At 35.8% G+C, this 144179-nt stretch overlaps 1 protein-coding gene and 1 pseudogene across 8 annotated transcripts; both read left to right on the top strand.

Moving 5' to 3' along the window:
• The first annotated feature begins 40469 nt into the window (after window positions 1–40469).
• On the top strand, window positions 40470–133241 carry LOC101711537 (transmembrane protease serine 11F). Of its 8 annotated transcripts, XM_087187723.1 has the most exons (13): window positions 40471–40666; window positions 56961–57041; window positions 81915–82066; window positions 96904–97022; window positions 103538–103694; window positions 104261–104307; window positions 111448–111515; window positions 112574–112737; window positions 113164–113202; window positions 114793–114994; window positions 118513–118772; window positions 120848–120990; window positions 123418–133240. In XM_087187723.1, the coding sequence occupies exons 2-13, from the start codon at window positions 57031–57033 to the stop codon at window positions 123574–123576; spliced, it is 1521 nt and encodes a 506-aa protein (XP_087043849.1). In that variant the 5' UTR covers window positions 40471–40666; window positions 56961–57030; the 3' UTR covers window positions 123577–133240. The 8 variants fall into 8 exon arrangements, with proteins under 8 accessions (XP_087043851.1, XP_087043850.1, XP_087043849.1 ...); XM_087187725.1 differs by lacking the exon at window positions 81915–82066 and having other exon boundaries at window positions 40470–40666; window positions 123418–133241; XM_087187724.1 differs by lacking the exon at window positions 81915–82066 and having other exon boundaries at window positions 40470–40666; window positions 56961–57125; window positions 123418–133241.
• Window positions 133242–135804: 2563 nt separating this feature from the next.
• LOC101702891 (elongation factor 1-alpha 1 pseudogene) lies at window positions 135805–137487 on the top strand (annotated as a pseudogene).
• Window positions 137488–144179: the final 6692 nt, after the last annotated feature.

Below are 144179 nucleotides of genomic sequence, written 5' to 3'. Positions count from 1 at the left end.
TTTTTCAGAGTACTGTAGTTTACTTTGTGGAAGTCATTCATTTTCTTTGTTAGGTTAATTCCCAGCTTTTTCATTTTCCTAGGTACTTCATTCCATCCCTAAGTGTGGGCAGATCCTGGGGAGCAGCTGTGTAGCCCAGACCAGCGAGGCTGCAGCCAGATCCCAACTGGAGCTCCACTCCAAAGCCAGAGGCTCAGGCACATCCACCCAAGCCAAAGGCCTGACCAGAAAGGGGCTATACAGGCACAAAGGCTTCAGCCAGAGGCTCACCATACCATTGGCCACAGCCAAGGACCCACCTGGAGAAGAGTTGTACAGGCACACAAGCAATACCCAGAGGCTTGGCCCAATGCCATTGATAATTGGAAGAAGATGCTAGCCAAATCCTGTGCAGACAAAAGAAACTGCAGTGCATAGCCCCCAACCAAAGACCCTCCCAGGCAATAGCTACATATGGGCCCCAGTGAGAGGTACACCTAAATACCCTCTCAAGTGTGCTCAAGCCCCAGCCAGAAGCCCGCCCAGACAACAGGTCAGCTCAGGGATCTAGAAGGCCACCACTCTGAATGCAGGAATTGGTGTATTGGTGAGCAGCAGAGTAAAGGCTGCTCCTTGGCTTGCTGAGAATTCAAGACCACTGGATGAGCAAAAAGTTGCCTCAACAAAGACACAACAGGCTGCATCTGTTGAAATGAGAAGACACGTCAATAAGTCCCAAATCCAGACTTCCAGATCACCTAAGGAAACCCCAAAGGCCAACCAGATGGAACAATCAGATACTCAACCACCTAGACTCCCTGAACTGGCAACAAAAGGGGACCTAGATAAAATGAAAACAGAAATAATTTCTCAGATAACAGAAGAGATTGTGCACATAGTACAAGACATAATAAATCTAGAGCAGACACAGATAAAAAATATAGGAGCTGAGGAATATGAAGGAATACCAACATACAAAACAAATAGAATCCATAAAACAGATGCAAACAGATTTCCAGGAGATTAAAAACTCCATTGAAAGTTTATCCAGCAGAATAAGCCAATGCAAGGATACAATTTCAGATATAGATGATGGGATTGCAATTAGTGACCAGGAAAAGAAAAATTTCTTTAAAATACTAAGGGACCATGAGAAATCAATCCAGCAGCTAGTGGATGATGTAAAGAAGAATAACATCAGAGTGATTGGAGTCAAGGAAGAAAAAGGAGAGAGTGCAGATGACATAAAAAATTGTTCACAGAAGTAATGGCAGAAAACTTCCCAAATAGGGGAAAAGGACTTGACATAAAGACAAGCGAGACATATAGGACTCCAACTAGCCTTGATCAAAAAAAATCTACACATAGGTATATAATAGTTTAGATTCCATAAAACCAACAGAAGAACAAAATTCTATAAGCAGTTAGAGAAAAGAAACAAATCACATACAATGGGAAGCCCATCAGAATCACAGCAGATTTCTCAAAACAAACCCACAAAGCAAGAAGAGCATGGAGTGACATATTTCAAACCCTAAAGGAAAACAGCCTCCAACCCAAATTGATGTACCCTGCAAAACTATCCTTCAAACTTAATGGAGAAATAAAATACTTTCATGAAAAAGGGCACATGAGGAACTTAATGAATACCAAACCAGCACTCTAAAAAATTTTAAACAGTATCGTAGGAAAAGACAATGAGAATCACAACCCCAGGAAGCATGTAGAATGAATCTATCAGGCACATCAAGAAATTAACTGCAAAGGGGGAGAATCCAACAACAAAAAAAGTCATGAGAAGGACAAGTGAATATGTGTCAATTATAACCATCAATGTTAATGGTTTCAATTACCAATCAAAAGAAATAGACTGGCAGAATGGGTCAAGAAGCAAGATCCAACAATATGCTGCACACAAGAAGCACACTTAATTCAAAAAGAAATTCATAGACTGAAAGTTAAGGGGTGGAAAACAATATTCCATGTGACAAGAACCCCCCCCAAAACCAGGAGTAGCTATCCTCTTTGCAGATCAAGTGGATTTCAAACCAACACTGATTAAGAGAGACAAAGACACTACATCCTTGTAAAGGGAAAATCCAAGAGTAAGAGATGACAATCATAAATATATATGCACCAAACACTAGTGTGCCCAACTATATAAAATAAATACTAATGGACATGAAAAATCATATAAGCACTAATACAATTGTAGTGGGGGACCTTAACACCCCACTCTCACAAATAGATAGATCAACTAGACAAAAAATAAACAACAAAGTACTAGAACTCAATCAAACTCTTGAACAAATAAATTTAACAGATGTTTACAGAGTGTTCCACCCCACCTATTCAGAATACACATTCTTTTCAGCTGCACATGGGTCATTCTCCAAAACAGACCACATACACGCTCATAGAACATGTTTAAGTTAGTGCAAAAGAACAGAAGTTATCCCCTGTATATTGTTAGACCATAGTGCGATGAAATTGGAGATCAATAACAGAAGAAATTGCAAGAATTTCATAAACACATGGAAACTTCACAACACCCTTCTGAATAACCAATGGATCACAGAGGAAATTAAAGAAGAAATCAGACAGTTCCTAAAACTAAATGACAATGCCAATACAACATTTTGGAATCTATGGGACACAATGAAAGCAGTCTTATGAGGGAAATTCATAGTGGTGAATACTCGCATTAGGAAAACAGAGTGATGCTGAACCTCAAGCTTCTAGAGAAGGACAGAAGAGTAGGATAAACCCAAATTTCATAGAAGGGAGGAAATTATACAGATAAGAACAGAAATCAATTCAATGGAGACTAAGAGAATGATACAAAAAAATCAATGAAGCAAGGAGTTGGTTCTTCAAAAGAATCAACAAAATTGACAAACTCTTAGCCAACCTTATCAGAAAAAGGAATGAAAGGGCCCAAATCCATGCAATTAGGAATGAGAAGAATGAAATTACAATGGACCCAGCAGAAATCCAGAGGATTATCAATATCTACTTCGAGAACCTATACACTGAAAGATGGAAAACACAGATCAAATGGACAGATTCCTAGATATGTGTGAATTACCAAAGTTGAATGAAGATGACCTAAAAACTCTAAAGGACCCAATATCAATCAATGAAGTTGAAAACGTAATTAAAATTTACTAACTAAGAGAAGCCCGGGTCCCGATGGCTTCACTGATGAATTCTACAAGACATTTAGAGAAGAACTACTGCCACTATTGTTTAAACTCTTCAATGAAATTGAAAGGGAAGTAATACTCCCAAATTTATTCCTGGAAATAAGCATTACCTTGATCCCCAAAGCAGAGAAAGACGCAACTGAAAAAGAGAACTATAGGCCAATCTCCCTAATGAATATAGATGCAAAAATCCTTAATAAGATACTGGCAAATAGAATGCAGAAGATTATCAAGAAGATTATCCCAGGGATGCAGGGATGTTTCAACATATGCAAATCAATAAATGTAATACACTATATTAATAGAACCAAGGACAAAAAACGTATGATCATTTCAATAGATGCAGAAAAAGCATTTCATAAAATCCAACATATATTTGTGATAAAAACCCTACAAAAAATTGGAATAGAAGGACTCTACCTCAATCTGATAAAAGCCATTTATGAAAAACCAACAGCCACCATCATACTAAATGGTCAAAAACTGAAATCCTCACTCCGAAATCAGGAACAAGACAAGGATGTTCACTATCACCACTCTTGTTCAATATAGTTTTGGAAACATTAGCCACAGCAATTACACAAGAGAAAGAAATAAAAGGAATAAAGAGAGGAAATGAAGAAGTCAAGTTGTCATTATTTGCAGATGCAATGACACTCCATTTAGAAGACCCTAAGAACTCCAGCAGAAGTCTTCTAGACTTAACCAAATTGAGTCAAGTAGCAGGATACAAGGTCAACACACAAAAATGAATATCTTTCCTGTACACTAACAACAGACTCACTGAGAGAGAAATAGGGCAAACAATTCCTTTCACAATAGCATCCAAAAGACTGAAATGCCTAGGAATCAACCTAACAAAAGAAATCAAAGACCTCTACTCTGAAAACTATAGCACTCTGAAAAACGAAATTGAAGAGGATATCAGAAAATGGAAAGACATCCCTTGCTCTTGGATAGGAAGAACATAGTGAAAACGGCCATACTTTCAGAACTACTGTATAGATTCAATGAAATCCTAATTGAAATCCTAGCATCATACTTCACAGACCAGGAGAAAATAATCCAAAAATTCATTTGGAACAAGAAGCGACCTAGAATAACCAAAGCAATACTAGGTCACAAAGACAAGGTATGGGGTATCACAATTCCCAACTTGAAACTATACTACAAAGCTACTGTGATAAAAACAGCATGGTACTGGCAAAAAAAAAAAAACCCAAAAAACAGACCGGAGCATCAGTGGACCAGATTATAAGATGCAGAAACAACTCCAGACACACTCAGCCACCTCATCTTTTACAAAGGAGCTAAACACCCTCACTAGGAAAGATAGCTTCTTTAATAAATGGTGCTGGAAAAATTGGGTTTCAACTTGCCAAAGATTAAAACTAGACCTATATCTCTCACCATGCACTAAACTAAAATCGAAATGGATTAAAGATCTAAATATTAAAACAGAAACACTAAACCGGCTGGAAAAGGGGTTAGGAAGACCTCTTGGAAGACATTGGTGTAGGAAAAGATTTTACAAACATAATCTCAGTTGCCTGTGAACTAGCACAATCAACAAGTGGGATCTCTTATTACTACAAAGCTTCTGCATAGCCATAGAAACCACCAGCAGTGGGAAGAGACAACCCACAATGTGGGAAAAAATTTTCACCAGCTGTTCCTCAGACAAATGTCTACTATCTAAAATATGTAAAGAACTTAAAAAAATCAGACCTCCTGAATTTAAAGACCCAATCCAGAAATGGGCATCTGAAATGAACAGACATTTCTCAGACAACATATAGCAATAGCGAATAAACATATAAAAAATGTTCAACATCACTAGTCATTCAAGCAATGCAAATTGAAAACAACAGTGAGATTCCACCTCACCCAAGAAAGAGTGCTATCATGAAATCAACCAATAAAAAAAGGTTGGCGGGGTGGGGAAAGAGGAACCCTGCTCCACTGCTGGTGGGAGTGTAGACTGGTGCAATCACTGTGGAAATCAGCAAGCAGATAACTCAGAGAATGAGGACTGGAAGTCTCATTTGACCCAGCTACTTCCCTGCTCAGTATCTTCCCCAAAGAATTATAAGAATCATACTACAGTGATATATGTGCACCCATGTTCATAGCAGCACAATTCATGATAGCTGAACCTTGGAAATAACCCAATTGCCCATCAACTGGAGACTGGTTAATGAAAATGTGTTTTTTTTTATAAAATGGAGTATTATTCAGCCATAAAGAATGAGAAACTAGAGACATTTATAGCTAAACGGATGCACATTGAGATGATACTCAAATAAAATAATTAGGACACACATGTGTAAAAACTGAATAGTTTCTCCAGTGTGAGAAACTGAAAGTGTAAATAAGGACAAAAAGGTATAATAGATAATGTGAAATAGGAAGAAAATGTGCAAAGGGGAAGGGGAAATGGGAGGGGTAGAGGAAAAGAAAGAAGGGAAAGGAATTAATATGAGAAAAGCAAAAATGGAAACAAAGTCTTTGTAGATAGGGAGGGGTGTAGGCTTTAAAGGGAGGGCAGGGGAATGGGGAAAAATAAGAACCAAGATGGATTATGTAAAGATGCAAATGTCCAATGATGAATGTCATTATATTGTATACCTTAAATGTAGCAATATAATTAGTACAAAGTTAGAAAAAGATTATCATGTCATATGCAAATAATGATAACTTAAGTTTTTCCTTTGATCTATGTATCCCTTTTATTTCTTTCTGTTGCCTAGTCTGGCTAATGTTTCAAGTACTATATTGAATAGAAGAGGTGATAGTGGACATTTTGTTGTTCCTGATTTTAGGGGGAATGCTTTTAGTTTTTCCCATTTAATATGATCTATTTTCTACATCCCTCCTATGAACTTTTCATAAATTTCTGCTACCTGATGTTGTTCCAGAAATCATGGAAAGAAATACATGGAGACACAGAATTTAGGTAAAATAAAAGTTTACTTGCAAGCAGGCAGGACTGCCAGAAACTGGTCTGGTTGGAGTCCAGACCCTGTGTTCTTTGTCCACCACCTTTTATACTTTTGTCAGTCATTATCTCATCCCTAGTGGTCTTTGTTAAGTAAATAAAGTTCCAATTCCTGATTAATGGTTAGACACAGGTTGTTTCTGCTACTGATTACAGTCCTAAACACATGATAGTTAAGGCACATATATCACAAGTTTGCCCAAGCATTGCAACTTTGTTCTTCAGAGTTAAGATGTTATCTATAGTAGAGCTACAGATCAAAGGAGCTATATAACCTTCACTTAGAACAACAAAAGCAATGGGCTAAGGCAAGGTTTTAAAGGGATACACTACCTATTTTGCTTCTACAATTACTTTAATAATCTACTAAGCTGTCTCAAACATTTTTCCCTATTGATATCTGTTCTCTTCTCCCTTTGTGACACCTTGCTATGCCTTGGGAGAGGTGAGGGGGAGGCATTGGTGATCTTCTGTTTCCTTGGTTCCCCATTCTCCTATGTGTACCTGTGCTTTTTCATATATATATATATATATATATATATATATATAATCCTCTTTTTTATCTCCTGTTATGGGGTTTGTTGCAGTTTGGGGATTAGAGAAATAAGGAGAGTTTGTGGCTTGTATGACAATTTTAATAGCATGTTGCCTCTCTATGAATAATTTTCAGCTTTGTATCCCCAATGCTAGTATTTACTCCTTCTGTTATTTACTTTAAGTGATTTGGACTCTGTCCCTATGTTTTGCCAAAAGAATTACTTCTGATTATAACAGGATCCACAGATTCAATCTTACAACACCTCTATATGATAGCTCTTACAGTTACTCTTCCCCGCTTTGTCTTTTCTCTATGCACAACATGACAGTTTATTATTTGTGGTTGTTCTGCAATGAGATAGGTGTGGTGGGGTGGGGACAATGGATGAGGAGTGTTAGACATTATGGGGATAGGCTCGAAGGGGGAATAGTGGTAGCTGTGAAGAAAAGGTTGATGTGGGTCTGAGTCCATTGGAACACTTTTAGTTGGGTTGAATTGTCAGTACTGAGAGTTTTCAGAGGATATTTTGTGGAGGCAAGAGGAAGGTATGGGAGGATGAGGTTTGCTTTGTGATTGAGGAAAGCTATGTTGTTGTCAGAACCTGATGATAGGGAGGACAATAGGTTAGGGAAGATATGGAAGAGCCCAAGGCTTAGGACAGGGAGAATTGAGGATTAATACTAGAAAAGACAGGAGTGACTGTGAAGGAGTGAAGTTTGGGGAATTTAAAAACCTGGGAGGAGGAGTTGATGTGTTTGGAAAAAAAATAAAGAAATACATTAATAATATTGTTTGGGGGGTCTGAGGTGAAGAAACTATATAGGGAGCTCAGACAAAGGAGAGAACCTAGATATCTCTATTAAATTAGAGCCAATAAACAACAAGTACACAAAAGTAACAATCTAATAAACACAGGAAATCCTAAAAGAATATAATGTAACCCCACATTACTAAATAAATCAAGAAATATTCAAAAACTTAAACCTATAAGATGTCCAATGGGAACAAAGATTAAATATTCCAGTGAGACACTGCATGTGTAACCAACATGCAGCTTCTTTGCCAGAGAGTCAGAGTGCTTGCACGTCACTGATCCCTCCACTGCAGTACTGAAGCCAACTGAGACTCAGGGCCTCTTTCTGCCAGGTTGCAGGCATTCTTGCAGAGTCTAATCCAGTCTAAATTCTTAGGTTAGGAACTTTTGCTGTCCCTCTCCCCAGGTTCACTGGGACAAAATTTTCCATGGAGTCAGGATTATTCCTATGCATGCAATCAAATTAGCTACAGCAGTAATAGACTAATCTGTTACAGTGGTGTCTCACAGGGTATTTGAGAAATAACACACAATGAGACCTTCTTTTGGGTCTCCCTTTCACCTGGAGAGGAAATCCACAGTTACAGTGTAAGCATCCTAACAATGCAAGTCTTGATCGATGGTAAATGTGCACTAAATGTGATGGCCATGTCTCCCCTAATGGTGAAAAATAGCATTCAACAGTAACTTTATAGAATCAGTTATGTAAAGCCCAGGGGGTTGGAGACCAGGCAGTGCCACAGGAAGGAAGAGAAGAAAAATAATTTTTTTTATGTCTTCTGTTATGTGGTATGGGAAGGAGAAAATAGGATGGGTGGGCGGGGGGCGGGGAAGGATCTTAATGATAGTAAAGGTATGCCATGTATTTAGAAGGGGATAGCAGGGAAAACTGGGTACAAAATCAGTAGGAAGAAGTGGGTATCAAAAGGATTCTATGACTGATATAAATATTAGAGAAAAAGTTAAAGGAAGACAAATGAAAAGAAGAAGAGGAAAAACAGAAAACTGAGGAAGAGTAAGACACAGGAGAAAGAAGTCAGGCAAAGCAATATGGATAAAAGTAGGATGGATATGAAGGGATAAGGGAAACTTCCCTTACCCTCTATAAACTATATTAGAAGAAAAAATGCAAGAGGAATAGAAACACACATATAAGACATGCTCATAAAAGAAAAAAGGGTAAAATCCTAGAATAAAATGGGGCAAAATGTAGAAAAGGAGGAAAACAGCAAAAATTATGACAAATGAAAAATAATACAATCAAGTAAAGAATAAGAAAAGAAAATTTTCTACTGCTTGGATGTGTGGCTATTTTCCTCAGCTTAGGGTTAAGGAGCAGAACTCAAGCCAGGATGTGTCTCTGTTCATGCTGGAAGTCTCAGGTGGCGGTCCAACCCGGAACGGTGCTGAGGGCAGAGATCTGTTCACAGTGGGAACATGGCACCAATGTGACCTTCCAATGCTGTGTAACTTGGCCTGAACCTGGCCTCTGACTACAGGATCCAGCTCCATGTTCACCAGCTCCAGCCCCTCAGCCCGACTCCCCCAGACTGCTCTCCAATCTGGCTGTCTCCCTGGCTGTCCTTCCCTCATCCACTTTGGGAACTTGCCAGTGTAGAGTGTGGCTTGGAGACCAGGGGCTGCTCTGGGATGCAAGTTCAAACACTCAGCCATTTGCTACAGCGGTGTTCCTGCCAGCTCTTGCCCTGTGATTGTGGCTGCGGGTGTGTACCAAGGTCACTCACTGACTATTGACCAGAAGGCCACTCTGGATGCAGTGTTCTGCCTTTCCTTTTCCCTACACTGCTGTATTGGAGTAGCTATTTCATGACCCTATTGAATTTCCATTACAAATGAGCCTGCTCAGTTTACTCGCCTCACATTTTCAAAAGGACAGTTGACTTCTTAATGCAGCAAGCAGCCTCTTAGTATTTCCCTACTACTAAATATATATGCTTATCTACTTTATTGATGTAATAGGTTGAAGGAATTTTCCTATCATTCATTGCAGTTTCTGGGTTGGCTGGGAGCCTGCGAGCAAAGAGCAATAGCGGTTTTGCACAGGGAAGGTACAGAGCAGGTTGTTCAGCCCGGCTATTGTGGGGGACCCTCCCCTCCACCGAGGAACCTGGAATAGTAAGTTTTGTCTCTTCCTCGGGAGTTACTTCCTTACAAATGAGTTGCCAGAGAATTTTGGTCTGAGAGCGCTCATTACTGCTGCAATCCATTTCCTGCATCCATGCAGGCAGACTACTGTACTAATGTTGCCAATTCCATATCCTCAATCCTAGATTATCCATAGCTGTCATTCTCAAACTTTGTAATCTTAGGATCTCCTTATATGTTAAAAATTACTGAGGACTCTAAAGAGCTTTTGTTTAATAGACTATGTCTATTGATAGTATTAAAGTGAAAATAAAAACTGAAAAATATTTAAAATAGATAATCTATTTAAGATGATTAGCTTGTTATACATTAACATTAATAACAGTATTTTTCTAAAATTACTATATAATTTTCAAGACAAAAAAGATAAAAATGGTATCATTTGAGTTTTGCAAGTATCTTTAATGTCTGGTTTAACAAGAAACAGCTAGATTGTCTTCTCTGCTTCTTTATGCAATCTATTGATTTGGTTGAACTATATAAGGAAAATTTTATGCAAGTGTGTAGTCAAAAGAGAATATTAATGGCACTTTACAATATTTAAGATATTTTCCTTTGAAATTACATCAAAACATAAGTTGTACTTTCTTCTATGTTTGAATTTAACTACATTAATAAAGTGTGACCTGTCCCATTAAAATTCATTGATATATCTTGCATCTTGAAATGCTTTTTTTATCAGTGCATGATTTGGAATTAATATTTATGTTTTCATTTTGTAAATGTTAGTTTTCTGAATGAAACAGATGTTTTAAATGTTGGCACCTTTAACTATATGTGTGAGAAAATTACACTCATTAATACCAAACTGATTCCATCATGAAGTCTTTTAAGTAGTAAGGGGCTTTCAGGTTTACAGGGAACATATAAACTTACCAAAACTCTAATTTTCATAATCCAGAGATTAATAGTCATCTATCATTTTTTCATTGTGATGGTTCACTTTGCTCATTTTTCAAGAAAATGACAAATTTCAATTCTAAAAAACAGTAGTTTGTCAATCATACTTTTGGAGTATGTAACAGATTTTCCATGATGAAAATGGCACATTCAACATGCAAATAACCAACCATCTAAGTGCATTTACTTGAGTCTATATTTTAATTCAAATATATAGCAGAAATGCCTATTTGTGCTTCTCATTTTGTCATTTACAATATGCAAAGCCATGTACTCAGGGTAAAAATTTGATATAGTTTATAATTGCTAATGTTTCATTCAGGACATTCTTAAATGAAATTAGATTTTCTTCACTCTATGTGGCTGTGAAAAATACAACAATGCAGTAGCTCCTGGTTCCACCTGGCACCATGGTTTCAGTATGGTGAGGTGCCAGAAGTTTTATTCAGTATTGTTTTTGCTGTATCAGTTTAATTTCAAAGACCTCTTGAGGGGGTCCCAGGGACTTTTAGGGGTCTGCAGACCATACTTTATAAATTGGTGCATGGTGGCACAAACCTGTAATCCCAGCACTCAGGAGGTTGAGACTGGAGGATCTCTGAGAGTTCAAGGCCAGCTTGTACTACTCAGTGAGTTCAAAGCCAACCTGAACTGCATAGAGAAACCCTGTCTCAAAAAAACAAAAAACAAAAAATCTGCTAATCTGTGTTAGCCCTTCTAGCCTATTATACAAATAATCCCCTTAACCCAAAACTAGCCAAGAATCATTTATCCATTGGGCTCATGACACCATGGGGCATTTTGAAAAGGCAACTAATCAACAATGGGGACTGGAGGTAATAAAAAAGTTTATCAGAAAAATTTTCCTGAGCTGACCCTTATAGGATGAACAAGAGGAGGCCAGAATGACTCCTTGGTGAGGAGTGGAGGTGCTGGGGAAGGGTACCCAAAGTACAGGAAGTACAGCCAAACCCTGTGATTGACTGTACCATCATTAGCTAACAGGTAGGCTACATTATATTGTGCTAAAGCACACCTAAATTTCCAGAACTTATGCATCAAAATTTATTTCTCACTGCCATGCTACCTCTAGTAGGACAACTCTGCAAGGCTGCTGGGAGAGCAGTCTAGGTTGCCTTCATCTCCTGGCTCTGCCATGGGCACATGTGGCCTCCACAGCCTCTGTGACAGATTAAGAAAGACCTGTGAATGGAACCACTCACAGAATTGAAAACACAGCCATCCACACTCTTAGACAGACTGCAAAAATTAATCTAATGGTCTTTCCTGACTTAGAGGTCTGGGAAACATAAGAAGGCACATGCATATTTTGAGAGCCACACACTTCTCTGGCCCAACAAATTTCCTAAAAATAAATCCTTGACACTAATTTCTATTGTTGCAAAATGAAACAAACAAAAACCAGTTTCCAGAGAGGAAACAGTAGAGAGCTCTGGTAATAGAAAAGAATGATACTGAGTGGCAGATTTATAAGTATCACGAAGGAATAGAAGTTGAGTCTGAAGAACTCTGCTAAGCAAGAGACTCTCTACAGCATGGTGATCTAATGTTCTGTCTATAATTGCAATGTTAACATCTTTCTTAAAGTGAGTAGAAGAGAAAAAAGCAAACAAGTACAATGTTTAAAGCAATCAGAGTTACACAGATTTGTATGTCCTTATATAAGAGAAAAACATATAAAAAACATATAAAATTGCTACATAGTTTGTCTCTACTAAATGATATATGAATAGAAAAAGACTAGAAGGAGATATAGGGCAACAGAGTTTACTTTTAAGAGTTTTTTTTCCTGTTGATATTAGGGTTGATTTTGATTTTCTAGAGTCTGTCATACTTTTCCATTATGAAAATGGTTACTTTGTAACAAAAGATTTTATTTAAAATATGTTAATATAAATGATACATTTTCTGTGAATCACAAGTCATTGGATAATAATAAGCAATGAGCATATTTCCCCACTCTAAATTGGGACATGTAGCTTGATATAGAGTCTAAAACAGAACTGAAAATTTTTTAGCCATCTTGAAAAATTCTATGGTTTCATAGCAACAAAAATATAAAAGGACATAATCATATTTCTTTAAGCTCAACTGGTAAATAAATATGTATACCATATAGATTAATTATTTATTCTTGCTCTCCACAAATGTGTTCTTGAAATTTGAGTTAATTGAGTTTTTATAAACTGAATTACATTTTAAATTATAAAATAGGTTGATATTTAAATAAATGAACTCTTTTAAATTATTTTTCCATATGTACCCTTATGTGATTTTTTTTTAAAGCTAGTAATCCTTTAAATTATCAGCCTGACACCAGGCTACTCTAGTTTTCTTTTGCAAACAGATGAGTCTCTATCACTTCTCCCACCAGAGGGTACTGTAGCCCAAGAGCCAGGCTTCAGCTATTTCCATAACTTCACAGCCCTATCATATCTTTATCTTCCAATTGCAACAGTTTGGCCACCTCTTCATATTCCTCTTCTAATTCTAGTTCTTACTATTGTACACATTTGCAGTTGTCTCATCTACTGAAATTTTGAACCCCTCAATGACATCCATGAGAGTTGGAATCAGCTTCTTTCAAAATCTTGTTAATATCTACAGTTTGACCTTCTTCCATGAATCATGTCTATTCTTAATGGCATCTACAATGATAAATCCTTCCCAAATATTTTAAATTTGTCTTTCTCTGATCCATCAGATATATTACCATCTACAGCAGCTATAACATTATGAAACACATTTCTTATACAATAAGTCTTGAAGGGGATTGGGAATGTAGCTCAGTTGTTTAGCATCTTGCCAGCAGGCAATGAGGCTCTGTGATCCCCACCACAAGGAAGAAAGAACAGAGAGAGAGAGAGAGAGAGAGAGAGAGAGAGAGAGAGAGAAGACAAGAATGACTCATAAGATGCAGAATGGATGCTGTGTCAGCAGGTATGCGGACAACATCACACTCATTATAAACCTTTGTCAAAGTTCTTGCATGACCAGGTACATTATCTACAAACTGTAATATTTTAATAGACAGCTTAATTTCTGAGCAGTAGATCTTAGCAGAGGGCTTAGAAATACTCAATAAAACATGTTTCAATCAGATTTACTTTAACCCAGACTCAGTTGTTCCATTTATAGAGCATAGGCACAGTACATTTAGTATAATTTTGTTTGTTTGTTTTTTGAGACAAGGTCTTGCTACATAGTTCAGGCTAGCCTTCAACTTAGTACTGTATATAGCCAGCTGTTGTAAATATATGATCCTCCTACCTCAACCTCCTGACTGCTGGGATTACAGGTATGCACCATCACATCCAGAAGGAGTTAGAACAATTCTTAAGGGTCTTAGCTTTTTGGAATTGTAAATAAGCAATGGTTTCAATTTAACATCAGGAGGTGAATTAAGCTCAATCAAGAAAATGAGCCTGTCCTTTCAATTTTGAAGCCAAGAATTGATCTCTCCTATGTAGCTATGAAAGGCTTAAATGGAATCCTCTACCAAAGTAAGGCTAGTTCATCTAAATTTAAAAAATATGTTATTTAGTGTGGCCATACTCACCAGTTATCTAGCTCTTCTGCATATCTTGCTATAACTTCTCCATCCATACTTGCCAGTTCACCATATATTTCTATGCTCTAGTGGGAAATTCTTTCCTTAACCCTCATGTATCAACTTCTGCTAGCTTAAACTTTTCTCCTGCAACTTTTCCACTTCACTCTGCATTCATAGAATTGAAGAGAGTTAGGATTTTGAGCTGGTATTAGATTTGGGCTTAATGAAATGTCAAGGCTGGTTTGACCTTCTAACTAGAACACTAAAATTTCTGCCAAACTAAAGCCACTTCACATTCCTACTATTCATGGATTCACTAAAGTGAGCACTTTTAATTTCTTCCAAGACTTTTTCTTGTGCATTCGCAACTTGGCTCATTGGTGCAAGAGGCCTAAGCATCAGTATATGTCATCATTTGATATGCCTTTCTCAATATGCTCAGTCATCACTGCCCACTGATTCAAATGGAGAGCCATGATGCTTTTTGGCACTTGAACACTTCAAAGCCATGTAGGTTATTAATTGATCTATTTCTAATATTTTTGTATATCCCTGAATACAAAGGAATGGAAAAGAGTCAAAGGACCAGTGAGACTATGGTTTAGTCAGAAGACACTGATAGGGAAAAGTTTTAGATAACTTAGTAGATTGAATATTAAGGTAATTGTAGAAGCAAAATAAGTAATGTGTTCCTTTAAGATTTGCTTTTCCCGTAACTCATTGTTTAAGGTGACAGTAATCTGACTCTTTAACCAGTAACTTCATTAACCTAACAAAGTTGCAATGTATGGGTGAATTTACAATGTATATGTGCCTATCTTCTGTCTGTGACTTGTAAATAGGAACTGGAATTGTATTTACACATCAAAGACCACTAGGGATGAGAAAATGGCTAAAAAAGATATAAAATGGAAATGCTGAACAAAGGAGTGCAGTTACTAACCAGACCAGTTTCTGGCAGTCCCACCCACTTGCAAGTAGAACTTTTATTATTTTACCCAAATTCTGTGTCTCTGTGTATTTCTTTTGGAGATTTCTGGAATAATACAATTAAGTTTGCCATCTCATATGGGCATTGTTTGTGATGCCCCCAAAACAGATAACAATAGTTACATCGAAGATCACAGATCATCATAACAGAAATAATAATAATAATGAACGAGTTTGAAATCTTTTGATAATTACCAAAACATGAAACAGAAACAAAGTGAGCACATGCTGTTGGAAAAAAGGACCCAATAGACTTGCTAGGTGCAGGATTATCACAAACCTTTGATCTGTATAAACACAATATCTGAAAAGCACAATAAAACTAAGTGCAGTAAAATGAGGTATGCTTTTATTATTTCAGACCTCAGATTCAAATCTATCAGCACCAGTGATTGTGTGCACTTTGGTGCTCTCCATAAACTGTGCTTCCACCTGTCTGACTACTGTAGTTACCACTTTCCAACACTCAAGTCCTTTGTCATAAGCTACTTGTGGATATTTTCAAACTCATAATTGTACCTTAATGACCATTTGTTTTGTTTTGTTTGTCTTTAATGACCATTTGTTAATTCCCCAGAAAGATTGAAAGAAATTCTGACTTTTCTTCTTTGGTAGGGGTTATTATTGCCTTCTTTTTATTTCAAGTCTTTTCATCTCTTACCTAAGTCTCAGAGTCTTGTAAGAGTCCCTCTTCACCTTTGTTGTGGTTTAGGCCTGAAGTGTCCCCCCAAAGTCTTGTGTATTAGACATGTGATTGGATAGTTGAAGTCCTGGTAGGAGGTGGGACATGGTTGCAGGAGGCAGGTCACTGGGGGTGTGACCCACCCTGAAGGGTGCATAAGAACACAAAAGTTCTTAGGTCCTACCTTCTCACTGGGCTTCCTGGCTACCATAGAATGAGGAGCTGTCCTCTACCCAGGCCCTGCCACCATTCTGTTTCTGCCTTGGACCCAGCACTGACTGAAAATGTGAACCCAAAATAGCTTCTTTCATGAGTGTTGAGCACTGTATCCCAGGGACAGGAAAGTGACTCAGCTACCTTTGTTCCTCCCAACCTTCATACTACTGCAACATCATGGTGTTCAGCTGTGACATGCAGAGATGAACTGAATTTGTCTTTTGCTAAAACCTAATCATTTGTTCTCACAAGTGACAGAGGATAGAATTAATCCTTCTTCTCTAGGTTGCTTTTCAAATATTATTCAAGTGCCCTTCAAATATTAGTTTCAAATCTGTTCCTTCATCATGGGCTTGTATAATATGAGCTCCTCATTCTTTAGCACACTAGGGGTACATTTCCACTTGTCAGTTTTTCCTCTTTACATCCGGTTCACCAAAATAAATAATCTTCTAGTTGCTACATAACTAGTAGAGAATAAAGGATGTCCTCTCATTCATGCATTCACAGAATTTAGGGCAAAAACATGACATTAGGAAAAGAAGAGAAAGGAAAATCTTAGCTCATTTTGTAGCTGGTTTGTTTTCAAAGGGTCATGAAAGCATTTTAAATTTTTTTCTTTCTCACATTTCCCCAAATTTTTATATAAAAATAGTTCATACATTTAATTAAAAACAAAGAACTTTCCATAAAAGCAAAGGACATGCTAGTGTGCATAGTACTTCACTTCACAAAAGCAAAATGCTTATTATTTCTCTGCCCTGATTTTAGGCTTTTTTTCAGCACCTTTAATTATTAATTACATTTTAGATGCTTGTAATAAAACATGTTTATAGCTTTATATATTTATTAACCCCTAAGCACTAATATCACCTTCAAACAGGTACTATTTTTAGATTCTCAAAAGAAGGATAAATAAGAAAAAACCACATTTTCTCAAAAACCACATGGTGACAAATGTATAACTCAAACTAATGTGGTATAATACAGACATCTTTGTAGAAGCGTATAGGGACCACTTAATACTCTTGTAGATCAGGAAATTCTTCTAAGAGGAGATGTTATTTTAGCTAAATTTAAAAAATAAAGTAGTTATGGATTTCAGAAATTATTTCTTTAAATAAGTGGGTAGGGACCAGGTATTTAGCTCAGTGGCACGGCACCTGCCTAGCAAGTGCAAGGTCCTGAGTTCCATCCCTGGTACCGGAAAAAAAAAAGGAAAGAAAAAATAATCACTAAATAATTGGGTAGAAAGCACATCATCTAAAGGGAAAATATTTACAAAATTAAGATATGATTCAACATATAGGTGTTTGCAAAATTACACTTACAACTTTCTTAAGCAGTTGAGGAAGTTGAGGAGTATGAGGCTGGAAGATTAGATGGGGCTTGTGTTAAGCTGTTTGAGAAAAGTAACACAAACAGGGAGAAAAATAATTAAACATAATTAAATGTGTATTTAGTGATCATCATCAAGTGTTCCTGAATTTACAAGTTTCCAGAACAGTAAACATTATTAATGAGTCTAATGGCCGAATAAGATATGGCAAAATATGCTTCTGCCTCCAGCCCTGAGAAGTCTAAACTAAGACATATGAAATAGTAGTGGGCAAAGCCAGGCAAAGTCGAAGTTAGGAAGTGTATTTATTGAACATTCAAGATGGAATAGTTGTTCTGGAGTGATCCAGAAAGACACTTGGAATAGCAGTTTAAAGAGGGGCATGGGAATACCAGACTTGTGTTAGAATTCTGTGCCTGCAATCACCACATATACTCATGCATTTGTTTATAAAGTAGAAATCATATAAGATTTGTTCTAAATAAAAGAATACAAAGCATTTACCACAGTGCCTAGCACACAGTAAATGAAAAAGGAAAAACTGGGATCCTGTGTTAAAGAAAGTAAGACTTGATGGGTAGAGAATTGGAATATTTCAACTAAAGATTTGAGAAACGGCTGCCATTTTAGAGGAGAAGAATAACAGACTTTAATTATGCAATTAGATGTCACAGGAGGGAACACAGGAGGAAATGCACACTACAGAGAGGAAGTTAAGCTGGGCGTGGTGGTGCATGTCTATAATTCTAGCACCTGGGAGGCTGAGGAAAGAGGATTGCTGTGAGTTCCAGGCAAGCCTGGACTACATAGTGAGTTCAAGGCCAGTGTGAACCATGTAGCAAGACCCTGTCTCACAAACCCAAAATTAAAGAGAGAGAGAGAGAAAGAGAGAGAGAGAGAGAGAGAGAGAGAGAGAGAGAGAGAGAGAGGAGAGAGGAAGATAAGGTTGGCATATGGAATGGCTTCATAGAGGTAATGCTCAGCTTTGGAATTATGGAAAAGAATCTCCAATAAATTATCCATTAGTGCTCCAAACAATGCCTGAGCTAAATATAGCATGTTATCTACTACTTTTGGATAGGGGTAAATGCTGAAATTCATAAAATATAAATTAATTTAAAAAGGTAATGAATAAATGTATATTTTACTTTTATCAACGAATTCTTCTTCAGGCCCCAACTTAATCACATCTAGAGAGCATTCTCTTTGTTCTGTCACCAGACATAATCCAAGGAGATCACCCAAAGAGCAGATAGGTCCTCAGCTCACCCGAGGATGTATTATGTGACTCAGGCAGAGTTACCAGACAAAGTAAGGGAATCTAGGGAAAGGATCCTGGATTAAGAAGCTGGAGGTTCTCCCTCTGATGAAAATGTTCTGGACCAGCCTGCTAACAGGAGGACCAGGTTATGGGTTTGCTGGGGTGGGCTAGAGTCTTGTTGACCAGTATCTTGGCTCCGGTTTGTAATTCTGGAGGAACTCTTTTGGTCTGAAAAAGGCACTTTGGTTCCCATGAGATCATTATTCTTGCTTGGGGTAGCAGCTTCAACTCCCATCCAGGGGTAACTGCTCCCAGATAGGGAGGTGACTGTGTCATGGGGACATCTGCAAGGCTCGCTCTTTCTGGGATCTGAGGAGACTGTAGATTTAAGACAATGACAGGAGACTTCTAGGCATCATGCCAAGGACTCCCAAATGGAAGTTGAAAAGCTGGCAATTGCATGTCCCTGAAAACCTTGGAAATTACTTTAGTTATACTCTTCTCATGGTATCCTTACTCTTTAAAGCAATGAGGTAAATTTAGTATTAATAAACCTTGTAAGATGGATACTCCTTAAGCAATTAACAAGCCTACAGCCAGGGCTGAGCTGAGATCCAACCCCCAATTTGAAGCTAATAAGGGAAACAAAAAGATGTAGGCAGAGATATCAAGCTGTATCCTGCTTTTAGTTATACCATTGGGCACCCACAGGCAGGTCCAGACTTGGTTCCTGTCACAGTTTTACTGACATAATTCCTGTGCCGCCTTTCTCAGAGATTCCTTATTCTATTTCAGTTTGCTTCACATCACCAAAAACAACCTGACATAATATTATTTGTTTGTGCTTTCTTTTTTATTCCTTGTATCTTCTCTCTGAGTTTAAATTACCATGAAGTCACAGGCTGTGTTGTATTCACAGTCATTACTGCAGCAACTAGAACAGTACCTATCCATGATGGATCTTCAGTAAATACTGGCTGAATAAGTCAAAAGACCCACAAAATACTAGTTTCAAAGGCATAATGTAAGACACATGAGTTAATTGTGTTATGCAACCATTTTCATCTTCTCAGTGAATAATCCAAATTTAAATTAGCATCAGAAAACTCTTGTCTCTTCATTATACTCATTGTTGGCTCTTTATATGAAACAGAAGTTCTCACTATTAAGTGAAAGTACAGGAGAATTGGCTCATTTACAATAAGAAATTTGAGAAAGAGTGAAAGTCATTCTAAAAGGAGTCAGCTTAAAACCATGAAAGAACATCAGTTTTGAACTATAAGTTATACCTATTCATTTCAGGGCTCAAGTGATGAAGATATTAATCAGAATTTTCTCTAACCCAATTAAACTTTTAACATGCTATTTTTTAAAGTTCTTTATTTAGATCTTGATTTTATACTGACTGCTTTATTTCCATTTTTTTTTATTAGCACTTTTTGTGGTATGTACTGATTACATTCCTCTTGGGGAGCTGGTACATGTGCATAAAGACATCTTAATTCTTTTTTCTACCCCTTCCTCTCCCCTCCCTTCTCCTTTCATCTTTTAGTCCCCATCCCTTTTGCAAAAGATCTATCTCCCTATGTCCTATTATCTGTCTTTTATTTTGCTCCTTATTTATATTTGGATTTCTCGTATAAGAGAAGCCATGTGATATTTAAGCTTGTGTGTCTGATTTGTTTCACTTAACCTTTTGGTCTCAAGGTGCACAGTAATTTTTTTTTATTTATATATCAATTGGTACATTTTAGGTATACAATACATTTACATTTGTCATTGGGTGTTTGAACCTGAATATAATGTATCTTAGTTCTTGTTTTTCCGCCATTACCTATGTGCCCTTCACCCCCTCCACCCTTCCCTATTTACATAGGCTTTGTTTCCATTTTTCTTTTTTTCTTTCTCATAATTTTTCCTTTCCTTTCTTCCCTTTTCCCTTCCCCTCCCACCACCCCTACCCCTTTGGACCTTTTCCTATTTCAAATTATCAATTAGTCATTTTAATCATTTTCATCCTTATTTACACTTTCAGTTTCTCACACTAGAGATACTATTCGATATTTACACGTGTGTCTTATTTATTTCACTTAAGAGTATGGCCTCAATATGCATCCATTTAGCTATAAATGACTCTAGTTTCTCATTCTTTATGGCTGAGTAGTACTCCAATTTATAAAAAAAACCATATCTTCTTTATCCAGTTTCCAGTTGATGGGCACTTGGGCTGTTTCCAAACCTTAGCTATTACAAACTGTGCCACTATAAACATAGGTGCACATATATCACTCTGGTATGATTCTTTTAATTTTGGGGGAAAAATACCCAGTAGGGGAATAGCTGGGTCAAATGGGACCTCTAGCCCTAGTTCTTTGAGGTATCTCCATACTGATTTCCACAGTGGTTGCACCAGTCTGCACTGCCACCAACAATGGAGAAGGGTTCCTTTCTCTCCACACCCCTGCCAGCATTTGTTATTGGTTGATTTCCTGATAGCAGCCATTCTTTGCGGGGTGAGGTGGAATCTCAGTGTTGTTTTCATCTGCATCTCTCCAATGACCAGTGATGTTGAACATTTTTTCATATATTTATTTGCTATTTTTGCTTATTTTTCTGAGAAATGTCTGTTCATTTCAGATGTCCATTTTTGAATTGGGTCTTTGAATTTGGGGGGGTTCTGATTTTTTTCAATTCTTTATTTATTCTAGATAGTAGACCTTTTTCTGAGGTACAGCTGCTAAAATTTTCTTCCCATATTGTAGGTTGTCTCTTAGCTCTATTGGTAGTTTCTCTTGCAGTGCAGAAGCTTTTTAATAAGATGAGATGCCAGTTGTTGATTCTTTGTGTTAGCTCCCGTGCTACTGGAGTTTTGTTCATAAAGTCTTTTCCTATGCCAATGTCATTGAGAGTTCTACCTAACTTATCTTCCAGCAAGTTTACTGTTTCTGTCTTGATATTTAGCTCTTTAATCCACTTTGATCTTAGTTTAGTGCACGGTGATAGGTATGGGTCTAGTTTTAATCTTTGGCAGGTTGAAATCCAGTTTTTCCAACATCATTTATTGAACAAGCTATCTTTTCTCCAATGAGGGTGATTGGCTCCTTTGTCAAAGATGAGGTGGCTGAGTATGTCTGGAGTTGTTTCTGCATCTTCTAATCTATTTTAATTAGATAATGTGCATTGTCACTTGGTTTCCTACTCATCCACTACAAGCACACTTTGACCTTGAACAGCCTCAGCCACCACAAAACAAGAAACAGGTCCAAGATTATAAAATGTAAAATAGAAACAAGACCTCATGCATTAATCATTCAATCATCAAAGCATATGCTTAACATTTGATAAGAAACTTGATATGGTCTAAAATACTCAAAATATAGTGATAAGTAAGGAGACAGCTGAAGTTTTCCTAATTTAATGTCATCTTGTTTGAGTCTTTATCATATTGGATATCCTGCACTCTTTATTCTGCTATCTTCAGATGATGATCATAAGGCAAGAGTTGGTAGTTGATATTAAGTATTTTGTGTGTCTAAATTTGCCTTTACCAAGAATGTGATAGTGTTGTCTTCACTCTACTTTCTTCCCACCATGAGGGGAGATGGTGGTCATGCTGTGCTCTCTTTTCCTAAATCTGGCTGTTATTCTTTAATAATGATACATTGGCAAATTTTCTCTGGATATTTGGAAATGAATGAATAGCATGCATTGATATAAATCACAGTAGCAGGCAAACAGTTGCATATGAGATAACCTGTTTACACATATACTGTTGTATTGCTACATCAGAATTATTTTGAATTGCCTGTCCCTTTAAAATACTAAGCTCCACCTCTTGTATAGCAAGTGAGATATTTTCAGTGATGTGAATAATTGTATGTGTAAGCCCTGACCACCCACCTTACCATCTCTTAGTACACAGGGCAGAAATTAGAGTCAGGGAATTTTGCACAGTTCTCTTAGAGGAACAACCTTCTCTACTGTTTTGGAGGCCAGTCAATATGGTTCTCTCTTCTGTTCCTCTTTTGTCTCTAAAAAAAAAAAGGATTAGTTTGCTGTAGTTCAAAGCTGTTACTAATCCTTTTTAATAAGATGAATATGATTTGACCCAGGGGAGAAAGACTAATGCTAGTGGATCTTAAGATCACAACTGTCTTTGTCTGGGGTTTCCTAGAAAACAGAGCCTGAAGCAATGACTTTATGGCATATGCAATTCTAGGGAAGGATGGAGGGAAAGGAGAAGCAGAAAACAGAGAGCAGACACAGGGCTATATTAACAACAGTACTCTAGCTTTCTATCAAGTTAGTGGGCCATCTTTGGAGAGCCTACAGGAGATATTATGTTCTGAATAGTCTCTCCAAGGAGAGAAAGGAAGACAAATGTATTTACTTTCTGTTAACTGCTGTTGGAACATTTCACCTTATGTCATAAAAACTATGACACACTTCGCAGTTCTACTACCTGGCTCCCTAGCAGCTCTAAAGAAGCTGATTTTAAAATAGCAAGAAAGCAGCCACAGCAGATACCACAGTGCATGGAATAAGCTAGTAAATGGAAACAGGTCAGTGACACTTGACACTTGGTTTATGGTAATCAGTACATCTCCATACATAGTTTCTCAAAAGGCACAGGGGAAAACCTTGGGTAGGAAACAAGAGAAGCAGTATAAAGAGTAAGGCCATGGCTGTCAGGTCCTGCTTGAGAACCTCACCAAGGAAAGAGAGCTTCTACCCCAGTGGAGTGGCTAGTCAAGCCAGAGGAGTACCATGAAAACATGGCCCCCACTATGAAGGCAACAACAAGCCTTCCTCCCACAGCCTGAAACTCCTCCTTTGTGGTTCACCCTAATGTGGTCAGTGCCAAGCAATATTCTGCAGTATCATCGGGAACATTCTGGAGAAAGTTGCTGTCTAGAGTCGAAGGAGTGCACAGAGACTGGATTCAGCCAGTGTCCAGTAGGGCTGGCAGGGCATGAGCTCATGATGTAGGATTGCAGTCATTATAAGAAAAAAAATATTTCTAGAAATTGAACTTGTCAAAGAAGGAAAAGAATAAGTCATTCTTAATTCTGACTTATGTAAACCAAAAATTTTAACAGTTTCCAAATCATATTACAGTTTTCACTAAAGCGAGGAAATATTAATCAAAGCAAATAAATAGCACTTGCACCATGAGAAATGTGAAGCCTGGTGAGGTAATAAAAAGAAAACTGTTTGAAAATAATAAAAACTAGATTCGAATTCCAATTCTGTTACTCATTGTGACCTGAAAAGTTGACTAAACATCTCACATCTCAATTTGGTCTCCAGTTTAATGGGAATAGTAATGTACACTTCATAGCATCATAAGGATTTAGAAAATGAAGTGAGGAAAGTGCCCAGTCCTGCAATAGCAAATTAGCAAATTGAATTAAATCAGACTTGCTCTTTCACTCAACTCCTTTGCACATTTTTCTCAAATATTTGGTTTCACATGCAAATATGTACACAGATCTCTTATATCAGCTACATTGCACTGATTAGGTGGGTGTTACTGTGATTTTGCTGTAGTCAAAAATTCTACTGAAGTAACAAAAACATTGCCTGAAGAACAGTGTTCTTGAGCATCAATATCTGGGTATTGAAAATAGCTCAGTAATAATGACATTTATTAAGCACTCATGTAACACAAGGCTAGTCTAAGTTTTTGACCTTATCTAAACTACCAATAGCTCTGTGATGTTGGCAAGCTCACTATATAAGTTAAAGGGTTTAGTAAATAATGAAAAGGCAAGGCACCTGGAGTTTTTTCCTTACAAAATATTTTATTATAAAATACTATAAGAAAAATGTAGTAATTATAAAAGAGTAATAACATAAACTAATAAATAGCAAAAACAAAATATTTTGTACATAATATTAGATTTTAAAATAAATAATACTTGATAATACAATTTCTTAGTTTATCATAAAATTTCTGAAAACTAAATTAGATTATCAAAATTTTTATCAATATGACACTATTCCATTAACTTTGACCATCTGGCTAAGGTAGTGTTCTCCAGGTTTCTCCACTGTAAAAATATACTCCCCCTTTCCATATTATATTATTTAAAAGGAAATCACCATTTGTAGCCCACACTTAGGGAGCAGGGAGGTATACTCCACCTTCTTGAGATCAAAGTATCTGCATAAATTATTTAGAAATTTCCACAAGGGATTTGTTTCTTCTTTTCAAATTATTTATTCATACAATCTATTTATATCTGTTTGGACTCTTGGGCATTTATTTTATATTTTGCATTGTAATCTGATGCTACTTTACTTATTTTGTTGCTCAGATTATTTTGGTTTGACCAAAGCAATACTCTGCATCTACAATAAACTAAATGTGAGTTCATAATGACATCTCCAGGTCTAACCCATTGCCACATGGGCCATTTAAACCTCAAAAGTTTTTAGCATTTTTATTTTTTTTTTCTTTTTTTGGTACCGGGGATCAAGCTCAGGACCTTGTGCTTGCGAGGCAGGCAGCAGAACCACTGAGCTAAATCCCCGGCCCTAGCATTTTTAATTTTGAGAACTCTCTGATACTTTCTCAAAAGTCACATACAATTTATAAAATATTGCTCCTGGACTAAGTGGATTTTATAGGATCTGACAACATTGAGATAAACTCAAAAATTATTAAAGAACAATTTTTCCTAAAAGAGTTAATCTTCACACAAACCAGTTTTCTGTAAATTTAAATTTTTAAATATAAATGTATAAATGGCATTTGATATTTCTTCTGTCATTTTCTGTAAATTATGGAGTAATACAAGAAATTAAAAGAGGCCCATGATTTGTACATAATTCAAAGCACCTATATAAGAAAAAATAATTTTAAGATTGTCTTTCTCATAACAATTGGTTTATCTAAAACTTCATGTGAAAATAATGTTACTTTCCATTGGATATGATCATTGTTAAATTTGATTTTGATTTTTAAGCCTTTAGATATTTTCTTTGCAGTACTGCAGAATTTTTCAAAAACCAAAGATCCTAAACTCTTTGGAGAACTTTAATATTTCCTTGATGTACTTTATTACAATATGTATATGTGTGGTTTTCTTTTGTAATAATTTAGTACAAAATTTATTGCCCAAACAGTGGCGGTCACTACAGCAACATTTAAGTGGACAGTTAAGACTTGTGCAGGCCTGCAAGACAACTCTGGAGACATGTAGATAGGGTAGTCACCCAGGGGCAATTGTCCTGACTCTATGTGGAGATCCGCATTTTCTTGGCCCATAGTTGCAGTCACCACCACTGCTGTCACTGGCTGTGCCCATTTCACACGGCAGCCCCTGAGGTTTGCAGCTCCCTGAACAGCCCCAGGTTTGCATGCACACAGGAGGAACTGGGCCTATTGCTCACTGTCTGTGGTGGACAGGGATGTGCGAAACTGACCCACGGGTGCAGGCATTGCTGTGTTACCACAACCACACTGAAGGCTATCAGTATGCTGCTATCAGGATCAGCATATTGTCTCTCCTCCATGCATGCTCAGAGATAAAATTATTAGGAGTTTCAAGACAGTGACCATTAAAGTGAAGGTTAAAACAAGCAAGGGTCTTTCCAGTGGGAGGTGTTCTATGAGCTGCACTGCTCTGCAGCCCCTGGGGAAGGGACACTACTACTCCTGTTAAAAAATTTGTAAACTGAGAGTCAAAAGTCACCTGCCTGAAGTCATAGAACTAGTAAGTAGCAGGTCTGGGAAATAAATTCCAGTACATCCAATCCCAAAGTGAAACTCTTAGTTGTGCTACTGTGTCTTATGGAAAATGTTCTCCTAAATGATTTTTTACCGAACATCTGGTTAATCACAGAAAGTGCTGATGGTTTATTCTACTGAGGCAGTGCATTGTCTTGCTATGAAAATTGCCTTGTTCTTTTCATCAAAACAAACAAAGAGGTCTGTGGTTCTCTTATCTCTGGTAGATTAAATGTTTTAGAATGAACAAATGGCTGTGAATAAAGCTTCTCTCTCAATTAAACTAGGGAGGGCCAGGGATTTAGCTCAGTGGCACTGTGCCTGCCTTTCAAGTGCAAGGTCCTGAGTTTGATTCCTGGTACTGCAAAAAAAAAAAAAAAGCTGGAGAGGGACCAGAGGTGCACTACCTGGTTCTGAATCCTAGCTGGGCCACTTACTTACTGAATGACATTGGTAAAGTTGCTTTAATTTTCTCTGCCTTGTTTCTTCTTTTTCTATCAATAAAATGGCAGTGACGATATCTTCCTCACTGGGCTCTCACTGAATATATAGTGAGTGAATCCATATAAAGTATTGAGTAAATTCCCTAGCATATATTAAGCCCTCAATACATGATAGTGCTGATGTGGCTTTAAAATTTCATTACCATTCTGTATTAGTGGTATAAGAAGTAAAGAGTTAAGAATTTGGATAAATTTTGATTATATTTAGATAATGGGATTGTGGATTTCAAAAATCTTCTTTTTATGTTCTTCTTTATTTTTTTTTTGTTGTTGTTGTTTGTTTTGTGAGACAAGATCATGTTTGAAATCACTATGTAGCCCAGGATGGCCTTGAGCTCTTGGTGTCCTTCTGCTTCCTTCTCCCAAGTTCTAGGATAATAGGTGTGCACACCACTCCCAGTAACCCTTGCTTATTTTCTTCATTTTAAATACTCTGATTATTTCTCTAAAAGAAAAAATAGATTTTATTTGGGAAATATAAAGAAGATATTTCTTACCATTACTGCTCCTTCCAAAAGCACCCAAATTCTCTTTTTCTCTCTTCCAACCCTTGTGTACACACACACAAACACACACACACACACACACACACACACACATGCATGATAATATAAATCCAGGAAAAATATTTACATCCATCCATCAGTCATACACTTTTTAGGAAAGTTTCCAGTTTTATCAAACAAAAACATGGAATACTCAGTTAAATTTGAAATTCAGTTATGCCAAAAAGCAATTTTAGTGTAAATCTACCTTAAATATTTCTTATCCTAGAAAATATGTAGTGGACTCCACACTTTGGCAGTACAATGCTGGAGGATAAGAGTTTGCCAAATAATGCATGGAACATATAGTAAAAAATCCTTTATTATTTATGTGAGATTCAAATCTGAGCAGCCTATATTTTATTTGATAACTCTTCTCTTTAACCCCGATAATAGATTAATGCTGACTTCCTCCTTTATGTGTAACCTGATCTAATTTCTGTCAATGTATTCACACACACACACACACACACACACACACACGCACATAAAACCAATGGGAAAATTTTTACTATTGAGATATGATTGACATGCAAAAAAGCTATACATATTTAATGTATGCATCTTGATGAATTTTAATATATGCAGTATTATCAAAGTATGTAGTGAATGTTTAAATTTTTAAAATTTATTTCAGTATGACACCTTGCCAGACTCCTCAGCACACACCTCTTCAAACACACATGTCCCATTGTTCTTGGTACTTTATTAATCAGTTCAAGAGGGCCTTTTTCTTTTTTAAGTTTATTGGTACATTTTAGCTATAAAATACAGTTTCATTCATCATTGGAATCTTGTACCTTTACATGACATATCTTGGTTCTTTTTTTTTTTTTTTTTTGGTACCAGGGATCAAACTCAGGTCCTTACTCTTGCGAGGCAGGCAACAAAACCACTGAGCTAAATCCCTGACCCTTGGTTCTTGTTTTTTTCCCATTCCCCTACCCTTCCTTCACCCCTTCCACCCCTCCCTATTTACAAAGACTTTGTTTCCATTTATTTCCTTTTCTCATATTTTTTCTTTTCCCTTCTTTCTTTTTCCCTACCCCTCCCACTTTCCCTATTCCTTTAGACCTTTTCTTCCTATTACACAATATCAATTATATATTTTTAAAATTACAATATTAGATTTAGAGGACATTACCATAGATTTTACAGAGTTTAAAAGGATACAGAAAGCATATTACAAAAATCTTTTTTGAAATAAATTTGACAACTTCTATGAAGTACCTTGGAAGACAAATTAATGAAACTGACTCTGGAAGAAATATATAATTTGAATAGCACCTATTAAAGAAAGTATATTCCTAGTTTGGAAACCTACCTATATGAGAACAACAGGCTCATATACATTTTAACTAATGAATTATATCAAATATTGAAAGCAGAAAAAAGAAGGAACACTTCTCCCCTGATTTTAGGAAATCAACATTGTGCTAATACTAAAACTGGATAAAGATAATAGAAGAGAAAAGTATGAACATAGATAAAAATTTCTTTAACAAAATAAACTATTAGAAGTCAGATCTGGCAATGTGTAGAAAGTGGTTTTATTATACGGATGGCAGTGTTGGTTTAGCATTGGAATTTCCACCCCCATAAGTCATACTTTTAACAGAGGAAAGGAAAAAACCATATGATCCTATCAGTAGTTGCAGAAAAGTATTGGACTAAATTCTACAGTTGTTCATAGTAAAAGCTATCAGGAGACTAGAAGTAGAACAGAACCTTCTCAACAGATAAAAGACATGTATGCCATACTTCCAGCAAAAACACCTTATATGAATGGAAAAGATACAATGCTTTCTTCCTAAGGTGGGGAGCATGGGCAGATATTCCTACTCTTCATCTATCCATTAAATTTTGAAATATAGGCCCAAACCAAAAAAGTCTGGCAATAAAAAGAAACAAATAGCATAGGATTGGCAAGGTAGAATTAAAATCTTTATATGTAGATGAAATGATCATCTACAGAGAAAATACTAAGAAATCTCTAGGAACCCCTAGAACTTGTATTTGAATTTAGCAGGATTAGGAAACACAAGGTATATATAAAAATTCAGGTCTATGTACACTTGCTATATATGAAGAATTGGATATTGAAATTTAAAAGTTATGTGGGAGCATAGAGGACCTAGAAAAGTAAAAAGAAAAAACAGTGTTGGAAGACATTTATTACCTAATTTTAAGACTTCCTCTAAAGCTACAGTGTTGGTGTAAGGAAAGACATATAGATCAATGGAATAAAACAGAGAATCTAGAAATAGAATCACACATGTATGGTCCAGTGATTTTTGAAAGATTATTTAACATTAACATTTTATAGAACACAAACTCAACTCAAGAGCAGAGGAAAAGATCGTGTTTTCAACAAATGGTACTGGAACAAAGAGGGCCATTTTCATGAGTGTCTTTAAGAGGTTAGATTTAAAATACAGTGAGTGCTATTGCTGAATGCTAGCCAATGGAAAGGCAGGCTCGTAAAAACATTACAATGTGTACTCCTTTACCTTAGTAACCAGATCTGGCACCATATGACTGTAAGTCAAAATGATCCCGAAAGATAAACATTTTGAATCCATTCAGGAAAACAAGACAGTATGACAGCCCAACTAAAGATGCTTACGAAACAGGATATCAAGAACTGCTTCAAAAGTGTCAAAAAAGACACCATAAGTGTGCTTGTGCTCCAAGTGAGGGGGAGTATTTGAGGGTGATTGATTGATAGCAATGAATATTCTACTGTAATCATGTTTTTATTTTAAACATTCACAGTATATTCTAATTACCCCTCATACACCCATGAAACCATGAACAAAACTATAATTTTAGACATTTGCAGCTCAGTATTCCTCCACAACATGCTCAAAGATTCACACGAGTTTTGCTCTCACATCAGCTTCAAGTTTTTGTTCCATTATACACAAACATATACATGCACGCACAACCAAACATTCAGAAATACTTCCCCCTTTTCTACAACATTTCCTTCTTACCATCACAATGACTCATTTTCTTCACTCTTGTGGTCTATCATATTTTTGAAGGGAATAAGAAAGCATCTAAATCCGCATAGCACGGAAGTAAAATAGTTTGAATCAGAGTAACAAAGCCTGTTCTTCTCGTCCCTGTCAGGGTTGTCTCTCCAATGACTGTGTGAGTCATAAGTTATGTTATGTTCCCTCCCTTGCTTTGTTGAATCACAGATGAGAATCCGGCAACAAATGTTCTGGTATCAGTTGCTGTAGTGACAAAGGACATTGTTTTTGCAAAGTTAAATTGGCCTTGAGCTGAACCTTCCATTTCTTTTCTTCTTACTCCTTAGAGTTTCATTGCTTTCGTTTTTAGCTCAGGGCTCAGCCTATTTTGGTACGAAGGATTGTGTCTTGGAACTTACTCCAGCTATCCAAACTACCCATCTCATTTGCATTTCCTTCTAATTGTTCAAGATATATTTGGCATTTTGGACTTCTACCCTGACTGTTCCTCAGTTGAATTTCTCTACCACATCACCTCTTTTTAAGAAGAGAGTCATTTGAATTGTAAAACCTTGCCTTCCGGAAAATGTTGGTGAGGCCAGAAATTAAGTTCATTCTTTCTAATGAACCATATAGACCTTGAGAGATCAGTCACTGACTGGGATTTAACAGTTCATATTCCTGTGGATTGGAGACAAGAGTCACCAATATTGGCAGTTACAGTTACTTCACAATCCTTACTTAAATTTTGGAAAATAGATACGTAGAAAACTTTAGTATAGAGACGACACCAACATTTATCAGTATCTCTCCCCAAATTAATAGCAAGCTAATATAAAGGAAAAAGTAAGTCTTTGTAAGTTGAAATTTTGGCCCTAGCATTCACTAGCTGTATAATTTTGAGTTTGATCATTAACCTTTTTGACCATTGGTTTATCATTTTAAAGGGGGTATAAAAATACTTTTATAATAATTTTCTTGTATGAATTAAATGTGATATAATGTAACATGTGGTACACTATAGAAACATACTAAATAGTTTTTATCTTTATATTATGCTCTCCTAATTAGAAATTTGAAGTTGCTAAGAAAACATTTTCAGATAAAAATGACAAATACCATTCTACGTGAATTTCCATTTTCCTCATGACTCAACTGTGACAATATAATGTTTCTATGAGAAAATGAGGAAAATGATGATGCATCCTTTAGCTATTTTGATAAGACCCTCAGTCATAACAATTGCATAATAAGAAAATGCCTTAAAACATACACCTAAGAAACTTTCAGAATTACTAAAGATCTTAGTCAAGGAAAAGCCCAAAGGTGTTGCAATTGTCAACCCTTTGATTTGTTTTGTTTTTATTCTAATCTTTCCAGTAGCCTAAATGATGTATAAATTAGCGCATTCATATTATTGCTCCTATCTCATACTATAATTTTAAAAAGAACCTTCCTATGTACATAGTTTTAAATGGTGACCTTACCATTTGCTTCATTCTTTCTTACTGGGTGAATTGTGTGGAGAAAGAGAGAAACAGAGATGGGAAAGGGAGGTCAAATTCTACTTCATGCTTTCTTTTGAGGTGGAACACCTGGTTGAGTGGAGAGACGAGTAAAAGTAGGAAAAGGTAAGACCAACAACATTGACACTGCAGCAGCTAAAGGAAGCAATAAAGTTCTAGGTGAAGCCCACAGTGTGGTTTGCCAAGGATCATTTCAGAAGCGGACTGCACATTCAATGGAGGAAAGATTGCTCAATAGGTAAACCCAAGATCAACTTCCCAGGAGCCATCCCATAGGTATAGGTGAAAAATCTGTCCCATATACTTCAATAGGGAAATGGAGAAGGGATTAGTGGGCCCAGGAGTGGACAGGAGCTGGGTTCAGATGGACTGCAGAGACAAGGGACTCCAACCAAAGCAAAGCCAAAACCGGCCTGCTCCCCAATCCAGACAGGACAAGTAAGTTGATGCAACACTTCAGTGTTAACAAGTCCGAGGTCCATACCAGAACCACCTAAGCCAAGAAGCATCAGGTGTCAAAAAGGGCATCTTTGACAGAAAAGGTAAAAAAAATTCTTCCATATCCTGATTATAGTGAGTAAATGTTCTTCATGCAACATACCCTAAAATAAATAAATGAAAATTAAAATGTATAGAGCAAAATCATAAGCCACAGCATCTTCCTGCACCTGGCAGCTCTAGTCAGATTTGTGAGATATCTTCAAGTTAACTTTGACAGCAGCCCCAATCTGAGAAGAATCCAAGGTCAACAAAGATAGACTCACATAGAACTTAATATTTTATAAGCATCATTTCTTAATGGGGATTTAATCCAAATCATTTAGTCCTGAATTCAGAAGCAGCAGAAGCAAGGACTGAGGGACCCAACAAAGCATACATCAAAAGCATGACTTAATAGGAAAGAAATTATGAAATATTTTGACTTATTCTTAATTGTTAATTTTTCTAAATTTTACATAAATATTAATATATTAACAATCATGAATTGTTTTAAGAAACTTATAAGTCTTGATGTAGCCTTATATAATGCACTATTTTTCAAATAGGATTTTGCACATTTATTTAGACAAGTCATCAAGTATTTAAACATTTGATGGGGTGCCAGCAATGCTAAAACAAGATTTTCAAACTTGCAGCTACAAGTTCTAAAAATCTAGCAGCTACACAACTCAATATAAATAGATATCTGTACCATTAGCATAACCAGAATTATCTGAGTATTTATTGAATAATTTAATAGACATGAAATGGTGCCAACCACTTAAGAATTCATTTCTGAAAATCCAGCCAAGTGAATTCCTTTGCCTAACTTTTGATGATTGTATTTCCTTCCTTTCTGTTATGAAAAATAATCTGAGATCTGTGGTTTTCTTTTTGCTGTCATCTTCATTAGAGTTTCTTTTTCTTTTTTTTAAAAAATTCATCCGGGTGTGGTGGCACACACCTATAATTTTAGCACTCGGGAGGCTGAGGTAGGAGGGTTGCCACGAGTTTGAGGCCAGCCTAGACTTCACAGTGAGACCCTGCTTCAAAAAACAAAACAAAATCAAATTTAGAAAAGCAATGTGATAATACTGATAAAACTTTACTTTTTGTATATATAATAAGTAGTGATCATTTTCCACCTTTCCTGCATACACAAGTGTATGTTTCCTACACTCAAAAACATTATCTTAGTACAGTAACAACACCAAAGTCAGGAAGCTAACTCTGATATATGATTACCTCCCAATTCACAGACCACATTCAAGCTCCTCCTGGTCCCAACCACAATCTTTGAAACAAAGAAATCCAGGATCACCGTGATTCAGAAGAGTTCTGTACTCTTTCTTTAGCTGCCACAGATTTGACAGTTTTGAAAATTATAAGCCACTTTCTGTAAGTATCTGTCAGTCTGCATGTTTGATAGAAACATCACATTATGTTCTTCTTATTATTACCAAGAATGTTAATATTATCATGTTCTTCTTAATCCTGTCTGGTAGAACACAATTTCAATTTGCTCTATTGTTGATGTTAATTTTGTGTATTTGACTAGAAAGATGTCTTCCAGGTCTCTGCGCTGTAATTTTTTGTGATAACTATTTTGTGGGATATATGGTGAATCTATGCAAATATTCTATTCATTTCCAACATTTTACTTGGTATATTTAGCACCCACTGATGCTGTATGGCAGAATTGTTAGATGGTTGCCACAAAGTGATTTTTCTAATTCTGCCATTTGTTGTACATTTGTTAATAAGCAACTTGCTGTAAGGAAAACTCTTATTTCACCCATTTATTTAGTCACTTGTTTATAATAGTATTAATTTTAATTTCCTGTTTTATTGAATGGATTATGATATGACATTATTATTAATTTTGATACTGAAATTGACTCAAATTTGATCAGTGGAAATCTCTTAACATTGGTTTCTGTGCTTTTTTTTGGCATGTTCCTACACTTATTTGAGTAATTCCATATTTTCTAGCAGAACAAAATGTTCCAGGATCAATTTGTAATTCCTGGGACCCAATCTTAGCATTAGCCATTTCTCCAAAGAACCCCAGTCTCTTTAGGGAAGAGTAGTATTTAAAAACTAGAACCCAAATGCTACTGAGTATTATCATTATTCTCAATGTATTGCTGCTTTCAGGCACTTTCAGTGACAGAGATGAAGAATAAACACAGATATATATTGTTTTTTCTTCTTGTGGGCTGCTCCTTCATCCTGTCCTAGCCTGCCCCATTGTCACACTCAGTTCAACTTATGGATTTCGGCCTAAATTATGAAAGAAGGAAGCAAGCAAGTAAGTGAAGAAAGGAGGGAGGATGACAAGCTTAACAGATTTCCCATCAATATTATGCTAATGTTTAGAAACATGAGGAGAGAGTTTATACTCTCTCAGTAGTATTTTCTCAGACAGCCTGGTCCCCACATCTAAGATACCCTATTGAAGAGTTGTTAAATATGTTAATTTAATATGTTTATCTCAAATTTAAATTCATATTTCCTTAATATTTATGAGATTATATATTTTTTCATGCATATTAGTCCTTGGTATTTTCTTCTTTATGCTTTTATGTACTAAAAAATAGTAATTCTTTATAGATAGTTTATTATAAGATTAAGTAACATAATGGGGCAATGGCTTGAAACCACGGATTTTATTTGCTTCTAAAAAATGTGTTAATTCAATATATTTTGTGTTAAAAAGAACAACCCAAGGGCCAGAGGTTTAGCTCAGTGGTTCCGGCACCTGCCTTGCAAGCGCAAGGTCCCAAGTTTGATCCCCAGTACCAAAAAAAAAAAAAGAACAACCCAAGACACAGTAGAAGTATTGATGGAGGAGAGAAAAACCATCAGCAACTAGTGTAAGAGGCTTGTGGAATTGGCTCTGAGATCCACAAGCAAAGCCTAGATAGGAACAGTTTACTCCTATGCTCAAAGAAAGGAGAAGAGATGGAGCATGTGGATTCATGGGAGGGCAGGTTTCTATAAAATGGGGACTCACCTTTGACTCGCTCCCATTTCCTCAGTAAAACAGACAATGAGACCATTGGCTGTGTGAGAAGGAAGAGGGAGTGTTTTCTTTAAAAAGTTGGAAATAATTGTCTAAGGGAATATAAGAGTAGAATACTACATGTCTTGTTCCTCTACAAGAAACACCTAAAATATTTCCACCAAAAGACTCCTAGAATTAATAAACAAACTCTGTAGTATAGCAAGATATAAAATCAACAACCAAAAATGAGTAGTGTTCCTGTACACTAATAATGAGCTCACTGGAGAAACAAATTAGGAAAAGAATGCCATTCATAATAGCATCAAGAAAACTAAAATACTTGGAAATTGACATAACCAAGTAAATGAAAGACCCCTACAATGATAACTACAATACTCTGAAAGAGAGGATCAAAGAGGACATCAGAAAATGGAAAGAAAACCCCTGTTCCTGGATAGTCAGAAACAATATTGTCAAAATGGAAATACTTCAAAAACTGATAGATTTAGCATGATCCCACTCAAAGTACCAATATCATTCTCACACAACTAGAGAAAACAATTCTAAAATTCATTTGGAACAAGAGACCCAGAATATCAAAAGCAATCCTGAGCAACATGGGCAAGACAGGAGGCAACACAATTTCAGACTTCAAATTATATTACAAATCTACAGTGATTAAAAACAGCATGGTACTGGCACAAATCAGTAGAACAGAACAGAAGATGCAGAAACAACCACAGACACATTCAGCCACCTGATGTTTGACAAAGGGGCCGAAAACATGCTGGAGGAGACATTTCTTAAAAAATAATTCTAAGAAAACTGGTTATTCACACACAGAAGATGGCATCTAGACTCATATCTCTTATTATGTACTAAATGAAAATCAAAATGGATCAAATATCTAAATGGTAAAACAGAAACACTTAATGTGCTGCAAAATAAAATGAGTAAAACTCTTGAAGATGTAGGCATAGACAAGGATTTTCTGAACAGAACTGCAGTTACACAAGAAATAATACCAAGAATAAACAATGGATGCACATTGAGGTGACACTCTTAAGTGAAATGAATAGAACACTCATGTGTAAATACTGAATAGTTTCTCTGGTGTGAGAAACTGAAAGTGTAAATAAGGACTAAAAGGTATAATAGATAATGTGAAATAGGAAGAAAAGGGGCAAAGGGAACAGGGAAGTGGAAGAAGTAGGGGAAAGGAAAGAAGGGAATGGAATTAATATGAGAAAATGAAAAAATGGAAACAAAGTCTTTGTAAATAGGGAGGGATGGAGGGATTAAGGGGAGGGCAGGGGAAGGGGGAAAAATAAAAACCAAGAGAGATTATGTAAAGGTCCAAATTTCCAATGCTGAATGTCATTATACTGTATACCTAAAATGTACCAATAAAATAAAATTTAAATATTTTTTAAAAGAATAAATAATGAGATCATATCAAATTAAAACCTTCTGCACAGCAAAAGAAACAACCAACAGAGTGAAGAGACAACCTACAGAATTGGAAAAAATGTTACCAGCTATTCCTTAGACAGAGGACTAATATCTAGAATATATAAAAACTCAAAAAACTTAGATCCCCTAAAATAAAATACCTAATTTAAAAAATAGGCTACTGAAACAAATAGACACTTCTGAGAAGCACAAATGGCAAATATATACATGAAAAAATGTTCAGTATTTCTGGCCATTAGAGAAATACAAATTAAAACCACACTGAGATTAGATCTTACTCTAGAAATGGTGGTTATCTTCAAGAAATGAAATAATAATAAATGATAGGCTGTGGAGAGAAAAGGAACACTCTAACACTTTTGGTGGGAATCTAAATTAGTAAAACCACTATGGTAATCAGCATGGAGATTCTTCAAAAATTAAAACTAGAAATTCCATTCAACCCATGTATTTTCCTTTTAGATATCTTCCCCCACAGAGTTAAAGACATAGTATTACAGTGATACATACATACCCATGTTTGTACAAATACACAATAGCTAAATGTTGGAAGCAGCCTATATGTCCATCAAAAGATGAATGGATAAAGAAAATGTAATATTTACACACAATGGAGTACTACTCTGAGACAAAGAAAGATAAACTTGAGTCATCTGCTGGAAAATGGATGTACCATATGATAATAAGGTTAAGTGAAATAAATCAGATGCACACTCTTAAATATCACATGGCTTCTCTTATGTGAGAAATCCAAAATATAAAGAGCAAAATAAAGTATAGATAATAGGAAATAGGAAGATAGACCCTTTTGCAGATGAGGTTAAAACATTTTATCTTGGTTTCACCTCAGATTTTTCCTATATGCAAATTATATCTTACATTTTAGAAATTAGTGGAAATTATATCTTTACTGGAAATTATTATTGTTAGAAATGGTTTGTTCACACATTGCTTGTTTTTATTTCCATATATAACTCCAACATGAACTCCAGAAAAACACGTTTTTCATCTTGCTGGTGTTTCATGTAATATCCCTGCTATTTTAAATAAGAAATCCTTGGACTCAGAATTTTTAACTACTTCCAGTAAGTGATTCTATTTTTTCTAGATATTTATCCATAATAACATTTTCAGGTGTTAGTTAATGCAAGATTTTAAATATAACAATAGTATTACATGAGAATTTTACTATAAAACTAAAATAAAAATTATATGTAGCATAGTTTATTAAAAATAGTTACTAGCAAGAGACAGTATACAAGTAGACAATGGACAGATCATATATAAAAATGAAACTCTGACCCATTATCTGTTCACTCAGCCCAGAGAGCCAACACAATTACTACAACCACCAGTCCCAGACATCAAACATCAACCCTTGTAGCAATTGGCCACTAGTAGCCAGGACTTGATTGTCAACTTGATTGGTAGCTGATAACTTACCTAATATTCGCTACACATTTCCAACTTAAGACTAACCAGAGAAAAATGAATATATGCTACTAAGCAATCAAATAAGCACCTTGTGTTCTAGTCGGTCTTATAGATTTACCATGGTGATTCTCCACATGGGATCTACCATGTTCCCACCACATTGCCTGCCTTTGAGTCTCTGCCAAATGCAAATGATGGTGGATGACTTTCTTGCTACTGTAAGCTCTGAATGTACGGTCTTTGCATGTTCTCATTTGGATGGCGTTGTATGTTTCTACATTAATAAATGGATGTAGATATAGATATATAGTTCCAGCAGCAAATTCCAGTGTCTAATTACTACAGAGTTGTTTAAATCTTGGCCAAGTACAGCTAGTAAAAACATCTCAACAATCAGATTTTATGTATAGTGTTTATGTTCAAAGTCTTTATGTGTAATTAATGCATTGCTTGGGATACTGTAAGCCCTAATAGCAACAATATGTTTTCATTCTGTTTTAAACTGATATATAAATGTATTAAAATTGTGTTACACTGGGGATTTTGTTAAATAAGTAGGTTTTAACTGTTCTTGTCACAGGAAAGTAATAAGGTAAAGAAACAAAAGTTAATCTACTTCTCTATAATAACTATTTGCTATCTATCCCTCTCTCTCATATATACATGTATATATATATGTCTCATAACATTATGTTGTGAAGCTCAAATATATAAAATAAAATTTATTTTTCAATAGTATACTTATATATGCAAATATATACACAAATGTGTATTTGAAATACAAGAGAGTATGCTGAGTTAACATTTAGATACACAAGCCTGAAGGTCAGAAAAGAAACCAGGAATAGAAATGTAAGTTTAAGAGTCATGAACATGTACATAGCATAGTTGAAACATAGGAAGTGAATGAAAGTAAATGCAATAAAGAAGATATACAAAAGGTGAGCCCTGAGAATTTCCTCACAGGGTCATATAGACAGGCTTGAACATATCTTCCTTGTTAATTATCAATAATTTAAAGCTACAGTGTAGCTACAATTATCTTCTTTGGATGTTTCTCAACCATCTTTTGAATTAGATGTTTTAACCAAACACTGAAGGAACTGTGAATGATTTAATTTCTGTAATATTTCTATTTGCTCAATCCTTCTAATCTTATGTGCCTGTTTCAGTCTTTTTTTTTTTTTTTTTGGTACCGAGGATTGAACTCGGGACCCTGAGCTTCCAAGGCAGGTGCCAGAACCACTGAGCTAAATCCCCGGCCCTGTTTCAGTCTTTTTTGTGTTACTATAACAGAATGCCACAGGCTGAGTAATTTATAAAGAAAAATTTGTATGTCCCAGTTATAGAAATTCCCATTTCAAGATGCTGGCATCTGGCAAGGGCTTCTTGCTATATCATTTTGTAGACAGCAAAGGTGAGGTGCGGGGGGGGGGCACTCACTTTTCTAACATGATCTTTCTTAGGAAAAGGATGCTCTTCCTGTATTAGCAACATTGATCTATTCATGAGGATACAGCCTCTGTCCACTTTTTAAACGTTTCAGTGCTGTTGCTTTGGGTATTAAATTTCCAGTGCATCAACTTTGAGGAGTGAATTCAAGCCAAAGCAAGTGAGACCATGTGGTGCAATCCTAGGTACTACATAAACGCTACAGAATTAAAATGCTATAAAGTTTCGTGGTAGACACTTAATAATAACAAAGTCATTTTATGTACCAGCAAGAACACTCTGAAAATTATCACTGAAGAGATTATTTCTCATTCATTTTCTTTTGCAGCACAAAGTGATATGAATGAGAAACAAAAATATTTCTTGAAACATAGACCCTCATATCCAAGTACTTTGACCACTTCTGACACTTTATGCAGCTTTGGTCACATTGTATAATCCTTTATAAAATGAGAATAATAATATTTTCTTTTTACATTTTGGAAGCGGTGAGACCTGACACAATATGTGCTGTCCTCAGCTCTCCCTGGGGAAGAACCATGGATAATGACAGAGGTGCTTGCAGGTCATTAGATGATGTCTCAATTGACCAGCTGTTGTTTTTAGCATGGTCCTGTGATTGGCTAAGAAAAGATAGCACATGACTGACTTCATATGAAGTTATGGTGATTATGTATCCCATTGCTGGTCAAACTGAAAGAGTTAAGAGCTGGGAGGAGGAGGGCAGGCGACTCTGCATGTGTTTCACCTGGTTTGAATCTCATAGGAAAGATTCCAGAGCTTTTATTCCAAGACGACTTGCAATAGCTGCTGGGAAAAGAAGCTGATGTTACCTAATGACAGAACCATTTCAAGATTACAAACTACATGGTATGAAAACAATGGTCAAAATAATGAATGCATGTTTTAAGATCTATTTGTTTTCCTTCTTTTTGCTCTATTATACTTTCTTATGATGAGATTTTTAAAAAAGTTTACTTCTCATGTTGTATTTAAACTCTGTGATGTTCAAATTTTATTCTTTCTGCATGAAACTTAAATGAATGCTTACATATTTCAATGTATTGTTAAGCAATGTACTTCCAGTCAATATAGAAATATCTTGGGAAGTTTATAATGACATTTGTTTTGTTTGAACAGTTAATCAATGTTCTTCAAAGTTTGTACCATCAGCTTCTGGAGATTCCTGAGATTCTCCTGGGTTGCTGAAACTATTTCATAATAATGCAAAAATATCATTTGCCATCCCACACTCTTAGCATTTGTACTGACAGAGCAAAAAAAAAAAGATGAGTATAACTGCTGATACCATAGTGTGAATTATAACAAATTGAGTATCAATTAGTGAGAGTAAGCTGCCAATCATCATTATATTTGCTGTTTCCGAGCAGGTACAAAAAAATAAAAAGAATTTCTATTTTACTTAGGACTGTCTTTGATGCAACAGTACAAATTGCTACTTTACTAAATCTTGAAATCTTGATCATTGAGAACAGATCTTTTTTAATGTGCTGGGTGACAAAATGAAAAGCACATGTAAACACTTCTACATACTGAAGTACAACAATTTATTGTCTTGAGAAAAGTTCTTAACATTTGAGTTGAAAAATAAAATAGCTATATAAATTTAGCATCATTTTTTCTTGAACAAATTCATCACAAATCATGGTTATTTTAGAACTAAGTTTTGGCAGTTTTTAAAATTTGCATTTATTTATTTATTCATTTTTATTAAGACATATTTGCACTACATAATGTTTACATTCCCTGTGTGGAGTTGATACATGTGCATAACACATCTTAATTTTTTTCAATCCCTTTCCTCCCCCCATCTCATGATCCCATTCTCCTTTGAAAAAGATCTATCTTCCTACTTCCTAGCTGCATCAAATGAAATTTCCAGTTTTAGTTTTTTGAGGAATCTCCATACTGATCTCCACAATGGTTGCACTACTTTACATCCCCACTAAACAAGATAGAAGAGCATCTTTTCCCTCCATAGCCTCACCAGCATTCATTATTATTTCATTACTTTCTTTATCTCTCTCTCTCTCTTCTTTCTTTCTTTTTTTTCTTTTCTTCTTTTTGAGACAGGGTCTCACTGTGTAGTCCAGGCAGGCCTTGACCTCACTATTAGCCCAGGCTGGCCTTGAACTCACAGTGATCCTCCTGCCTCAGCCTCCCTAGTGGTGGGATTGCAGGTGTATGCCACCATGCCTGGCCTTATTTGATTTCTTGATGAAGGCCATATTTCTGGGATAAGATAGAATCTCAGTGTTGGTTTAATTTGCATTTCTCCAATGGCCAGAGGTATTGACTATTTCTTCATGTATTTATAGTCATTTGTACTTCTTCAAAAGTGTCTATATTTAATTTGCCTGGTTTTTGATTGGATCTTATATTTTGAGAGTCTAATTTCTGTTTTAGTTCTTTGTATATTAGTCCATTGTCTAAGGAATAGTTGGCAATTTTTTTTTCCCATTCTGTAGTTTTCTTTTCACTCTGTTGGTTGTAAAAATTAATGAAGTGAGCCAGCCATTTGAAGGAATAAAATAAATAATTATTGTTAGTGATAAATGTCAGACTCTCAAGTAAAAATTAGAATTGTTAAAAGCTTGTATAATACCTTGTAAATTTGTCAGATTCCCGACACGTAAAGATTTTTCATAATGAGATTACAGTTTTATTATTATTGTAATGATAGAATGTATCAATATGTGGGAGATGTGCATGATTATGTGAACTAAGTGAATCGATACTTTATGAATACCCAGTGCATGACATAACCAGATTATGTATGGTAAAAGATCCGCTCAAGTATGACACAGACAAGTGGGTTTTAACATAACAGTGAAAAATGGCTGGGGAAGTAGTGCAGTGATAGAGGCCTTCCCTATAATGCACAAGGCCCTGGGTTCAATCTCTAGTAGACTCTCACCCACACACAAAACAGTAAAAAACAATTTCATTGATCTGACTTTAGATTCTATTCCTCATTCCAACTACATATCTGTGTGAAACAGAATTTTCTTAAAATCCATCAATTAAGACAACACATTGCACCGTAGTGAATTCTAAAAGAGATAGACATATGACACTATTGATAATTCTTTGGAAAATATAATCTCTAAAAATAAAAATATGACAGTTATGTAATTGTTTATTATGTCAAACAATTTAAATATGTATTTTAAATTTCCTTATTTAAATGTCTAATATGGTAAATACTAATAACTAACTCATATAAACCATAGCTCTTTTGGGTCCACAATAATTTTAGAAGTATGAAAGGGACTTGAAACCAAAACATGTGAGTAACTCTAACTTAATTCTTTACAAAAGAGAAGTCAGTGGTAACAGAAGTATTAAATGATTGAATATTAATTTATTAGAATTAAAACTAGATTAAATATACAGAAGCCCACAGAAATCTTACTTTTTTCATTCAGTAACTCAGTGCATTCCATATTGAACATCTAATAGCTGTGGAGGTCAGAAGCTTTAAAAAATGCTATGCTTATGTTATGGGTGGCATTTTCTTGTCTTAATTAATGCCTATCTCTTATAGACAGGTATTTAATATTTCAGTTTTTTCACAGTCATGTTGAGGATCTCTAACAGTACGTAATTGTTGATGATCAGAATTTTGATTCTAATAAAAATAGTCCTGTTCTTTTCCTTGATCCAATTATTAAAATAATGAAATTGCAATTACTTTAGAATAGCAAAAGGTATCAGAAATTATGTAGTCCAAGTTTTCTTTGGGAAGAGATGGAAACAGGATCAGAGGCAGAAAATGTTAATGTGGTATGTGGCTACTTCTGGATTCCTAGTCAAATTTTCTTTTAACTATCCTGATAATTTTCCCCTATAGATTTTCACTTTCTGTAACATATATAATCTTTTATCTTGAGGGGTAAACATTGAATTATTATTTTATAGCAATTTCATAGTCCTAATTTTTGAAATTTTTACCTACTCCTTCAGTCCACTAGGAGGGCCCTATTGTGTTAAGTTAATGTTTTGAGGTATTAAATTAAAGGTTGAAAAATTCAAAGCTGAAAGTCAAATTTGGAACCTTAGCTTAATTTTGTATTTCCCTAGTTGCTGATATAACTTATATTTTATATATGGAATGGAGGAGGGATGGATATAAACATATATCTACATTTATATGTAATATTTTAATATTATAATTTAATATAATATTATATCAAATATATTAACATAATAGTATAATAATTTAATGTAATATTACATATTTTATATATAGTGATTATTTGGATAATACTGCCCTTTGAACTAGTCCTGAGGAATTATAGAGTCCACCAAAAAAATGTTTACACACTTCAGCAGTTCACCACTATGAGCACCTCTTGTAATTGTAGAGATCAAAGGTAATTTGTATTAATCCCATGATAACTCAATAAATTTAGTATTAAAATATTTATACAAGATTTTCTTTTCCTGAAGTCCATAGACATTTTGTGGTGGACTCTGTAGATTAAAAATATCTGAAGAGCTATGATTTGAGAACACTCTGAAGTTTATAACTAAAGGAAGAATTATTGTTCTGCATTTCAGAGTTAGGACAAAACACTTAATGTACAATTTAAATGGAAAAATGGTATATACTGGCTTTGCGTGTCATGGATTTCATCCACGGTCAGCTGGCTCCAAGGCAGGGCCACTGCATTGAAAGGGCATGGTGGAAGAAGCAGAAAGAAAGGGAAGGAGCCCGAGAGGAAGGGGGCCAGGGAAGAGATATGGCCCCCAGGTTCTCGCCACAATAGCCCACCCCGACATGCCCAGAAGTGTCCTTTAACAAACTCCTAGATGTTTTAAAAACCAATCAGTTTGATAATAACTAAGATCAACCAATCACAAAAGTTGGAGTATTATAATCTCCAGGTTTTTATGTTCCTTCTTTCACTTTTTTCTTTTCTTTTTAAACTGCTTTTTAATCATTGTCTTCTCTTCTATAGTCCTTACTCATCCTCTTTATTACCTTAAAACACTGTATGAATTTTCACATATTAAAAGAGACTACACTAGGTTATCAATTATGTTTCCAGCTTCACATATAAAATATTGAGCCTTGCATAAATGTGCCCCTGTTGCAATATTTTTTCTACACACTTCATCTTCTCTTTAAAATGCAAATAGTTTTCTTTATATAGGTCTTGTATATTTAAAAGCTATTACTCATATATGGTAATATTTTTGTTCTTTTGAGATAATTTCATCAGTGGTTACAGTTGGGTAATACTGATAGTTATAAATTTGTTATATTTATATTTTGAATTGAATCACATTGAATTATTTCATGATTTTGGCTGTTTTCCTCTTAATTAGCTTTGATTTTCTATGAAGAAAATCATATTGCCTATAGCTTTTAGTTTTTATCTAGCAGACTTCAATAGTTTAATGTTCTTTTATAATTTCTTGCTATCTCACAATATATAAGCACTTTTAAAACTTGTATAAAAAGTTTAAAATATTATTCAAATTCCTTATTGTAACAATAAAATGATTTAAAGGAAATTATAGCATAAATTAAAACTGGCTAGTAAGAAGTGCATATTCAATCAATACCTAGTATTACCTTTGGAAAGAGGTTTTGGGTCATCATCACTTGGTATAAAATAACTATTACTTTATGGAAAACTAAGAATCAATCATCCTCTTTACCTAAGTATATTTGTAAGTTTTAGTTGTTTTATTAAGTCTAGAAAGTTATATAATAATGATTAAGTCCCTGTTTAAAAATGGTTTCTATTCTAAATCAAAAAGTAGATAAGAAAAACTCCTAATATTTGGTGTGTGTCATTAAGCATATATTCCTTATCTTATTACTAATTGAGTATCTAATTATAGCTTTTATAAGGAAATACTGTCCAGCAAAAATTGCATCATGATTGGTTTCATTTATGAACTATGGGTATAATGTGACTCTTGACTCTTGCAGTGACAGGTACTTGAGTTATGCATAAATAGAGATAACTAAGGAATTAGTACACTTATTGGAGATGAATGACATAAAACACATGTTTAGGAAAGGACAGAGATTAATGAACACTAGTGTTATATGAATTTCTAATTAAATAAAAAATTGGCCAGATTCCAATGGGAGCAACAAGTATGTTGTAGATAGGGAACAGGCGTTGAGAAGAAATTGAGAAATGATGCTCAGGTCAGGGCCAGTCTTGGAAAAAGAAACTCCAAAGGTGGAGGAAACTTTTTGGGTGATACCCACTCCTCAGCCTAGGATTGGCTTTCATGTTCTGTTATTCCTGTTGTCTATACCTCCTAGCATGAGAGACCAAGGAAAGTAAATCAGTGCCCTCCTTGCTATTTTCAACTTAATAAGAAAGATCTTGTCAGTTTCAATTTTGAATTACCCAAGAGCCTAGGGAAACTATCAACTAATTCTGGAACTATTTATTGGTAATTCCCATTTGAATGGCTAAGGATCAAATTACAGCAATAGTTTTCAAAATCAGTGCCATAACCTGTTAGAAACAAATATACTTGTTTTGTGAAAAATATATTGGTGTAATTATGTGCATGTTGTGCTGTGACATGATTTTATTTCTTACTGTGGAATAGAGTAAAAAATAAAGCTTTAGTAGGATGTGTCAAAACCCCATACTGAGTTCCTGGGGTGCTCTTTATCACAAAAGTATCTTATTTCTCCATCAATTTTGAAAGAGACTTTTGCAGGGTACATCAATCTGGATTGGAGGCTGTTTTCCTTTAGGGCTTGAAATATATCACTCCAAGCTCTTCTTGCCTTGAGGATATGCACTGAGAAATCTGCTGTGATTCTGATGGGCTTTCCTTTGTATGTGGTTTGTTTTTTTTCTCTCACTGCTTATAGAATTTTGTTCTTTTGTTGGGTTTCTGGAATCCTATTATATACCTATGAGTAGATTTTTTTTTATCAAGTCTATTTGGAGTCCTATATGCCTCACTTATCTGTATGTCAAGTTATTTTACTCTGCTTAGGAAGTTTTCTGCCATCACTTCTGTGAACAGATTTTTATGTCATCTGCACCCTCTCCTGTTTCTTCATTGACTCCAATCAGTATTACGTTATTCTTTATTGTGTCGTCTAGCAGTTGCTGGATTGATTTCTTGTGGTCCCTTACAATTTTAGAGCAATTTTTCTTTTCCTGGTCACTAATTGCAATCTTATCTTCTATATCTGAAATTCTGAATCACATTGGTTCCTTCTGCTGTGTAGACTTTCAGTAGAGTTTTTCATCTCCTGGCAATCTGTTCGTATCTGTTTTATGGATTCCATTTGTTTCCTATGTTGGGATTCCATCACGTTTCTCAGCTCCTCTCTAGATTTATTAATCATGTCTTGCACTATGAACACAACCTCTGCTGTTATCTGAGAAATTATTTCTGATTTCATTTTTTCCAAATCCTCTTTTGTTGCCAGTTCAGGGAGTCTGGGTGGTTGAGTATCAGAGTGTTCCATCTCATTTCCCTTTGGGATTGCTGTAGGTGATCTGGAAGTCTGTTTTTGAGGCTTGTTTAAGTGTCTCCTCATTTCCATGGTTGGGGGGGCAGGTGCTGCTGATGCCTGCACTGCTCACCTTCTCTTCCCTGGGAGCAGTGGAATGGTGGCTGGGGAGCCTTCTCCTGCATAAGATCCCTTTTTTATCACTTAGGAAAGAAAAAGATCTTTAACGTGTTCTGCAAAGCTAGTAATGAAATTTTTATGTATGGAATTTCTTTTTTATTTGCAGGTCAAGGTAATAAAGAAAGAACAGATTGTAGTTCCAACTTTTAGAATTTACATATGGGGAAAATATGAATTGGAACAGAATAGGATATTTCAGCCTGTCAGTGTTAAGTAACTACTATGGGCCTATATATGACACTAACTGACAAGTAAGAAGCAAAAGATTCATTTTCTACTCTTTAGGATTTTAAGTGGACTAAAACATGATACTAAGTGACAACTAAGAAACAAAAGATTCAGTTTCTACTCTTTAGGATTTTAAATGAAGTTAAAGAGATAAAACTAAATGCATGGTATAATAGCAAATAACACACTTGCATTTCATTAAGGTCTAACTTGTGTCATTGACTATGTGAAAGAAAAATCTACCAGAGGAGAGGCTAACAATTCTGAGGCAATATATTACCACTACATTATCAGTAGATAATGATATAATGTTTATTGAGTGGGTATTTTTGGCAGATAATATTCCAACTCATATACATCTATTATTTAATTTGTTACAACTATTTTAAAAGATAGATGTTATTTTCATCTTTCTATTACAAATGAACAAACCAAGGCACTGGAAGATTAAGGGATTTAACTAAGATCACAAAGTTAGTGGTGGAACGATTTGGATTCAAGTAGTTTTTACCTGGGAACTGCACTTTAAACTGCTACCTAATCTGTCAGAGATTTCATTCAGGTGGTGGTAACTAAATTGCAATTTTATACAGTCATATTTAAATGAGATACAATAATAGAATTCCCTAATGGGAGGGAAGCTGTGATAACAGAAGAAAAGTTATGAAGTTAGTATGAGTGTTACATATTTTAAGGCTGACAAAGCTTACTAAGAGTTGAAAGTTCATCATCTGATGTATCATAGATGAATTTGATACCTAGAGGGTTCCAAATTTCATTCAGCCAATTCTTTTTTTTTTTTTTTTTTTGGTATCGGGGATTGAACTTGGGTTCTTGCACTTGCAAGGCAAGCAGTGGAACCACTGAGCTAAATCTGCAGCCCACAGCCAATTCTTGGTAAAGTAGAAAATAAAGAGCCATTACATTATTAGTAATGTCATATGACAAAAGCCACAGGTATGAACAACTAGTTTTTAATTAGTATGAAGGATAAAGAAAGGTTATGGAGTTCATCAAGGACAAGGCAGGCTGAGCCATCTAAGGCAGGCTGAGGAGAAACAATTTGAAGTAATAATTGTCAAAGTACTTGGATAGATATCAGGAAAGAAGTTGAAGACTGAGGGAAGGTTACCTTTAGAAATTTGAAAGCACATTTTTGGGATGTAGGATGGATCTATGGACTAAGGCAGAATAGTTTGGAGGTAAAAATATTAGTCAAGTTTGAGACACCTGACTAAGTTTTCTGAAAGTGAGTGGTGTCATATTTACCATTGGAGCTTTAGCATCATGCCAGGCACAGTGCTCAATAGACAGTAGGTGGTTAAAAGTACTTTTTAGGTAAATGGTTGAACACTTCATGGTAAGATAATGAAACAAAGACTCTTAATATGAAGGAGAAAAATAAGGCTACCATTTCCATGAGTGAGTAAGAGGGAGTTGAGATTGGGAGTTCCCTGAATAGAAGAAAGTTTTATGAGTAACAAAAATGGATTAGCTCATGAAAGATGAAATGGTTTGGAAAGGAGAAATCCATTGAACCTAGTGTAGGAACCCCTAGTCTGAGGGCTTGGAAACTTCTGAAGGACAGAAGAAAGTTTGTTAGAAGGACAAGGACACAAAGATATCATGCTGAGCTTGTTTCTATGTAACCTCTCTGGTCCTTTGAGAGTTGAATCATATCAAAGGATGTAGCAATGCAATTTTTGAACTAAAAAGTAAGCTGTATGCAATATTGATTGTGATCATGTTTGTGACATCATGTTGAAAACAGAGGAAATAAAAGGAACCAGGAAAAAGAAAAGGTAGAAGAATTAGAGACTGGTGGTAATAGTCATTCAGATAAATCTTTCCTGAAAAAAGAAAATGAGAGAAATAATATTTATTTAGTTCCTACTATTTTCCAGAAACAAATTTGAGGGCTGGAGATTTATCTCAGCAGTTCTGCCCCCTGCCCTGCAAGCAGAAAGACCTGAGTTTGATCCCTGGTACCAAAAAAAAAATAAATAAATAAAGACAGAAACAAATTTGAAAGAATGTTTCCAAAATAACCTGTCCTATTTGATTTCTGCTTGATATTCAATATCTGTATAAAAAGTAGACATTAGCATCTCTCTTCTACTCATAAGAAAGCTTAGATTCACAGAATTTGATAAACTAGCCCACTTTTTAAAACCTATGAGATCTAGAGCTTACTCAAAAAGCATGTTTTAGTCCCAAAAGCACTTTCCACTTCTCACATTGGGGTGGCTTACAACTTGAAAACTAAAAAAATCCATGAAAAGAAAATGCAGAAAAACTTTTTTTCAAAGTAAAAGTAGTGTACTACTCAGCTTCACATTACTGGAAATAAATACCCAGAACAATTTAAAGGCAGAGAGGTTTAACTTAGCTTACAGTTGCAGGATATTCAGTGCTTGGGTCAGATGGCAGCTGGGAAGCAGAGCAAGTGAATAGTGCCAGACAGGAAGGGGTAAGGAGCCAGATGTAGACCCTGAAGTTGCTCTACTGCGATCATCAAAACCCACCCCAAAATGTGCTTTCTCAAGTGCCTGGGTGGTTGCCAATTAAATCAAGTTGACACAGTGAAGCTTAACCGTCACATCCCACCCTTAACTCTTGACACCCAAATACATTTCTCCTTAAACTATAATTAATCCCCAAATAAATACAAGGTCATAATTCTACCTGACATGATACAACTATCAAGTATACAACCAAAAATGCAATAATCCCTTCCTCAAAGTCTCAAAAACTCCAGCTTTTTAAAAGTTCAAGTTCAAATCTCTTCTGAGGCTCAAGGCAAATGCTTAGCTGTAAAGTGCTATAAAAATAATAATAGTTTAAAAAGTTACAAAATTCCAAGGTACAATAGCACAAGGTTACCATTCCCGTTCCAAAGAAAGAAATAGGAGGACAAAAAAGAATAGGATCAAAGCAAGGCAAAACTCCAGAGGAGCAAACGTTAAGTTGTTCTATAGCTCTATATAGGGCAGGCATCTGGGACATAGGGTTATAAAATGTGTGCTCCAAAGGGCCTGTGTGGCCCCCACCCTATGGCCTTGATGGTTGTAACCCCTAAGGCCTTTCTCTTTCTAGGGCTGGCCCACCATTTTCCTGATGCCTCTGATTTTCTGGGGTTTCCCCTGCACCTATGAATTTATTCCCACATCTTCATGCACTGCCCTCTAAGGAGCTTTATGCCTGGCCTTCCAGTCAGTCCTTTAAAATCTGAGTGGAAGCCTCCATGACCCAACAACTCTTAACATTTTATATGATAATAAAACCAGCATCAAAATTCTCCAGCTTGAACAGTAGCCAGTCCTCTTTGGACAATGTCTACAGTAACCTCTAGGTGTCAGGACTATTGAGCACAGTAAAATGAATCCTGGAGAACCAATTTTCTAAGAGGCCCTCTCAAACACAGTGTGAGGCCTTCTCTTCTCAAATGAAATGTTTACACTTCTGCACGTTTGAGTCTGTGATGGGCAGGGTCTTGCTAATTTCTGAGATACCTTCAAGGTGTCTTTCTTCTTAACCCTGTACCAAGAAAAGTAAAACCTTGGATAGCAAGTAACTTGTTGTGTGACCATTCTGCAAAATGAGCAAACATTTATAATAAACTTTAACTTGATAAATGAATATGTCTTGCTTTATAAGTAGCATGTAATGGTAAACAACACATGAGCACAAGTGAGCAAACGGTTCTTCTTTCTCTTGTTATGGGATTGTGGGTAATAGTCTCCCAATAGCAAGAGGTTATGGAAGAGATATCATTTGCAGAGGAGAAGGAGAAAAAGCTGGAGGAATCTTCTACTTCAAATGAGATTAGGGAGATGCATAAAATGTGGAAAAGAATGCAAAATTCTGTAGGAAAGCACCACCCAAATAAGATATAGCAGTGAGAGAGATGAGTCTATTTAATAACAATGCAATGTCACATTTCTGTAAAATCCTCAAAAGGAGGCAAAAGTGTCATTGGATAGATTCCTTGTTAAAGTTTCATGAGAAGAAAAAGGTTCCACTGAGCCAGTAGACAGCAGCGATTCTGTTAGTGATGGTGAAAGCTGTCCTACTCAATAACCCTTCTCTCGTCTCCCTTCTAAAGTTTTTTAAAGCTAAGTGCAGGTTAATTTATTTATTTTTCTTTATATTTTGTATTTTCTTTATTATTTTGTATTTTATTATAGTACTGTAATCATTTTTATATGAAAATTTTGGAGCTGTGGAATGAATGATCTGATATTCCATTATTTCTCGTGGGGAAATTCACTTTGATATACAAGTGCTATGAATTACAAACATGTTTCCAGAGCAAATTATGCTTGGAAACCAAGGTTTCACCACACTTGGTTTCTTTTTCATGGTACTAATTTCTTCAACAGCCGCACTCCCTCTGCTACCAACTTTATACATGGTTTCTTCTGGTTCAAAATTTAAAGTTTTAGAATTTTCTCCTCTATTTTTTGGCCTCAAGTCTTACTATAAATTAGGCTAAAAGCATTCAGCAATACCTTTGCCACAGCCAGAATGTTGGGCTATCATGACATTTCTCTTACCAGAGTAATTATTTCTCTGGGCTAAGCCTCTGCCTCTTGCAAGTCTCAGGACATGGGCAAAATGTAGACAGATTTTCTGCAGGAATGTAAGACACATGGCTCTAGTTTAAACTCCAATGGAATCTTGTTCTGAATTGAAACTGCCTATGCCTTGTCTTTACTGTTTGGTTTCCTATTAGCATTCTGGTCTTCTGAGCTCCAAGAGAATCATCCAACAGGCTCTGTTTATATCATGATAGGACTTTTCTAGCCTGCATCTTCAAAGATTTCTGAACTCTTTTCTCAAACCAATTCCAAAGGCTTCTAAACTACATAGGCAGGTGCCATTATAGCACCTCACTTTCAGGTTCCATTTTTTTCCTATTAGTCAGCTTTCTCATTCCCGGGACACACTATCCAACAGCCACAATTTAAAGGAGGAGAGGTTTACTTTAGCTCAAGGTTTCAGGGGATTCAGTCCATGGTCAGCCAACTCCAAGATAGAAACGTCATGGTGGAAATAGTAGCAGAGCAAAGCTGCTCATTTCATGGTGGCCAGAAAGAAAGGGGCACAGGACTTGTGATTTAGCATGTTACCTGTATCTTTGACTATAAGTGGTGTTACAAGTAGCAAATTACTTGAAAATATATTATGCCCCCAAACCAAATAAATATTATATAATAAGAATAAAGGCTACAATGACTCCTATAGACCAAGAAATACATCAGTTCTTGAGGGAGAATATCTAGTTGATTTCATTGCCTTAGGAGATAACCAAAAAGCCACCTTGATGTGGCATTCCCAGTTCATCACTTTAATGTAGGGAAATCAATCCAAAGAATGTAATCTCATCTCATCATGTTTGTACATAATAATATAAATGTACATACTAAATAGAACAGCTTTTCAATATGGGGTTTGTGTGTTGCTCTTCCTGAATTTGGTCAACTCTTGTTTACAGGCCATTCTAATTATCCAGGGAATGGATGGAAAAGCATGCACTTTCTCGGTGGAGGCATAATGAGCCCTCTCCTTGTCAATTTTTGGTACAGGACTGATGACTAACTATAATTTTGTCATTCGATTTTGATGTTCTTCTTACATTTAGATGAAAATTTTAAGGACAGGTTCTTTTAGTGGAAGGATTCATGGCATTAGAAGTTGGTAATTTTAGTTTTCCCTTTATTTTGTCTACTCTACCCTATAGCAATCAACTCGCCTACAAAATTGGATACCAGGGTAAAGATTTTTTTCTTTTTAAAGATGACAAATATTAATTATCAGGAGATTATAAGAGCACACAACCACTGAAACATGGTTTCTTAAACTCCTTCAACCAGGAAACATTACACCAATGTTATTAAGGTTTTTACCTTCTACTCTTTTTAGAGAATCAAGGTTGAAAGCATTAAAAGGGAAGATAATCTATAAAGATATTGAGAATGTAGCAAAGAAAACTCCAGAAATCTAACTTGATGAAATGTTCTATTATAACAGAATTTTTATTTTTTCCAAAGAATTAAGTAATTTATACATGAAATATTTCTGTATCACATCACTCAAAGAATGAAAATAAGTAGCTGCTTCGTTATTGGAAACATATTTTTGTGCTATAGGTAATAGTCTATTCCTTTCAGTCTAATTACTGTTTTCTATGTTTCTGTCATGTAAGAAACACAGCAGATATGTAAGCATCTAGGTAGGCAACACATTTAGCTAGGAAACAGCTGGACTACAAAGTATATAAAAGTGAATTCTACATATAAGAATACAAAAATATATTTTGTAATTGCTATAAAATAACTTACATAACAAAATTTTTAAATATAAAGAAAGCTTAATTATAAATCTTGAAAACTAGAGTTTTAAGAGATTTTCAGTCTTGGCATTTTTATGATATAAAAACATTGATGCTTTACTCATCTTTGCAGTTTGCTTGATTATATGATCACTTGGAAAGTGGAAACAGCATGAAGAGACTTTGCAGAAAATGCTGTGTAAATTCCCAAAATTGCCTAAAAGCAGTAGATCAATAAACTGTTACTACAGATATTTATCAGCAAAGGAACCATTTTAGTAGTTTGTATTTGAGCAATAATAGAATGTCTATAACTTTGAAGATAGTATACTGAAGCAAGCTTTCTTTATTGATAATTTTAATATGATTTCTTTCTCATAAGCAATATTGCTTAAAAAGAAAAGTTTTCTAAAAAACAATTAGAATCTGAAAAAAAATTATTGATGACTGTAAATGTGAGCAACACTGCAACAATTGATCTCGGTTGTCAACTTGTTGGCTTGGGAGCTACCTAGCGGCTTATAAAGCACACCTCTGGGTGTGTCTGGGTGAGTCATGAAGCCTTGGCCTTGGGGTCTATAGCTACTTCCTAGCCCCTTCCTGCCCCTCAGTTTTCTCTAACTCCGTTTCCCGGCTTCCAGGAACTGGGTAGCTATGCTCTACCATAGCCTCCCTCCATGATGTCCCTGCCTTGGAACCAGCCAACCATGGACTGAGTCATGAGAAAACATTAGCCAAACTAAACCTCTCTTCCTTTAAATTGTAGGCATCAGGTATTTTTGTCCAGCAACAGGAAAGCTGACTAATAAATACAAACTCCAAGACCTCCTTTGGAGTTAAAAAAAAAAGTACATGTACTATGTTTTCATTTTCTCAGGTTCAGAATTAAATGAGCATATAAACATTTTCTCATTTTCATGAGGATGACTGGACAAAATTGAGTGCTCTCAATTATTATTATCTATTTAATCTAACTATGATGTCAATCAATTCTTATAATATCTTAGATAAAGCCTCTCAGTGTGGTCTCTTTTCTTGGGCCTTTGATAAATCCATTCTAGTCCTGAAGACTCATAGTTCTCTTTTTTCTGCATTAGCATCTTTTGGATGCTCATATTTTGGATCTATGTGCTCCTGCAAGGGGAGGAATGCTCCTATATTAAATCCCCTTATATTCTTTCTTTACTAGAGAAAAATAATATATTGATTGCTTAATAAATGCAAGGCAAAATTTTATTTAATTTAAAATCTATAATTAGACTGATGTGCATGCAATGATTTAAGGGTGTCTATTCCAGAAGTTATATTTTTCTGTTTCTTTCTTTAATTTGGACACTAACAAATATGATCAATTTGGAATTATCTTAACTTTCTTCTTGATGTTCTCCTGTCCTGTCATCTTATTTAAACATGATTAAAACTCATATTTCTGTACCTAGTGACTTTTTCTCCTCCAAGTCCTATGAAAATGTTAATTTTGTTCATATCTCATTCTAGAATCCTCAAAGGTAATTCTTGTATTTATTTGAACACACTTCTTGGATAGAGTAACTTCCTCCACCTAAACCATAGTTTCTTTTCTGCTGTTATTATTTACTAATACAGTATAAAAGACTGAGAGTATTTTCATGAATTTTAACAAAAAAGGATTAGGAGAGTATTAATGAGATATTAAACCTAAGCATTTAAACTATTTTTAAAGAATAGTAGAATAATTTTCTATCACCTTTGTACTTGATTTTATGTTTTTACCTTTGAAAAAAAATCAATGCTCCAAAGTTACTTTCTCTAAATTAAGTATAATTTTCATCATAAAGTGTTTGATAAGCTTTGTAAGTTATTTACTTGGAAATTTTTATTTCTACTCAAAATTTTATTGTTATACATCATTTACAAATAATGATTACTGATTTTACAAACAAAAATCTTCCTCGCCTCATTTTTCCATTAATCAAGTGACTTGGGAATTATTTCTTAACAATGCTTTTGCAGAATATGATAATATGACAGTATTAAGGTTGAACTCATTTTTATAGTACTTTAGGTAAAAGTATTCTGTATGAACAACAAAAAAGTATATTTATAACTCCTTATTCCATTAATATTTCCTAGCACTGAGACTTTAAAAGTAACTCTTAAAATTGTAGTAAATAATCTATAATTTTACTGATCTTTATTTGACATTCATGTTTTAAGACCTAAATGTCTAATGATATATGCAAGTATGTAAAAAGACTATAAATGCTGAGGAATTCACACCACTAAAATGGACTAAGCTATTCCTGATGATGAGAAAGGAGAAAGAAGTTTTTGTTTTACTTTCTTGTTTTGTTTGTTTGCCTTTTGGGAAGTAAATAATTTTTTTCAGTAAAATCTATTTTTAGCACTAAAAAGAACAATATTAGAAAAAAATAACACAATTTCCCCTTTTATTAGAAGGAAAGCTCCAAAAAGCTGTACAGTTCACCTATAGTCACTCTGCCAAGCTGGTAGATAGGTCTGGGTTCAGAACCCAGGGCTTGTCTGCTTCTTGACACTTCATGAATACCTCAAGGAAAGAAAGGAGCAGGTCCAAGGAGGAAGCAAGCAGTGACATCAGGACAGCTCTGTTGAGGAAGGACTGTCATCAGTGTACGCTAGTGGTTTTGTTTCTTTTTTTTTTCTTGGTGTGTGTGTGTGTGTGTTCCTAAACAAATTGGGGCCTCACCTTAATGCTGAGCATTCCTCCCCAGCAGGAAGAGTGTAGTATTCTGAGTCATTACCAGTTGCACACTTCCAGCTCTCTGTTGCTTGGAGCTTCTTTATGCAGGAATTGGCAACTACTTAGCTGTTTGGAAATGCTGGCACCAAATTGATCATGTTCTTATCAGGCTGTATCATGACTGCAGTCATTAAACCTGTCAGACTTGTCCCTTTTCTTATTGCCAGTGACTGTCTTTATTTTCCAGCCTCCTAGCCCTGACCTGGATGATACAGATCAGGTGGTGACTGAACAGAAGCTGCCCTAGTCCTGGGTCCATGATGTATGCGTAAGTACTCAGCTTTTCACAGTAGAGCTTCCTGTGGGAACTGAGGTTTACAGCGCCCGAGACAGGCTGTGCAGATGCTGCCTGGTAAAGATTACTTTAAAGAGTTATTCATGTGTGTTACTATGTTGTGGTGTGTTGTGCTTTATTTTGTTACTTTTGAATGTAAGGGTTTTTGAAAGAAAAGAAGCCAATGTGGTCTTTTCTTTCTAAATAACAGAAATAGAAATGATATGTAGTAACTATTAACTATATTACATTTAAACATTTAGAAAAGTCTGTGTTCTAAAGAATAAAATGTTTAACATAGTACATTTAATTTTTTTGCATATTCAATAACATGGTGTGAATTATGTTACTTATTTCAATGTATTGGGACAACAAAATATAAATTGAAGAGGAGAATCTATTAGAATTGTTATTTGTTCAACTCTAAATAATCCCACTGTTAGCAGTTAATGTTAGCAATGGGATTATTATATGTATCACATAAATAAAAAATAAAATTGCAATCCTCATATGTAAATAATTATTGAATTAACAAAATTTAGATTCCATGTGGCATTTTCAAAATTGAAGTCCAAAACAATTTACTCTTTGATGAAGTTAAGGTAAATAAATTTGTACATCTGTTTATAGTTACATAATATTCAGGTTATTGTTTTATAGAATTAGAAATGAATAACAATTGATTTCATTCAAACTGTAGTCTACACTGGCTTCTCATGGCAGTTCTTAATCTCTCTACAGATGCAAACTTTTCAAATATTCTCTAGTGACTGGTGTCTCAGACTTATGATCATTATTATTATTCAGTCATCAAAGTCTGCCTTAAGTTAATTACTTTAAGACTGTAAGCTTTCTCGCTCTAAATGATGAGTATTCTTACCCTCCCTAATTTACCTTCCAGAAACAGCAAGATCCTGAGGAAAACTGTGCATTTCACACAAAAGCTTCTCCCCACAGACCATTTCATGACAGCAAGACATGGCATACTATCCATACTTCTATTAAATACCAGAAAGTGTACCTTATCTTATTCTGTCCAAGAGTACAAGATAAGGACATAATAAGATGAAATGTACCATAGGGGAAAAACTTACTTTATACTTATATTTAACAAACATTCATATAAATATGATAAACTAGTAAGATCAGTATTAAAAATTCAGCAAGGAGCTTGCAATTCTTTTGTAATCATTTATCACAGAATTTTGTAGTGTGGCTTTTCTACTAGCCCTATTTTCTTCTTCCCAATTTATGGGATATCTATATTTACTCATTTCTCCACTCAAAAAGTATCACTACAGCATGAAATTTCTATATTGAAGCATCATCAGTTTTTATTCAGGGTGTACAGTTTTGAGGATTTTAAAGTATCCTTTATAATTGGATTCCAGACAAAAATATACATTGTGCATAAAGACAAGAGAAGGTTAGTAGTGTGCTCATCAAATTCATTAGTAAAAGTATTTGACCCAAGGGATCTAGTCTTGAAGAGGGAATGAATCAGATATGTTATAGCTTCAGAGCAAAAGTTCTGCCTTTGTCACTGTAGTGAAAGAAAAATAATCATTGTATTCTAGATCTAGTTTTGTAGTAATTTGTCTGGAAAAGTCACTTATCTCTCAAGTTCCTTTTACCTATACAATATGGAGAGAGGTTATAGTAAAATAAGTGGTGAGGGAGGTTTTATTTTCATTTTTGGACTGTGAAACAATTTTTGGTTTAATTATTTATTTTGCCATTATTAATTGTCTTTGTTGTATTTGAGTAGTAATGAAATAATATTCAATGTTAATCATGTTATTTTTATAGCATCTCAAATAGTATTATACCATGGAAACATTTCATTTACACGAGATTTTGCATATACCATGCTGTGATGTAGAACATTTCTTACTGTTCTTACTAGGTACTGTTCAAAACTATTTTTAAAATCACTGCAGTAGATATTCCTAAAGTCCTATCAATAATTTGATTCTATGATTTTAACTAGTTAACATAGGAAACATTAACTTTTTTAGTAAGAGAACCATTTAAATTATTCAAAATTATGTAATTTTTTCACTATTACGTATGTATATCTGTTGCCCTCAACAAGTGAAGCAAAGATAAGAGAAATAATTACCAACAGGTAGACTGTGGTGTCAAGAGGCAAATCAATAGGCCACACCTTGATGGTATAATCTGATAAATGTAAAAATAAGAATTACAAACAGGTTGCTATGAGAGTATCCACAAATCTTATAAATGCTTCTCAGAATGTGTGATAATTGAGTTTAGTCTTTAAAAACAAGTCAAAAAGTGTTGAAGGAAAGAGATATAGTCTTGAGCTCTCAAATATACTTACAAACATGTGGAAAATTGTTTAATGCAATGGAAATGATCAGTCTGATTATGAAGGGGCTTTTGTATCAGATTAAAAACATTTGGACTTTATAGTGGGAGTTGAGTAAAATTTAACCAAGAGGAAGAATGATGAACTTTGCAATTTAGAACTGTCGGGGACCAGTGCACTTTGGTGGCTATACAGTCGCATTTGCGGAAGTAGGTGAAGGGAGTGGCAGGGACACCACTTGCTTACATTTAGTTTCTGAGGTCTAAATGAATATTCCTCTTCACATTTGGTGAGACCTGGTAGTCTTCATTCAAGTTTCAAACTGAAGTTACTGTGACATTTTGTTCCTACTGTCACATTGTAATTATTCCTGAAGCATAGGCTTCCTCTTCAAACTTGCCCAATACATTACGTATAATCCTTTTGGCACTTAACTCTGTATATTTGATTACTTATTCAAAATTTTGTCTCTCCAGTTTAAGAGTTTTCTGTATTGCTAGTGCCAAGCACATTGTTTCTCCTACTGTAGACTCTCAACATCTGTACATTGCTTTACAATTACACATGCTTAAAGTCAAAGAATAGATACAAAGAAAAGAGTAGTGAAAGAAAGTTTCAGGTGTACTCTCCATTATATATCTATTAAAGAAAGTCTATGAGATATTTAAGATAATAACTCAGAAGGCATGTAAAAACCTGACAAGGGGAGAGAATTTATTCTAAAAAAATTTATTATGGTGTTGATGAGAATTTATTTTTGAAGAGATAAGAAGAATCAAATAAATGCTCATAGACTAGATTTTAAATTCCATCCATTCATTAATTCAACAAATAGTTGTTACATTAGTGTACAGCGTATAGTATCCAATTATACACAGACATATTGCATATACATGTATATTTTGCATACATACATTATATGTATATACCTATACACTGTGAGTACACATATGCATCTTAAATGGCACATTAAAAATACACAGGTACATACATACAAAAATAAAGCAAACATGGCTGCAATTTTTATGTTATTTACAATCTAAAGGAGGACACGTAATAGGCAATTAGACAAGTAGAAGTGAATTATAAACATGATAAATATGAGGTAAAAATTTTGCACTTTTTCAAAAAATGTTAATTCATCTCATTTCTTTAACTACTATCTTCTATTAAAGTAGATTCTCAGTTTAAATATTAACATACAATGACCTATTTTTGTTTATTTGCAAATAAATAAAAGCTAAACTTATGAAATACATTTTGAAAACATTAAATTCTGATAGTTTCCCATGTATTTAAAGAAGGCTTGAGAAGATCTGAATGGAAGCTTTTAACACTGTTCAACAAATGTAGAAAAACAACATGGAATCCGATACAGTATCTTGACCAAGAAGTCTCCATTACTTTAAGCACCTTTTTTTTAGTAGTCTTTACAGCTTTGGAATACTATGGGGTTAGGTATGTTACCATGGTAGATGAATATTTAGGGGTGAGTAGCAAGAAAGTTTTCATACTCTTAAATCATATAATCATTATATCTTCATAATTTATTATGAGGCATTGTGAACCTTTAGCATTTCAAAAATATTCAAAAGTCAAGTTAAAAAACTAGTGCAAGAACAAATCAGAGATATTTATTGTATTTGCTAGTGTTGATTCTGTATATTATTTTCTTCTAATAGTATATATGAAGAAACTTCAAGTTTTAACAGATTCCCTATAGTTACCCATATTTAAAAGGTACTAACTTATCTTTATGTTTTTTGAAAACTTTTATAATTAATTGCTTATTATCCCTCAATTTGAAAAGCAAGCTAGTTTGGGGCACTCAATAATTTATGTGACATTATCATTGAGAGAAGAGAACAGCCTACATCCTCCGTATCATATAATAAATAAAAATGAATTAATGTAAAATATCACTTTAGAAAATAAACAGTATAATCTACAAATGGGAATTAGATTAAAATGCCCATCTATAGGCTAAAAATCATTGAATACTGGCAGTTTTGTATGGCTCAAATTTATCAAGGGTCTAATTGGTCTTGTTTTTCCCAGAATAAAATAAATGGAATATCTAATACAATCTTCAGAATACATTACTTAAAATACTAAATAATCAAGGCAACATTTAAGCTCTTCATGGTATCTAAAAAACATTGACACAGATAATAAAATATAAAATAATCTTTATTTCACTTTTCAACAGGTGAGATAAGCTAAGGAAAGTTGGCAAGAGTGGACTCCGGAAAATAGAAAAAAAAATGCCTGTGCACCGCACAGTGCAGCATGTGACTAGATATTACCATAAGCAGAAAAGGAGGGACATGCAGTTAATCACTTGATCTACAAGATGTCAAACAGCTTAATTCTTTCATCTCTTTCAGACCTTACAGTCTTTGCCAGATTCTTGTATTTGTTTTGGTCTGACTCTTTATAATTACCCAAATAAGTAGCAGAAGGATCTAAGTTGTACATCAGTGCCAAATTACAAGAGAAGCAATACAAAGTAGAAAAAGAAAAATTATAGCTTTATCTTGATAGAATTTTAAAATAGATTAAAAATCAAGTCATTAATCTTGCTTCTATCTTTACCACTGAACTGATTATTTCAGTCTTACACTTAAACCTCAATTGGCTGTAACAACCTGTTGAGGATGGACTCTGACTTAGTACAGATACTGCCTCAAAACTACATAAAAGATGTTGTCCTAGTTCTCCTCTCTCCCACATTAGTCAGGCATGTCCTGCACATTAATGACCCACTGCCTGCCTTTCTCTCCCTTCCACAATCTTCTTACTTCTCAGTGGCTCCCAGTCCCTGATTGTACCTCATTTCCAATCTCAGACTTCAGTTGCTTTAGGTGGTTCTGGCTATTATTTCTGAGAAGTAAAGGGGAACAATATGTTAATATATATATATATTTTTAAGCATATTAACTAATGGATATCATAATTAAGAAATACCAGATAAATGAGTGAGACTAATATGAAATGTTAATATTAATGTTAATGAGCAGAATCTTTTTCAGTAAAGTTTGCTGAGGAAATATATTCTCTTTATAGAACATAAACTTGGGTTGTTTGACTTTCATAATTCATTATTTGGGGGCAACTAATTCTTACTTAGGACTGTTCCTATATTCCTTATTCCATGGTCAAATCAGAGCAGCAAGCAGTCAGTATTTACCACTTGTTCAAAATTGGCAAAACCATTACTTTCTCCTTGTTTCATTTCATTTATCTTCTTGTGGACAGCAGTTTCTAAAAGAACATTAAGCATTACTTGTAACTAAACTGTAGCAACATGAGAAGATTTTGGATTATTAGTCTTCTGTCTTTCACAAACTTAGAAATTTTGAGTCAATTTTTTAATAGTGTCATGTATCTGTAGTATGGGGATTTATTTCCCCAACTGTCTTAGAGATCACCAATAATTAGAAATTTGGATAACTAAGGTAGAGTTGAAGTTTATTATTTAGGAACATGTTAAAGCTAATAGTTACAATATTCCCATCTTATCATCCAACCCAAACAAGCTGATATTTTCAGGCCAGATTTCACATGTAATCATCATTCTACTCCCCCATGCCCACACATATACACAATTAAGTAAATCAAGAAGTTGGGCAGCCCTAAAATGTCCACATCTCTCAATAAGAACAAAAGTGTTCTATATTCATAATTTTCTTTCTGGAAGTGATTTAATGAATTTCATACAAGATATACAGTCTTATGTTAGGAGTTGTTTTAGGCACCTGTGAATGCATTATCTGCTTGAATTGTGTTATCTACGCATTAAATAATTGACATGCACATTATATAGAATAGAATCTATTTATTAGAACTGCATTTCTTTTATTCATATGCTAATGTTAAGGAAACAAATATTACATTCATAATATTTAACTGTTTGACAGCTTACGAGAAAATACATAGAAACTAGATTTCAAATCCCCCAGTATACTTAATGAAATATGGCTATTATTGTGCCTATAGCTTTAGAGAAGCTTTTTTTCCTGGCTGTAATTGCTTTTGGAGGTTTATCCAAAGCCTAATATAATTATGATTGGTGTCCCAGCAAATATGGATGTAAATTTTTGTTGACTTATTTGGGGAAAAAATGTGGGATTATCAGAATATAAAGTGCAATGTTGCAATAAATTATTATTATACAAATAAAATTTAATACTTACATTGTTTAAACTATACACATAGTTCATAAGTTTTCTTTAAAACTCAAAAGTAAAAATTCAATTGTCATGTTATTCCCACACTGACATGGTATGTCATTTTAAACTTTTGGCAATTAGGTGATTTTATTATAGCAAATAATTAGTTGTCAATGACCCTCTTGCTATATATCCAGACCTTTAAAAATTATTTGAAAAAAATACAAGTCTGATGAAATAACATTTGGGTTGCATGATATCTTAGTTAATTATTAAAGTAAAGCAGCTCAGCATTAGGGGAAAAATTTGGAGAATGAGGAACTCTTAAGCACCTTTGTGCACTGCATTCTAACCCACTCATCATCACGCACACGTGACCCTGCAGCAATGTGACAGAGAGATTCTGGGACATGGTAATTTTGTTTATTTAATATGCAGATTATGTGAATTGTAAATTAGAACATTGTTGATCTCCTTTATCTAGGACACTTATACCTTAACCATAGCTCCTCCCCCAAAGTGGATTGCAAAATACTACTAAAATAGAAACCTTTATACCAGATAAGCATACAGGGAAGTCAGTGAAGAATGCTGGATGTTCACTGAAAACAACTTGTTTTTAGAAATATTTATTTAATATTTAGTTACTTATTTTGCCAGAAATTGCACAGAAATAACATATTCTATTTGGAATATGTGCCATATATATATATATATATATATATATATATATATATATATATATAACAAATATATAATACAATAAAGCTGGAATTTATTACAAGTTCAAATTCATTGTAACTAATAGCACTTTAACCACTTAATCTTTAATGAAGAAACAAAATATTCAAGACTTTAGGAATAGTAAAACAAAAATATTCATCATCAATTAATAATACAAATATTTTTCAGAAGAGAGTGTAATTAACAGTAACTGAAATCTTTTTTAGTCACTATTTTAATTCCACCTTTTTTCCTGAGACAGTCCCACAAATCCAGTTGGAAGCAACAGAATTTCCTTTCTTGAGAAGCATTTTATGAGGTGTTGGATGACAACGATTAAAATTGTTTTCGTTGAACCAAGTAGACTTGAGTTAAAAAGAGAATTTATTGAGAGACCATTAGGCTAGCTAAGAGAAAGAAATGGGAGGGGGGGAGAGGGGGAGAGAGAAGAGAGACAGAGAGAGAGAGAAGAGAGAGAGAGAGGACATAAGCAGTGTGGATTCAGCTAGCTCGGTGTGTGATATGAAAGGAGAGGTAAGACAACATATATACTTTCCTGTAATTTAGCATTTTTGTTTGCAATTTGTATTATGTCAGTACTTGAAAATAGAACACATGGGTTCATATTTGAGGAAAAATGGATACTCTGCCTGATATCTTTGCTGAAGTTTAAAACCTAATGGAAAAGTCCTGTTGTTCTGCCTTCTGCATTAGATGGTATGCGTTATTATGTGTTAATTTTTTGCCCATGGGAACAAAATGCACCTTAATACCAGGCTTCCTGCTTTGTTCTGGGAAGTTATTATCATTGTTCTTAATTGTTGCATGTCAAGCACTGAGCTAGGTTCTCCTTATCTATGGGAAATACTGACAAATTGCAAGCCTGATGCTCATTGTGATTGTACTTATAGCTGAAAGTTTTCCAGGCCAGCTGGATTTTCTAGGTTGCAGCTATGCAAGTGCTTTTAAGAAATATGCATAAAGCAGGCCTGGGATTTAGCTCAATGGTAACACTGCCTGCTTCACAAGCGCAAGGTCCTGAGTTAGATCCCAGGTACCAAAAAAAAAAAAAGAGAAAGAAATATGAATAAAACAGAAGACAAACTTCTGCCTTTTAGGAACTCACAGGCTTGATGGAGAAATACACATTAGCAACTAATAAATTAGCATGAAACTCAAGACTGCCATGTAATAGACAATAAAATACAGGAGGAAAGGGAAAAAGATGTTAATTGTATGACAAGATGTTCATATGTAATCAGCAGGGGCACTATTTCTGCAATTTACATTTCCCTTGTGCAGTATCTCTGCTATTACTGAGTTTTTCTAGCATTTTCACATTTACTAAGTTTTTGAAATATTCAGAGAAATGTGGCACAACTGTATAGTTACATCATTTTTTGATGAAATCTGTATGATGTAACTATGGTAAATTTAAATGTTTGCTGTTCATTCTCATACTCAAATCTTTTTGGAACTATCTTGTACATCTCTTTGTTGTGACATCAGATTGCTTGTGCTAATTTCGTCTACACTGGCTCATTGCAGGATGTGAAGTCCACCATGCTTCTCCTCACAGGACACAACTGTCTCTTCTGTGTGTGCTGCCCTTCCCCTGAGTTTCACCTAATTGCATGATCATGAGGTCCTCTGACTTTAAATGTCCTTTGGGTTTAAATGTCCTCAGAGAAGCCTTCTCTGATCCCTCCTTGAGATAAAAAGTCCCTGTTACAGGGACATAAGACCACATTACATTTCTCATACCACTTTCTATCATGATAACTAAACAAATATAGATATACAAATATCTATAATATTTTCAAATCTCTGCATCTGTCCCTAAGTTGTAAATGCTATGAGTGTGCTTGGTTAACCATTCCAACATTATCCAGCAAAAATTTTAATAATTACTTGTTGAGTGATATATAAATGTTGGAATTATTTACTAAGCATAAGATTAAATACCTGTTTTCAAAGAAATATATTGTAATTAGCATATCAAGCATTAGTGAAAGCTGCTTCTAAATTGCATGAAATATAGACTGAAAGCTTCTCTCTGTAATAAATGCAATATAGATGCTCTTTTTTGCCTTTGAGAAAACTTTCTCTTTTTGATCATCAAAATAATTGAAAAGACAATGGTTTCTAATCACAATTTTTTGTTCTCCAGTTAAAAGTGATAGTTTCCTCCCAGATTCTAACATAGACTTTTCAAAGTATTAATCATTGAAAAGATCTCATGTCAGTGTATAAGATTTAAATAAACTGTTTTATTGATTTGTCTCTTTTTTTCCATAATTTAGCTTACAGAAATTGAATGGTCAAAGTTTTCCTAAACCATTCACCTAATGAAAATCTTACTAAGAAGGAAGTTTCTAGTTAAAGATAGTCTAAACATCAAAAACTGCCAATCAAAATGTACATAGGATTACCAAAGGATACTTATCCATAAGCATGAACCCCACCAAGATAATTTTTTCAGAAAAAAAGTAGTTCTTTTCTGTCATTTATATTTATGTGACTACTTGGTTGTTTTGTTTTTGTTTTTGTTTTTGGTGCTAAGAACAAAACCTAGGGGATGCACTAGTTGTTGTTAGAAGTTTGTCTAGTTGATAATCATAGGAGACCATCCAGCCTAATAATATATTGCCAATGGCAATTTAAGAAGACAGAGCATGTCCTAATCTGAATGTCTTTCTTGGTTTCAATTCCAGAGAGTAACTATGCTACATTCTTCCAGTTGTGATTTAAGGATTTGATATTTAAACAATATGTAAATTCTCTTCTTTTATACTATGTTCTCAATCAGCCCAAGTTTTTATTCTATTTTATTTTAAACACTTAATTGAGGTATGGTTGTGTGTTAGCTTTCTGTAACTAAGACAAAATACCTGAGATAATCAACTACATAGAAGGAAAGATTTATTTTGTCTCACATTTCTGGAAGTTTCAGTTCATGACCATATGGCTGCTACTCTGGGCCTGTGGTAGCATATTATGTCATGGAAGGAGAGTGTGGTGGAGGAGGTCTGTTTGCCTCCTCATGGCCAGGAGGCCTAAAGAGAGAGAAAGAAGGGGTCAGTGTCCCAGAATAGTCTTCAGGTCATGCCCCTAGTTATATAACTTCCCCCCATCCCAGTAGCACCGCAGGCTGGGGACTATGTCTTTAACACATGGCCCGTTGGAGGATATTTCAGATCACAACTATAAAAGGTTAAAATACAAAAACCTACTCCTATTTAATTTGTGCAAGTTGATGAGTTTGGACATAAGTATACATCCACTAGGCCATCACCACAATCAAGATTGTACATTTGTCTATAATTTCCAAAACTTCCTTTTTTACCCTCTTTATTTTTTTGTTTTAAAATTATTTCAGTGGAAAGAGTACTGAACATAAGAGCATTACTTTTGCTAAAATCTATCATCACAGCAAATTTTAAACTATATTGTTAACTATATGCCTATGGTAGATAGTAGGCCTCTTTAATAAATGTGATATCTATGCACTTTCTTGCTTTTGAGAGAACTTTCTCCTTTTGATAATCAAAATAATTGAAAATCAGTGGACATTATTTACGCATCTTACGCAAGGGAAACTTTGTACCCTTTGACTGACACCTCGCTATTTTCTCTTCCTCCACCCCAGTTTCTGATAACCAGTATTCCATTCTGATCCTGTAAGCTTGACTATTTTTGGATTCTTCATAAATATGAGATCATTCAGTGCTTGGAGTGTGTGTATTTGTGGGGTGTGTATGTGTGGTTTGTTTCACATAGCATAACGTCCTCCAGTTCCATATATATTAACACAAATGTCAGAGTTTTCTTCTTTTTAAGCCAAAAACAATCCATTTTCTTTATGTAGTCATCCATTTGTGAACTTTTAGGTTATTTAGGTTATTTCTGTATCTTGGCTATTAGGAATGATACAGTAGAGAACATGGAATGCAAGTATGTCTTTGATATCCTGACTTCAATTCTTACAGATATTATTTGACATGTGGGATTTTTTTTTAGACTAAATGTAGTTGTATGTGAAACCTTGAAGCAAATTCCATAACGTTTTCTATTGTTGCACTAATTTACTTTCCCATCATCAGTGGACAAGTCTCTTTTCTTCATATCTTCACTAACACTTGTTCTCCTGGGATTTTCTTTTGCTTTCTTGTTTCTGTTTGGATAATAACCACTGTAACAGATATCTCATCATTTTGATTTGCATTTCCCTGGTGATTAGTGGTGTTTAATATCTTTTCATATACATGTTAGCCATTTGTGTGTCTTCTTTGGTGATATAATCTGAAAAAATTAGGTTATTTGAATTTTTGATATTGAATTGTAGAAATTTCTTACATATTTTGAAGATCAATCCTTTATCAGACATGTGGCCTGCAAATATTTTCTTCCATTCCATTTTGTTGGTTGTTTCCTTTGCTATGCAGATGCTTTTAATTTGATATAATATCACTTGTCTATTTTGCTTTTGTTGCTTGTGCTTTCAGTTTCATCTGCAAGAAATTATTGCCAATTTATATCTAGAACTTTTTCCCATGTTATCTTCTAAGACTTCTATTGTTTCAAAGTTACTTTTGTCATCAGTCCATTTTGAGTTGTATTTTGTGAACAGAGTGAGACAGAGTTCAGTTTGATCCCTTTACATATGAACATCCAGTTTCCCAACAACATTTATGGAAAAGGCTATCTTTTCTCTACTTTATGTTCTTACATTCTTCTTATATTTTCTACTTATATTTCTCTACTTATACTCCTGGGATCCCTATAAAACATCTGTTGGCCTAGAAGCTTTCTATTTTGTTAAAGTTGTCTATGTACCCATTTTATGTGCACATATTATTTTGTAATATATAATGAAATCGGCTTTGTAATATGTTATGTAACCAGTATTTAGTATGTTATACAGCTTCTTCTTTTTTCCCAGATTGCTTTGGCTATTTGGGGTCTTTCACAGTTGTAAGTGAATTTTAGAATTATTTTTTATATTTCTGTGAAAAATGACATTGAGATTTTTACAGAGATTATATAGAATCTATAAATTGCTTTGGGTAGTAAGAATAATTTATAATTAATAGTAGGCATTTCAATTCATGAACATGGACTATCCTTCAATTTATTTGTGCATTCTTTAATTACTTTCCTGAATGTTTTATAGTTTTCAGTATACAAGTATTTTACCTCCTTAGTTAAATTTATACCTAGGTATTTTGTTCTTTTTGGTGTTATCATGTTTGATTATTTTCTTAACAATTCTAGTTCAGTGAAAAGATTATGAGATAAAACTTAACCCAAATCTTTGGGTTTAATTACCTGTGGTTTTAATTACCAAGGGAAGATCTGTGGAGGATATAAATAATTGACTTGGAATCCTAATTCTGAGTCCAAATCTTTGTCACAATACTTGCCAATTTTACCTTGTCCAAATTAGTCTCTAAGTCTTACCTCATCATTAAACAATGCTACAACTCATCATTGAATGAGGCTATTAACAACTACTGGATACACTTGTTGGGTGATCTTGAGATAAAATGTATCAACCAACCATCACCATGGCAGGAGAGAGATGTTTTAAAGTAGACATTACACAAATTTCCACCCCCAAGATGATATTTCAAGAGTTCCATTTAATTAATTATAGTTTAAAGTTGATGAATAATAGTGATTATCTACGTACCTTTTGTTATCTACTTATCATTTGTCATGTCCTTTGTATAGCACTTAATTTACATTATCTTTAAACATGGCAGTCCAGATGACTGTCATGATTATTATATTATCACAATTGTCCAGAAATTTAGGACAATTTTCCCCAGTTTTCATATGAAGAGATTGAAGATTATTAAAAGGATGTAAAGCCACCAAGTGGTAGAACTTCCAATTATGTGCAAATATTGGCAAATCTGTTTCTTGTTTACTTAATACATCAGGCAAGAGTGTCTGATTTGTCATAAGAATGGTCGTAAAATTTTTGGAAAGAGGATGTACTTAGTGAGAGATTCAACACAAGAGAAAAGCATAAAACCATGACACTGAAAACAGTGAAGGTTTTCATAACCAATGTATAAGCTTCAACTGGAACAGAGGGCTAGAAAAGTAAGAAAGGTTAAAATAGCTGTCCTTGGGGGCAGTAGTGTTGAGATTTAGTAATATTACAGCACCATGTTTCATATAGAATTTATATGAAGACAGTGTATTAGCTTTCCTTTTGTTGGGACACTATAGCCAATGACCACAATTTAAAGGAGAAGTTTAATTTACCTCAGTTACAGGGGATTTAGTACATGATCAGTAGGTTCAAAGGCAGGACCATTATGGCAGAAGGGAAAGAAGGAATAAAACTGCTTAGTTCATGAGTGCAAGGAAGCAGAGCAGGAGAGCAGCATCAGAAAAGAAGGAGCAAAAGACCAGACATAGACTCCAAAGTCACACCTTCATGAACCACCCAGACATACACAAAAGTGTACCACCATTCTTTGGGGCAAATATCAGAGCCAATCAATTTGACAATCCATCCTAATTACCACATCTCATCCCTTGTCAACTTCATACTCAAGCACATCTCCTTAAATAATATTTAATCTCCAAATAAAGATAATACCAAGCTCATAATACAACTATTCTATATAAAACAATAAATGCAATAATCCCTTCCCCAATATCTAAACAGTTCCAGCATTGATTAAAAAGTCCAGGTCACAGTCTCTTTTGAGTTGCAAGACAAATTCTTAATTGTTAACATTTTCAAAAATCAAAATTAGTGTACATAATCCCGAGGTACAGGGACACAGGTAAATATTCCCATTCCAAAAGGGAAGAATAAGGGGATACAAAAAAACTGTACCAAAAGAAATACCTAACCCAACAGTTACATATTTCGCATCAAGGGACTTGGTGATAAAGTGTGAGTTCCAAAAGGCTTGGGTGGTCTCACCTCTATGGCTTTACTGGTTGCAGTCCTCATAGTCTCTCTCGGGCTGTCTCTACTTACATACTCACATCCTGCAGCTTTTCTTGGCAAATGTTTCACATCCTTGCATTTCCAACTTCCTGGGGGTCTCACCTGTACCTTTGGATTCACTCATACAGCTTTACTCACTGCCTTCTCGGGGGCTCCTTGCCTGGTCTCCTAGATCTGCCTTTGAAATCCAGGTGGAAGTTTCAGTGATCCACAACTCTGGCATTCTGCACGTTAGTAAAAACCAGTATCTCATGGATGACACCAACATTTACCATCAGCAAAGGAGCCAAGCCCCCTTGGACTGTGACTGCAGCAGCCTTTGAATACCTAGATGGCTGAACACAGTGAAATGAATCCTGGGAAACCAACTCCATAGGAGGACTTTCTTGGGCAGGCATCAAAGTAACTGTCTTCTCAAATGAAAGGTTTATACTTTTGAGCTCTTGAGCCTTGCATGGGTGGGGTCTTACTATCTGAGGTGCCTTCAGGGCATCTTGCTTCTCATCTCTGTACAAAGTACTTGATTTCTTTTTAATAACATTAACCTCTTCAGCAATCACACTTTCTTTGGCCCAAAATTTGTACATGGTCCCTTCTGGAACAAAATTTAAGTTTTCCAAATTTACTGCTCTGCTTTTTGCCTCTAACTCTCACTATAAATCTGGCTAAAAGCATTCAGTACTATCCATGATACAGCCTGAATGAATGGCTGCCTTTGAATTTCCTCCACCAGTTCAATTAGTTCACTACCCTTAATCTCTGCTCCTGTGAAATCTCAAGACATGGGCAAAATGTAGACAAATTTTCTGCAAGAGTGTAATACACATAGCCTCCAGTCCAAATGCCAGTACAGCCCCTTTTCCAAACTGAAACTTCCTGAGCCCGGCCTTTCCTGTCCATATTCCTATCAGCATTCTGGTCTTTTTGAGCTCTGATCAAAATCACCCATTAGGCTCTGCTTACTGCATTCTAAAGGTACTCTAGCTCAGATGTGCAGTTTCCAAACTTCTCCCACAAACCAGTTCCAAAGTCCTCTAAATCACATGGTGATGTACAGTCACAGCAATGACCCAATTTCTCCAGTACTAATTTTCTGTATTAGTGAGCTTTCTCTTTGCTGGGACACAATACCTGACAATTACAACCTAATGGAGAGATTTAATTTAGCCATAGTTTCAGGGGAGTCAGTCCATGACCAGCAAGCTTCAGGAAAGCAACATCATGGCCGAAGGGCAAGGCAGAATAAAGTCATTTAATTCATGACAGCTGAGAATCAGAAGAGGGAAACAGCACCAGAGAGCAAGGGGCAAGACCCCAAGGTCATGTCCCCATAATCCTCCTAGACACCCAGACCTGTGCTCCACCACCCACTTGGCAGACCCCAGCCCCAATCAAGTTTTCACTCCATTCTAACTGCCATACAGCCCCCAATTGGTAAAATTTAATTTAGTTTAAATAAGGAACAAAAGAAAATGAAATTGAAATGCATGATAGCCTTGGTTTTAAGGGACTTAATTCTGTGTGTTTGATGAATGGTCAGAGTTGTACTCTCCATTCTCATCCATAGGCTCCTATTATCGCCATTTTATTTCATTTTATTATAGCCATTTATTTCTTTGTGAGAGCAAAGAAGAAATGTTCATACTGAAGAACAAAGACACTTGGATTTGATTATTTATAGGAATTCAGTTTTTATAGCATGTTAAATATATTGTGTCATTTTATTTTCTCAAAAAATTATGAAGTAGTAATTGTTACACTTTGCAAATGAAAAAAGTGTAGTACAGAGAGATTGAATATCATGTCTAAAATTGCACAGTTAACAAAGTATCTTAGTTAGAAGTAAAATGGAGCATCTAGAGTCTAGAGTCTATGCTTCCAACCAATATGCAATATTCTCTCCCATTTCAAATGTCTCAAAGCAAATCTACACCTTATAACTGCCCATAGAACAGACCATGGTGAAATTGGAGTCATTCTTGGTAATTTAGTTCTGCTCTACACATATTCCTGGCTAAACCCCAGGAGGAAGGGCCAAATCTGTGGATATTGCTCAGGTGCATTCAAGACTTCAGATAAAATGAATATTCTACTTGTTCTGTGTTGCTACTTCTCTCCATTGGCAAGTGTGTGTCATTGTGTGTGTGCCTTAAGGAAGATCCTTAACTTCAGCTGGCCCATGCTAAAGAAATGTTACGAAACACAGGTATTCCCAGAAAACAATGCTTTTGGGCAAGAAGTAGAGAAGACTGTGCCCAAATAGAATCTTTAATGTGTATCTGTGTTCTAGGCTGAATAGAAGTATGTTAATTCATGTGTAAGACAAAAAAAAAAAAAAAGAAAGAAAGAAAGAAAGAAAATTTCCCTTGGGACTGCTATTGTGAGGAAATCTGATTAGCACATGAATATTTATGCTGCCCATAGAAGAGTGTATTGCATTTAATTTATGTTTAGATATTTTATATTTCTTTAGTACTAAGGATACCTAACTATTTAAATCCTCATCTGGATGACATCATTTATCAGATGGATTCATTTCCCCCTTAATTAATTGTAGTGTTTCTTTGTAATGGATTGATGGATGACATTAGAAACAAATGTGGAAATAAGCCCAGAGATATAAGGACTTGAATAGTATTAGCTTACTCAATTAATGGATATTTATGTAGTCATAAAATGACTTCCAGCTACTTGGGAGGCTGAGCAGAAAGACTGGAAGTTGTAGGCCAACCTAGGCAACTTTGTGAGACCTTGTCTCAAAGTAAAAAATAAAAAGGTTTGGGGATGTAGCAAGTAAGGACAATGTGGGCCTCCAGTCTGTTCCTCTTCCACTGTTTTACTTCCTGGCGGTGCTTAGGTGAGTGGCCCTTCATCATTCTCTCCCACTAGGGTGTGCTGCCATCCCACAGACCCACAGCAATGCAGCCAACAAGCTAGTCTGAAACTGTAAGTCAGTGTACATCTTTCCCCTTATTAAGCTGGTTATCCCAGACATTTTGTCACATGATGTAAATGTGATAATTATATATCTCCCGAGACTTTTAGGACATGGTTCATGGAAACAGTATAGCCACAATCTGACTGGTTCCGTTACTTACAAGTGAAGACAAAGTTGCCTAGAAGTTTGCTATGTTGAAAAGAGTTTATAGAGATAACAGTTTTAGAGATGAAGATGTACTCTCTGGGTTGAGAGTAGGTAAAGGATGGAGAGCCCAATGAGAGAGAGATGGATCTCAGCTGTGCAACAGATCAGGCTGCCAGAGGCTCCATCACGATCTTCAGGCTCTGGCAAAAGAGTTCACATATCAAGGTGAAGCTCCATGATTTAGTCTTTCAAATTTGTCCCAGGGAAATTTATATACTAGTAGAGTTCCACACACCCTTTCTCAGGATGGCTTTGTTTAAATCTGTATTATGCATTAGCATTCCATATAAACATTAATTTTAGAAAAGCACTTTCAAAATCAGTTATCAGATTATCATAGGTTCCCTTGCTTAGGCCAAACACCTTGGGATTCTTACTCTTCTTTCTTACACATTTTGCAACCAATTCATTAGCAAATTCTTCCAGCTATAATTTTAACCTATATTCTGAATCCAGATAAACATTCTTGTCTCCTCACTGCTAATATCTTTGTCCAAGCAACAAACCCCACCTGAACTACCAGACCAGTCCCCTAAAAGCTTCCTGCACTCATCATTCACTCACTCCTCCCTACCCCATCTCCCACTCATGCTCCCTACAGGGTTATCCTTAGATCATTCCAATCCAATGGTCAAACTCCATAATGGCTTCCCTTCTGGGATAGCATAAAGAAGTTCCTATTGTGGGCTGCCAGGTTGTGACCTGGTCCACCATTATCTCTGACCCTATCATCTTTCCTCTTCCACTTTCTCACTGCATATTGGCCACCCTGACCTGCTCATTTGCAAACTCACCAGTCTTCTCCTCAGAGTGCGTATACTTGCTTTCTTATTTTATGGTAACATCTGGCCCTCAGATATCTGCATGGCTCCACCTTCACTTTGTTCATGTCTATTATATGTTACTTTTGCAGAGTTGTCTTCCCTGGTCACTGTATTCCACCACCTCCCCCAACCCCATTCATTCTTTATCCTCTTACCTGGCACTTTACATTTATGTATAAATTTGTTTGTCATGCACTGTCTCTACCATTAGAAGAAATAAGGAAATAGTCTATATTCACAATACATCTCTAGTACTCAACATGGAACATAGCAGATGTTCAACAAACATGTCCTGAATTCAACAAGCATGTGTGAAAGAAATTTCATTAATTTAGCATATTGTCCAGTTCTTTTTAAGTTTTTATTCATATATGTTTACAGAGCATGTTGACATTCTTTCTGTGGAGTTGGTTCTTAATAATATGTTTGACAGTCATAATAAACATAAAATCTTCTTGAGGTGAAAAATGTGATCATTCTTGTACAATTTATGCAGTGATCTAAGGTGTAAAAAATTTTTAAAAGCCTGATAGATTTTTAAAGGAAATATAAGGTTTATATGGAAACCATTCATATTCGTATGAAGTAAACTAAATTACTAAACAGAGATGCTCAGGTAGCTGCTGTCAGAAATAGAGCTAACTTTTCTGATCTTGGAGAATAGTCTATAATGTAATCTACAATATGCTTAATTTATTAACAAGGTAAAAATCACACAGCCAAATGGAGATTCCAGGTGATAATGAGACATGCATTGCATGAAAAAGCCTGATAAAGAAGAACATGGATACAATTAAAACCCCACCTCCATATGCAATGTCATCTAGAGACCAGACACTTCCTTGCCTAAAAGTGCCATAAAAGCTGTACACCCCTGTCCTTTGTTTTGGGGCAACTTGAAATTTCTTCCCTGACATGGTGCCTTCCTTATGCTAGAGTATAAGAATAAGAAGACTTGGTCCTGTTCCATCCACAATAATTCTGTCTGATTCTTCTCATAGAGAGTATAAACCCATAGAGTTGGTAACCCTGGGACCCAGATCGCTACCCCATATAGCACCATCTTGAGGATGGAGCCGCTGCGAGGAGACATTCTTTCCTCAAGGCCAGTAGTCTTCATATCTCCCCATCTCTGAGGCTCCATTGTCATTCCACCACACAACAGGATGCAAATCCAGAACCCTGAACAGACACAGGAGAATGGCTGTGACCCTGGCACCCCTGCCTGCCCGACAGCTTCCACCGTTTTAAAGTCTGCAACAATAAAATTAGTTCCTCCCCCTCTACACTTTTGTTTGTTGGCTTGACTGGGTTATTTTGAAAGACCTGTCTTTAAACACAGAAAATTCTGTCTTGTATTTGGTCAAGTTTGTTCTTAAAGATGTACCACAGCTTCTACTCCCAGAAGTTCATGGTCTGGCATACCAAGGAAGTTGTTCCTGGACCAGGGGAACTGCCATGCATGGACCCCTAGGACCTGAGGACAAGACTTCCAGGAAAGCCCCACCAAAAGCTGCTCCCAGCGGCCCCTGACCACAGCAAGATGATACCACTGCCACCACAAACACCTGCGGTACAGCCCACAAAGGCACTTAAAACAGCAACATTAGTGACAGCTGAAGAAGACACATGGAAGCTATCCTACTGCACTGACCCTGAACTGAAGCAGAAGCACCTACCCAACTGACACCCTTAACCCAGGCAGAGGAAAGCCTTTCACCACCACACAAAATATTCTACCAAATTTGAAGAAATAATGGACCAGATGCATAGATTAGGACACTTGAAACATGACAATAAGGAAAACATGACACTTCCAAAAAAGACATAGCTACATTCCAGTAATAGACTCCAAGAAAAAAGAAATTCATGAAATGCTTGAAAAGGAATTCAAAATGATGACCTTAGGGAAATCCAGTGAGAAATGGAGTGTAGAGCTAGACAATTCAACAAAATCAAAAACAATTCAGGATTTCCAATGAAGAAAGAAATTCAAAAAGGATATAGATATCATTAAAAAAAGAAGCAGACAGAAATCATGGAGCTTAAAAATTCAATGAATGCAATAAGTATGCAACTGATACCTTAAAGTGTTACATTGCTGCTGTGGTTTAAATCTACAGTATCCCCCAAAGCTTCACTCATTTGGAAAGTGATTCGATCATTGGATTGATCAGTGGATTTATGGGTTCAGTGGCTGAGCATGCACGAAGATCCCTGGGGATGTGACCAGGAAGGATGTATCCCCACACAGCTCCTCCCTTCTCTCTCTGATTTCCCACCACCATGATGTGATCAGCTTTCTCCACCCAGGCCCTCCCACTATGCCATTTGTGCCTGGCAGCCAGCCAACCATGAGCCAAAATAAACCTCTTCTCTTTTAAGTTGTGAGTGTCCAATATTGTGTCTCAGCAATGGGAAATCACACTCAGACAATCCCAAAGAGGGCCAACTTAATCTTTTCAAGTAATTCTCTCCCTCACTCAATCTATACCATCTTCTATCTTACTGTATTTGTTTGTGCATTCAGAGAGCAAAATTTATATCAATGAATTCTACTAGATATTATCATTTGATTCAAAGTAGTGTAATAGACTATTATACTGGTTTCTGACAAAAAACTATTCATCTTTAAAAATTGTAAAACACCTTAATAATTTAATCTTCGCAATAACATTGAGAGGTGTGTGTGTGTGTGTGTTTCTGTGTGTCTGTGTCTGTGTGTGTATGATTCTCAGAGAATCAGAAACATGCCAGGAACACATATGATCAAAGACTTGAATTTAGTTAGAATTTCTGAGGCTAAATTTCCTGTTTTTCCTAATGCTGCTCTCATATATACTTTATAACTATAATCATTCTAGCTTTCTTTCTGTGCAGAGTGTCAAAGACTTTAGTTTTCATATTTTGTTTATTTGAAAAGATTTTTAAAATACTAGGCACTTCCAAAGATGGTAACTATTTTATATGTGATCACCACACCCATGTCACAACAATGCCATTTTGTTTGGTGTTCACATTAAAATATTAAAGGATAAACTCAGAATATAAATCTTTTTCAGCCTATAAGGCCAGAAGTTATTTTGTAAACAAAAGCATGGGATTTATTTTAAATGTTATAGGTTATCTTTAGTCCAAAGATCAAAATTTTATTTTATTTAGGGTATTTTATTATTTTTTATTAGTATATGTCTGCCATATTTAATGATTACATTCATAGTGGAGACTTGGTACAGGTACATGACATCTTAATTCTTTTTCATCACCTTTCCCCCTCTTCCTCCATAGATAGATCTTTTGCAAAAGAGAAGAGGACAGAGATTTTATTTTAATTTTTTAAAACTTCTGCTGAATGGTTGATATATGGAAACAGCTAAAGTAGAGAATTTTACAATAAAAACTAATAGATTAATAGATTTATATCCTTAATGTTTGTCTTTCTAGAGATCACTTTGTTATTCATTTGGCAAAAAAAAAATCAGAAACGGTGATTTGCAAAAATTAGAAAAATAACATGCACGAGTAACATTCTCAGTAATCCTACTTAAGAAAGTTTACTCTAAATATAGAAATATGCTTTACTATAAATTGTCAGGTTAGGTTATCTAAAGAATTATATTTAATGATAAGACTGAAAAACGGAATAAAACATTGCAAAGGAAAGCCCTTTTCTTCAGTCATGGAGATGAACATGACAGTCTCCTGACTAATTGCATTATTTATTTTGAATCTTCAAAGAACCATAAAAGGCTTTTGTTCCTCGGTTTCAGATAAATATATTGAGGTCCAAAATTTAACCATCTTCCTGATAACAGCAAAGCCAGAATTAAACTCAGTTGTCCTGGATTTACTTCCATTATAAAAAGTCATCACAGTTTAGAAGATAAACATTTTCCATTTAAACTTTAGAAGGTTGCTTAAGTGGAAGGGTATGTTTGAGTAGAATTTTACTTCTCCATTTATGCATTTCCCAATTTTTACTTTAATTTTATTTTAACATAAAGAAAGGGAGTAAAATAAAGCAAAACCACAAATATCTCTCAAAACAACTAGAAACAAATGTGCTTAATTCCCTATTTAAATCAGGTTTAACATAAAGTACCAGAAAAGATTTAAGTGGTTCCATTTACCATCCATTTCATATTCAGACTTAATTAAACAAAAATTATCATGTGTAAGACAGGAGAAACATTTAGGAATATCTCAAGGTATGAAGAATTTTAAATAGCATCAAAATAAAACAATGCTTCTTGAAACTTGAGCCAGTTTTCTATTTAAAAATATTTATCTCCCATATCATAGCCAAGTTCTCTATGTTCATTACACTTAAGAATCCCATGAATACATTTAGTTTTGTCATCACAAGCTCATCACAAGCATTTCACAACAGCCCAACCTAAACACTTCTTTACAATACTCTGTATTAATTTTGCTGTTTGATTTTTTTTTTAACAAAATTTTCTTTTGCAGTTAGGGTAAACACCACTTCCTTTGCATTTGTGTAGTTTCTGCATACTGTTCTTGCCATTTACGTTTCAAACACAAAAATAAATATTTGGTAAAATTTTCTTCAACTTCCACCTGAGACAAAAGCCAGCATTCTAATTACATCAGACTGCTACAGCTGCTCACCAGACAAACAAAACTCATTTTACAAATAAATATGACTGTGACTGTGACCAGGGAATACAACAGTGTCCTTTACACTGACCCACTATTACGGTGTAATACTTGGTTATCACCCTCATATATCTGACACAATTTGATTCTCATTATTTCTTGCTTTTTGAAGAACTCAAGGTACAACAATAAAATCAACAAAAGAGAAAAAAAAGAGTGAACATAAAAAATGAGTTACTACAGTAACTCAAAATTTCCACAAAACAAATAAGAATACTCATTGCCATAGATTTTGAAAGTAGGTTTTGATTTTGGATGAGAAGGAGGCACTGCATATGGGAACATTAATAACTTTTTCTCTGGGTTGTGTAGCTTCAACCTTCACAGCTGCTTTTCTTAGAACTATGTAAACAAGCATTGGTGACAAAATTAAAATAAAACGAGACAGATGGAAGAGCATAAATTAGATTTTTTTGCTCAGGTTCCTGTTACGACAGTAAGTTGCCCTTTATTTACAGTATTGACATCTACACTGGAAATACTTTCTTTTCTTTTAATCTTCTTCACCTTCCACAATCATTGGCCTGGACTTCTAAATGCTTGAAAAACTAATCTTTTCCTTGTTTCATACCTAATCAATCACTCAGCAATGTTCAAGTATTAAAGTTACTGCCTCTTCTATTCCACAGCCTCAGTTAAGGCCTCCATGTCTCTCCTGGGCTCCCGTATGACCTTTAACCTGCCTATCTGTCTGTTCTCTTGTCTAATCCCATCCTCCTTCACACCTGTGGCATTATTTAAAGTTGCTACTTGATTGCAACCTGACTGGATCCCCAGACACTTCAGGGTAAATTTCTAGCTCCTCCTTTTGGGTAAGGAACCTCCTTATGAGCTCATTCCAGCCACCTTACTCTGTCTTGTCCTCTTCCACTTTTTCAGTGCTGAGAAAGATTTTTACAAGCTAGAAATACTTTGCAGGCTATACATTTTTTGAGGGCAAAAGCCTTGTTTTATTTATGTGTTTATTTCCAGTACTAACTATTAGTAACAAATGCTTTTTTTTTATATTTCTACCTTTTTTTTGTTGTCCCCCCACCATGTGAATTTCTCTGTTCTTATTTCTTGTTTTCCACCTAGTAGATTTTTTTTCCTCAAAGTTTTAATAGTGCCTCCTTCTTAATAGAATTGGCTGACACAGACCTTTAAAAATTAATTGCTATCTCCTGTCCAAACTTATTTTAGCAGAGTTCACACTTTAAGATAACTACTTGTTTCCATATCTTTCTCCTTTTTTAAAGTGTGAGCATCTTAAAGACAAAAGAGTATGTCTTAAAATCTTCAAACCTCTCGGAGCCTAGAACAGTTTCTGAAATATTATTATAATGTGTTAGTTACTGTTTTAATGATTTTCCATTACTTCATTTATTGAAAGTTTATCATACATATTTATTAAATAAAATTTAAATTATACAAACTTTTATAAAATATCTCACTAGAAAAATATCACAATATTGAACCCTATTTGAGGATTCAGAGAATAAACTAAATAAATGGCAAGTTTACAGTTACAGAAAGATAATCTTTTTTTATTCATTAAGTTTATTGGTACATTTTAGATATACAATATGATGACGTTCATCATTGGGAATTTATACCTTTACATGATGTATCTTGGTTCTTATTTTTTTCCCCATTCCCCTCCCCTCCCTCCAATCCCTCCAACCCCTCCCTATTTACAAAGACTTTGTTTCCATTTTTCCCTTTTCTCATATTTATTCCTTTTCCTTCTTTCCTTTGTCCTACCCTTCCCATTTCCCCTTCCTGGATAAAGATAATCTTGAAGGGAGGGGAGGGCAATGGGGAAAGAAAGAGGCATCAAGATATATCATGTACAGGTACAAATTTCCTATGATGAATGTGATCATTATGTAGATTTAAATAGTACCAATAAACTTAATGAAAAGATAAAAAATCAATAAAATAAAATATTTTCATAAAGGAGACTAGCAAGCGGACATAAAGTAGAACATAATAAATTGTTTTTTGTTGTCTTACTATTTTCTTTTTTGTCACAGACCAGTTGGATTTTCAGAAGCTGAATATCCACGAGTTGAATATCAAAGGAGACAGCAATTTTGGGACCCTATAAGGCTTGCTCTTTTTACCTTAACAATTGTAGCAATCATAGGAATTGCAATTGGTATTGTTACTCATTTTGTTGTTGAGGGTAAGTACACACATCATATTTCTGTTGCCTAAGTACTCCATGACTTAGTATCTTGAAATTCTCTGCTAATAAAATGTGACATTCACATGATATTAACATTATAACTACTAATCTTTTATTGGTGTTGAATTATAGGTTGCTCCTACAGTGAACTCTGTTACATATTTGCACCCAGTAAAATTTGAAATATACATACATTAGCAGATAAATCTAAGAAAATATGATTTTAAAAGGAATGAAAAAGTTATCTTTAAAATAAAGATGAATGACATCATGTGATGAGCTTAATACGTTTTTCTCAGATTCAGTATATTAATGAGTTTCCTCAAGAAACACTCAGGATATTAAAAGATTTACCTGAAACAAATCCTTTAACGGGCTAAAAGTGAAGCATTTCTTTTGAAGAAACCCCAGATTGTTTCATTGGAAGAGAAGATGGAAACACTGAGAATTGGTTCCTAATTATATGGCAAAGAAGGCAGTCAGTACCACAAATAAGCACATTGACAATAAAGTAAGATTCATTTGCCCTTCCCTCGATTTGTGTGCTTGTACTCAGAGATGAGGTGAATCTTTACCTAAAATTTTAGAGATTCACATCAGTGAATGTTAAAACTATTCTTGGAATACCTCTGAGGAAAAAATTAAATATCATCCAACGTGTTCAGCTTACCTTCCTACCACTTTTATTGGCGGAGGGGTGTTAATATCTATTTCTTAGAGTCTCATAAAATAAAAAACATAAATCAAGTTGTCCTCTGAAATTTTGTCTTGTTAACACTTTCTTTGATTTAAAAAGTAATGAAGTAGTTTTTTGTTTAAAATGCCCTCCACTACCAATGCTGGAGGTGTTCAAAGTGAGGGAATAATAAAAACAATGGCAAAAAAATTATTGTTTAAAATACTGTCATAGAGATTATGATAGGCTGAATGATGTCTCATCCTCACCCAAAGATGTTCATGTTCCAAATTTTAGAACCTGTGATGTTATTGTACAGCAAAAGGAGCATTCAAAACATAATTAAGAATTCTGGGATTGGAATACTATTGTGAATTTTCTGGATGGGCTGTCAATATAACTACAAGGGTCCTCATAGGAGAGGAAATATGGTCAAAGAAGAAATGAAGCAGTGTGATAACTTGAAGGAGGGAGGAGGAAAATGTATTATGGGGTCATGAGCCAAGTGATGAGGGCAGTTGCTAGAAAAGAGGAAAGAAGCAGATTTTCCTCTCAGAGTCCCCATAAAGCCAACATATGATGTTAGCCCGATAAAAGTGACATCAGACTTCAACATCCAGAATGGGACAAGAATATATTTGTGTAGGTTTAAGCCACTGAACAGCAATAAGAGACTACTCCAAAGGTAAAACACTCAGGATTTGAGAGAGCTATCACTAGGATATCCCATGAGGATACTGAAGAGTCGCCTGAGTAGAGATAGGTATTTAGTAAAAGAAAGAAGAAAGTAGACCGTGACAAAGGGTGAACAAGTAGAAGGGGATAAAATAAAGGCATCTAGGGCCGAGCATTTAGCTCAGAGTTTCCGCTACCTGCCTCACAAGCACAAGGTCCCGAGTTCGATCTCCGGTACAAAAAAAAAAATAGAGGCATCTAAGATGATATATGAAGCTTTAAAAGGAACATACACATTTTCATAATATAGAGAAATACATGAAAGAGATCACATTGTAATAGGATAATGAGAAGAAAAATTATTTTTAAAATACTGTTTTTAAAAATGTAAATAAATCTAAGGGAAGATGAATAGAGAAAATTAAAGATATGAAATAATCACAATCAAATAAGAACTTCAATAGACATAAGTTGTTATAGTTATATCACCAGGATTGATATACATTTAATAGAATAATCATAATTCTGAATAATTACAAATGATGAGCTTTAACTATATCAAAATTCTGACCAATACTCATTTAAAATAGATTTTAAAATAAGCAACAATAAAATAATCCAGTAACCTAGAATATGTTTCATTTATCAGTCCCTTCCAGCCAAAGACAATAAGAAATGCATCTATGCTTGGGGTTTTTACTGCTTAGAGAGAAGAGCATAAGCTGTGGGAATCACAGGGCTGCTTAACATAATATTATGAAAAAGGATGTATTTTAAGATTTTGCCTTGTGATGAGTGATTTGGGGAGAGTTGAAGGAACTCATTTTCTCTCAAATGGATGCCATCAAAAGGCTGGAATAATGCTGTGATTAGGTAGCTTAATAAATTTCAACTAGAAGATCTGAATAAAGAGAGATTAAAGCTGCAAATAAGCAAAGAAGCAGCTGTCACTCATATTGGTTAGGATAAGTTTCCTTTTGTTTTGCTTTTTTGTGTTGTTTTGAGTAATGTTCATGTCTTTGAATTCAGACATCTTATAGAATGGTCTGATTTTTGTCTTGACCTAATATGGCCACAGAGTGGCTATGTCTGATGTTGATGTTCTAAAGAATACAAAAATCTAGCCTTTAGTACCAAAGCAACTTCTGCATGTTGGGGGCTTGTTTTTCTGTTTCTCAGGTTTTATATTTGTGACCTGATACATTTTTGTGCTAACTGAATATTGTTTTAAGAAATAATTTCTGTGCTATTGGCTATCAAGTGCTTGTTTTTTTCCATTTCTGTTGCTGTAACAAATTATGTAATGCTGGGTGCTTATGAAGCTCACAGTTTAGGAGGCTAAAAGAAAAAAAAGGGGCACTCCATTGAATTGGTCTCTGGCAAGGGTCCCCTTGGCTGGGTCACAACACAGTGAATCACAACACGGCAGGAGCATGTATGGAAGAGATCACATGATGACATAGGAAATCAGAGAGTTTGAAGGAACCAGTCTTGACATTAGTCCCTTCTGAGCCAGTGCCCCCAATGCCATCATCACCTTCCACTCAGCCCCAGAGTAGAGACCAAGCTTTCAACCCATGAGCCCTTGGAAACAAACAGCACCCAGGCCATAACAGTGCTTGGTAGAATTCATATCTCTAAATTTTATTCCTCAACATGATGAAAAGACTGATAAACTGCTGTATTACTTATATTCAGGATTTTTATTTAGATTCTCATTTTTTATTTTATCAAAGAAATATTTTTTTTTAAAAATGAAATCTTAGTAGAGCTTTAAATAAATATGACAGCATTTCACTTTTTTTGAGGTTCATCCCTACTCAAAATTGTTGCAAGAGTCATCTACCCTGTTGTATACAGCATTAATACATTTATTTTCATTATTAGCTTGGAATCCATTGTCTTAAATATTCCATAGTATTATACCTTGTATCTAGATGTTCCCCCAAAGCCTTATGCACTCATAGGTGGGGCTTTTTGGAGGTGGTTTGATCTAGAATGTGTAAATATTGATTAAGTAAGTGTGATATTTAAATCATCCATGGATTGGTTTAGAGTAGTTCTGGATGTAGATAATGAGAAGGCTTGCCCTGCGTGTGGATAGCACCATCCAATAGGTCTGTAGCCTGAATGGGATAAGAATCCTAAAAGTTCACTGCTTGCTGCTTGCTGCCTCCTTCCTACCTTGCCATGGACTGTTTCCCCTCTGCGATGCCTGTTTGTTATGCTACCCTACCTTGGTGCCAGGTGACTGTGGACTGAAACCTCTACAAACTGTGAGCTAAAATAAGCCTTTCCCCCTTTTAACTTGTGAGTGTCATGTATTTTGTCTCAGCAATGAAAAATTAACTAAGACACATAGTTTACTTATCTATTCAAGTGTTCTTGGACATTTATGTTGTTTTAGGTTTTAGAAATTAAAGCTATACCACTTCGACCTTCTTTTGCATATATCTTGATGTGTGTGTGTGTGTGTGTGTGTGTGTGTGTGTGTGTGTGTGTATGTATGCATGAATTTGCCTAGGAAGCATATAGTTATAGAATTAACTGCTGAATCATTGCACATATGCTTTTAAAAATTTTAATGGATGATGCTGCACTGTTTTCTTTCATTACCATGTGGTGATTCCCATTACTCCATATCATCAATACGTATTTGCTTACCTTTTGTATTTGGTAATTTCCTGTAGGTTATAGTGTTAATGTGGTGATTTTAATTGTATATACCCAATCGTTTTGAGGACCTATTCATGTATCAATTAGTCATTTAGACTTCTTGTTATTGTAAAGTGCCTGAGATTTTGCTCATTTTTATTGATTCATCTGTCTTTGCTGAAAGAGTTTAAGTTCTTCCCGACTATAAATTCATCATCAGTTACATATTAAAATAGCTTCTGTCAGTAAAAAAGTTCACTGTATATATACATGTGTATATTTAATTATAATATCTTCCTAACTATAATATATATGCCTATCAGTGCATTTAATTATAATATCTTCATAACTACATGAGGATCTTCACCCCCACAATTCACAGAGATATGATATCAACTAGAAAAAAATCAAACATTGAATTTAAAGTTTCTCTGCCTTTTTCAGGGTATTTTAGGGGGGTTTTTGTTTTTTTTATTTTTTAGTTACTAGAATTGTATATTAAATTATTTTTAACACACTTTTATGGTATAGATTAATTGGGAAAGTTATTTAGGATTAATTATTATATCTTCTAATAAGGTAATAATAAATCTGCTTTACAAAGGTGTGTGAAATTTTGAAGGATGTAGTATTTTCACAAACCTGATTTTCTGAAGTTTTTAAAATTGTTTTGTTTTTTGGTAGTACTGGTGATTGACTTTAGAACCTTTTTCTTTGTGCTATATCCTCAGTCTTTTTTGTTTTATATTTTGAGGCAGGATCTTACTGCCCTATGCAGTTGCCCACACAGGGCTCAAACTTGTGATCCTCCTGCCTTAGCCTTAAAGAATGCTGGGATTACAAATATTCTATTTTTAAAGTTAAATTTCCTGAAAAACTAAAGAATAAAATCTGCATTGAAATAGCTCACTTCTCTTCCCATTTTATAATACTGGATCTACTTCCCAGAATGTAGATACTATGTTCTCTAATGAAATGCAGAGTAAGATGAACCTTGATTTCCATCTTAGGTCCACCAAGTTGGATGATGTGGGACATGTTCCTTTCTACTTCTCTAAGCTTAAGTACGCATGTAAAGAAGTATCATTTCATTTATACTTCAAAGATTTGTTATAAAGATTAAAGTGGTTGATCCATTAGTATTTAGTACAGTGCATGGGATATAGCAATCTCTTTCAAATATTTGCAATTATGAAATTGGATTTTCATAGTGGTCTTACAGTTTAGGTTATATAAGATATACCTTTAATGTTCAATTTTTCCATTGGTAAAATGAGCTGACCATATAATAAAAACTCAGTAAATACCAATATCATTTTTTCACTTTATGAAAGCTCAATAAATATGGGCATTATTTAGTAAAAATGTTATTACTATCATTGTTATAACTAATATTTTTTTTCACTTTATTAAATTCTTTTATTGGTACATTGTAGGTATACAACACAATTACATTTCTCATTGGGAATTGTACCTTTACATAATGCATCTTGGTTCTTATCTTTTCCTCATTCCTAGCCCTGCCTTCACCCCCTCCACCCTTCCCTATTTATAAAGACTTTATTTCCGTTTTTTCAATTTCTCATCATTTTTCATTTCCCTTCTTTCCTTTCCCCTGCCCCTCCCACTACCCCTACCCCTTTGGACCTTTTCTTCCTATTTTGCATTATCGATTATTCACTCTAATCATTGGTACATTTTAGGTATACAATATAATGACATTCATCACTGGAAATTAGTACCTTTACATAGTCTCTCTTGGTTCTTATTTTTCACCCTTTCCCAGCCCTTCCTTCAACCCCTCCATTCCTCCCTATTTACAAAGATTTTGTTCCTATTTTTCCATTTTCTCATATTAATCCCATTCCCTTCTATCCTTTCCCCTAGCCCTCCCACTTCCTTCCCCTTTGCCCCTTTTCTTCCTATTTTATATTACATATTATACATTTTAGTCCTTATTTACACTTTCAGTTTCTCACACCAGAGAAACTATTTGGTATTTATACATGTGTGTCTTATTTATTTCACTTAAGAGTATCGCCTCAATGTGCATCCACTTAGCTATAAATGTCTTTAATTTGGGAAAAAATCTTCACCTGCTCTTCCTCAGACAAAGGTCTACTATCTCTAATCTATAAAGAACTTAAAAAGATCAGACTTCCCAAATTTAAAGACCCAATCCAAAAATGGGCATCTGAAATGAACAGACATTTCTCAGACAAAGAAGTAGAAATAGCAAATAAATACATGAAAAAATGTTCAACATCATTGGTCATTCAAGAGATGCAAATGAAAACAATGCTAAGATTCCACTTCACTCCAGAAAGAATGGCTGCTATCATGAAATCAACAAATAACAAATGCTGGTGGAGGTGTGGGGAAAGAGGAACCCTGCTCCACTGCTGGTGGGAGTGTAGACTGTTGCAACCACTGTGGAAATCAGTATGGAGATACTTCAAAGAACTAGGACTGGAAGTCCCATTTGACCCTGCTATTCCACTGCCGGGGATCTTCCCCAAAGAATTAAAAGAATCATACCACAGTGATATATGTGCGCCCATGTTCATAGCAACACAGTTTGTGATAGCTAAAACTTGGAAACAGCCCAAATGCCCATCAACTGGAGACTGGATAAAGAAAATGTGGTTTTTTTAATAAAATGGAGTACTACTCAGCCATAATATAATTATTGTATCATATATAACTTACATTTACAGCTTCTGAGAGCATATAAATATGTATTAGAATCACTTTTACTTCTACATCATTCTAATGGTTGTTTTTACTCATCTGGGAAAGATTAAAAAGAATATTGGCAGTCATCTGTGATAAGAAATAAAATGCCTTTGTAACTCTGAATAAATCTTAATTTTAATCTTTTTTCAATAGAACTTCAATTATGAAATTTTATCAAGTATTCAAGATGTATATTGAAAAGCAGCTTAAGCCCATACATTTAATAATGGAAATAATGCATCTAATCCTGAAAAGATGGAGCCTTGTGTCTATTAGTAAATATTGATTCATTTATCTACTCATCCACCAAAAAGTATTAAGCTTCAATCTGAAAAATAAAAACACTCAAAAACAACAAAATGGAACATAAACTACTGATATGAAATGTCATTTCTAATACATTTTTCTCAACTTATTTTAAATGAAGAAAATGTTCTTTTTAAGATAGAAAAAAGTGCTTAGGGTCAATTTTGTAAATGGAAAAAAGAAGATTAAATATTGTGGTGATAATCTATTTTAACCAAGTAAATAATATTTTTAGCAGGAGAAAAATAAACTAAAGTAATTATACCAGTTACTTCTAGGTAGTAGGATTATATATTGTGTTTATTCTCTTATAGATACTTTTCTATTCATTCCAGGGTTTCTGATGTAGTACTTAAAGTGTTCAAAATATTTTAAAATGAAAATATAATTAAGAGTAGAATATTTATCACAGGGTCTGATGTATTATGCACTTAAATATGGACTGTTATAATAATTATTTCTTAATTTATTAGTTTTTTTAAAAAGCTCAGGCTATGATTCTCTTTTACCAATATTACATGAAATGTTGCCTCCTCTTCAAATAAAAAATGATGCAACACTTCTTACCAAGGATTGAAATTCAACTGAAGTAAAACCTAGAGATCAGAGCACTTTCACAGTTAGTGTCCTTGCACAGTTGAAGTCCCTCTCTCATCCTGGATGTTCAGGGACTTTCCTGCTAGGAGGTGAAGTCAAGGACAGGATTTAGGAGTGAAGTTTAGGGAAAAGGTAAAAGTGATAACAGAACCAAAATCCAAAGGAAAGAAACAGCATAGTGAATCTTGACAAATGCAGTTTGCTGCAGTTTCAACATTAACCCTAAGGGGAATGTGGAAAATGTACTGAAAAGGGTGAAAGGCTGTGAGACAAGAAAAATATTTGGTGTTTCATAGTAAAATTTGTGACAGTTGTCCCATGGACAATGGAAAATGATAATTCTTCAATTGGAAAAGTGATATTGATAAATTTGCAGTAGAGGACACTCTGGAGGATGGATTTGAGGAAAATTTGGAGGAAAAGATGCTGGACAAAAAGCTGTTATGTTTTCCAAGCAATGAGAGCATGAACTAGATCACTAGTGGTATTTGTGAAGAGGACAAATTTCTCAAATGAGAGGGGTCTTTTTTTAAAATGTCATTTTCTTCTTAAATTCTTTTCTTGGTACATTTTAGGTATACAGTGCATTTACATTTCTAATTGGGAACTTGGACCTTTACAAGATGTATTTTGGTGCTAATTTTTTCCCCATTCCTTGCCCTCCTTTCACCCCCTTCACCCTTCCCTATTTATAAAGACTTTGTTTACATTTTTTCCATTTCTCATAATTTTTCTTTTCCCTTCTTTCCTTTCCCCTACCCCTCCCAATTCCGCTACCCCTTTGGACCTTTTCTTCCTATTTTACATTATCAATTATTCATTCTAATCATTGGTACATTTTAGGTATACAATAAAATGACATCCAGCATTGGAAATTTGCACCTTTACATAATCTCCCTTGGTTACTTTTCCCCCTTCCCCTGCCCTCCCTTTAACCCCTCCATACCTCCCAATGTACAAAGACTTTGTTTCCATTTTTTTCATTTTCTCATATTAATTCCATTCCCGTCTTTCCTTTCCCCTACCTCTTCCACTTCCCCTTCACTTTTGCCCCTTTTCTTCCTATTTCACATTATCTATTATGCCTTTTAGTCCTTATTTACATTTTCAGTTTCTCACACTAGAGAAACTATTCAGTATTTACACATGTATGTCTTGTTTATTTCACTTAAGAGTATCGCCTCAATGGGCATCGACTTAGCTATAGATGTCTCTAATTTCTCATTTTTTATGGATGAGTAGTACTCCATTATATTAAAAAAAACACATTTTCTTTATCCAGTCTCCAGTTCATGGGCAACAGGGCTGTTCCCAAGTTTTATCTGTTACAAATTGTGTTGTTATGAACATGGAAGCACATATATCACTGTGGTATGATTCTTTTAATTCTTTGGGAAATATACCCAGCAGAGGAATAGCTGGGTCAAATGGGACTTCCAGTCCTAGTTCTTTGAGGTATCTCCATACTGATTTCCACAGTGGTTGCACCAGTCTACACTCCCACCAGCAGTCGAGCAGGGTTCCTCTTTCCCCACAGTCCCCCCAGCATTTGTTATTGGTTGATTTCATGATAGCAGCCATTCTTTCTGGAGTGAGGTAGAATCTCAGCTTTGTTTTCATTTGCATCTCTCAAATTGATGTTGAATATTTTTTTCATATGTTCATTTGCTATTTCTACTTCTTTGTCTGAGAAATGTCTGTTCATTTCAGATGCCCATTTTTGGATTGGGTCTTTAAATTTGGGAAGTCTGATCTTTTTAAGTTCTTTATAGATTCAAGATAGTAGGCCTTTGTCTAAGGAACAGCAGATAAAGATTTTCTCCCAAATTGTGGTTTCTCTCTTCACACTGCTGGTGGTTTCTCTTGCTATTCAGAGCTTTTTAATAAGAAGTGATTCCACTTGTTGATTGTGCTAGCTCATGGGCAACTGAGGTTTTGTTCCTAAAATCTTTTCCTACACCAATGTCTTCAAGAGTTCTACTTAACCTCTGTTCCAGCAGATTCAGTGTTTCTATTTTAATATTTAGATCTTTAATCCATTTAGATTTTAGTTTAGTACATGATGAGAGATATAGGTCTAGTTTTAGTCTTTGACAAGTTGAAACCCAATTTTTCCCGCATCATTTATTAAAGAGGTTATCTTTCCTCCAGTGAGGGTGTATGGCTCCTTTTTCAAAGATGAGATAGGTGAGTGTGTCTGAGTTTTTTGGCATCTTCTAATCTGTTCCACTGGTCCTCAGGTCTGTTTCTTTGCCAGTACCATGCTGTATTTAACACAGTTGCTTTGTAGTGTAGTTTCAAATTGGGGCTTGTGATACCCCCTGCAATGTCTCTGTTACCTAGAATTGCTTTTGCTATTCTGGGTCTCTTTTTGTTCCAAATGAATTTTTGGATTGTTTTCTCAAGGTCCTTGAAGTATGCTGCTGGGATCTCAATTGGGATTGTGTTGAATTTATATAGCAGTTTTGGAAGTATGGCCATTTTCACTGTGTTGATCCTTCCTACCTAGGAGCAGGGAATGTCTTTCCATTTTCTGATATCATCTTCAATCTCTCTTTTCTGAGTGCTATAGTTTTCAGGGAAAATGTCTTTGATTTCTTTCAATAGATTGATTCCTAGGTATTTCAGTTTTTTGGATGCTATTGTGAAAGAAATTGTTTGCCCTATTTCTATCTCAGTAACTCTGTTGTTCATGTAGAGGAAAGCATTGATTTTTGTGTGTTGACCTTGTATCCAGCTACTCTACTGAATTTGGTTATTAAGTCAAGAAGACATTTGGTGGAGTTCTGGGGGTCTTCTATATACAGTATTATGTCATCTGCAAATACGACAATTTGACTTTTTCATTTCCTACCTTTATTCTTTTTATTTCTTTCTCTTTGCTAATTGCACTGGCTAGTGTTTCCAAAACTATATTGAACAAGAGTGGTGATAAGTGGGCATCCTTGTCTTGTTCCTGATTTTAGTGTGAAGGATTTCAGTTTTTGACCACTTAGTATGATATTGCCTTTTGGTTTTTCATAGATGGCTTTATCAGACTGAGGTAGAGACCATGTATTCAAATTTTTTGTAGGCTTTTTATCATAAATGCATGTTGGATTTTGTCAAATGCTTTTTCTGCATCTATGGAGATAATCATATGTAATTTGTCCCTGGCTCTGTTGATATAGTGTATTACATTGATTGATTTGCATATATTGAACCATCCCTGCATCCCTGGGATGAATCTCACTTCGTCAGGGTGTATGATCTTCTTGATGATCTTCTGCATTCTATATGCCATTAACTTATTAAAGATTTTTGCATCTATGTTCATTAGTGAGATTGGCCTATAGTTCTCTTTTTTGGTTGGGTCTTTCTCTGCTTTGGGGATCAAGGTGATGCTTGCTTCCAGGAATGAATTTGGGAGGATTGCTTCCCTTTCAATTTCATTGAAGAGTATAAACAATAGTGGCAGTAGTTCCTCTCTAAATGTTTTGTAGCATTCAGCAGTGAAGCCATCAGGACCTGGACTTTTCTTAGCTGGTAAGATTTTAATTATGTTTTCAATTTCATTGGTTGATATTGGGTTGTTTAGAATTTTTAGGTCTTCTTTGTTCAACTATGGTAATTCATATGTATCTCGGAATCTGTCCATTTCTTCTGTATTTTCCATCTTATTGGGGTATAGCTTCTCAAAGTAGGAATTGATCCTCTGGATTTCTGCTTGGTCTGTTGTGATTTTACCCTTTTCATTCCTAATTGCATGGATTTGGGCCTTTTCTTTCCTTTTTCTGACAAGGTTGGCTAAAGGCTTGTCAATTTTGTTTATTCTATCAAAGATCCAATTCTTGGCTTCATTAATTTTTTGTATCATTCTCTTAGTCTCCATTGAATTGATTTCTTCTCTGATCTTTATAGTTTCCTCCCTTGTATGAGTTTTGGGTTTTTCCTGCTATTCTTTTTCTTGAAGCTTGAGGCTCAGCATCAGGTTGTTTAATTGGGCTCACTCTGTTTTGCTAATATGAAAATTCACTGCTATGTATTTCCCTTATAAGACTGCTTTCATTGTGTCCCCTTGATTCCAATATGTTTTATTGTCATTGTCATTTAAGGAAATGTCTGATTTCTTCTTTAATTTCCTCTGTGACCCATTTGTTATTCAGAACTGTGTTGTTCAATTTCCATATGTTTATGAAATTTTTGCAGTTTTTTTTGCTGTTGATCTCCAATTTCATCACACTATGGTGTGATAATATACAGGGGATAATTTCAATTCCTTTGCACTTACTTAAACATATTCTATGAGCAATTATGTGGTCTATTTTGGAGAATGACCTGTGTACAGCTGAAAAAAATGTGTATTCTGATTCTGTAGTGTGGAAGCCTCTGTAAACATCTGTTAAGTTCTTTTCTTCAAGAGTTTGATTGAGTTCTAGTATTTCGTTTTTTGTCTAGTTAATCTATCTATTTGTGAGAGTGGGGTATTGAGGTCCCCCACAACAGTTGTATTAGTGCATATATGACTTTTCATGTCCATTAGTATTTGATTTATATAGTTGGGCACACTACTGTTTGGTGCATAGATATTTATGATTGACATCTCTTCCTGTTGGATTGTTTGCTTTACAAGGCTGTAGTGTTCTTCTTTGTCTCTCTTAATCAGTGTGAGTTTGAAATCTCCTTGATCTGAAAAGAGGATAGCTACTCCTGCATTTTTTCAGCTTCTCGTCCCATGGAGTATTGTTTTCCACTCTTTAACTTTCAGTCTATGAGTTTCATCTTGAATTGTGTGTTTCTTGTATGCAGCATATTGTTGGATTTTGCTTCTTGACCCATTCTGCCAGTCTATTTCTTTTCATTGGTGAATTGAGACCATTAACATTGATGGTTATAACTGATATGTATTGACTTATCATTTTCATGACTATCTCTTTTTCTTGGATTCTCCCCCTTTACATTTAATTTCTTGTTGTACCCAATGGGTTCATTCTGCTTTGCTTCCTGGGGTTGTGATCCTCATTGTCTCTTCTTAGCATATTGTCTACTATTTTTTTGACTACTGGTTTGGTATTCATGAAGTTCCTAAGGTGCTCTTTTGTCATGAAAGTATCTTATTTCTCCATCAATTTTGAAAGATAGTTTTGCAGGGTACATCAATCTGGGTTGGAGGCTGTTTTCCTTTAGAGCTTGGAATAAGTCACTCTCCACTCTTCTCACTTTGAGGGTTTGCGCTGAGATGTCTGCTGTGATTCTGATGGGCTTTCCTTTGTATGTGATTTGTTTCTTTTCTCTCACTGCTTGTAGAACTTTGTTCTTCTGTTGGGTTTCTGGAATCTTAACAACTATATGCCTATGGGTAGATTTTTTTTTTTTTTTGATCAAGGCTAGTTGGACTCCTATATGCCCCACTTATCTGTCTGTCAAGTTCTTTTCCCCTGCTTGGGAAGTTTTCTGCCATCACTTCTGTAAACAGTTTTTTTTTTATGTCATCTGCACTCTCTCCTGTTTCCTCATTGACTCCAATCAGTATTATGTTATTCTTCTTTGCATCGTCTAGCAGCTGCTCGATTGATTTCTCATGATCCCTTACAATTTCGAAGCAATTTTTCTTTTTCTGGTCACTAATTGCAATCTTATCTTCTATATCTGAAATTCTGTCCTCACATTGGATCATTCTGCTGCATAGACTTTCAATGATGTTTTTGATCTCCTGGAAATCTGTTTGCATCTGCTTTATGGATTCCGTTTGTTTCCTATATTGGGATTCCTTCATGTTCCTTAGTTTCTCTCTAGATTTATTAATCATGTCTTGCACTATGAGCACAATCTCTGCTGCTATCTGAGAAATATTTCTGATTTCATTTTTTCCAGATCCTTTTTTGTTGCCAGTTCAGGGAGTCCAGGTGTTTGAGTATCAGAGTGTTCCATCTCATTTCCCTTTGGGGTTGCTGTAGGTGATCTGAAAGTCTGGTTTTGAGACTTGTTTATGTGTCTTTTCATTTTGACAGGGAGAAGGGTGCTGTTGGTGCCTGCATGGCTCACCTCCTCTGAGATGGGAGCAGTGGAACAGTGGCCCAGAAGCCCCTTCCTCTGAGCTGGGAGAGGTTGAACAGCAGCCTTGAATCCCCTTCCTCTGAGCAGAGAGTGCTGGAATGGCGGCCTGGAAGCCCCTTCCTCTGTGCTGAGAGTGGTGGAAGGGCCCATTTTGTTTTAAATAAACATCAGCTGTGTAGTTAATAAGGACTTGAATTAAAGATGCAGCCTCTGTGAACATGGGAAGAGATTTGAGCTATCAAATGGGTTGCATTAATAGGATTGAAAGACTAAATAATTGGCTGGATCTTGGAAATGAGGATGAAGCTAAACCTTGAGTGACCATATGGATGATATAACTGTTCACAAAGATGGAAGTGCAGGATGTAGAGCACTTTGAGTAAAAACAGAGGTAAAGGATTGGAAATATTATGGCCACTGGAAGGATAAGAACTTAAGCCTTAGGAAGCAAAAATTGAGGATAGAAATAGAGCTTTTCATTGCTAATGAGAAATTTCACAAAAGGAGGAATAAAACTAGATATCTTCGTAAAGCTAAAGTTGGGGTTTCTAAACATATAATTGAGTCTGAAAAAAACGAATTAAAACAAAAAAACCATAAAAGGTACACAGAGCATATTACAACTGTGTTCCTTAACAATGGCTGTTTTAGAGGTAGGTTAAGAGTAGATTACAGAGAATTAAAAGTGAGTGGGCAAAAAAGAAAGCTGAAATAATACATATAGACATCTATTTAAATAATCTTAGTAAAAGTATAGAAAAAAATTTAAAGCTTTTTCAATATAGCAACATATTACAGTGTATATGTGCTACATACCTAGTTTAGTAATTGGTTTTTGGAAATAGATCATGTTTACATAACTTTCAGCAATTGCTTTCAATATTCACTTCCATTGTATATTGGATGTCCAATTCTATAAAATGTCAATATATTCAGGAACATTTTCCTGAATAATTAAGTATTCTTTTGGAAACTGAATTTTTTCTGGCTGACTGAAATAATAAAATTACAAAATATTTTTATAGTGTCTACAGTAGTTTTGTACTCAATGGAAATATATTGCATTATATATTGCATATATATATATTGCATGACTGGGGACAAATAATTGATTACATTTAACTATGGATCTTTCATTTATTTTACCTTTCAGATGATAAAGCATTCTGTTACCTTGCCTCTTTTAAAGTCACAAACATCAAATACAAAGAAAATTATGGAATGAAATCCTCAAGAGAATTTACAGAAAGAAGTCATCAGATTGAAAGAATGGTAAGCTCAATAGAAAATGCACATGTTTCTGAGTACATTTTTCTGCAGTGCTTTGAATGTGGGTATGTTAGACATTACAGTTTCCACTACTGGGCTCTAGATCCACTTCAGAGGTAGAACTGGCTAGGGCAGTGGTGCCCCAGGTGTGGGATCCACTGCTTCATGAATCATATATTTTTCTTCATATGTACGGTGTGTTATGTCCTTAAGTACCTAACAAAAAATTCATGGGAGATAAATTTCTTGAATTATTTCATGTTGAAAAATATTTTATTTACTGTTTCACTCAACTGAGAGTCTGGATGAGAAACTTTAAATTGAGAATAATTTTTTTTCAGAAATTTATGATGTTCATTTTTATTACTTTAGTAAATAGGGCTGATGAGAAATTGTTTCCAATTAGTTGACCAAGTTTATCACCCACATTTTCAACAGTTTTTTCAGTTTTTGAAATTTCACAATGATGTTCCCTGGTATTTAATTTTTCTTTTGTTCATTTATAAGATTAATTATAAAATGAGTACCCAAGAACCTACCACCTAATTTAAAGTATGTTCTTTCATCTCTCTTTTTCAGAGGTTAAAAACTATTTTGAATTTCATTTAATCATTTATTTCCTATATGTTTCCCTATGTAGTGTACTGCATAATTTTGCTTCTTTTCAATTTTATGTGAACAGAATCATATCATATCCTTGTGTGACTTTGTCATGACTGATGAAGGGGTTACACCACGCTATGACATGCCACTGCTGTGCTGGAACACTCAGCTACCATTATCGTAAACTCTCAAGTCCAGTAATGAATTAAAGAGGCAGAGTTTAAAAAAAAAAGGAAGACAGTTTATTTGGAAAAGAGCAGGAAAAAGAGAAGACAGAGAGCTACTCTGGAAGAGTAGCAGGCATTGGAAAGGTGAATACCTACAAGCCTTAGTCCAGAGCAGCTTTTATTTAGGACTACTGATTCCTCCCATCCCTCATAGGGACACCTTGAAGTGGTCGCCATCTGATTGCTCTCTGACTGTCTTTGATCCTAACCAGGACACCTCTGTCTCCACTTTTTTTTTTTTTTTTTTTGATACCAAGGATTGAACTTGGGTCCTTGCGCTTGCGCAGCAGGCAGTGAAACCACTGAGCTAAATCCTTGGCCCTCTGTCTCCAGTTTTACTGGCCATTTGATTCCTTTCTGCCTTTTTGTGATGGATAAGTGTGGGAAGGGGGAGCCTCATAGAAGTGCAGCTTAGAGTTAGAAATTAACTAAAGGGGACATGTGTATCTGGTGCAGGGTATAGTGATGTTAAAATGAGAATATAAGTATATGTGTCGAAGTATGTGTGTCTTTTATATATTAACTAAGAGTCCTTAGGTGACTGCCCCTTGTCTCCTTTGTATTTTATCCAGTGAGAGTGGGGGCTGGTTACCACAGTCTTTCATGTGCCTGGCGACTTTCCTGTTTTGCCTGTCCACTCTTGCTACTAAATTCATAAGAAAATGAATTATGTAACCTGGCTCCTTCCCCCGGTCTGGTTTCTCTCTTTCTTTACCTTTGTCTTTCTAATTGCTGAAGTCTAACTGCAGAGGCAAAAACTGCCTTTAGTAGGATTTCTTATTGATTTCTATAATAAAGTTTAATGAGGTCCTATTTTATCCTTTTTCCTGCCTATAATCTCTGTTCCTACAATTTCATCTATTCACTCACCCTCATGGTTTCAAGATTTTTCCATTTTTAAAACTAGAGTTCAGTTATTTCACCTCTGTGTAGACTACTGTAGTAGAGATACACTACTTTCTTAACTCATTTCATGGTTGGCAAACATCTGTCTGCATTTTTCATAGCTAAGGAACATCCTTACCTGTTTCCTAACTCATGTGCTGGAGCCTCCCCAGGTGATAAAACCAGCAGGGGTTCACTGAGGCACCAGCCCAGCTCAGACTCAAGCAGATTTTGAACAGCTATTTCAAAAGTGTATATAAACATTTGCAAACTACTAGAAGAGCACAAGAGAGCTCATGATTATCTACGTCCTCCTAAAAAGTGTATCAATTTGACTTTTCTGTGTTGCCATGCAAGGAGTATGCATTACAGGATCTCATGGATTTGATTTGCATTTCACTGACTATTAAGTGTTCATCAATGGGTAATCATTTGTATTTCATCTTCTATAAATTCTTACTTATGATTTGGGGCCATTACTTATTGCATCTTTGTCTCTTTTCTTTTCATTTTATTAGAAACACATTTTCCTGGAAATGAATCTTCTATCCATTTTATGTACTTAATTGGTCTATTTTCCATTTGTCACTTTCTTTTTTCATTTTATAATAAATTCGAGTGAACAGAGGTTCTGAATTTTAAAGCAGTTGAAGTATCATTCTTTCCTTATCAGTGTCCTTTATATTTCTATAATAAATCATTTCTGATCCTTCAGAAAATTCCTGGTTTTGTTTTTTGCTGGTAGGAGTTTTGCATAAGACTTATCTTATATAGAGTTGATATTTCAATGTGTTTTTGATTTAGAGATTCAACTTCATTTTCCCCTATATAAGCAGTTTTATTAGCACTACTATTGGATAGTCAGTCCCTCCCAGCTGATCTGTGCCATCTCCTTGGGAGATGTTGCTGGACTTTCCTCCTGTGCTTGGCCACCTTTCATTTTTTTCATGTGTCAATGCCACCCACAACACTTTAGCCTTTATAGTTGGAAAGTAAGTATTGGTACCTGTTACACTGGTTTCTTACTGCTGCCACAGCAACTTACCACAAAGTAAGTGGTTAAAAACAACAGAAATTTATTCTCTAACAGTTAGTTCTAGGCCAGAAACAAGAAATCAAAGGCTCTAGGGAAGGATCCTTCCTTGCATATTCTAGCTTGTGGCCAGTCCAACATTTCTTGACTTAATGCTGGATAAAAAAGAAGCTCTCTCTTACGGGTCTCCATCTTTACCCAGCCTTCTCTCTGCTTTTCTACTCCGATAAAGGCCCTTATCATCAGGTTCAAAGCCTTCCCAAATAATCTATGGTGGTTTTCCTTAATTTAATTATATCTCCAAGTAATTTTTGAAAATAAGGTCACATTCCTAGATTCCTGGATTAAGAGGTAGGCCACCATTCAACAGAGAACACCTAGGATTATCATATTCTTCTTCTCATGTATTTTGGCTATGTTGGCCCTTTTTTAAAATACTAAGGAACATATGAACAAAGATATCTCTTCATATTGGGGTTTTGATTTAACTTACATCAAATTTAGAGACTGGTGTAGAAATAATTGATATCTTCATTTATTTAGAAATTATTTGATGTATTTTAATAAACCTTTAAATTGTTTTCCTTAAAAGTCTTATAAGTTAAATTCTTTTCACTGGTATCCACTCTATTTTGGAGCCATGATATGTTTTCAAGTCAGTTGTTATTTGATCACCATTTATGATCAGAAAGACAACTAACATGTTATACCACAAGTCTGAAGAAGTTTCGCTCTGAGCCTAACTTTAAGTTTTTATCAATTTACTGCTTTTTTAAAGTACATAATGGGTTTTTACCTAATTTACTGCTTTTTTAGTACATAATTTTGTTTGTTTGTTTGTATTTATGGTACCAGGGATCAAACTCAGGACCTTGCGCTTGCCAGGAAGGTGTGGCAGCACTGAGCCACATCCCTGCCCCTGTACATATTGTTTATATTCCTTGCAAGGAGTTGGCACATGTACATCTGAATTCTTTTCATCCCTGCCCTTCCTCCCTGACCTCCATCTTTTGATTCCTTCCCATTTGAGAAAGATCTATCTCCTGATTTCTTATTATCTTTTACTTTGTTCATTTATAATTTGAATTTCCCATATAAGAGAAACCATGCTATACTCAAGCTTGTGTGTCTGATTTATCTCACGTAACATTAAGGTCTCAAAAGATATGTCCATTTTCCTACAAATGACTCAAGTTTATCTCTATGGCAGAGTAGTACTTCATTGTGTGTAAATACCATATTTTCTTGATCTGTTCATCTGTTGATCAACATATAGGCCACTAACAAGACATAGCTATTATGATTATGCCTCTATAGACATGAATATGCATGTATCCCTATAATATGAGGTCTTTAACTCTTTTGTGAAGATATCTCAAGGAAGAATAGCTGGGTCAAATGGAATTTCTATTTTTAGTTTCTGAGAAATCTCCATACGGATTTCCACAGTGGTTTTCTAGTTTACATTCCCACTAATAATGTAAAAAAGTTCCTTTTACCCCACAGCCTCACAAGCATTTGATATTATTTGATTTCTTAATGATGGCCTTTCTGGAATAAGACTGAATCTCAGTATTTAATTTGCATTTTTCTGCTGGCCAGTCATATTGAGCATTCATCATGTATTTATTGGTCATTTGTATTTCTTCTTCTGAGAATTGTTTCCTCATTTCACATGCCCACTTTTTAATTGGGTCTTTTAATTTCTGGGGTCTAATTTTTTGAGTTCTTTATATATTCTAGATATTAGTCCTCTGTCTGATGAATATCTGGCATTTTTTTCCATTTTGTTGGTTTTCTTTTTACTTTATTGGTTGTTTCTTTTGCTCTTCAGAAGCTTTTAAATTTGATATCATCTCATTTTTTGATTCTCAATACTATTTCCTGTGCAACTGGAGTTCTGTTCAGAAAGTCCTTGCTTACACCTGTGGATTCCTTAGTTTTACCTATTTTGTCTTCCATCCAGTTAAGTGTTTCTGTTTTAAAATTTAGTTCTTTGATCCATTTTAACTTTAATACATGTTGAGAGATATGAGTCTAGATTCAGTCTTCTGCATGTGGACAGCCAATTTTCCCAACACCATTTATTCAAGAGGCTGTCTTTCCTCCAGTGTGTGTTTTGGGCCATTTTGTTATAGATCAAATAGTTGAATGTGCCTGGGGTTGTTTCTTTATCCTCTCTTCTGTTCCATTGATCTACATGTCTGTTTTTGTTCCAGTAACATGCTACTTTTACTACTATAGATTTGTAATATAACTTCAAGTCCAGGATTTTGATGCCTCCAGCTTTGATCTTATTATACATGATTGGTTTTGCTATTCTGGTTCTCTTTGTTCCATATGAGCTTTAGGGTTGTTTTATCCAGTTCTGTGAAGAATGTTGGTATTTTGATCCGGGATTCCATTAAATCCCTAGATCAATTTTGGAAGTGCGACCATTTTGACTATATTGGCTTTTCCTATCCAGGAACAGGGGATATCTTTCCATTTTCAGAGTAATGTAGTTTTCATTGTAGAGGTGTTTTACTTCCTTAAGTTAATTACTAAGTATTTAATTTTTCTTGGTGCTGTTTTGAATGGTATTTTTTCCTAATTTTTTTCTCAGTGGGTTATTTGTGTACAAGAATGACCCTGAGTTTTGTGTGTTAATATTTATCCTGCTACACTTCTGAATTTGATTATTTATTCTAAGTGTTTTTGGTGAATTTGGGGGGTCTTCTATGTAGAGCAGCATGTCATCTGCAAATAATGATAATATGACTTCTACATTTCCTTTAAACTTCACCTGTAGAGGAATGTTTGCTACTTAGTTAGCAAGGATATTTTCTTGCTTAAGAACATAATGAGGTAAGTGGCTGAAAATGCAGCAGCTGACACTATTTCACTCTATTTGAGTCAGCAAAGGTGTGTGAAGAACCACAACAAATAACCACAGGAATCCTTTAGCATGGTTCCAACACATTCAAGTGTTTCATCACCAAACATGTGGACTGAAGCAATCTTTTATAGGTATATATCTAGATACATTTATAGGAATAAGGAGAAATAACTATTTAAGAAGAAAATCTATGAGAATGACAGGGATGTACAAAAGAACACTCTCTATATAATATCTTTTCTGGCATAAGGAGTAGAAAAATCATAATGAGTAAACTAGGGTACCACCTTAGATATGCATGTCTGAACAATGACTGTAGCATCTTTAGATCTCATTTTCTAGATAGAGAGATAGGTGGGTGAGTGTTTACATAGGTAGATGGATAGACAGCCATACAAATAAATACAAGGATAATTATTTCAGGGCTTAGACTAACTCCAGGGTCTACCGAAATGTTTCAGTTGCATTTACTGAAATTAAAAATTATATTATATGTATATATATATATATACACACATATATATATGTGGGGGACATATTTTTCTAAGAAAAACTATATATGTACTTATATGTGTGCATGTGCATTTTTCTAAGAAAAGTTTTAATTTTTATTCTCCCTAGAATTTATGACATAAAACTCATTAAGAACTATTCAAAGAGATCCTTTTCATTGATTATTTTCTTACTGATTTTTAATGCTGTATGTAAAAGAGACTGGCTCTTGTAATCTCTCTTTTTAGTTCCTCTTCTTTTTGTACTTGGTGCTTTCAAGTACTGAGCCTTTTATGTTTTGTTTGTTTTTGTTTGTTTGTTTTTCATTTTTAGACCAGATAGATTCTTTCCTTGGCTGAGTCCTCTCCACTCATAGTGTTGTCTATTGGTTCTCAATCAGAGCAATTCTGTCCCTCAGAAGACATTTAGCAAGGAAAGATACATTTTTGTTATCGTACTGGGAGGAAGTCTGTTAATGGCATCTGGTATCCAGAAACCAGGGATCTTGACATCAAGACAAATTTTCCATCTGGCCCAAAAAGTTGATAATGCTGAGGGTAAGAAATTCTAATCTAATTTATGTATTCTCCCATAAATTATTTTTCAGTTAAGTTTCTTTAATTGGCTGAATTCAAGACATGAACTCAATCTCATTTACTAAAGAAATCTTAGTTTTGTCAGGGTTATGAATTTTTCTCTATCTTTGTATCCAACTAATTTTAATGTGATCATCAACAAAGAGAGGCATATAGTCAAGTCTGTCATCTTGAGCCAAAATCCCCTCATTTACTTGTCATTAAATTTACTATTTCAAAATTTCTTAGTTTATAAAATCAGTCTATCCATACCAATACCTCCATATTCTTGAATACTCTTGTTTTCCCTTCTCTTTATAATTTCTCATTCTACTTTAACTTTCATAAAAGACAATAAAGAGTTGGCCATAGTAATCAAGCAAGAGTTGTCTAGTTGATTCCAGTGTCTTTACAGTGAAAATAATTTATTGGTCCTTATCTTTTATCACCAGAAACTATTTGGTTAATATCTTTTCTGAAGTGTAGAAAGCATCACATATTGTTTCAATTTTAGTTACTAATTTCTTTCTCTTTTACTCTTCCTTTAGGTAGCTGCTTTTCATATTTTTTAAAAGATTCTTTCCACTATGAACAAGTAAGGATTTGGCTTTCATGATTATTGAAGATGACAATGAAAAAGCGTTTCCTATAACTCATTCTTCCATTTATTCATCAACCCATTATGCTATTAACCCCTCAATTAATTTGTTCATCTCTTTGTTTAATAGATCTTTAAATAATCCTATACTCTAGGACTCTGTCAAGTACTGGACATTATAAAAATGTCTTATGCTTATTGGTGACCGAGGAAGATAGTAAAGTGTTATATCCATCTTTAATTATTTATTAATATAACAAATTATTAATAGTTTAAATCATGGCTGTCCAGCAAAAATTTTAGAAATAGTTATTGTTTCTAGCATCTTTCTGTGTTCTAAAGACCACTTGAACCCACAGCCACATGTGTGGTAGGGTTTGTAATAATTAAAACAAATAGTGATTGGTTTCATACTGAGAATTGCTGGTTTGATTATTTTAAAATTAAGGAGTAAAGTATGACTATTTAATTTGAGGCAAAACACAAAAGATTTATTGAGTACCTGCCCTAAGATGAGCACTGTGCTAGGCATTATTCTAACACAGCCTGGTCTCCATCTCCTTGGAATCTCAGGGAATACTGCAGTCCTGCAAAGATTCCACATTTTAAAGCTATAGAAACTTGTTTGTTGAAATAAAAATAAATATAAATAGAAGTTTTGGTGTTTTCCATGCCCTCTGTGATACATTGACTTTACTGTAGAAATAAATGTTCAGACTAATATAAAAAGTTAATACTATGCTATGACAGTTATAGTTGAGTAGGTAGATGACTTCCAAATTGAAGACTGGGAAATTCCCATAACTCCCATCTATCATGAAGCATATGTAGTGTCAAAAGTTTACAAAAGTTGGCTCCCTTTTTTTCTAACCTTATGCTTCAATGATAGTGTTATGTCCAGTGGTGGACAGCTCCCCACACCATGTCATGCCATGCCACTGTTCTGCTGAAAATGCAGCTCCCAGTGATCCTAAACCCAGCTCCAGTAAAGTACTAAAAAAAGTTTAGTATAACAAAGGATGGTTTGTTTGGGGAGAAAAGATGGAAAAGAAAGAGGATAAATAGCTACCATGATATGGCAGGGGGCTTCAGAGCTGAAAGCCTTGCAAGAGGTCCTATCCCTGGGGATAAGTGTCTTATTGGGGATGGGTGTCTTCCCATCCCCTAGGTGGGCATTTTCTACATCTGATCTGTTGCCTTGACTGTCTTTGATCCTAACCTAGGCCTTCTGGCCATTTGGTTTCCTTCTGTCCCTTTGTAAAGAATAAATGAAGTAAGTTGCTTAAGAAGCTGGCTTACTTAATGATTAAGTAAAGGGGACATGTGCACATGTGTGTATCTGGTGCAGCATTATACTGATATTAAAGTGAGAACATACATGTGTATATTTGTAGGTGCGTGTGTGTGTGCACATGTGCATGTCTTTCATATTAAATAAGAGTCCTTAGGTAGCTGTTCCTTATCACCCTTGTATTTTGTGGGTGGCTGATGGGAGCAGGCTTTCCTGGTAATTGTGGTGCCTGGCGCCTCTCCCAAGCCTAGCTAGCTTTTCCCTCCTTTGTCTTTTTAATTACCCTAACTGCAGAGTCTACCTGTCAGGGTAGAAACTGCTTTTGGTCATAGAGGAAGAAATTACTTTCAGCAAGTTTCCCTGTTGATCTTAATAAAGTTCAATGAGGCCTTTATCCTGTCTTTTCTCTACTTACAATGCCACCTGTCTCTACAACAGCTTCCACTGAAACCCTTTCTGTGGGGTTCTTTGTGTTCTAAAACTACAATATAGTTTGAAGGACCATCTTTAAGGGGTTTTTCTTTCTTCCTTTTTTTATTTCAAGGAAATAACACTTGTAATACAAAAACTCCCTTAGAGACACAAATTTTACTTTTATTTTTTGTTTTCTGTTTTTCCTAAGTTTTTCTAATTTTACTTTTTATTAGTACAGCTTATTGAATCTCTGCATAGCTAGAAGCTGAACCTTTCCTGAAAATGAGGGATGTGTGATAACAGAGCTTCCAAAACAAAGGAAACACTGAAATAGATGCATTACACAGCCCTCTGTGGCTCCAGCTAATTTATACATGTATTATTTGGATCCCAAAAAGCAGAATCTATGATTGAAGTTTCTTTTCAGTGATTTCTTAACCAAGAACTTTCAGAAAAAAATGTTGTAAGGAAGCAGAAACAGCAGGAAAGAACAAAGAAGGAAACTAAACAAAGATAAGGTTTCAAAAGTGCAGCCTCAGCCTGATTTGTGCAGGAGACCCTCGGAGCCTGAGGCTCTTTGTAGAAGGCAGAGGGTGGGGCTGTTTATCTTATCATAAACAGAGCTACCCAAACTTCCCAGGGCAGTGAGGTACTCAGGTCAGACCAGGGCAAGCCTTGGAGAAGTGCAGGTGTGAGCTGTTATCAGTCAATTTAGAGAAGGGAGGGACAGGTACACCCACCCACTAAATGCAGTGTGGGTAGAGAATAAATATATGCTGCAATTCTTCTTTCATCACAGTTCATCATCGTGTAAGTGAATCTAGATTCTTAAGACATTTCTAAAGAAAGAAATGCAGATTTGCTCCATATGCAGCATGACAAACACTATATCCCATTAGCCTGGGCCTCTAGATCATCCAGGGCATGATCCTGACTCTGCTTCTCTTTCTTTGCAGGCTCAGTACATGATACAGTATCCTGTATTCCCACAATAGCACACTTGGGCAGCAAATAATAGAAACCCAGTTAACAAACAAATTGGAGGTACATCGATAAAAACATAATGAGAAGATTGGGAAAACCTAGGAATTCATTTGGCCTCAGATATGGCTGGATTTAGGGGACAAGACAATGTTCTCAGGTGTTTTCTTCCTTTTTTTAATTCTCCACATGGCAAATATGATAGCTAGTAGTCTATCTTTACATTTTTCTAGGTTAGTGACTGAAGCAGGAAAAGAGAATTTTCCATAACTGTCCTTAAGGAGATGTCTGAAGAATCAAACATGTTGTCTGATTGGACAATGTTGGAACATATGTCCATCTCTGTGTATTAACCACAGTGGCCTGGAGGATGAAACTGTGCTCCCCTTGTGTGAGTGGGGAAGGGGTGTGTGCAGCTCCCTATGAACCATATGGACGATACTGAACCACCTCATCCATTCTGCAGTTCATTTGATGTTTCCACCTGAAGGTCTCAATGTTCTCAAAGCTATCACATCTATATCCTAGTCTTGGAAATTGCTTCCTTTCCCATTCTCTCATCCCTGCTTTTTCCCACTCAGCAAATGATATTTTTGTCCACCTACTTATATACATTTCCCTTATCATCATGTCTAATCCATCCACAGGTCATATCTCTGCCTTGCATTTATTATTTTCATTTGGGACCTAGTTGTATCATTCCTTATGGAGGCGATCATAGTTATCGCTGCTTCCACTTCAGAAGCCCTCTAATATTCTAATCAGAATGCTCTTTTGAGCTGAGTACACTGCTGTACCTGTAATATCAGGATTCAGGAGGCTGAGGCAGGAGGATCACAGCAAGTCCCAGGCCAGGGTTACATAGTGAGTTCAAGGTCAGCCTTAACTACATAGCTAGACTGGTTCAAAAAAGAAAAATAAAAAAGATCTTTAGTAAATGAATTATTATTCGTTTGCTTAAAATTGCATAAATCACTACCAAATATATTTAGAATAAAATCTAATCTTCTCATCAAGCCTCCAAGCACCCATGTGCTTTTCTGTAACCACTTCCCTGATTTGGACACTGTCTTTGTTCACTGTGCCTACGCTTACTGGCCTTCTTTTGGATTCTTGGGAAATTTTGTTTCTTCCACATGGAAGATTGCCCTGTGACCTTGCTTTCTTATGCTGTTTCCTTCAAATTTAATTTAAGCATCATCTGAGGAGGGAACCCTTCTCCAGCCCAGTCCCCAGCTGCTCTCCTATATTATTTTGCTCCACTGACAGCCTCTGGTAATTAATGTCTTTTTGTTTGTCACTGTATGTGTCTCTGTTGTACAAGGTGAGGGCTTACTACTTTTTTCTCAGTACTCTTTATCCAGTGTCTGTCACAGTGAATTAAACCTAGGAGACTCCTAACTGACTGTGTTAAATAAATGACAAAAGGGGAAGAGGACATGCATAATGAAAGAGTCACAAAGGGAAATAAAAAGTATTTTTAAACAATGTTGGTTAAGATTAACCATTACTAGAGAATCAATCTTTACTGAAAATATTCTTTTCCATCTATTGAGTACAAGGCTCTCTGGAGGCCAAGGTCAACACAGCACTGCCCTAGCCTCACAGGAGTTTATAATATTGTTTATGTATGGAAATGAAATCTTAGATAGCAACATGATATGACATGAGAGCTGCCATAGTACAGTGTATAATTATCAAAGTGCATGGTTTGAATGATGAATATGTATAGAAATCACAGGAAGAAAATCTCTTTGAATTAGCAGAAGGCTTTCCTTGGGAGGAAAGGGAGAAGGAATCCATTTTCTTGTATATTTGTACTCTTCTTATTCACATTTCCCTGACAATAGTAGGAGATCTGCAAAACTTGCCTGACTTAATTTTTGGAGTAGACACTAAAAAGAATTTCCTCTCATGCATCCAGTAACTACTAAGTCCTCCTTTCTCGAGGACTTAATCTAAACACAGTTCTGACCAGAGGAAAAGTGTATAGTGGAGCTCAAAAACAGTAAGTGGGTGGGCAACAGGCTGCATAATCAGAGCTATGGCACATATATTGTTTTGGATATTTTGTTTTTAATGTTGGAATACAAACCAAGGACTGCAATCAGATCTAATTTTAAAGTGAATGAATACTTTTATCATCTGCATGGATACTGTATTTCTTAAAAAGGAATAATTACTAGTAAAAATCTAAGGTTTGAGCCATGAACAGAGACTGAACTGAGTATCATAGTATGTACTGAGTTCCTGCTAGAAAAAAATCAATATAAATTAAGCTTCCAGAAAATGATTACAGCCACAATTAGGTGTCTAAGGAGGGAAAGTTCTCATAGCTCTTATAAAACTTGAAGCAGACTCTCTATTAACTCTATCATGGATTCCTTTTTTAAAATTTTATTTACTTTTATTAGTACATGTTTGCAGTACATAATGATTACATTTGCTGTAGGGGATTGGTACATGTACATAACACATTTCATTTCCTCCTCCCCCGCCTCCACCCATCATTTATTTTTCCAGCATCAGATTCATTATACAGATTGAAAACCAGACTAAAAGGCCAAAGGACATCTAAAACATGTACTAAGTCAAGGTATAGTTTTGCATTTTTTTGTTTTTGTTTTTGTTTGTTTGAGACAAGGCCTTACTATATGGTTCAGGCAGGACTTAAACTCACTATGTAGCCCAGCTTGGCCTCAAACTTGCAGCAATCCTCCTGCCTCAGCCTCTTAAGTGCTGGGATTATAGGCATGTGCCACCTCACCTGGCCCAAGGTATACTTTTAAATACATTGTTCACACTAGATTATAGTATCTTTTTTTTCTATTTATTCATATTATGTCTTTCATTTCACACTGTATATATATATATAAATATTGAATTTTTCATATAAGAGAAATGATGTGTTATTTAAGCTTGTGTGTCTGAGTTACTTCACTTAACATTATGGTTTTAAAGTGCATCCATTTTCCTACAAATGACTCAAATTTATCCCTTTTCATGGCAGAGTAGCACTCTACTGTGTATAAATACCACATTTTTATCCATTCATGTGTTAATGATTTTTTTAATATGTAAATTTGATTTCCCATGATGCAAGCATTATTTTTTTATGTTAAATATCTTTTGTCTACGAAAATGGTTCATTGTCTTATAAAGTGTAATGGCTGATCTTGTTTTATTTTGTTTTTATTTCTCTGTTCCTGCACTTAATCTTATTGGTATGTGTATATTAATGCCTGTGAAAGTCCAAACAAGTGTTCATAAAACATGGGGAGAGAGAAAGGAAGAGAGAGAGAGAGAGAGAGAGAGAGGGAGAGAGAGAGGGAGAGGGCAAGAAAGAGAGAGAGAGAGAGAGAGAGAGAGAGAGGGAGAGAGAAACTGTTACTTCAAAGTTAGGACAGAACCAGGCCAGAGTCAGCTAAGGGGTAAGATTTTTGTGGTCGCACTGAGGGAGCTGAGCTACAGGGAGTGTAATATATGCAGGTTTGTATTTCAGGGATATCATTGGTTTCTAGCATTGTGAAGGAACCACTGCAGGGACAAAAGCTAGGGATTTCTGAGAAGCTGATTTTAAAGCATAGCAAGAGAAGTGGATAGGCCATTTAGGAGGTGAAATCTATTTGGTGTTGTTATTGGTTTAGAGGAGTCAGGGAGAGGGAGGAATAGGCAATATTCCCTATTCTCAGAGGAGAACCTCATATAAACCTATGTGGACACCATGCTTGTAACTTCTGTCTTCAGACTCTCAGTCCAGTACTCTTCTGCCTTAACAGTCAACTAAGCATCTGGTAGGAAATCAGGGCCCTTCAGGAAATCAGTTCAATGAACATTCAGAATCTTTCAAAAGTTCAGACTGGAAAACTGAGGACTGAAATGCTGATGATCTAAGTCGTTGTGAAATGAACATCCCATCCTCGTACCAAAGTGTGGCGGCAGAGCCAAGGGACAGTGGTCATCACATGGTGCCTCACACAGCTCAGTGAGGGCGTCACCACTTAAGGAATCAACAGATATGGTTATTAACAGTGGGCTGGACTTTCAAAAATGATGCAGCAACCAGGATTGTTTTTTTATTGTTGTTGTTTTGGGTTTTTTGGAAATAAGGATGCTGCCTTAAAAATAGCACACACTCACTTGTCAATAACTAAAACTGATGCTACAATTTTCCAGATGCAAGAGAAGGTGTGAAAAATGTGATATAATCTTATTTCATTCTCCAATCAACAATATGAGGCAGAGATTCTTGTTATCCCATTTTCCAAAGGCTTAGCAAGGTTGAATAATTTTCTTGATAGGATTAGAGCCCAGGTTTAGTATCATCACTGTGAAAAGCCAGTTTATGTAGTGGGTACTTAACTGAAAATCTTGTCTTTGCCTCATGTTTCTAGATAAGACAATGATTAATTAATATTTCTCTTAAGACTAATATATATATTTTAAATCAGATGTCTAGGATATTTCGACGTTCTTCTGGAGGAGGTCGATTTATCAAATCTCATGTTATCAAATTAAGGTATGTAAACCTAGTCTGTAACTTCAACTCAATTGTGTTAAGATGAAGTATTTAATCACCATGATTGCTCAACTACCCTGAGAAAACACATCCAGAAACACAGACATTTCACAGGCCTTAAACAACACAGGTCACACTACCTAACTATTCCTCATGCACAGTAGATGTCAAGTGCTGGCTGATGGGAAGGTCTCAGATAGTAGATTGAAAAGCTGCCGGAAGGGTGAAGATGGTGCCATTGACATCGCTAATGAAATGATTTCCCTCTCTAAGCTCTTTTCCCTAATGATTCAATTATTGGCTGATCACCAAATGCCTACATGCCAGTGCTTCAATACAACCAAGGTATATTTCACATCCATGGGACAGGACTTATTCAAAGGGTCAGAAGTGGAGGCTGAGAGATAGGTGCTGGTGGGCCATGGGTGGAATCACTGCAGGACCTTCTGCTTCTGGTTGACAGACAAGGCAAGAGCAAGAGCCTGGATATTGATAGAAGAGGTTTTTCAGGGCCAGGTTTCAGAGGTTTTCAGGGGAGACCTCATTTCTGCTCAGATCTCATTGGCCACAGTTCACTACAGAATTTCACTTAACTTGAAGAAAGGCTAGAAATGAAGTCTAGCTCTGTGCTCAGGAGACAAAAGACACTGGGTTTGGTAAACAAAAGAATTGTCCCTACATATCACTCTGAAGAATAATGACCTCAGGTACAACTTCTATTCAAAAAGCCTTAAACAATAAATACTGTGAGTGCATGTCAAATGTGAATTTATGAACATCTCCTACCAAACCAGTTGAGCTGTGAACTAGAGAAGAGCAAAAGATAATTTTTTCAGGCCTATACCTTATCCAGTTTTTCTAGCATGTTGCCTTTACTTCTCCAGTGCTTCCAACAACTCCTGATCATTATACATCCATTCCAATTCCTTTATCTACAGATGAGTTTAAAATCTTGGTGTCCATCATCCATATGTTTCTTTAAATTGAATGAGCCCTAATAGGTAGAAGCTGTTTGTGAGTAGAAAAATGGCACCGTTTGCCTGTGTTTTGCCTTTCAGTCCATATGAAGAAGGCGTGAACATTTTTATGGTGCTGATGTTCCGGTACCCATCCAGTGATAGTGTTGAACGAATCAGGAAGATAGTTGAAAGGACTTTATACCAAAGTCTGAAGATCAACCAGTTTCCTTTGACTATAAGTAAACCATCATTTAGACTCACACGTAAGTCTTTGTTTGGATTTTAATATGCCTTTTTACAAACCTTTGCTTGTAATCCCTGTCATTTTCCATAATATTTAGATGAATGTATTCTCACAGTTTAAGAATTCATCACTGATAAACATCAGTGTGTAATTTTCTAAACTCCTTTACTGTTTCCTAAGCAAAATCAAAAAATAAAATATTCTTGGATTTTATTTTCAAGTAAAATTTTACAATTTGAGCTAAGTATCAAATCAGAGTAGAGGATTATTGATATATTACTTGGTTATGAAAAATTCCATGCTGTTTTACAGCATGGATACTTTAAGTAATTATAATTTAAATTCTTCAAATACTTAACATCTCTATCAATGACAATTTGAACAAAAATAACACGAAAAAATGAATATATAATTCTGCCAACTAATTCTTGTCTTTTCATCCTAGCTATTGACAGCAGAAAGATGAGGAATCTTCTCAACAGTCGTAAGTTCCAAAATCAACAATTAACTCTCCATTGCACTATAAATTAATAAAAATAGACACAGAGGAATTGAAAGCACAATTTTTAAGCTTTTTTGCTCATTTATATTTTCATGAACCAAACTACTACTCCTTGTATTTTTTTATTATTTTTAGTATCTAAAGTATTAGATTTACAAATCCATGCCAAACATAATTATCTTTTATAGCCTATGAAATATGGTTAAAAATTACACAGTACTCTAGATTTTATATTAGTATTCCCTTTAAATATTTCTGTTTTAATATCCTCTCACAATTTGGGGGAGTGCTTTTAGATGGTAAGGAGTTATGATTTTTCTTCATAAATTTTTTGTTTTCTTCCATTTTATTGAAATATCTGATTTGTATATTTTCTGCGTCTTTGACAACCCTGCCTCCCTACACCCAAGCATATTTTGGGTCTTTTATGGACAAATATATGCCTATTAAAATGTTGTAAGGACACTTTCAAATCTTTTCAAAGGTAGATTTAAAGTCTAACTTATGGAGGATTTGAAATTAGGGAATAAGAATTTTTTTAAACTAGACTATCAAATTTTAGAAGATGAAGAGAAGATCATTAATTTAAGACTGAAAATGATTCTCTTTACTGATGTCAAAGGCAAAGCCTCCCCTACATTCAATGTTGAGCCTCCTCTCATTAGTAAGGTCTCAGCTGGCTTGGGTGTGGATGGTCCTCATTTTATGTCCCCCTCTGTCTCTTACCAACTGGGTGACCTCTGGCAATCTGTGTTCCCTCTCCAAGGCTTAGTTTCCTTGTTTAAAAACTTGAGAAAATATATAAATGTATCCAAAGCATTTAGCAGAGGATCTATACATTTTGATACTCAGTAAATTATGTTTATTGATGAAGGAAAAGTCAAAATTCTGAAAAACATTCAAAACAAAATCAAAAATCCTTTCTGAACCTTAAGAGATGTGCTGTTTGGGTGCACTGCCACACCAGCTCATGGAGAAATGAATCTGCCAGAGGGAGCAATTCCCTGAACCTGAAAGTTTTGCAAGTTTCGTGATACACCAGGCTGGTGGGTTTGCTCCTGACCTGGACCTCCCACTGGACTTAAGAACTTATGATAACTCCAATTTGTGTCAGTTTCTAGTTTCTGATCCACTTCAGTTTTGCTTATTTCCCTCAAACAGTTCCACACTATCATCCTCGCCATTGCTAGTTGTAAAAGCCCAAGCCTATTTTGGTGGAATCCTTGCTCAGTATAACTCAATGTACATTTCCCTATGTACAAATCTTTCCTGTTCCCAGAATAGATTTCTTTGCCGTATTTAAGCTCATTTATGATTTCATGTTTTACTTTAGCCATCTATATGTGCTTTATAACATAAGCCAAACTTGGAGTGAGTGCCTTGAAATGTTAGTTAGAAATGTTAGAGGCTCTTCTGAGCCTCACTACAATCAGCAGCGCTCATAAATAATAACTTCAGAGGCTGAGTGCTGGCAATTGTTGGGGCAATGCTTTTCGAAATAACACTATCCGATACAAATTAGGATCTTGTTTCCTCCTTTTCCAGACAAACTAACATGAATTTCTGTGACAGGCTGTGGGATAAGAATGACACTTTCAAACATGCCGTTACCAGCGTCATCCTCTACTGAGAGGATTGTGCAGGGAAGGGAAACAGCTATGGATGGGGAGTGGCCATGGCAGGCCAGCCTGCAGCTCATCGGGGCAGGCCACCAGTGTGGAGCCAGCCTCATCAGCAACACATGGCTGCTCACAGCCGCTCACTGCTTCCGGAAGTAAGTCCGCCAGGGACGGCTGGAAAATCCTTTCCCAATTCTCTCTTGCCATTGATTCAGGGTACAGGAAGAGCCAGTCTCACCAGCCTATTCTCTGATCCACTCAGCGTGGATCCCACTCTGTCCCTGAACACAGTTATCATTGGTAATTTTTACCATATACTTCCTCTATTGCCATGATACTAGCGCTATCTTTACTACTGTATCATGGATTATTTTAGTATAAAGAATATTATACCTGTAACAAGTTTAATTTCTTCCACATAGTCAAGAAACAAAGAAAAAAATTCTGTTAGTTATTTACTTCATTGTAAATATTTTGAGGGTACCCTTGCATTTGCTTTGGATCTTGGTTCTTTCCTAAAAATCAACTTCCCTAAAAAGCACCAGTGTGTTAAGTTCTAATGTCATGATCCCAATATATGTTATTCATCTTTAACCCTGGCTTTAGTTTTTACGTGTACAGCAGTATTTTTAATAAAGAATTACAGACATTAAAAAAAGAGGCAAATCAGCCACTTAGTTTTGCCCTTTTCCTCTAATTTTTTTTCCCTTTTCCCCTAATTAATACAACTTCCCACTGTCAATATCCACTATTACTTTACAAATAAAAAATATCATAGACATCCCTCCTGAAGCTTGCCCTTCTCATCACAATATCCAAGATGCCCCATGGGCTTGTGTGATTCAGAGAGGTGTGTGGAAGGCAAGAGAGGCCTGCTTACCTTGTTGCAGTGCCTTCACAGTATGGCAGACATGATATATAACCCAGCAAGACCACTGTCTTGGTTGTAGCTCTCATGACTCAGTAGTGTCAATTCACATACACAGTCACATACAAACCCACTGTAAAGCCAGATGAAGGACACACCATATTTTTACCCCTAAGGTTTTACCATTAGGGTAAAGAAAGCATTTCCTTTAAAGTCTCAATAGGCAAAGCCTCTGAGTAAAGCCCCTCTGCCTGGCCAGTGGCATTTTTCACAGACTCTTCAAAAGCAGCCCAACCTTGATGATTCAGGGAGATTTTTATCATCTTTCTATGAGTAACAGCCCAAATGATTCCATTGTTTATGGGATAGGGATGCAATGAATATGACCTAATGAATTTAAAATAATTATCACTTGCTTACTAGAGAAGAGGCTCATTTAACATATATTTATGAATCCAAAAAAAACTAACATCATGCCTCAGAGGCGAATCTGAGTCCCACTCACTTGTTAGGACTCTCTGATTTATTCATATTCACATAATTCTTCAGTCTTTAAACTTCTGTTTTTGTATCATTCTTGTTAGTTTACAACTTATCTCTGGTTTATGTAAATTAAATTAAATAAAAGCAGAATTCCAACTTAAAGTTTAGTTGAAGAACATAAGCTTTAGTGATTAAAATATTTGTTTCAGTGGGTCCATTGCAATTCTTGTGGGCTGGCAGACCTACTTGAGAATTAGCCATTGAGCAGAATAAAGTACAAATTTCAGGTGGCTTTGATAAGAGAAAATTTGATATTGTGATTGGGATGATAGTGGACTCAATACAGAGGAGAAGAAAGATTGGATGAAGTAAGTTTAAACACTTTTAAGGAAATTTTGAATGAGAGAAGGGAGAGCAATTTGGCAATTGATGTGGTTGTTATGTCAGAGGAAGTTGGTTTTTTGTTGTAGTTGTTTGTTTTTGGTTTTTTTAATATGGGAGACATAATTCAACAGAGCTGGGCAAAGTGGTGATCCTGGCAAAGAAGGATTCAGTTTTCGGAATGATGTAATTTCATGTAAGTTCATAGTGGGATATATTTTTGTTTTTTGTGTTTTGGGTTTTTTTTGGTACCGGGGATCGAACTTGGGACTTTGCCATAGTGTGATATATTAATGTGAAAGGAAAAAGAGTATTTTGAAGACAATATAGCTGTTAGGCAAATAATCTTCAACTTTTTGTAAATGTAGTTTTAATTCAGAAATCAATTTATTTCAAATCTTACATTTAAGGCAAATCTTGGCACCTTTATGTCTATGAAAAATTATCTCAGTCTTCGTGAAAGAGTTTAGGGTAGAAAAAAAAGTTCTTCATGTGATATTAGGAGATCTGGACTATATCTTTTTTATTTTAACTGGCTAGGAATGACTCTCACCAGGAAAAGCCTCTGAACTTTTGGGTCTCAACATCCTTATCCATGAAGTATGTTGAACTGGGTGGCCCCATTTTGTGAAGTTTCCTCTCTCACTGACAAAGCATAAAGGGATGGGATAATTCTATTTTGTTTTCTTAGCTCATGAGCTCCTTATTTTCTATTATAGCTTCCCAGAATTCTATTTTCTAGTATCTGGATTCCACATGAATGCTACAGTCCTAAGATTCCTGGTTTCAATAAAATCTTCTTTCACTATATAAATAAGTAGAACGGATGAGGAAGGAAGCCCTTTCCTGTGTTTGGGTTCTTTGTACTCATCCCTGGGGTAGTGGAGAGTACTTAGAAAACCACTGACCTTCAGGCTTTCATTATTCTTAAAAGTTGATGATTCACCAACATAGTAATCACTCATGAAAGAGGAAATCCCCTTTTAAATTATCTTGTTTATTTCCTTCTACACAATTTACCCTCCCCCAGAGAATTTTAAGTTTCTATATGTCTCCAGTCATTCTTAATGGGGATAATTCTAAAAAGAGTGAAGTAGGGGCCAGGGATTTAGCTCAGTGGTGCCGCCTGCCTCTCAAGTGGAAGTCCCAAGTTTGATCCCTGGTACCAAAAAAAAAAAAAAATGAAGTAGACTTCAGAAAAAATTTGCCTGCGATGTGACCTTCTGGGAGAGTAATCTGTGTAAAGGGAGAATTGGTAAGCGGGATTGACCAGGCTGGCTAAAAGGGTGGTAGAGGCTATGCTTCCAGTTAGGGCCACTTAGCCTTTGATTATCAGGGAGGGGTGTGGCCATAAGTAGATCAACAATTCAGTGGAAATGATGGCTTGCAAAGTACACAAATTACACTTAGCCTCAAAAATCACCATAAAGGGCCAGGGATTTAGCTCAGTTGTGCCGCCGCCTGCCTCACAAGTGCAAGGACTGGAGTTCGATCCCTGGTACCAAAAAAAAAAAAAAAAAAATCACCATAGAATCCAGTAAACAAAAGCCAACAACTGAGTCATAAAATAAGAATGAATAGCAGATTTAATTCAGAACAAAAATGCTTTTTAGTGTGTGTATGACCTACAACAAATTAGAATTACTTTCTATATATTTCATTGAAATTAAAGAAAAACAGGAACCAAAAGAGTTCCTAATAAGCCAGTAATTTTAAAATTGAAAGTTAAAAAATTGGAAATCAATCTTATCAATTAATAAATTGTACACAATTAAGTGCAATTAGTCACAAGAAATCTTTTTTTTTCAGAAAGTCCTATAAATTCTCTCATCATAGGGGTCTTCCAGGAGCATAATTCCAATAGTTGGGGAGAAATGTAGTCTTAATGTTTTTAAAGGATAAAAGTAAGCATTATGAATTTCACTCTTTTACTTTTTATAGGAATAAAGACCCAAGTCAATGGATTGCTACTTTTGGTACAACTATAACACCACCCGCAATAAAACGAAGTGTGGGAAAAATTATAGTTCATGAAAATTACTATAGAGATACAAATGATAATGACATTGCTTTGGCTCAGCTCACTAACAGAGTTGAATTTTCAAATGTAGTTCAGAGAGTTTGCCTTCCAGATTCATCTATGAAGTTGCCACCTAAAACAAGTGTATTTGTCACAGGATTTGGGTCCATTGTAGATGATGGTAAGTAGTTTAAATCTAATTTTCTTAGTACTTGAATGCTTGAATTTGAACAAGCTGTTTTAGGGAATCCATCTTAAGCTTTTCATAAAAATATTGACAATGTCTCTGTGTATGTGGCCCTGGCAGAATAAGCATCTTGGGTTAAAATGTAAAATAATGATGTCTGTGTCTCTGAATTCTCAGTTGGGGCGGTGATACAAAAAGGGACAGGTTAATACAGAAGAAAAGAACAGACTGTATTAGTAATAGAAGAAAGAACAGACAGGGAGTAACTAATTAATAATTGTGTACTTCTAAAATGTAAATAAACACTTTTTAATCAGCATATACTTTAAATCAATCTTTTTTTGGCAAAAACTTCGATCTCTTTTTTATTTTTTAATTTTTATTAGTATAAATTTGCAATACATAATTACATTCATTTTGGGGAATTGAAAAAATATATATGTATGGCATCTCAGTTTTACATGTATTTCCCCTCCCACCCCTCCCCACCCCAACTCACCTTTTTCCTTTATTTTAATCCATCATTTTAATGAGAATTTATGATGGTTATAAAGATGAAAATAGGTTATGAATGTTTTGAGAATTTTCATTTTTTCATTAATAAAATCAGCATTTTTCCTCTATCATACCTCTTAAGGATATTATAAGAAATTAGGTCTAAGAATTTTAAAAATTGAAAATAGGAGCCTTATGTTTCTAAGTATTGCTTTACTGTGCTCTAAAGAGAGGGATTACCTAAACATTGTAAAGTAAAAAATAAGATATACCTAAAGTCCTCCAAAGGGTATCCTGAAGGAAGTCAGAGACAAATGCTATTATATCTTCTTTTTTTTTTTTTTTTTTGCTACCAGGAATCCAACTCAGGACCTTGCACTTGCAGTGCAGGCAACGGCAACACTGAGCTAAATCCCCAGCCCCAAATGCTATTATATCTTAATCTAATTCTTTCTTTTTTGATAGAATTCTGCTAACACAAAAATTTTTCAAAATGTCCCATGCCTATCCAACATAGCTTTGTGATTCTTGTTTCTTTTTATTTTCTCTCCCCTTATTGCTACCTCATGAATATTCACCAACAGCCAAACCCAGAATCCCTTACAATAGTCAGGTATGCAGCACCCTCTTCCAAAACCCAGACTGTTCTGTGCTGGCATTAGACTGCTGGCACACATGGGCATTCATTTCATTTCCATGCTACAAGACATCCCTAAGTAGAATGCTATAGAATAAACTAGGGCAACTGTGTCCTAGTTTCTATCTACATAGCTTTTGATAAATCAATAAATTTCCATGGCTTTGATTTCCTTATATGGAAAATGTGCCAGTTGGACAAGATCAGTTATGAGCTCATAAAGAGGCACATACATAATATTTTTTCATAATGTATAGATATATGATCAACAATATGATATAAAACTAGGGCATGAATATTTAGGGTTTCTTGCATGCACAAACTTAAGAGATTGTTATGGTTTGAATCTAAAATGTCTTGCAAAGGTCATGTATTAAAGACTTGGTCTTCAGCTGGTGAGTTTTTGCATGATGATTGGACCATGAGAGCTCTAACTTCATTAGTAGATTACTTCTCTAATGGATTTATAATTTGATGGTATTATTGAGAAATCCCAGAAATTTAAAAGATAGGACCTAATTAAACAGAGTACATTGTGGTGCCCAGTCCTTGGAGTCCATATCATGTCCCCAGTTCTTTCTCCCTCTGCTTCCTGGCTACTGTGTGATGGGCAGCTTTGCTCTACCACATATTACTGCTGCCATGATGTTCTGCCTTGCCACAGACCCAAAGCAATGGAGCCAGCTAATCATGGACTGAAACCTCTCAAACTGTGAGCCAAAATAAATCTTTCCTCCTTTAAATTGGTTTTCTCAGGTATTTTGTCACAGCAAGGAAAGTGACTAACAAATGTAGAAAATGAAATTAAGGGATAATCAAAGTTAAGAAATTAATCTTGTGCTTTTGCTCCTAGAAATATATCACTTACCTCCCTTCTATGTCTTAGTTACAATTCTGTTTGATATATACATTGTTTATTTCTTTGTGTGTGTAACAGGACCTACACAAAATAAACTTCGGCAAGCCCGGGTAGAAACCATAGGTACTGATGTATGCAACAGAACAGATGTATATGATGGTCTGATAACTCCAGGGATGTTGTGTGCTGGCTTCATGGAAGGAAAAGTAGATGCGTGTAAGGTAAGTGCAAAGTCAAGGTCAAAACTTTAAAAGTAACATTACCATTAGCTATTTCTAAGTTTGGTATATATTTTACCTGGAAGAAAAAAATGGCATCAAATTCACCTAGATCTAAATTTATTTAATAAACAAATGTTATTGTATTGTTTTTACAGTGTGCCAAGACAAAAACTAAGCACTTTTTATACAGTATTTTATTTAATATAATGAGATATAAAAGGTATTATATTTATTCCTATTTATAAATTAGAAAATTAAATTCTGTCCCTATTTTTGGTTCACACAATTACTTTTATGATCCATTGTTATTTTCTTAAATGAAATTTTAAAAAACCAAAGGATAGAGAAACTTGTCCTCTGTAGACCATGTCATTTATCTCTCTCATCACCTCTTACACAAATTGTTTTCATGCTCCAACTCCCTAGGCCCTCATTCCTCAGTTGTATTAATATGTACACCTGAAATAGTTTCCTATCCTAAACCTAAGCTGCAGGATTAACACTGGCTGGTGGAAATGCTGGACTTCTAGTTTCTTGACGTCTTCATCTCCAGTGAACTCTGTTCTTCCTTGGCCACCTCAAATCTCATTTTTAAACACTGGGCCCTAGCATCAAAAACTGTTCCATCTCAAATTCTCATCTTCCTATTGGACCAGCATTCCCTTTCTTCCCCTCTCTCCCCACTTTTGATCTACTCCTGGGTCCCTGAATATATTTTTTATGTTACCTCCTAACCTCACTCCCAACACACACTTTTACTATCAAATATTTGTGGAAAGATTCTATACCTATTAATTCCAGTTTTCTTAATACTCATTAATTCCTCAAACCATTTCAATGTAGTTTTTGCCCTGCTAGTTCACCAAAATAGCTTTTTCAAGCTCTCTAATGACATCTATGCTCTTAAAATCCAACAAGTATTTTAAATTGTATTCTTTTTCCACCTTTTAGCAGCATTTAATAATGCTTACCATTCCTTTCCTTTGAAATACTGTCTTCCTTTGGTGTGTAATAATTTTCCACCCAACCTTCTCTCCCTACTCCATATCCAGATGATTATCTGATCTTATGGATTTTTACCTTCTCTTCATCACCATTATTCCATTGTCTTATCCCTTTTGCTTCCTTCCTCCCCCCATCAGACAACTCTTCTAGCCCTACTACTTATTGCCTCATTATTGCTTTTATGATTTTAGTGGGTTTATCAAATAAAGGTCAGATTTATTTCTAACAAGAAGATAATCTGATCATGTCTAATCCTTCCTTAAAATGCTTCAGTGACTTTTTTAAGCCTTATGATAAAAATCAAAAGACTTCTTAACAAGCCCAAGATCCACAGGGCTTCACCTGGTCCACTTTACCTCTACCTCTCCCACCTCATCACAGCCCACTTTCCCCTTTCTGTCTTCTTTTTTCCTCTCCAAGCCCCAGCCACCTGCAGGCCTTTCCACATACAAGGCTCCTTCATGTCACAACACATGTGCAGTACTTTTCCCTCTGCCTGGAACATATTTCATCCCCACTTTCCTTTTTATGGTCATCTTCCTTCAGCAGTCAGCTTTATTATACCAAGTTACATTCCCTGACCAGTCAGATTCCCCTGTGGTGTGTTTCCATAGTACATTTCACAGTTGTAATTTTGCATTTGCTTGGGGCTTAATATTGGGTTTTTTTAACTTAAATTTTAACCATAAGGGACTTTTCAGTTTGGGTCATTATTGTATCCTTAATACCCATAAAAATCCTACTGTACATAATAAGAACTCAATGAATAGTTGATAAAAGAGTACATTAAAAAAACAGTTGAAAGAGACATAGGAAAGTAAAATATCTTGCCCAAGGTCATGTAGCCAGCAATTAACAGAACCAGGCCTAAAACTCAAACAGCTCAACTACAGTGAAAACACACTTTTAACCTCTCCATGTATATCTATGTGCTTCCTTAATCTTCTTTGTCCCAAAACAGACTTAAATAAGCTTTTATAAAATTCAGCAAGGAAACATAAATTCCAAGTAGGAAAATAAAAGAAAAGGAGGCCAATAGACCATCCATTGTAGGTCAAGCTAATAATATTCAAGAGAGAGCTTTAAAATTTTGTCTTCACCATGACAAATAATTCCATATTTAACATTTGTGTGCATAAATGTTACTAAATTAAACTCACAAAAATAATCCATGAATGGTCAACTAGAAATACAACCATTCCATATGAATAAAGGTTAGGCATTCTAAAAATAACAATGCACTTTAAAATTTAACATAAAATCTTAACTAAATTGAAAAGAGCATTATATATTCTATTATATTCTGGCTGTGTGCTCTATGTACTAATTTCCTTTTTATCTGTGGAAAAGAAATAATTATAATGACCATTTTGCTAAATTAAAGTAATGAACAACTTCAAATATGTATATTTTTTATTCTAGGGTGATTCTGGTGGACCTCTGGTTTATGATAACCGTGACATCTGGTATATTGTCGGTATAGTAAGTTGGGGACAATCATGTGCCCTTCCCAAAAGGCCTGGGGTCTACACAAGAGTGACTAAGTATCGAGATTGGATTGCTTCAAAGACCGGTATCTAACATGGGTGGTTTGTGATTTACATCCATGGCCTGTGGAGCTGAAACTCCTCATATTGTATATTATTTAAATTCCTATGTTTGGAATCAGTGCTTTTGTTAGATGTCAAAAACTCTTCAGGACTGGACCAGTGTAATATGAGGCAGCCTTTGTGTACATATGACCAAACTGTCCCTCTGACATGAAGAAGACACAGCAAATGACAGATACCACTGATTTCTCACTCAAAAGGGAAACTGTGATACTTGTTAATAAATGAATGCCTGGAGATGCCTTCCCTCTATTGAAGATGAGGAGCATCATTTTCTACAGGGTATGAGGAGCTGCCAGGCTATCACATTCTTACCTCACGTAATACCTGGAGCAACTGGGGTTCTTCTGGTGAAAATCAAATGGCAGTCTTTCCTGAAAATTCAGGGCTTCCATATTCTGGAACTGATGACTGCACATTTAATGGACAGAATGGAGGACCGTATAATCTTCAATGTAACTTGAACTCACACCTGGGTTTATATCCAATAGTACAGGACACTATCATTAACCACAGGCGTTGTCATTTATTTAAATATTTCTGAACTTGCCATTAACACTGTGTTATGTACTCAACGCTAACTTCAGGAAGCTTGTGTTGCAAGAAGCGTTTCTGAGTTATTCTGTAATAGTATCTTGTCACCCATACATCAATTCTAGTCAGCCCTGAAAAAAGAGAAAGAAGAATCCTGGGAGCATATGTCCATGAGTAAAAGAAGGATAAAAAGCAGGGAACGATTACTAACACAGTTTGTTGCAAATGATTATTAATAGGAAAAACACTCTAAATTTTTGATGGAATGAGCTATCCAGTCATTTATTTAGAAATGTCTATATCAGAATATGACAAGTGGTGCTTTTGTTAAGTTTTCAGCTCTCTGAGAAGTCAGATGTCTATCACAGTGTCAAGTTGGGAGAGCTGTTTTGTGTAAAACACTCAGAACAGAGCTGGGCTTGTGTTGAGTGCTAAATAGCTGATCATCTGTTGTCATGCTCTTGACTACAGAGAGCCTCTGAACTCACTTTTAACCCTCAAATATGAGACCTCAATTTGTTGCTCTGACTTTTCAGAGAAAAAAATCTTGCCTATTCATTTCTTTAATGATTGAAACTTTTGTTTCATTACATATACATATTTTATATGTAATATATGTACAAAAAATAAATATAACTAAAAATATCCAAGTTGTAATTTACATCTCAACAATATATCATAAACACAGAAGGGTCAACCATGCACACTTAATCTTTTAAAAAGTAAATTTCACCAAATTCTAAGTTAATGACTTGTAATAACTAGAAATGATCAGGAAAAGGAGAGTTAAAAGCTTAAATTCTTACACTTATTTCATTTACTTAATTTAAATTCTTATGCCTGAAGATAGCAAAAAAACAGATAAAGCTTTCCGAAGAATATTTAGTACATTAAAGATGAGTTTGATTGATGTTGGACTTATGTTAAAACTAATATAATCTCTTTTGGTAGATACAGGAAAGCAAATCTGTCTACAAAAAAAAGTCACTTTTCCCTATGTAAGTTCTATAATAATGAATATATGCTTTTATGTAATTTTATTTATATAAGACTGTGATAATTTTTCTGTATAAGTATCTGTGAAACTATTTATACTGATTAACTATTTCTTCTCACTTCAATTCAGTGACATCTTAATGCAAATAAGAACATGTAGTGGTTAAAGTGGATTGCCAATTTGATTGGTTTTGGGATCAACCTAGCAGTGATAGCAAACATTTTAGAGATGAGTGCCCAAACTGCAATACATAACCCACTTATTTATCACAAAGTGTCAACTCTGTAATTAAATCTGAATACTGAGGCTTTAGTTTAGAAAATCCAACTCATACATAAACATATTTGTCTTAAAAGAAAAATGAATAACACACATGCCATAAGCTTGCCACCACTGGCCTAGCGGATTAGTAGAGCACACTTCTGGATGTGTCTGGATGGGTCATAGAGGTGTGTTATTAGCGTCTATAAATAGTCACTTGTACTTTCCTCTGTGCTGTTGTTTTTCTGTGGTGCTTCCCTGCCAATATAAGCTAAGCAGCTTTCCTCTACTATTCCCTTCCACACTGGTGTTTTTGTCTTGGAGTCTGCTGACCATGGACTGAATCCCCTGAAACCCTGAGCCAAACTAAACCTCTCCTTTAAGGTGTGGGTGTTCGGTATTGTGTCTCACAAATAGAAAACTAACATAGGAAATTTGTATCAGAAAAATAGGGCCATGGCTGTGATTATGCCTGACCATATGGTTTAGAAGGCTTTAGAACTGGCCTAAGGGAGGTGTTGGGAAAAGTTTAGAGATGCTAGATGAGAAGCCCTAGACTGCTGTAACCGGAGGCAGATGGGTAATTCTGGTCAGAGCTCAGATGACCACAATGCTGACAGAAAGGCAGAAAGGCCAGGCTCAGGTTTCAGTTGGGAACAAGGAGTTCATTGGCAATTTGACTAGACCCCATGTGTTTTACACTCTGGCAAGAAAAAAACTGACTTCATTTTGCCCACATCCTGTGACTTTGTGGAAGACTGAGATAAAGCGTGGTGCACTAATTGATGTGGGACAGGAAATTTCAAGACAGCCCAATATTCAGGCTGTGGCATTAGTACTGTTAGCTGCTTTTAGCCAAATTTATATTGAGAACTGAGAACAAAAAGTAAAGAAGAAAAATTTGAAAAACTTAAATTTTGGCCTAGAAAAATCATGTGTAAAGTTGATGCCAAGAAGGTATGATTGTTCAAAAGATTAGCAACATTAAAAAAAAAGAAAAGACTGTACAAGAATAAAAACAAAGATGCCTTGAGGTAATCAGAAATTAGCAAGACCCAACCTATCACAGGCACAAGAGTGAAAAAGTATAAACCTTTCATTTAAGAAGAGAGTTCCTGGGACACTTGCTTGAGGAAAGCTGCCTACAGAATTGATTCTTAGGACTCATTTCATTGTGTTCAGTCATTCAGGCTGCCACAGCATAGTCTGAGGGAGCCTGGTTATGGCTTTTGCTAACAGAAGACCTTGATGTCATCTGTGTGATGCTGGTTTTACTGGAAAGCAGAATATAAGAGCGGTGTAGTCATGGAGATGGCTTCCACCTAGATTTCAAAAGAGAATCTGGAAGACCAAAGAAGGAGCCCCCTGAGAGGACAGTTTTTGAAGTTGTAGGAGTAAAACCACAGGTGCAGTGGAAACACAAATTTGGAGCTGGCAGAAGCATGGAACATCTGCTGAGGAAAATCACAGCAGTGAACAAAGCCGGCCTAAGAGAGAAGTAATCAAAACTATAAGAGTTGGGTCACCCAATCTCTCTGGAACAAACATCTCACCATTTTCTCTGGAGGCTGGATATGAATCTATAGGACTTTATGTTTGCCCTGCTGGGTTTTGGTACTGCTTGGATCTGATTTTTTCTCTCTCTCCTTTCTTTCCTTTTTTAATGGGAGTGTTTACCTAGTACCATTGTATGTTGTGGTATGTAAACCTGTTTTTCTTTTCTGTTTTTCTTTTCTTTTTTTACAGGGATTCACAACTAAGAGTTTGCCTGTGTCTCATAGGAGACTTTAGCTTGGACTTTTAACAGTGCTGGGTGGGACTGCTCAGACTTTGGGGAAGGGACTATTGTATTTCAGTTATATGTTGGGTAGTTGTATCACGTTAGGCAGAATTATGACCTGGTGTTTATTTAGAGATGAAGTGTAGTTTAAACAGGTGTGTTTGAGTGTCAAGTTGACAAAGGGTGGAATGTGATGGTTAAAGTGGATTGTCAACTTAATTTGTTTTGGTGTCTGCCTAGAGAATTATAAAGCACACTTTGTGGTATTTCTGGGTGGATAATAGAGATCTGACCTCAAGGTCTATATCTACTCCCTTACCTTTTTCTCTCTGGTGTTGTTCCCTTGCCCTACTTCTTTCCTGCCATATACTAATAATCTTTGCTTCACTATGCCCTTCTACCATGATCTTTCATTTTAGAACCAGCTGACCATGGACTGAATTCTCTAAAACTGTAAGCCAAATTAATCCTCTTCTCTTTTAAGGTGTGGGTACCAGTATTGTGTCCCAGCAACAGGAAAACTGACCAATACAGAAGAAAAAATATGGTCACAAGAAAATCTAAGCAATGGAAAAGTGGATTTTTAAAACAGGATTTCTATCCTATTTTAAGTTTGTTGTTTGACCTATTATTGAATGATGTTATAGGAATTATATAATGTTTTACATCATATTTTCCATCTGTCAAATGGGACAATAAGCTATCTACCTCATGTCATTTTTGTGAGGCTTTCCTGATGATAATGAAGTTGAAAAGTCAAAGAATGTTTAAGACTTACTAAAAAATGCAAGGTTTACTGTAAAATGATATCAATACAAATAATGCTGAAAATACATTAATGTTATAAAGAAGTTTGTTTTATGTTTTTACTGCTTTGTGGATTTTTCAAATATACTTGTAGTTTAAAACTAACTGATGAACAAATAGTAGGTGTTACCTCTTATGTGGTGACACTGTAATAATATTCTTCATTATTTTCGTAGGGAAAAAACCAAACAATTTGCCAGACTTTTTAAAGAGACAGATCATCTCTATTGGGCTAATTGTCAATAATTCGAAACAAAACTCCCACATAATCTTAGTGGAATTTTGGGTGCTGAGAGAACTAAAGAGTTAATTTATAACACCAGAACAAATTGGACCAAAAGTCTGTGCTGGTAGTTGACTATCACTCAGTGATATCTTCATCATTCAGCAACAATAAGAAATCAAAATGTATTTCCGGAATCTACTTTGCAATTATGTACACTTTTTTGTTAGTATATTTATTTGTCAGAGAAAGGATGTGTGAGAAGCATTCTTTCATGTAATCATGGAAATGAAAAATAAGCTTACTACATAAGACTGAAATTACTAGATTCATAGCTTTTAGGACAAGGAATAATTTAAGAGATTATCTACATCAACCTCCTTTTTTGAGTAAAAGGATATCAAGGCCAAGAGTATTTCTTCAGGGTTATATAGTGGGGTATAACAGTGAAGGAATAGAATCCAGAAGTTCTTGTATCTAGTCTGGTCTTTCTTCTGATATATCAATATGAGTTACAGAGGTCCAGAGCCAGGAACACCACAGTTCTAGAAGTTCCTGAAATTAAATGACAATTGACAAGAAAGTGCTCCTTCTAAGAAAAATTTGAGGTCAGCTAAGCTCATATGATATTCACCAAGTTCTGTTGGTCCAGACCAGTTTATGATTAAGACAAGAACCTACTTAAAAGGCTACATAAAGCCTTAATACAGCTCAAATCGGAAATCTACACAATGTTTTAAAATGAGCAGCAAAAGCTTTTGAACCTTATTAAATTGTCAATTTTTTTGTTTCTGATCTTTTTAGTAAGTAATCCATTAAAAAATCTGTTTTACAAACAAAACTATAGAAGTCCAAAACCTTCAGACAGCTAAAAAAAGTTTTAATTAAAATGTGTTTGTAAATCCTTACAATGAACATTATTTTAGTTTATTTTTTCTTCCTTTAAATCTTAACCATAACTAATAAGAAATTAGAAAAAGAGCTATATTACATAATTTTAAAAAGAGAATCATACCTTTCCTCCCAACTGTCTTCAAGCTGTCAAATGTAATATTATCTACCTCATAATGTTGTGACACTTTTTAAAACTAAATTATGAAAGAGAATATTTAAAACTTGCTCCAAAAGTCTGGGAATGTAGCTCAGTAGAAATATACCCACCTAGCATGGGCAAAGCCCTAAATTTGATCCCCAACACACACAAAAAGTGCAAAGCATATTAACTACATCAACACTGGACAGGCATGCTGCATGTATGTTGAGACTGTAAGGAAGAGTTTATATACTGTTAGCATTTTCACCTGTTGTGCAGTTTTGTGTATATCACAAATACTTCTGTTTTCTGAAAATGCATTTAGCATTTTCTCATGAGAAGCATACAATGAATCTTATGTGGCTAATATTAATTTATTAAAAAAGAAAAATAATAGCCAATTCAAATTAATTAACTTATTAGCTTTAAGAATAAACATAATCTGGATGTGAGGGTGATCTGGCTGTGACATCTGTCACCCCATTGATTACCAGGATTGATTCGGCTGACCTGGCAGGCTAGGCAGGTGTTCTCTTCCTCCTTCACCACTCCATGTGTGTCTCCCAGGAAACTATGTGCTCTATTGAAGAGGATGACCACCCACGATAGAGGAGGACCTTGCCTCAGTCAACAGTTCATGAGTAGCAGTGCTCCCCTGCTAGAACCTCCAAACAAGCTCTCAATAATAAACATAATCCAGCTTTATTTTATTAAAGTATGTTTTACCATAGTATGACCAAGGAATCTATAATCATTCTACTTGGATCTTTTCCAATGCTGACAGTGGAAATACCAAAAGCAGTCCAGAGGTGGTGTACAGAAAAATACTATTTTGCCTGTGATCTAAATTATTGGAGGTTCACAGAGCTATGCAATAGAGAATATGCTAACAATGTGTCTATAAAATTCTATTTTTAATACAATTTTGTTCCATTGTTGGAATCCATGTTCCCAACTTTTCCTTTAAAATGTAATATAGAAGATAAGGAAATCATCCTTTCTAATCATTCTTTTCCTCTCACTTCCAAACTCAAATAGTTACCATTAAAAATGTTTAAATTCCCCTTTCTAAATATATCCAGGAAGAAACTTTTCATAAGCCCGTAGAACTGCCATATTAATGGTTTTAATAATAATCCTTAATCTATATTCAAAACAAGTACTCTTTGTTCAACTTCAAGCCTATATCTTCCTCTTCTGATCTAGGTGGAGATTCCTCAATTCTTGGAATAAATTTTCCAGTCCACTAATATTTCTCCTATAAAATATACTCTTAGGAAAAGAGAATTAGAAGGTTGTATGTTCAAGTAGAGCTGCACTATGAAGAAAAGAAGTACAGTATTTATAAATGGAGAAGAGAATAAACAGAATCTGAGACTAAAAGGAAGCCATTAGAGAAATGATTATTAAGCTACACTACTTGATAAAAAGTTTCATAAAATAGTTGAAGTTAAAAATAAATTTCTTTTTTAAAAACTGAAGGAAAAAATGATTTAATACCTCTTTTTAAAATAATTAAAGGAACATTACAGAGTTGTACTAATTTAAGACAGTATTTTTATTTTCTAATCCTTGCATTTATACCCATATATTTTGGAAGTTACATAATAACATGTATATTATTATGTGCTTTTTCTACTGAGGTTATAGTTTATGTGTGTGTGTGTGTACATAATGACCATATTTTTGGCATAACCATCAGTTTTAATGGCCACTATTGAGTTGCCATATCACATAGTTATATCATAGAGACATCGCCCAGAACATCAGCTTAGTCAGTTAGCTATTTAATTTTAGACAAGGGTCAAGAACTTTAAACTATGACATCTTCCCCTTTCATGCTCCATAAATCCTCAGTGTGGTACTAGATGAAGGCCTTTCTTTCTTCTACTGTGCTTTTTCTATTATGTGTTTGGTTTCTGTCCTCCCCTATACACATTGCTTTTTGCTTCTTCCACACTGGTTGAGTATCTCTGTACCACGATCAAGGATGGCATCTGTCCATCTATCTCAAATCCTTGGATACCATGGTCATAGAAGAACGAGCCAGAGATGAGCTCCGTGGCTTGACACCTTTTTCTGTGAAAAGAACACTGACACACCAGTCGAGGTGGGTTTTAATCACTATTACTGCAGTATTTTGTACACATGTCTGCACATTGTTTACAAGATTTAAGGCCCACCTCAGGCTGACATGAACCTCAAGGGGGAGCCTATCCTATGTAATTCTGCTCACAAGTGGGAGAATCCCTGCACTGCCCAGATTTCCACAGTGCTGCCAATCCTGGCCGGCTCACGTCTGTAACCAAGTCCTCTAACTTTTAACTTTAACATTAGCACTTAAAGCTGGAGCAAGCACTCAGCATGTTAGGAGGCAGCTGACTTATTGTGCGGGGCAGAGATAGCTCTTTGGAGTGGTGCCCAGCAGGCTAGCCCCACCGACTCCTCTGTGAAGAGCTACCACGAGAGGATGACTTCACAGCCCTCCTCCAAGTGTGTGTTTGGGTTCAGGAGAGTGAGAAGAGGCTTTCAACCACTCCTCTCAAAACCACATCATTTCAGTATCCCAAATACACTCAATTGCCTTTGTAATGAATGTACTTGTCTTGGATAGATTGCTTTTAAACCATTTTAAACTATTTTTATAGCTAAAGTTCTTCACTACTATAAAGGCATCTTCTTTATTATAAAATCTATTTAATTGCTATTCACAAAGGGAAACCAGAGCATTAAGAGGAAACTATTTATAATGTTGGGATTACAGATTCTGTAACTTTGCCAGCCTTCTGTGAAACCTGCTCTCTGAAGAAGTGGTGGTATTTCATCTGCTTTGCTCTTAATTTTCTTATTCTACTGCTGAGCAAATGTTAAGTACAACTTTTTACTGAAGGGCAATCTGCTGGATTCAACAGAAGCAGCAGCTGTCCCTTCTTGCCCCAGCCTTGACCAAAACATTAGAGTCATCTGTCTTGTATGCAAAGCCATCCCTCTACTTAAGGTGACACTACATTCACACCTGGCATCCACACAGCCACAGCTGGCTGCAGTACTTGATAGCACACATACCTCTTGCAGCAGCTAACACACACTTGTATTCGTTGTCACACTTGTTATGGAGAAGCCATAGCATCAAACCTAAAGGGCAACTGTTTTATAGTTTAATGAAAGTTTCATTGACAAATAAACTGAATTAATTGGAGCCCCTAAATTTATCATCATTTTTCTAACTATGTTCACTTATATTTCTCAATTATGCTTAAGGTAAAAAATAAATACATATATACACACATAAATGCAGAAACAAAATCCCACAGAAAAGTACTTGTAGAGTTTACCCACTAAAGTTCCAGGTGGTATCAAGACAGAGCATTGCCATCTTGGCCCAGCTCAGGCCCTGCCATCCAGAGCAATCGTGCTCCTGTTACCTGCATGTGGCTCTTCTTGCAGAGTCCATGCCCTTTAGATTGCTACTTCCCATTTAGGTGGGACATGAAACAGGAGTCCCTTGTGTTCGCTGAGTAGGAAGAGGTAGCATCTTATCCAAGGAGCATTTCCTCCCTCCCGGCTATTCCAGGAGCAAACCTTGGGGCCCTGGGTAGTCCAGGCTTTTCCACCTGAAGCTGTCCTGCCCCTCTTCCCTGTGAATTCTCCATCCCTTGCACTGTCTCTCCCCTTCCCCATTGCCCAGCAGTCTGAGTATGGCTGGGGGCCCATTATGAAGTTGACTAGCTTAGGGAAGACTCCCTCTCACTAGGCTTTCTTCCTACATATGGAATTTCCTTCAGCTTTAAGGAGAAGAGTGGAATAAATATTCCAAGGTATTTAATGCACTTTTACTTGTATAAAACTTTCTGTGATAGAGGCAGTATATATACCCCTTTATATGAGCATTAGGTCTTGATCTCCCAATGTTGTATGGATTGTATAATCTAAAACCTTCTGTAAAAAGCTCATTTGTGGTGCAATACACCCTTTGATTAAAATTCTTTAATCCAGATACACAAATAAATAAATAAAACCACTTCATTTTATCTCTCTCAAGTGATTATTTTTCTTTCTGGTTTTAATACTAAGTCAGAATTCTTCCTCCACCCAAATAAGAACTTCCAAATATTAATGTAGTCTTCTAACATTTTTTGCTGTACACAAGTACAGATTTATTTGCAGTTCATACATCTACCTGTACCACATCTTGCCCTTCATAGATACTGCCAACCTCTGGCTCACTGCCCACATTTGTTGAGGTTCTGGACACCTAACTCAGAATAGACCTCTCCATCAAATGCCTTCTTCATGGTGGTTAATGCCAGCATCCAAATGGATGATCTATACTTATTCTCCATCCCTAGGAATTGTAAATCCAAAACCCAAATGACCTTAACTTCTACTCCACTCTAGAGATTTGTTTTTCTTTTTTGTTATATCTCTCAGAATCTCCATGTCATCCACCTCGGAAAGACCACACTTCCTTTCATACAAACCTGGTGAACCACACTGTAAATAGTACAGACTGTTTTTCCATCATTATCATGGCCATTAGCTTGCAACCCACCAATCCAACAAACTCCCAGTCCTTGATTAATTCCAAAAGTCAGAAGAAAGATCTTCTTTCATGCTTGGAAGTAGTGAGCAGAGTTTAGAAAAATTCAATCAATTTATTAATACCATCAGAAATGGGATATCTCATTTCTAGGACTCCTTACTCTTAAAGACACCAGACATTTATTTCACTTCTCTTTTGAAAACATGTTCTTCACTTTTCCTCAATGGTTGTTCGAACAAAACATTTCCCTCACCACCAGGAGTCACTATGTTGCACATAACTACACTGAAAAAATAAAGAACAGATAAGATTATCCAAAATTTCCACAGCCTCACTTTCACAATTTATTTGTATGTTTGTATGTTGCTTGCCTCCTTCCCTCTGTCCTATCAAAGTGTTTTATCACAAAGACCACAATAATCTGTTTTACTATTTCCCTCTGTTCTGCCCTAGAATTTTTGGTTAATCACTTTCTCTCTGGCCTCCCCCCCTCCATTTCTCTCTCTATGTTTCTCTCTCTCTCCTCTCTCTCTCTCTCCATATACAGACTTTACACACACACACCCATCACACCCATACACATACACACACACACACTTTCTCATCTGGTTTCTTCTAATTAGGCTATCAATATTTTCAATTTTCTTCTATCATAAGAAAAAAGGAATGGTGAGAGGGAGGAAGGGAGGAAGGAGTACCTTTAGAGCTTGAGCCCTTAACCACCACACTATGAATCTTTGAATTATCTTAGATGCTTCCCTCTTCCTTTCCTGTCAGTAATTTCTATCTTCATCACCTGCAAACCTCTCCTTTCCATTCCTGTGGCTACTGCTTTGTTTGGATGCCCAGAATCACCTGCCTGGTTTGCTTGAAGAATCTCAAACTGACCTTCCTTCTTCCTTCTTGGCCCCCTCATTCTCTGCACCAGTTTCAAATATGTCAGTGTCCCTAGTGTGGCTTGAAGGTGTCCCCTAAAAATCAGTGACAGCAAGTAGGATCCAATATGGGTTATTGGACCATGAGGCTGAAGCCCTCAGGAGTAAGTCAATATCACCACAGGTTAGGTCAGCTATTACAAGAGCACTTTTTCCTGACATCGAGTCCAGTTCTTTCTCCACCTTTGGCGTGACACTTACCCTTCTCATCTTCCACCGTCGGATGCATGGCAAGGAGGCCTCATGGCTATGCAGAAGATACCAGCACTTACCTTCCTAGCTTCCAGAATCATAAGCCAAGTGACCTGTTTTTATAAATAAAATCACCCAGCTGTGATTTGTTAGCAACACAAACTGGATTAAAACATCGCTACCTCTTAAAGCAGGTATACTTAATCTAGAACCCAACAAGTTAAGTGGAAAAATCCCTTTGTCTTCATTTCTAGTAACCTGTAACAGAAATTTGGTATTTCTTTAAATTATAAAATAGGTGCACACACAGAAACAGTAACAAGTTGCACCAGTGCATGTTACCAAAAGAAATGGTAAATTTTTAAAATTTCTTTTAATAGTTGTTGCATATATAGCAAAATATGATCATATTCATCACATTTTAATTTATAAATTATTTTTATTGCCATGAACTATTATTAAATTTTTGGCAGAGATGCATATTTATTATTATATCATAAATTTCAAAATATTTTTACTACTATGTTTTCATATGTATTTTTTAACTGCATATAAAAACATCATTATGAGAGGAGGTACATAATCTTCACCAGACTGCTAAAGATGATCATAGACATGGTACAAAAAATAAAAGATTAAGAGCTGTTGACATCTCCGGTAAAGACAAAATCCATTTTCTTGATATATGAGAATTTCATCATTCCCCTCTTCTCATTCTGTATTTTAAATTCCTATATCTTGCCTTTTCTCTGTCCAATTCCAGCTCCATTTCTCCCTATAGTCTTTAAAGAAGTATTTGTAGTGCTGTAAACATACTGTGATGCTTTTTTCTTCCGCAACAGCTTGGCACGAGAGCACAGGTGTAGTGAAAACCACCACTAAGTCAAAGCCAACATGGGAAAGGAAAAGACTCCTATCAATATCGTTGTCATCGGACTCGTGGATTCAGGCAAGTCCACCACTACCAGCCATCTGATCCACAAATGTGGTGGCATCGACAAAAGAACCATTGAAAAATTTGAGAAGGAGGCTGCTGAGATGGGGACGGGTTCTTTCAAGTACGCCTGGGTCTTGGATAAACTGAAAGCCGAGTGCGAGCGTGGTATCACCATTGACATCTCCCTGTGGAAATTTGAGACCAGCAAGTATTACGTGACTATCACTGATGCTCCAGGACACAGAGACTTTATCAAAAACATAATTACAGGCACATCTCAGGCTGACTGTGCTGTCCTGATTGTTGCTGCTGGTGTTGGTGAATTCGAAGCTGGTATCTCCAAAAACGGGCAGACCCGTGAGCATGCCCTTCTGGCTTACACGCTGGGTGTGAAACAACTCATTGTTGGTGTTAACAAAATGGATTCCACTGAGCCACCCTACAGCCAGAAGAGATATGAGGAAATTGTTAAGGAAGTCAGCACCTACGTTAAGAAAATTGGCTACAACCCTGACACAGTAGTTTTTGTGCCAATTTCTGGTTGGAATGGTGACAACATGCTGGAGCCAAGTGCTAACATGCCTTCGTTCAAGGGATGGAAGGTCACTTGTAAAGATGGCAATGCCAGTGGAACCACAATGCTTGAAGCTTTGGATTGCATCCTGCCACCCACTCGCCCAACTGACAAGCCTTTGCAGCTGCTCCTCCAGGATGTCTACAAAATTGGTGGTATTGGTACAGTCCCTGTGGGCAGAGTGGAGGCTGGTGTTCTCAAACCTGGCATAGTGGTCACCTTCGCACCAGTCAATGTCACAACTGAAGTAAAGTCTGTTGAAATGCACCATGAGGCTTTGAGTGAAGCTCTTCCTGGTGGCAATGTGGGCTTCAACGTCAAGAAGGTGTCTGTCAAAGATGTTCATCGTGGCAATGTTGCTGGTGACAGCAAAAATGACCCACCAATGGAAGCAGCTGGTTTCACTTCTCAGATGATTATCCTGAACCATCCAGGCCAGATCAGTGCTGGCTCTGCTCCTGTACTGGATTGCCATACAGCTCACATCGCTTGCAAGTTTGCTGAGCTGAAAGAAAAGATTGATCGCCGGTCTGGTAAGAAGCTGGAAAATGGCCCCAAATTCTTGAAATCTGGTGATGCTGCCATCGTTGACATGGTTCCAGGCAAGCCCATGTGTGTCGAGAGCTTCTCTGACTATCCTCCTCAGGGTCATTTCGCTGTTTGCGATATGAGACAGACAGTTGCTGTGGGTGTCATCAAAGCAGTGGACAAGAAGGCTGCTGGAGCTGGCAAGGTCACCAAGTCTGCCCAGAAAGCTCAGAAGGCTAAATGAATATCACCCCTAACACCTGCCACCCCAGTCTTAATCAGTGGTAGAAGACCGGTCTCAGAACTGTTTCTCCCAATTGGCCATTTAAGTTTAATAGTAAAAGACTGGTTAATGATAACAACGCATCATAAAACCTTCAGGAGGAAAGGAGAATGTGTTTTGTGGACCATTTGTTTTCTTTTTGTGTGTGACAGTTTTAAGTTATTAGTTTTTTAAATCACCTTTTAATGGAAACAACTTGACCAAAAATCTGTCACAGAATTTTGAGACCCATTAAAACAAAGTTTAATGAGAAAAAAAAAACATACTGTGATATCCCACGCTTCACCCAGTCTCTGCAATAGATAACTCTTCTTTATCACTTTAAACGTGTGCTTGCCAAAACTGTTTGGCCAATTTAACATATTGTTAAAATATTTATATCAAATTTTCACTAAAGCTAGCTAATATTATTAAATGTATAGTTTAAAGCACAGAAACTAATGTTTTGTTTTGGTGTTGTGGCAGACAGAATTCTGAAATGGTCCTCTAAGATCTGCCATAGGATTACTCCTATGGATATGATGAGATATGTACAAGCAAAAGAGACTTGTAGTTGTGATTAAAGTTATGATTTCAACATTTACTTTTCCCTGTTCTAGAAGCTGGGAAGTCTGATACTAAGACATTGGTAGATTCAGTGTCTGGTGGAGATATCACATTCTTATTTCCAACTCTGGTGATGGGAGAGGAAAGGAAGTTCTCTAGGGTTGCTCTTCAGAAGTAGATATTTTCCTAGTAGAAAAAGTCAGAGAGATTCCAAGTCTGAGGAAATATACACTTAGCTTTCTTGAAGGTGGAGGGACCATGTGTCAAGGAATGTAGAAGCCAAGGGCAGCACTGGCTGACAGCAAGCAAGCATCAGGCCTCTTAGTCCTACAAGGAAGCATTCTGTCAATAGGGTAAAAGTGCTTGGAAGTAATTCTTCATCATTCCCTCCAGATAAAATCCCAGCCAGACACTTTTTCTGTCTTTAAGACCTTTAACAGAAAACAAAGTTGAGTTTGCCTGAATGTGTGACTAAGAGATTAAAAATAGATAATAAATGACTGTTGTTTTAAGGAGATCAACTTGTGATAATTTATTACACAGTAACAGAAAATTGATAATAATATAAACTTTTTTTCTTAAGGTACTAGGGATTGAACTAAGGCCTTCACACTGAGCTACATTCCAGCCCTTTTTTAACTTTTTGTTTTGACATGGGGTCACACTAAGTCCCTAAATTACCCAAACCAGGCTCAAACATTGAACCTCCTTCCTCAGCTTCCCAGAGTGATAGCATTACCTGCTTTAGAATATTTTATTTGTCATTTTGAACATTTTCCCCTCTCTCTCTCTCCCTCTCCCTCTTTCTCTCTCTTCTCCATATTTATATATATATTATTTATAATTATTATTCATAAGTCATACATTTCTGTTTTGCTAAAATTTTTTCTCATAATGAGGGACAGATGGAAAAATAGGAATATTGACCATCAAACTGAAGTAAAGAAAGATGCAGTAAGCATTAAAATGTGGACAGGGACACTGTTTTAGACCTCAATGATGCCATCTTTACTATTTCCTTCATCCTTGATTCCCAACAAATTTTTGCCTTTACCTAGACAGACCCTGTATCTCCTTTCACCCAATAACTCAAATAGACAGCTCTTCCTTAGGATTTCAGGACAGCCCCTGCTTCTTTGGCCAACCATTATAAAAGGAACTCTAATCCTTCAAACTCACCCCAGTTGCTACTTCAATATGTTCTTTTGCTTTGCTGCCCCTTGAAAAATGACTCTTATGTCTCACACTACCTCTATTCTTAATTTTTTTGGGGAAAAACTATTGCATCTGGTGGGGAGGTCTCTCTGGGGGGTTGGAGCCCTCCATAATGACCCTCCGCCTCTCTTTGGGTCCTTCACCTCACTCCAGTGAAGAATGAAGAAGTGGGGCTCGTAGTGGAAAATGGAGTCAAGACTGATATGCAAAGCAAAAGTTTATTTAAAGTGAAGCAAATGCAGAGGAAGCAGAAGACCTAGCAGAAGTGAAGACCAGTAGAGTGAGCTGCAAGATAGGGGGCATCCTGCTCAGAATGCCCTATGAGTTTGAGGTACTTTGAATTTATAGGGGTAAGCTGTTTTTTAAAAATAACTGTTTTACTGATTGGTGCAACCTAGGCCTGTGAGACCTAACTAACTCCATTTTAAAGTTTGACTCCATCTTAAATATAAGACAGTAAAGTGGCCTTGACATAAATTCCACTTCACTGAAGTCAACTATTCCCCTAGTCTCCTTTGTGCCCATAAACTAATGATAAAATGTCCTTGCTGTGGGACAACAGATTAAAAAAAGAGACACAGCTCCTAACTCAATCCTCTGTCTGCCCAGAAAACAGATGCTCCCGGGCCCACTATCTATAGAACATTCTGTCAATGTGCTGATTGTTCCTTTTTCCCATAAACTCTACATGTAGCCACCCCTCAACCCCCCATGCTTGCTAAATATCAACCAATCATGTAACTGCTAAATGGAACATCCCCAAACCTTGCGGTAGCCACAATAAAAACCCTGCTGATTTGGAATTTGGGGCTCTCAATCCTGATCCGTTGTGTCGGTGATGGTTGAGTGCCCCTGCTCTAGCTTGAATAAACGACCCTAGTGTGTTTACATTGGAAATGGCTCCTTGGTGGTCTTTGGGGACTTTGCGATCTGGGCACAACAGGCCAATCAGGGTCTTAGCCTTTGTTTCTGGGAAAAAACAAGGTCAGTTGGGAATTTCTTAAGCATGCAGTAAATGTGAGTAATATGTTCACAACTAGTACATCTAAAACATATAGTAGGGTACATTTCTCAAGCACATGGTACACAGATAAGCTTGTGATATTTTTATAATCATTAGCCAAAGATAAGCATGTGATGATTTTACAATGTCATCCATCTGGGTCTTCCCCTGAGGTTGTTTTGTTTTGTTTTGTTTTGTGTGTGTGTGTGCCTGCCTCTGTGTGTGTGTGTGTTTGTGCCTGCCTCTGTGTGTGTGTGTGTGTGTGTGTGTGTGTGTGTCTGGCCTATGTCCTTCTAATCAGCCCCAACAAAATTGGCTCCAACAAAATGTCTCAGTGTTGTGGCAAAGTGGAACAGCTCAGTGTTACAGCCCAGTGGTTACAGCTTAAGTGCTTACAACTCCAGCAATTTGAAGACTCTAGAATATAAAAGTTACTCCAAGAGATGGAGAAAATCTTTATTAGGTGGCTGGCTTAGAGGAATTTGCTCATTCTGAATTCTGAGCGTCAAGTTGCAGTGAGAGTCAGTTTATATACAGTTGGGGAAAAGAACTTGAGAGGAACCTTTTAGGGCAGAGACATAGCTAGAAGCATAACCTCTTGGGGTGGAGTTAACAGGACAAACACTTTTGATACAACAAGCTGATACATGTGCAGTACAAACAGTTACAAAACACTTTGATACACTGGGCAGGAAGACCTGCAGCACAAATAGTTATATTTGTAAAACAGAATATTTTATGGAAAACAAAAATAAAAGCATGGGGCGGGGGCGGGGGGCGGGCAAAGGCTTGCTCTATTGTGCATTATTGCCCCATCATCAGAACACAAAGCCCAGCTGGTACAACATGAGATCATTTGCCTCAGCCTTCACCTACCACTTGCTGCATAACCCCTCCTGAAAATAAGCTATTAACAATCCTTTCCTCACCACCAAATGAAATCTCCTTCATTTTATGAAAGCGTTCTTACCTACTTTAGGCTTTGGATCCCAAATTTCTCACTCACTGTAAAACCCCTCTGAGGTTTCCCACAGAGTTCCCTGACAAAGAGTGCCAGAAACAGACTTAATTCCCATTTCCTTTTGGGCTCTCAAGTGGGAACTCACTAAGACTCTCACTTTAGCCCTACTCAGTCCTAATAAACCTTTCTTTCTATTTCTAACCAGCAAAAAGGGACCAGTAATAAGGTTACTTGTATGGCTAGATGGACACTCCCTCCAGCCTGTTACCTATTTATCCAAACACCTCAACCTTGCAATAAAATGTTGGGCTCTCTGTTTACAGGTCTTAGTGGCAGCTGCACTTATTATCCCCTAGGCCAAAAAGATTACTCTCCACTGGCCCCTAAAGGTGCACTCTTCACACAGCCTCTCCAATCTTCTCAGCCATCATGCTTCAACACTTCCCTCTCCATCCCAAGTTCAAGTCCTACACTCTCAGTTCTTACAATCCTCAGTTACTTTCTGGAGCTCATCTGTCCTAAACCCTGCCAACCTCCTTCCAATACCTGACTCCCCAGGCTCTTCCCTTCAACCTGATTGCACTGAGTTCCTTGATTTTACTCTCACCTGCTTCCATCACAGAACCTCAGAACATATTTCAGGGTTCCCCAACTTGATTATTGATGAAAGTGTCAAAGACCATCCTGCCCTGGCAGGGTATGCTATCATTGAAAGCTATCATGATACCAAACCTTTCTACCCTCCCTGAGAAGTATGGCAGCCCTCCCCACAGGGACAACTTCACAGCAGGCAGAACTCATCACACTCACTAGAGCTCTCAATCTCACAACAGATAAAACCATCAACAGTTACACTGACTCCAAATATGCATATAATATCCTACACTTAAACTCCCAAATCTGTCATGAAAGGGGATTCCCAACTGAAAAAAATACCCCTATACAAGATGGTTCCCTAATTCAAGAGTTTCTAGGGGTTGCTCTTCTACCCCACAGCTGCTGTCATTCATTGCAAGGGCTACCAAAGACCTAATATATGGGATAAACATCTCAGACATATCATTTGCAGAAATAATGAGGTCGATAGAGTACGAAAACAGGCAGCTACCAACCCTCTCTCCATCCCTCACTTCCTCTTCCCTCTTATACCTTATTACTCACCCCAAGAAATAACTCTACTCAAAGAACAGAGGAGATGACAAGAGGAACAGTTGTGGCTTCTCCATGAATAACTGGTCCTTCCTGAAAGCTTGCAAAACAAATTCCTTTCATTTTTCCATGACTAGTTCCATGCCAGATCATTCATTCTCTCTGCTCTAATTCCTACATCCTCACATACATCTCACCCCTAGTTTTAGGACCTCCCTGCAAAAGACTGTCACTCAATGCCCCATATGCCAAACCACCAACACCAGGAGCAACCTCAGACCTCTCCCCTTCTCCATCCATCAATTTTGGGGATCCTTCCCCAGTACTGACTGGCGAATAGACATTACTCATATGCCTACAGTAAAAAAACAAAGATACCTCCTTGTCCTAGTTGACACTTTGTCAGGATGGATAGATGTCTTTCCTATGTCAAACAGAACATTCTCCATAGTAGACATCCAACCTCTATCCAAACTGATAATGGACCTAAATTTACTTTGCAGATCAACCAACAAGTAGCTTCCTCCAGAAATATAACCTGGAAGTTCCACGTCCCATATTGACCCCAATCCTCAAGTAAGGTTGAAAAACCCATGAGTTCTGCCTGCTGTGAAGTAGTCCCCGTGGGGAGGGCCACCATACTCCTTGGGGAGGGTAGAAAGGTTGGCTATCATGATAAACACAGCCTAACCAAGTTTTCCCTCTAGATCCACTTAGACTGGACTAAACTCCTGCCCTTTGCCCTTTTCAAACTCAGGTTTCTTCCCTGAAAACCTCTTATGCTCATCCCCTTGGAGATTCTTTATGGAAGGCCTCTCATTGCCTTCATATTCCCTACCTCCAGTTCAAACCTACCCTCCCTTCTTTCAAATTCCTTTCAAATCTCCCCAACCAACTGGGACACTTGCAAGATCGAGTAGACTCCCAGGTTTCAGTCATCCTCCAAAACCACAGAGGCCTTGAAATCACAGGGCCAAATAATTATACCTACAAATCTATTTTGTCAGTGATGGGGGCAAAACACTTTCATGAATGGGCTTCCAAACTCATTGAAGGATCCTCCTGACAGAGTTCTCTGCTAGATAAAAATGGCCCTGACAACCCTGCCCCTTAAAATGGCCCCTGCCTACAGGAAATAAGTCACTCCAGAGAGAACAAAGACCTGCTTTTTCCCACCTTTCCCCCAGTTGTAGCCAATCATCTGCCACCACCATAATCCCCTAGCCCTTATAGACCCACCCAGCCAACCCCTGGTTGCTGTTCTCGCCATTGTTCAAGACAGCCCAGCAGCTCTGTCCCTTAATAAAACCCCTCCTTTGGGTGTTTGTGTTTCAGCTCATTTTATTTCTCACTTCCAATGATCTGTTTCCCCTTCCTATTCTTTGGCTACTACCCCTTAATAGTTATTGCTCTTTTTTGGTCCCCTTAATGCTTGTTACTCTTCTCCCCCCCCCTCCCAGAAAATTAATCTATTCTAAAGATTTTTTTTCAGGAATGAATAGTAGCCTTTGTCAGGTAACTACTTGAGAATACCTTCAAATGGGCTTCTTTCTCCAAAACAATAACATATTTTCCTATACCCCTTTAAAATTAGGAATGATAGAGCCCACCTGCCATCTCAGAGAGATGTAGGTCTCATTTTACCTAAGTCATGAGAAGTCCCCCGAGGACATGTCAGTAGGACACAGGACATGTCAGCAAGCTAAAAGCCCAATGTTTCTCTGATCCACCCTCACAAAAGCCCACCAAAAAACACTGTTAAAAAAAAGCTTCTTAGCCTGTAAGAGACACCTTCTCTGTTCTGCTCACACTGAGAGGTTTAGTAATAATCCTGCTTAGACTGCTGAGTTCACATCCCTCTTTTCTGCTCAGTACGTATCAGATCCTTAGCATTTGCAGTGACCTGATAAGTGCACTGAAAGACATCACAGTTTTACTCCTCAAGTCGCTAACAGCAGAAATGAGTCTAAAAACCTGAAAATAACTGTACTGAAACTACAAGATTACTCCAGGGGAATGTGTGGCTCAAGGTTCATTGAGATAGTATGAGAACTGGGGAAATTAGAGGAAAGA

The sequence above is a fragment of the Heterocephalus glaber genome, unplaced genomic scaffold (assembly GCF_053883595.1).
Source record: "Heterocephalus glaber isolate CG9 unplaced genomic scaffold, H.glaber_assembly_v1.0 deba00001509, whole genome shotgun sequence".
Classification (NCBI taxonomy): domain Eukaryota; kingdom Metazoa; phylum Chordata; class Mammalia; order Rodentia; family Bathyergidae; genus Heterocephalus; species Heterocephalus glaber.
The sequence above is the reverse complement of the archived record's forward strand: the minus strand, read 5'-3'. Positions and strand labels throughout refer to the sequence as shown.

Bases quoted from the DNA above. Each gene is read 5' to 3' on its own strand.
- LOC101711537 (XM_087187723.1), top strand. The intron at 97,023-103,537 runs GTAAGCTCAATA...GTTCTCAATCAG, and splicing joins GTCATCAGATTGAAAGAATG to AGCAATTCTGTCCCTCAGAA. The intron at 114,995-118,512 runs GTAAGTCCGCCA...TACTTTTTATAG, and splicing joins GCCGCTCACTGCTTCCGGAA to GAATAAAGACCCAAGTCAAT.